This window comes from Phaseolus vulgaris, chromosome 7 (genome assembly GCF_000499845.2).
Source record: "Phaseolus vulgaris cultivar G19833 chromosome 7, P. vulgaris v2.0, whole genome shotgun sequence".
NCBI lineage: Eukaryota > Viridiplantae > Streptophyta > Magnoliopsida > Fabales > Fabaceae > Phaseolus > Phaseolus vulgaris.
The window spans coordinates 1,040,427-1,179,596 of record NC_023753.2 but is presented as its reverse complement, the minus strand read 5'-3'; the positions used below and the strand labels follow the sequence as shown (position 1 = coordinate 1,179,596).

Sequence of the window (139,170 nt, the reverse complement as noted above, 5' to 3'; positions counted from 1 at the left end):
TAACTGATCAGTCTCTGATGTAGGGAATGGTTCAAGGATGTCTTTCAGGAATTAGTTCCTTCGCCAACATCATTGCTCCGTTAGTTTTCAGTCCACTCACAGGTATAATTATAATTAGAAGTAAAATCTTAAGGCCACATGTGAGAAAAAAAATACTGATAAGCTTCTTCATCCTTTGTATGCAGCCTTATTTCTGTCAGAAGATGCTCCGTTTTATTATCCTGGCTTCAGTCTAATGTGCCTTGGGCTAGCTATGGTAAGATGATCTTTCAACCTCAAAGATCCGTAATTGAATGAGTTTAGGATTTAGGGTTTAACGTGATAGAATAACATGCAAATTGAATCCTATTGATATTAGATATAGAATAGTATGATCATGGATATTATATGCTTCCAAAGCTCTCATCTCTACTAATGAAATCTGGTAGAAGCTTGAACACTAATTGATAACTTCCAACACCCTGAAAATAGGAGTTGTAGAAGTCACCATGGCCTAACATACCAAAATGGATCTATTTAAGGGGAGGGCTGATTTGGAGTTTCATTCTGCCATGATTAAACCTATCCAAATGAACCATGTTCAGAATGTGCTGAACTGACATTGTTGGTGCAGACAACTATATTAGCATTGTGTACATTCATTAACACTTTATGGTTTTATGATCATTGGCTTTTGCTTCATCTGCTGAGTGCTTCAACTTTTCATCATCATTTGTTAACTGGTTTCTGCCAACGTTCCTTGGTCATGTACTGAACACATCACACATTGTATTTCAGATGACAGCATTTTTTCAGAGTCTAATGATCCGAGCTGCTCCTCCTATTGCGGGTGGCAAAATCAGCAATAACCGCTGCACGGATACTTTGGTCTGAGGTGGAGACTACTATGCTCTCGATCGAGCAATAAGCATTATTATCCCTTACTGCTTCATTTTGCCTCGAGAAAATTGTTGTCCATAGCTACTCATCAGACCATAGATTAGAAAGATGGCAGAAGGAATTGGACATATAAAACAGTAAATAGCAAAATGCAAAAAAGATGTTGGTTCTGAAAAATATTAATCCGATGAACCAAGAGAAGAACCACAGATTTCTTGGAATTATTAAGAGGAAATGTGGCATATATTTATGAACAGTAGGGTCTCATCATTTACTGCTTAGTCATTCTATCTTTGCAATGTTGACCATTGTATGCAAACATCCTTAAGCCTTAGCACTATTTAGCTTACATTTCTTTCTAGCTAGTATATATTTTTTCCAAAGTTTCCACCGGGTAGTAGTAGTCAGGAACTTTGTAATTTTTATCCTGTGAATGAAGCATTTGAGTTTATGCAGCTTTTTTCTCTCTTGTTCTGTATTTTTTCTTTTCAGCATTTTTGTTTAAGGGTATTTAAATGCAACAATGATTATGTTGTAGTCTGTCATAGTAACAATGCTAATTATGCAAGTTGGTTTGTGTTGTTTTTTGTATTTAAAAGTGAGGAAGATATTTGTATATGGGTTGGGACAGTGTCATCCTTTTTAATTCATTTACTTCTTTGCTGATAAAAAAAAACTAAGCATTTGAATTAGAGCCAAGTAATGCAACGATTGACTTTAATTATTAAGTTTGAGTGCATGAATCTGAAACGATAATGGTTGTACAGAAAAGAGATTAACCAATGAAAAACTCAGTCTAATAAAGCAAGAGTGCCATAGGTTGGCCCTGCAGGTATGGATATATGCCTCTACAGCAGCAAACATTCACAAATGTGTAATCATATTGTTACTACTACCATCATCACCTCTATAAAATCTCATAAAGGAAATAAAAACTATGGTGGAGGATAAACAATAATGGCATGGCTGAACTGTCAGAGACACCCTAGCAAGCAATGGCCGAAAATCAAAGGGAAAAAAAACATCCTAACGATTTCACAGAAGGTAGAGAAACAAAGGAAAAACTTATGTAATGTCTTGTACATTATCAAATTGATAATCATACAAATGAGTTCACAGCTATACATAAACATGTTACAGTACGAGTCTCGTACAAATTTTACTATAAAGCGTGAAAGCCTAGAGAATATACAAGACATCCAAACTGAACTTGGATAGGATCAAGCAGAAAGTATATGCTACATATGACAATTCAATTATGAAATGGGAAATGTGTCTTCGTCATCGTTATCATCCATGTACCTAAACTTAAGATCATCCCATCCTTCTCCTTTATACTTAAAACTTGAATTCAGGTAGCAATTTGTCTCCTGAAACAAGTTCAAGTGATCCACCAGCTTATGATACGCATTGCATCCACAGCACTGGCAACAATGACAAATGGTCAAGATCAATCTTGCTTTCAGGTTTTAGAGTTAGATAATTATGCAACAGTATGTTATAAAAATCATATACACATATGTTAATTGATGAAATAAATCTATGTATCAAAATATATATAAAGTTATAACATTATCAACCTTTTAGTATTAAACTAACAAGTCTCTTTCCCCCAGAATAAATAAAAACCAGTTTTTCAAAAAGCAGACTGCACCAATTAGTCTGACTGGTTCTACCATGAAGAAGACATCAACCAGTTTGACCTCAATAGGGAATTACAAAGGAAACAACCAAAAAGATTTAGCCTTCCATGCGGAGAGGCAGAACAAAAGAATTACAAAGAAGAAAAGAAACTAAGAAAACCAGTTTGATCAAGCCACGTAAAGCATTAATTTAAAACCAGCTTTAGAACCATTGAACCAGACAAATGAGCCAGTTCAATGTTCTAAAATTGAAAAATGATTGAAGTGTTGTGCAAGTACCTACTTATCTTTAGGTGATGTATGGCATGCCCCAGCTAACGGCATGACAAACATGTCAATAAATGGTTTTATTTTTATACATATGATGAGAAGCATTCATTTCATTTACAGACACATAACAGTTCAACCAAAAGTTTTTTTTATAGACCTTTGAATCAATTCGGTTTTGCAAAATGCTATTAGTTTATGATTTGGCTCCAACTTCAGTTCAAGAAAATCACTGAGACATGTGATGATGATAAGTGAGCAAATGGAAAAGAACAAATGGAAATGGAAACATCAAGGTGGTCACCGCACCAGAGTTTCAACCCCTATCATCCGTGTTTCTACTCCCCAACACCGCCCGCAAGGATGGTGTTGAGGGAGAAGCCACGCGAATGAGCCGATGCCTTTCCTCCAATGCTCACGTGTGTCGAAGCGAGACACACACACACGATGAATCAAGCGTTAAGGTTAACAAAAGCAGAATGTTACCTGCACAAAGACAGTGCCATCAGTGTAAGCATGGGGATTAATAGCCCGTGTAGTTCTCTGGCCACAGATGGTACAAGTAAAAGCCACCAGCATCCTTCTCCTAGGGGATTTTGTGAAGAGAGACCATGGGAAAGTGGAAATGTTCCCCGATTCATTATCCCTACCAACTGCAGGAACAGAGGGACCTTCCATCCCAGAACCTGTGGTCCATCCTCTACCCACCGCAGCACTCAGCACCAGTCCCATCGCAGCATCCTGACCCCACAAATTATTATCAGAATTTAACAACTTTCGTCACCAAAAAAACACAAATTTTTATCCTTTATTGCATCTGATGCAAGCACAACACCTGACCCTTTCAGGTACCGATGCAAATTCAGATTTTGGGAAAGGAACAACAAGGTTAAAAATTTCCATGACAACAATTTTATTTTTATTCATTGCAACTATTTCACACCGACCCTTTGAAATTTCACCTATGTTAGGCACAGAAATGCATTGAGGAAATGAATAACCCAGTTAAATTTTTTTTCTTTTTGCCCAAAAGGGATAGCAGTTTTTTTTCTCATCCATTAAAATTAATGCAATTGACCCATTAAAATTCAGGAAAAGTTTTGCACAGAAATTGATTAAAGTTGAAATTTTGGGAAAGGAAAAAACGTACTTTGGACAGAGGGGAAAGGGAGAGGCAGCGATCACTGATAATCGGAAAGGTGTTGTTCTCTGTGTCTGAATCGCGAGCATCATCACCTGAAACAAAACACAAAATTGAAGAAAAATCACGCAGAAAAAACAAAAGGGTAAGCGAAATAATAGAATAGAATACGCACGCTTGGAGGGTAAACGAAATTGGAGAGTCTTGGGAGGAGAAAGCAAGGTTCTTGTTGAAGGGAAAATCGAAAAGGGAGAAGAAGAAGATGAAAGAGCTGCAGAAGAAGATGTGGCCAACGTTTCCATCATCATCATGGATCAAATTGTGTTGTCTTCTCAGACAGAACAATCTAAAACTAAACAAAACCAAGAATCCAATTCCTTCTCTCAGCTTTTTATTTTATTTCTAAATACCACAAAATATGTTCACACCACAAAATAATATTACTATATATAAAATATCACAGGGTGGAGTCACACTTCATTTTAGTCAATTAAATTTTACTTTTATTACTTTTCATACCAGCTTAAAATTCTTAATATAGTTTAATTAATAGAATTTTTTTTTTAAATTATATAATTAATTAAACATAAAATACTAATTTAGTTTATTGAAAGAATCTCCAGAATAGGAATAAAAATGTAATCTAGTTATATGGAAAAATATTGAATTTTGTATACTATAAATGAACAGATTTTTATATTTTTAATTAATAATCACTATAAATATAATTTTTAAATAATTTGTGTAAAAAAATATCTTATCTAACAATATGAAAAATATTAACATGGTCTATGACCTCCAAGTAAATCACAACGAGTGATAAATAGGAAATTTGTTTTTTTAATCAAATTTATAAATAATATTAGATAGATATATAAGAGTACATTAATTATCCTCCAATCACATTCAATATTTTTATTATTACCTGATAAGTAATATACTGGTTTGAATTATATATAAATATAAAAATTATTATTTATTAGTGTATAATTATTTTATTATCTTTTCACATTATATATTTGAGACTTGAATATGTAATCTTACAAGAATTATGAATTTGATGTGTGTTTTAAGAGATACATTTAATATTTTCATTAAAGTCCTTATAAACTTTCATCAAAACCATAAATTACCACATGTTAATTTATTCTTCCGATTATAAAACACTTCAAATAGTAAAATGAATAATCTTAGTCTTTAATAAAAACATTCGACAGCAAATATGATAAATATACAAACATGAGAGATTGTAAATATATTAAAATAAATAGTGATTAATTTTTTGTTTTATATAATAATCTTCTTAACGAATGTCTCTATTTGGGGTTTCCTCAAGAATCAATTTGCAATTACATAAAAGCTTTAAAAGGTAATTTATTGGTACCCTGGTAGGTATATGAATTTATTGGATTACATGGAATATTTTTCATAAAATTTTAGACGAGTTAAAAAACAATAATTATTTCTAAAATGTTCCAATGAACCTTTATAAAATTTTCATAAAACTTTCCCATGTAATGTAATTTTAAGAGAATAAAAATTGTAAGATTTTAAATTGAGTCTAGATGTTTACAAATTATGCTAACTAGAGTCTATGTTTGATTTATTTAGGATTGGAAATATGTAAACGTTGAATTATTATATTTATCCTATAAAAGTATTGATATTTAACAAAAGATTAAATTATTCAATCAAATTTTTTTTATTCGTGAAGTCGAACATTCCTCTTAAATGATGTGGCCGTGTCAGACACACGTATCATATACGGACACTCGTAAGACACATTATGCACATAAATATTTATTGTCAATATATATAATTTATAATATATAGATTTGTATTTCCGTGTCCTACATTTTATAAATTATACGTATATCTATGTTTATGTCATATCAATGTCCGTGTGTCATTATGAGTTAGATAGCTTCTTACAAAATTATTTTGTAATCTTATTAAGTCGTGTTATACAATTCAGCATGCTATGCAACTCATCATTCCCATCATCTGCAAATAACTAGATAAACGGAATAAAAATACAAGTCACAAATCACAAATAAATAAAATCTATGAGCAGAACAAGCAGAAAGAACTCATTAAAAAAATGGCAAAAAAATAAATTTTGAGGGCAATTGTACGTAGAATATTGTTTAGACAGTCGCAATATTCCAGTGAAGAGTTACTGTTAATCCTATGTTATTTACAATTTGCTAAAATGGCCAAGTTTTGACCTATATGTAGCTCTAAACTAACAGAACAAGTCATGGTGACTGGTTGTATCACCATCATCATCATCATCATCATCATTATCATCATCATCATCATTAGAACTGTCACTATTAGCATTGAATGTGAGTAACAACTGTAGAAGGTCTTGATCTGTAGTTGAGTTTTCTCCATTGTTTTCTGTCCTAAGCCTTCGTCTTGGAAGTGACAACAGTTGCAACATCAGGTCTTCAGGAGATGCAATCCGGTACATCCAGCCCCTAGCCCTTGGTTTCTGTAGTACACAAAATTCAATTTGCATTACAACCACCACCAAAATTATCATCGTTGTCATTGTCATCTTTATTATCATCATCATCATCTTTATTATCATCATCAACATTATTGTTCTCATCATCATCATAATCATCTATATAATCACTATAATCGTCTTCATCACAATCATCACCATTATCATCCTCCTTTTCGTCGTCGTCATCTTCATCATCGTCACTCTCAAACATCTCAACATCATACTCATCATCAAACAAAATATCCTCATCTTCGTCATAGCCACCACCACCAATTGTAAACCAATTAACACGATCAAACACGTGAACCTTCTTCAAAGAAGTACCAGCAGAGAAATTAGTTCCTCTGCTGCTTAAACAGTAGATGCAACAAAAATATTATGCTTTCTCTGATTTTCAAATAATAACAGACCAGTACCAGTGTTAATCACATAATCCTAGGACTTTCCTAGACAAGCATATGAAATTTTAGCTTTTATTAGAAGTTACTTTAGGATAGATAGTTTATTTCTCAACCGATGACTAATTTCCACCAAAAAACCTAATTGACCACCACATTTATTGACGAGGCTCGAACCTAGAATCTTCCTCAAGGAGATGAGTCTAATTCAACTTGGACCAATGACTTTTCTAAACAAGCATACAAAAAATTATATTTTATTACAAGCTCTTTAATCCATGTAAATATTTTAAGAACATGAATCTTTAAATGTATACCATGTTCTTTCATAAAATCACTAACGAATAAATTATTTAACATGTTTTGAATACACAACACGCACCCAGTTGAGCAATGGGCATCCACCCAAAACTCCCTTATGGCAGCGTGTTCAAGCCTCTAACTTACACCAGTTTTACCCATTTTCCTGACAAATCATACAGCCTTAAAACGATGTAGCAGCATATAAGCTTGCCAAATCATCCAAATATGAAATGACCCAACCATGTAATCCAGTACCGATTCATGGGTTTCCTGCATTACTGTTCACGCTGGTTCTCAACAAAATTTACTAGTTCATATTGGAAAGTTATGTGTCATGTTGTCGCAGTTATGTTTATTGAGTAACCCTAGAATGCTTATAAATTATATCACTTATGTGATAAACTGCAAGGCAGATATGTGTGTATTTCCTAAATAGGATGTTTGACAGATTTCTGATTCATGGTCTGTTATTTTAATTTTTTTCAAGTTTTTTTACCGAAGGAGACTCTTTGACAGGGATTAAGCCTGTGATATTGTTCTGGACTACAAATTCAGGAATAATTCCACAATTCTTTCAATAAAATCTGCCACTTTGTGTGTTCAAACTCTAGAGTCTAACATGGTCTACTTTCCATGTAGTGTACTTCTGTGTTGTTATTTATGGGCTTTTACTGGTCTTTGCATGAAAGCTAGACTCTGTCTTTTGGGTATTTGGGGCATGCTGTTTTTGACCCAAAAAGGAAAATCAAGGAAACTTGAAATGTTGCCACAACTTAAACGAAACCAGGTTTGTTAGTTGTCAGCACGTTAGTTAGTAGAAGGGTTAGTCAGACAAAGGGGATTTGAGAGGAAAATAAATAGGAGTAGGATGCAAGCAAAGAGGCATTCTATCCTGTACCACTTCATAATTGAGCTTTACTCTTTGAGAAAGGATGTGAAGGGGAAACCCTTGAAGGGGAATTATCTCTCATTTTATGTTCTTTTGGAAGCAAGAAATATCGTCTTACTTTGGTTTCTTCTACTTTTTAATTTGGATTCCCAAAAACTTAGTCCAACGTGCCAGATGGATTCAATTGGATTAACTAAACCCCAAATCAACATTTTAGGGAGAAGCATTGGACAATTCCACAAAATTCTTGACAGAAAGGCCCGATGAGCTATCAAGGCTAAAGAGAAAGTTTAATCTATTGATGAAAATACAAGAAACAAAACCAGAAGCAAGCAGAGATCATGATGGACTTTAGCATTAATCCCAAAAAAAAGTGTAACTAATAATCACATTAAAGGGAATCAAACAGATTGAAAAGATGCTGCAGCTGTTCATGAAGAAAGAAGGCATGAGTTTTGAGTTCGAAAAGAGACCCATGCAAGCAGGGACTTTTCGATATTCAAGGAGTAACCCGAGAATAATCCTAGCTCAGAACAGGGACCCCAATGTTCATAATGGATTCCGTTGAAAAGAGCAGAATAATTTTGTGCAGAGAATAATCATATAAGATAGAATTTTACTGAAATGATGATATGCTGATTTCATTGGCCAATTGACTGCAATAAATGCTCAAGATGGTTACAATTTCCAAACAACATAAAGCAATTTCTAACAAACTTTAGACACCTCAGCTTGGGCATGCCCAATGCACGTGAACTCAATTTTCTAATCACCATCTATTACATAAAACTAGGAATAAAATAAAAAAGCATAAACCAAGTATTATTAAGGGTCACAGTTATGCGGTAACACAAGCAGTATTGACTTTGCAGCCATGCTACAAAGTCACGGCAACACAGTGATCCTGTGGAAGCCTAAGGTTTCTACCAATGGGAGAATTGAATACACCATTGTTGAGGACAAGAAAGTTGAGGAGAGGGTGTCAAAAATAGACTAAAAAATCATTGAAACTAGGAAGGTGGAAGAGAATGAGGATTTGCTGAAGGAAATGGAGGAACAGAAGGTGATTTCGTATGTCATCAGAGAATCTCATTCTCCAGTAGTAAATGTCGTAGATAGGGACTTGTAAGACATCATCTCTCAAGGGCAGTGTTAGGGACTTCAATGTTTTGATAGAGACTTCAAGATATTATTCTTAAGTTTCACTTGGAGCAATTTGGAATGCTCTGTAAAGTATGCAAGTGTTTGGTTCTTTTTCAACAAGGTAAGTTTCTCAAGTACTTGGGAGTTTACAAGAAATGTCAACTTAAATTAATGCATATTCCGATTGGTTCAAACCAGTCAAAGTATGCAATTTTTCTGTGATTCAAGCAATTTAAAAATCCGCATCGCTGTATTTTAGAATCACAACTACTCTAAAAATCGAATTGTTATTCATACAATTGTGACAACCATGATCAAAACAATAAAGTCTGATATAACTCACAAAGGATCCTTCATTAATAGTGATGGGTGGATGAGAATCTAGAATTTTCAAAGTTATGCCTAGGGTAACAGTACAACATCAGTTTGGCTCTTGAACCAACTGAGATTGAGGGACAGCCAGGGGGCAGAAAAGCTTTGGATAATATCTTCACATTATGTACTTGGTTTCTTCTTAAGATAATATATTATAGTACATTATAAAATATTTTATATATATGATGTTTTAATAGAAACTTCCAGTCAGAGATTTATACACAAAACTAACGTCTCCTGCACATCAAGGGCATCATCCACATATAATAATATCATCCTGTCCTAAGTTCTGAGTTGCAATAATTTACTTCTTAAGACAAAATTCATACCTGCTCAATAATTTTGGGCAGAGTAGCTTTCTCAAGGGCCTTTGGAGTCCATATTTTGATGTCATGCTCAATACCACTGCTTGCAAGAACCATTGAATGAGGATGAGACTCAATGCAATTCACAACATGCTTATCTGCTTCCATGACACGAATAAGCTGACCACCTTTCTTTTTCCATACGAAAATCCGACCACAGTCTGACCCACTCACCACATACTCACACTTGGGTCCAAAAAAGTTGACACCCTTAACTGTCTCACAATTCCTGTGTCCCTTAAAAACTTGCGGGATGATTTTTTCATCACCATCCACGTTGGATGGAGACAGCGCAGATCCAAGTTCACCTGCATCAGAGTTCATAGATTTAGGGGACCCAAAATCAGGGTTGGGTCCCAAACCCATATCTTGGGTGAAAAGGTAAATAAACTCATCATTGTATGACACAAGCAGCTCTCTTTGTTCAGAAAAGGCCAAGCCTGTTATTCCAACCCGGTCGTCACCAATCAAGTGAGGAGGACAAAAGAAGTCGGTTGGTTGACCAAAATCAGTAGATCCATCCCATTTATACTTGCGAATATCATAAAGTCTAGTATATTCATCAGACCCAGCAACGGCAAAGAGATTTGGGTTCCTTGGATCAATTGCAATAGCATTAAGATGGATGACCGGCATATAGTTCCGTCTATCCTTGATTGGCTGGCATGTAAAAAGTTCTGTTGCGACCCCAATTCTGAGATCAAACTGTCAAAACACATAGTGAGATTACTAAAGAATAAACAATAAAGAGTTAAAAGTGGGAAAGAATCAATCACTCACATGCTGTACTAATCCATCTTCACCACAGGTATAAAATATATGAGGGCTGCCAGGTTCGATAGCCAATTTATGAGCCCTTCCTTGATGCTTGGCCAGAAACTTAGTGTCCACTCCTCCATTTTCAAGAATTTGAGCATGTCTAACCTATAATTGAGAGTTCGCAAGGAAAACACCCTTATCTTAGTAAAACAATCTAAGAAGATTCCTGCACATTCATAACGTACTACAACAGTAAAATCAGTACTGTAGAAGCAGTTACCAGTACCACCAGAAACCATATTACATTTTTTTCATCCCCAAGATAAAATATGTGCACAAGATAGAACCAGTAACCGATACCATATTTTCTCAATTATGACATTGTTAGTAATACACAAAAAATTGGAATAGACATGATCACCCCACGGATATGAAAGGAAAATCTGCAAGGTATGCTCACACACAAAAACTAATCCTTATCACAAAGGGGAGGAACAGACAGAAAGGAGAGATACCTGTCCATCAGCAGCACAGGTGACAATGCTTCGATCCTCAGAGTGAGGCATGATCTTGGCCTGGAAAACATTGTTACTGTGACCAGAATGGAAGGAGTGTTTGATAGAGCCAGTTTGCCAGTCCCACAGAATAACCCTCCAATCGTCAGAACCGGACACCAGAACGTCCCCATCAGTGTTGAAGCTAACAGTGTTGACACAACCCCTGTGCTTTTGCAGTTTCCTGAGCACATCAAGTCGAAGGACAAGATCCTATAAAACACAGAACAGCATATTAATTAACAATCAGGGTAGAGCTTTGAGCTTCTGGATAGAGGCACATTCAGATTCACATGCCAACAGAGAAGCCAAAAATTATTGTCGTCTATAAACGCAAAAACACATTACAAAACGGGAACAACAAAAGGACCACATTCTCATCTTCAATATAAAATATTCCATGGAAGCAAACAGATATTTGAAGAAGTAACTAGAACAGATGAATAATTGAAAAAGAATGGAAATTGAGGGTTAGGAGAAGAGAGGGTGTTGGAACCTCAGAGGCGCCAAAGCGAAGAGCGAAATTTCTGGGTGGTAGATGGCCGAGTTCTCGATGGCAGAGATCAGGAAGGGCCTTGTAAACGGCGGTTATAGGCCTCTTGTTCATCCTATCCTGTGGAATAAGAAAAGGAATTGGGTTCAGAAAACAGAGAATGATGAATGATGAATGATGAATGAAGATTATGGAACATACCTTGAAGAGGAAGAAGAATGCAAGATATAGAGAAATAGATAGATAGGTTTGGATGCAAAACAAAGGAGTTATGGGAAGAGACACACTGCTATATGTGTGTGAGAGACTGGGATGGGCTTCCTTTGGTTTGCTCTCTATGATATGATCATCTTTCAAGTTCCGTGTACATCAAAATTGAATCGATGTATATTAACAAAGTGTTTAATTTAAAAAATATAATAAAAAACATTAATTTTCAAAAAATTTAAATTTATTATATAAAGTTTTATTATCATTTAAAAATAAGTATTTTTAAATTAATTACTAAATATATTTTTCTATTAAAAAAACTAAAATATATTTATACATGATATATATTATATATCATTTATAATTATATAATATATTGATGGTTATATTTATTAGTGTCTGTCTATGCTAAAAAAAAATAATTACCATCATCATAACCATGATGGATAGATGTTGACATAGATAATCATCAACTATATTTATATCTAAAAATTTATTATCAATTTATATAATTTATAATTATATAATATATATATATTTATGTTTATTTATTTTAAATTTTAAAAATTTTACATATTTTTAGTATGGTGATCACCATCATGATCATGATGGATGGGGATGGATGTTGATATAGATAATCGTGGAATGCTCACGTAAAATTACTTTACACTGTTAACCTGACACATCACTGTCATAACATTGTTTTCTTTATAAATAAATAAAATCAATTTGAAATTTAGTTTTAATTTATAACTGAAATTGTTTTTGAAATTTTCAAAAACACAAGACTCATATCATAATCATAATTAGTTAAATGATTCGACATTTCAACTGACACGTGTTAGTTATTTGCATTCACGCCCGCTATTGGGCCACGCGAAATTCGGGCTGAGAAATTTAGATTTTACTTTTGCTTTTGAGCTGCTACTTTATATTGGTATATATTAAAGTTTTCTTTTAAATATATTTTTATATTAGAAAATAGTTTTCCCAAACCAAAAGTTAGAGCATTTTTTCTAGAATTAAATATATATATATATATACTAAATTTGTTTACCTTTTATGGAATGCAAAGAATTTGTCTAAATGAGGTCATCATAAAAACAATTGTCATCTCCTCATGCTAAAGATATATAGATTTTTAATCATTTTTAAATAGTTAACAGTATAAAAAACGTATTAGTTAGGTCTTTTATACTTAAATATTACTTATTATGAGATCCTAGTGATAAGATAAAAAAAAACTTTTACTATTTTTTTATTTTATTATTATAAATATTTTTTAATCTATATTATTATATAAAAATAAGTAAATTATATGGTATTTTTTTAATAAATAAAAAATAGTTTATTTATTTATTAAAGAAAAAATAATTGAATAACTTTTTTATTTTAAGATTATTTTCAAATGGGATTGAAATCAAGAAAACGATTAATTATATTTCTTCTCGGTCGATCTACCTTCCCTCCCTTCTACTTGAACTCCTCTCGTTTCTTTATTTCTCATCTCCGTGAATTTCGGTGTTATTTACAAAATGCATTCCGATACTCAAGTAAGACTTTGGTATTCAACACTCAACAGTTAATAATGTACCTGATTTTTAAAATTTGTGCCTATTTATATGATTATTTATCGTAGACCATTTATTATTTGGTCGAATTAAGAATTTGGATCTTCATTAAAAATGTATTACATGACATTTTATCATTGATTAATATCATTAATCCTTTATTTGTGTGTAATAGTTTTGAACGGTCGGGTATCAGACCTCCGTACGGACCCACCGGTTAAAAAATAATTAAATTACTTTTTTAATATTACTTAGAAATGGTTATGGAGTGAATTGTAAATAAACTAATAATTTTTTTTGTATTGTTTGAATCCAAGAGACTGAAGTGAAGTTGGTACCGGGGAAGACGATGAATGGCTTACAGTGTCCTCAGCAAGGGCTGCTATGGAGATGGAAACAACACGGTGCCGCAGTTACCCCAGTTACAAGGATTACAATGGAAACTTCCACGCTAACCAAACAAGGCCAACGCTTTCTGACAAAGCTAACAACCTCCGCCGCCGCCGCCGACAACCTTATCCGAAGATTCGTCCAAGGTTCTCCCAAATCCGTGGTTCTCACCACTCTCTCACACCTCCTCTCACCCTCCACCTCCCATCCACATCTCTCTTCCATCGCTCTCCCTGTAAGTACAATTCTCTCTCCCAATCCTTTTCCTCTTTCTTTCTCTTTCGGCATTGCTAAAAACATGGCAGCTTTACGGAAGAGCCACCCAAGCGCCGTGGTTCACCTGGAACTCCACCACCGTGGCCGAGCTCGCCGCGCTCCTCCACGAACTGGGCCACCGGGCCCAGTCCGAAGCCCTAATTTCCGAGGCCATTTCCAAGCTACAGTCTCGCCACCGAGACCTCGTCGTTTTCTACGGGAGACTCGCGCAGGCACACTCCAAACGAAAATCCGAAACCGGCTTCGACGCGGCCCACGGTTACCTCGACGACGTCCTCCGCACGTCGGAATCGGCGCACGTGAAACGCAGGGCGTACGAGTTCATGGTGAGCGGGCTGTGTTGCATGGACAGGCCCGGCGAGGCGGAGGAATTGGTTATTGGGGCTGAGGACGGGCTTGGGCTTAAACCCTCGGGCTTTGAATTGAAGTCGATTGTGCACGGGTACGGAAGGTTGGGGTTGTTTGGGGATATGCGGAGAGTGGTGGAAGAGATGGAGAAGAGAGGGTTTGTGCTTGACACGGTTTGCTGCAACATGGTTGTTTCGGCTTACGGCGTTCACGGGGAGCATGCGGAGATGGTGCGGTGGCTCCGGAGGATGAGGGATTTGGGGGTGCCGTTTTCTGTGAGGACTTACAACTCCGTTTCGAATTGTTGCCCTAGGGTTTTGAGAATGGTGGGAGGGATGAGCGAATTGGCGTTGTCGATTGAGGAATTGGAGGAGGGTTTGGAGGGAGGGGAGGGAATGGTGGTGAGGGAGCTGCTGGGGTGTGGTGGGATTTTGGAGGAGGTGATGGTGTGGGAGACGGCGGAGGTGAAGGTGGATTTGCATGGGTTTCACCTGGGTGGGGCTTATTTGGTTGTTCTGGTTTGGTTGGAGGAGATGTGGAGGAGGTTGAATGGGTTGAGTTGTGGGGTTCCGGCGGAGGTTACGGTGGTTTGTGGGTTGGGAAATCACAGCAGGGTTTTCGGGGAATCGAAGGTGAGAGTGTTGGTGCAGAAGATGATGGTGAAGATGGGAAGTCCTTTGAAGGTTGATAGGAAGAACAATGGGTGCTTTGTTGCTAAAGGAAAAGCTGTTCAAAATTGGTTGTGTCAGATGAAGAAGGCACAATCTGCTTCAATGTGAAGTGTATGTAGGAGATTATTTTAAGTAACAACTTTCTACACTTAATATTTGGACTGTACTTTTTTTTATTACAAACAACTATGAAGTTTAAAATTTGGATTAGAAAAAAAAAACTAATTTCTGTGGGAAAAAACATATTTAACCAAATTATTAAATATTATTTATTTGTTATGTATCCATGAATCCAAATAATTATGAATCACATACAAGCTAACCCTAAAACACAACTATAAGTAACAAGAGTAGTTACAAAATGAATATGATTATGTGAATTAAGTAAAGAACTTGGTTAACAATTCATGCTTCACATTTGTTTAATCCTCAACAAATTTACATAAGAATAGATAGACATAACAAAACAAAGGATTTTGATGGATAGAACTTGTTGTATATTTGGTACATCATTCCCATTTAATTTTCTTACATTATATATTAAAATTAAATTATTAAAAAACCTATAAGTTAGAAGATTACAATCCAACGTGGAAGCTAACAGTTCCCTTGAAAAATGTTCAAATAATTAGGTATTTTTCTATACAAGATAAATATGTTTTCCTTTGCTAATTTTTTTGGTCTAAAATACTAAATATTATGCAGGATAAAGTATAACATTCTAATATAATTCTAATATAAATAATGTTGACACAGAAACTAATATAACATGTAGACGGAAATTGATATGATATGGACATGAAAATCATCATCATGATGGATGAGTTTTGATATAAATAATCAATTTGTTTATAAATTAGAAATTATACGAAATTATCAGTATCCGTGTCTCACCATCACGATGGATGTTGATATAGATGATCGTAGAATGCTCACAAAAAATTACTTTACACTGTTAACCTGCCACATCACTGTCAGTTATAAATTATTAAGTCTTAATTTATATTTGACGATAACTGAAATTGTTTTTAAAATTTTAAAAAACAAAAGACTCATCATAATCATAATTAAATGAACCGACATTTCAAGTATTGTTTGAATCCACTTACAAGGATTACCATGGAAAGAAGACGGTGCCCCACTTACCCGAGTTATAAGGATTACAATGGAAACTTCCACGCTAACCACCTCCTCCCCTGCCACCGACAACCTTATCCGAAGATTCGTCCAAGGTTCTCCAAAATCCGTGGTCCTCCCCTGCCACCGACAACCTTATCCGAAGATTCATCCAAGGTTTAAAATCCGTGGTTTTTACTGTAAGAATATTATATGGTACCTCACGATTATTTATCTTATTAATTGATCAATTATCATAATTATCCTATTATATTATTAGTAATTACTTGATGGACGTAATTACTCTTACCATATTTAATTAGGGTTTCCCTTTGGGTGTATTATAAATAGAGATTATCAGACAATTAAAGAGACACCCTTATATTTTAACATCACAGGGCCGAAACTCATCCTCTAAAGGATTTTCGAGTCTCTTATCTCTTTGTCTCTTTACTCACATAATTTCATTCTAAGCAATACATCCTAAAGGGAAACCCGATCAAGATCATGTCTTCGTCCCTCAGCCATACTATTACAGGTCTACCAGATATTATTTAATCATTATTCACGTTTCACACTCACTACTCACTCACACCTCCTCTCACCCTCCACATAAAAGAATGCTGCAGATTATGCAGAAAAAACAGCAAAAAACACATGACAGCAGCCCCTACCCCATAATTATTACAGCACACAAACCATGAATAAAGATAGCTGCATGCATGGTTGCTGCAGATTATGCAGAAAAACAGTAAAAGAAACACATATCAGCAGCCCCTACCCCTACTCCATTGACACCACACAAACCATGAGTGGCAGCTATTTCATTAGTTTTCCAGCAGCCTAGAGACCACAATTTTCCTGATATACTTCCCCACCCAACCACAACCACAACCGCTCCTCCTTCACCCTTCTTCCACTGCTTCCCTCCTCACCTTGAACATCCACTAAATATTTCCTTTCAGATACATTTTTCAAAGCATGAATGATTTTTGTTGTTATTTTAACCAATATGGAGATGTTTTGTTAATCATTTTTATATATTTAATTAAGAGATCTACTGAAAAGGAGATTTAAATGCATAACAGACAAAAATAATACCAATAACTAATTTACACACAAAAAAAAGTTATGTCTTATGTAATGTAAGTATCCCATTTCAATATTTTTCTACAATAAAAATCAATACCCACTTAAATAAACTGTTATGCCTTTAAAATATATTATAATTTTAATTTATAAAATTATTCTCACACTTATAAAATAACTCACTAAAATACTCATTATTACAATCATTGCCCTTATCTTCCTTCTCCGTCTATATAAACATATCCATGCGAAGAGATGTTAGTGAGCCACTCAATTATATAGTAACAATGGAGAGAGGATTAGTTCAGGATATTGTGATTGTGGGAGCAGGAATTGCTGGCCTCACTACATCCTTGGGACTTCACAGGTATCTTTTCCACTTCCTTCACTACCAACTATGTTTCTACCTCTACATTTTTCTTTCATGTTTCACTTATGCTCACAGGTTGGGTGTCCCAAGTTTGGTCTTGGAATCTTCGGATACTTTAAGGGTCACTGGCTTTGCTTTGTCCATATGGGAAAATGCTTGGAAGGCTTTGGATGCTGTCGGTGTTGGAGACATACTCCGCGACCAACATCTCCAACTCAAAGGGTATGTGCACCCGCATCTTTTAAACTTTCTCTTCTTACTATTTTTCATTTTTCTGTAAACTAAACTACTGCAAAATTGGACTACAGGATTGCCACCACTTCATTGGTTACAGGGCAACAAACAGCAGCCATGCCTCTCAGAGCAACACCAAACCTCAAGTAACTATACTCTTTGAATTACTGTGCCTAAATCTTTCAATTCACTTTATATACGTTCTAGAGACTGATGGAAAAATGCCATGCTTCTTAAATTTTATCCAAATTCTTTCTGTGATTGGTGTTTTTGTGATGCTGTAGAGATCTTGAACTTCGATGTGTTAAAAGGAAGTCAATGTTGGAAGTCCTTGTCAATGAGCTTCCAAAAGGCACCGTCAGATATTTGTCAAAAGTTGTTGCTATTGAGGAGTCTGGCTTCTATAAGATACTCCATCTTGCTGACGGGACAACCATCAAAACTAAGGTAAATAGTATGCGTGACATGTCATGAGAAATAAGCAAGGATATTTCATGTATAAGAGGCAAACAACAATTATGAATCCAAATGAATGAACTTCAATTAATGCATGGATGTTTGCAATTGAAAAAGGTATTGATTGGGTGTGATGGAGTGAACTCCTTGGTGGCAAAGTGGCTAGGCTTCAAGGAGGCCTCTTTTACTGGGAGACATTCAATCAGGGGTTGTGCAGACTTCAAGACTAACCATGGGTTTGAGCACAAGTCCATCCGGTTTTTTGGCAAAGGTATTCGAGCTGGTGCTATTCCTTGTGATGAAAAGACGGTCTACTGGTTTTTCACTTGGATACCCACCGGCCAAGGTTATTTTTCACAAACACAAGTTCTTTACTGTGGAAACTTATATTGAGAAAATATCATATCATTCATTCACTAGATATGGTAAAGACATTTAAAATATGCTTACGGTTGTCACCTTTGATTGCCTTGCAGAGAAAGATCTAGAAGAGAACCCTGCCAAACTGAAACAACATATGTTAAAAAAGCTTGAGAACACGCCATGTCATGTTAGAGACTGCATAGAAAAAACGGAAGAAGATGGTTTTCTATCATCTCCATTGCGATATAGACATCCCTGGGATCTGATGATGGGGAATATTAGTAAGGGCAATGTTTGCATTGCTGGAGATGCTCTCCACCCCATGACTCCTGACCTTGGGCAGGGAGGGTGTTGTGCTTTAGAGGATGGGGTTGTTTTAGCCAGATGCTTGGCTAAGGCCTTTCCCAAAGAAGCAGGAAGAGATATGAAAGAGAAAGACGAAGAAGAGGTGCATTACAAAAGGATTGAGGAAAGCTTGAAGAAATATGCAAGGGAGAGAAGATGGAGAAGCATTGATGTCACTACTACAGCTTATGTGGTGGGTTCTATTCAGCAGGCTGAGTCCAAATTTGTTATTTTTTTGAGGGAAAACATCTTGGCTACATTCTTAGCTAGTCAATATTTGAAGAAGTCAGGTTATGATTGTGGAAAATTAAATAGCTCCTACCCACGCAGTTATCTTGTAAAATGATTGGTAATTGATGAGATGTATCCTATCCCTTCTTTCATTTGTTGAATTTGTAGATTGACTATCCACATAAATACTCAAAAATTAAACCAAGGAAATGAAACTAATGACATCATGGCGTACCTGTCTGAAATAATATGGAAAGAACTTCTCTCTACCCATCCAAATCTTCAAAACCAAGGCATCCACCATATATACATCCTTCCAAGATTCTTGTGAGAGACTGCTTCAGCAATTAGTCTACGAGCTTGACCTTCTACAGCAAGTGGCAATGATGGCGCAGCTCCAACCCCAACAACCACTCCTTGTAACCTTGCCTCAATATTACTAATTGCTCTCTGATAAAATCCATAAAAGAAACAATTATATTTAATTGCTCTAGTGTCTTGCAACAATTATCTGCTTTAAAGGAATCTGATATCAGAAATAGGAATCCACTATCTACTTAATTGGATACAAAATAACAGGCATATAAATTGGATTTTTTTCAACATTATTTTCATCTAAACTATCCTCCATGAAAATGATAAATTTCAGATGGTGCTAAAACCTATTACATTAACAATATGAAAACAAAAACTGAATACCAAACCTGTGCATGTGGATTCTGCACTTCTACACCACTGGACTTGTGAGATTTTGTCCATTCCACAAGAGGATCGTGGATGAAAGTTTCAAGCACACTCATGAGAGTCTCCCTGTGCGACCTCAGCACTGAAAGTGTAATTTCACAAACCCTCAAGAAGATACCCTCATATCCAGTTATACCTAAGCCATCGATCACGTTCTGTAGGTTATTTTGCAATCCGTTAGGACATTTATGCAAGCATTCATAAATATGAGAAACAAAAATATTTAGCAAAGCTAGGTGTTGATAGGTGTCATGAATCTTTATTTCAAAGTAGTGATGAATTTTTCCCCAAAGATTTAAGTGTAGGATCTGCAATAGCCTGGAAAAGTAAGACTTACACTAATAGCGGCCCATGATTCTATGGCCATCAGAGGGAAAAATACAATATTATGATTGATTACAAAATATTTTCCAATTATGTGCTTCTATTACCTGAGTTAGCCTAAAAGGAACAAGCTCAGGCTTCTCCAATTGCAATCCTTTGTCAAATAAGCAACTGAAATCAACGTGAACACAATCGCCAGTGGTAGAATCAAAAAGAATATTTTCACCATGCCGGTCACCCAGTCCCACAATATGCCCAACCATAGACCAAACTGCAGTCGTGTGAGCATAAGCAACACGGGCCCTGAACCATGCAGCAGGCTCTGAAAACGTTTTCAGGAACCATTTGTGGAAAACGGGAGGAAACATTGGAAGGATTTTGTTCTTTAGCATCTCATCCTCTGGCATTTTACCTTGACATTGATCATAAATTTGTTTAATATGAGGATTAGTTTTCTGCCTATCAAACTTTCCACAGGTAATATAGATGTTTTGAAGAATTTGCCGAAGTCCACTAGTATGAGGCACCCACTCTACCATGCCACAGTCTTCTGTCAGAGGAATCACAGCAAATGTTCGAATATAGAGCTTCCTTCTACGACTCTCAGGATATTTGGATAGCAATCGGTTGATCATTGCAGTGAACTCCATCATGCGAGCATCTTTGCGAAGGTCATCCTTTGGTTTGCAAAGAAATGGGCGCTCAAGACCATCACTGCCTAATAGAACAATCTGAAATCGAAGGTATTGAGTAAAAAGATGGTGAACACAAGATACAAGACAACAATATAGTGGCATTTTTTATTGGTGGGTTCATTGGGAAAACAAGTTCTTTAGACCTATCCAGTATCTTAAGCAAATAACATTTAATGAAAATCGATAACTCTACTAAGTAAAAAATGGTCCAGTGGAAGGAATACAGTAATGAGATCTTTGCAAATAAATACAAGGCCAAATTCTTGTTAGGAATCTCGATCAAATATCAATAATTGGAATGCAACCCCAAAAGAATTTCCATGCAGTTCTTATCCCCAGTCACTTTCTCCTAATTAGAGAACAACTAATGCTTGTAGTATGCCACATGCTCACAATACTCTGCCCAATTGGCCCCTCCAACAATCAAGTTACACTGATGCTACCGAAAAAAAGGTATACAACAAGAAGTACCAATATTATAATTTGGTCCACTGAGTTATGATGCTTGCTCAATTGATATTATGTGGAAACCCCAAAAACAGTGTTATACCGCACCATGCATTTAAAATAAGTGAACTGCATATCAAGAACCAGACAAAAATATTAAGGTAGAAAATCATTAGCTTACTTTCTTAGGCCGCTGAAGAGAAGAAAGAATTTCTGCCTCATCAGCAATGCCTAATATAGTAGGAAGATCTGTAGCCGAAAAGATATTAGACATACGTGAATCGCCCAGATTCCCATCATATGTTGGAAGATTAACAGTAAGAGATTGTTGAATTGGCATTATAATTCCAAGGGGCATCATCCTCTTCAGAGAACTGAATTCAGTTGAGAGATTGATTGTCTTTGATCTTGACTGACCAGCATGGAAGCATAACTTGATCAGATGATCAATCAGTGTAGCAAATTGAACAAATAAACTGTTCTCCTTACTTCCTGGGCTGAAACCTTTACGAGCAGCTTGTATGATTTCAGCTGCTGCTTCCCGCCTTGAAGGAACAGTGGATTTTGAAACTGCAGCCATTATCCACAGGCCCTGTTGTGGATACTGGCGGAGAACAGAGGTAATGATAAGTTTGACCAGTCGAACAATCTCTTCATTCTGGTGACAAATCCTTGAAACCAATTGAGGTAGCACTGTCAACCAATGGTATGTTGGTAAATCCTTCAAACAGCCTCTTATAATACTCATTACCTGCCAGAGTAAAAGAAAAGAAAGCACAGTATAAAAACTACAATTGCAAAATAAGAATTTCCATGTATTGAACACAAAGAAAGCAGTAGAGAGAAGAAATTTCCCTAACTCACCTTCGCATGTACAGTCTTTAAATCCTTGTGTGATGAACCACTTCTTTGATACATGCTTCCAAAGTCAAACCACAGGGTTAATAACCTTGGAAGTGCCTGAAATAAATTCCTGTGTCCCCTGTGAAGTCCTTTTGCATAGAATAACAGTACATCAGGAACATAGGACCACCACCGCCTCTCACCATTCAGGTTTGATGAGCCAGCAGCAACAGTTGCTGAAGGAATCGGTCTAGGACAAAGTTCAAAATTCTCCACCTGTCGTTTCCTGGCATCAACAAGTACCTCATCACAATACTTAGCAATATAAAAGTACCCTTTCTCCCATTTGGGCTGCAATTCCCTCACCCTGGTATAAAGATTTATTACATCTTCCTTCTGTTTCTGTCCAGTGTAATGAGTCCACCTAGAGTACAGAAGAAGGGTCTTCGCAATGTCTCTATTTTCATTCATGGCCTGACTTTCACAAACAATTGGCTGTGGATTAAGTGGTAAGAGGGACAAGCTAGTAATAGATGATATTGTTGCAGAACCTAAAACCTCAACAGGCATGTTCAAGAGAGATTGTTGCAACACTGCAATGGCACCATCAGACCGCCGTGTGCTCCAGAGAAGTTTTGCCTTTTCCATGTGGACATTAGGTGCACCAGAGGCCTGAGCTTCCAAAATTGCTCTATTGGCGGTTTCATAATGACCAGCCAGGCGACACAGTTTCGAATATTGAAGCCAGCAATTGCCAACTTGAGCACCAAGGCCGCTTGCACCAAATACCAGTCTTCTGAAAGCCAGGAGAGGCTCTCTAGCCCAGAGTGATGACTGTGTAAACCTGAGTCGATTGTCCCAGTTGTCCAGTAATTTAGAGAAAGCTTGATCATCTAAGTGAAAAGATTTCTCTAAGAAAGAATTATTACCCAGTACAGAATGGAAATCCTCCAATTCCCGTAGAAAGTGCAGTTTTACAACAAATGGGTAGGCTCGCATGTAAGAATCCATTCCTGCAGCAGCAAGGGGAGCAATTAGTGACTGCTTGGATAAAGCGATTTTTTCTGCGACAGAGAAACGGTCCCTCTTCATCATTGCCTGGAGAATCATGGCAACATTCAAGTCAAATGAAGTATTACTTTCAGAGCTACTACAAACCGAACCATCTTCTTCAGCTCCACCAAGGTACTCATCCATCAAATCCCACCGGCCAAGCCTCCAGGCTGCCTGCACACCTTGCATGCACCATGCTTTCTTGTACTGAGGAATCCTAGAAATTAAACCATCAACATGAGTGACCATGGCCTGAAGGTGGCACATATTTACTAAACATTTAAGGACATCGGAATGCCTCTGAAATGAGGTAGGCTCCATCTGCAAAGCTTGTTCACAAGAAGTTAAAACATCAGCCCAATTCCCAGCCTTTTTGTTCATTAACAGCTGATCTTGTAACCTCAATGATTTACTTAAACAAGATAAGCCGGATAGTCCATCTGGCTCATCCAAACAGCTATATATTTCCATTAGATGTGAAACATCTTGGTCCTCAAAGATGCCACTCCTCTCAGAAGCAGGGTTGAAAGAACCTGACTTTTCCCTGACATAAGACTCAAAGTACATCAAGGACCTTGCATGAGCCTGACACCTAAAGGAGGCCCTAGCAAGAGTCACCTTTGGAATCACAGACAGAAGCTCTGAAACATATTTACACTGTAAAAGGGGTTGGACCTGATCTGTAAATGGATTTGAATTTTGGACTTTTGACTTTTGTTGCTTCGAAACTGATGGTTGAGAACTGGAAAGGGCAAGCTCCTGTTCAACATCATCCACCCATTGTCCTAGGTTATCAAGAAGAGTAAACACTGCTTGAATACAAACTTCACTTTGACCACCACTGAATCCATGAACTGAAGCGCCACTGTTCTCTGATGCAGCTGCATCGAGAACAGACAGGATTTCTTCTGCTATGCCTTGACGTGCCTCCTCAGTACCGTGACAAACAGCATTGAGAACCAAGTACGGAAGTAAATATATGGCTGTTTGCATATCATGACGCACAATACCACGACAAGCATTAAAGATGCTTGCACGAGACCCAGTAGCGTGTGCAGTTAGTTTTCTTATCCAACAGAATATCCACCTTCTAAAGGACATAGATGTGCGGTAAATAGGGTCAGCAGATGTTGAATCAGCAGCTACTTTAGGAAGCTGAAACCTAGATGTTAAGCATGGGGCTATTATCTCTTTCACATAATTAGAGAACCGATCCCATAATTTATGGCCCCTGTTATTCATCCCTTTACTACCATTAGTACTCTTAATCTTAGATACAACAGCTTTGCGATTATCTTCATCCTTTTGTGTCTGTGACGTAGTGGTTGGAGCACTTTCATCCAACGATGCCTCACAACCAGCAAATTTTAGCAACTCCTGTATAGCCAATGCAGCAGAGTCTTGAATAACAGTATCGGGTGCAGATCTAAATGCTCGAGCTAGATGTTTGTGTATCAGTTCAAATATGAGGTCATCATCAGAGCATTGAATTTTGAAACGCTGACATGAAAAACCTTTTACTTTTGCAGGATCAACAGCACCAAGGGATCCAAGACAGTCAGCACAGACTAACTTCAGCCGCTTCCCAACAGTGGTCCTTGATTCTTCTGCACATCCTCTTAATAATGATGTTATCAAAGAACTCAAGACATCCAAGTCTGAACCAGCTTCAGCAGTTATCAGATCAGTAACATCCTTCCATCTTGAGTCCAGAAGCTTGCGAAGCTCACACATTACCATATACCTCACATTTAAGTTCTCATGATTTAAACCATCAACAACATCTCGCAATTGGTCCTTCAAAGTCATAGTTCCACGAGCATCCTCAATTGCTTTGTTCACTTCTGTCAAAGCAGGAATGCTGGGCAATGGGGGAAACTCACATATATGCTGCTTTAGGATAACCCTATTCTCAAGAACAAGTTCTTCTAAAATTGTTACCACTTTGTCCAAATGTATTGAGGGATTTTCTTTGTCTCTCTCCAGGAAGGGTAGGAGGGAAGCAAAAACTTGAGAAATAATATGCTTAATGCTAGCTGGAGATACTTTAGACAATTGCTTTATAAAAAAATGCAAGACGGACAGACCCTCCTTTTGCAGTGGCTCTTTAACTATAGCATGCATGAGAAGAACCATCAATTTTGGCACATAAGTACTAAGATGAGAACCCATCATCCTAATCAGCAACTCAATACGGTTCAGTGATTGCCTCTGAAGCATAAAATCATCAGCATGAAGCAATTTTCTGTCTATACTGTTAAGAAGGCCTACAAAATGATTCCTCAAAAATAGAGGGAGATCTTCTGCACCAGTGAGAACTTTAGCAATGTCTTTAATCATATGAGGCACTCTTGCTAACCTGTCAACAAACAGAAGAATGATGAATCAAGGACAAGCAAAACTTCTACGTACTTCCATTGCAATTTTTTTCATTATAACTCTGCACTAAGGTATGAATCCTTGTTTGGTTTATGATGGAAGGTTATACCCCAAAGAAATGTGAGATTTAATAAAGTTGCTAATCAAGAAAGAAATTTCCACAGTGAAACAAACCAATTTGGCCAATCAAGAATTTATAAAAACAAATTAGGGGGCTTTTGTTATGATTTTGTAATCCCAGGAATCATATTCTCTGGAAATTATACCAAGAATGATATTCCCACAAACATGTTTGGTTGGTATTCAATAAATTTAAGAAAAAAAAGTTAAATTTTATTTAATTAAAAAATTGAAAAACAAAAATAATATAAAAAAGAAAGTAAGAGAATGCAGTGGGAATAGGTAGTTGTTGTAGACAATAACACCATTCCTGTGGGAATAAAAAAAAATGTGAAGGCCTAATTTTCCTGAGAATAAATATACCTGAGAATATATTTTTATAACCTTATAACAAAGGTGGGAATATTTAGTCCCATCTTCACATTCCCAGAAATGAAAAAAGATAACGTGAAACAAACAACCCTTACATAATAATCCTTGATATAGCTAAATCAGAGATGACAGTGTCATAGTTTCCAACAAAAACACAAATTTCAAAGATTAATATCCAGGTATGAAAGTTTTCCACTTACGAACCAAATTAAAACCAAGTTTCAGAAATATACACAAATTACCTTCTAGTTATCTCATCTGAATTGCCACCATCTGTAAAGCATACAAGTTCATCTAGAAGAGCAGGCAAAGCAGCCGCAAATATTTCCTTCTTGTCAGAACCCGTCTGTGCATGGTAAAACTGCACGGCAGTAATTAATTGTTGGTCATCGGATTGATGAAGAGAAAAAGCAAGAACTTTTGGTAGCCAATTAACTACCAGAGGCACCATGTCAGTGTTCAAACACTTGGCTAACTCATATAAGGTGTCAACTGCTTGACTATTATGCTGAGACACAACAAGCTTTGGGAGAACAAAAGGAATCATTTTTTTGACAAGTTCTTTGGTTTCAACACCAAAAACAGCTTCCGCAAACTCTCTCACTAAGATTGGGCGGCTGGCAAGTCTTCCAGAGAGATAATCATACAGTTCACTACAAATACGAACATCTTTTGAAAGAATTAACTCGAGACCTCCTTTAAGATGGAAATAGCAAGATCTGTGTATTAACCGTGATGCATTCATTCTTACAGTCATGTGTGTGCTATCAAGTTGATCAACAAGCAGTATAAGAGAACATAAAAAAAGTTTGCTATCTATATTGACAGCAACCATTATTTCTGCTGTACATTCCATTAAAGTCTCCAATATATGTGGACTACCAGCAATGGTCATGGCATGTTTAATTTTATCTAGAAATTTTTCTTCCTTGCTTTTATCGGCATCTCCAGCAAAAATTGAACTCAAAATAAGATCATCCACAAAGAATCTAATCTGACTGCAAAATGCTTCTCTCAATTCCTTGCTCCTGCAAGTAAGAAGAAACTCCAAACATTTTATCCACTTCAATCTTGTTTTTAGCAGAATATCAGAAGCTCCGTGTGCAAGGATCTGATGAATAACTCTCACACAGGAAATTTGGACATCTTCGGATGACTCATCAAATAGAAGTTCAAAAAATAAAGATTGTAGTTGAATGAAAGTATGGTCAAAACTAAAATCTGGATCTACTCCATGTGTACCAGAACGGAGAATGATTGGAGCTTGCTTCTCATCTAGATTGCAAATAAAATTGCCATTGCATTTTGAACAGAAGAAACCTTGCAGTAAACAATCTACTGTCGAACACGTTCTTCCACTTTTCACATTTACAAATAATTTGCATTCGTTTATATTTGAATCAGATACAGATCTTTTGCATCCATAAATACATGACAGTAGACCAAGAGATGTGGGAAGAAGTTTCTTAACCTTCTCATTATCTCTCTTTAAGTACCTGCGTGTTGGATAGGAAAAAGCAAAAAAACCAGGTTACCAGAGGATTTGTTTCTTCAAAATTTAATTCAGACACACAACCAAACACTTCCAACTGATGCAAAAAAAATAACAAATACATACACGATGGGGAAAATAAAAAACTTGCTTAAGAACAAGGATCAACTATAATAAATTAGGAATGGAAAAAACTGTTGAAAACTCTTGAATTGGAGCTGGGTCTAAGTCAACACCAAAAAACTAGCTCATTAGGTATAGATTATCCAAACCTAATTTACGCTTTACTTCCACCATATATCCATACTTAATAATGTTAAAATAAAATAAATTCTTTCAATCAGCTCCTGCAATTCAGATTTTAAATCTAACGAGTAACTTCAAGTTAATCAAGGGCCTGTATTCAAACTAACTGAATGACAAATCTGACCAACATGTTTCTTGAAATTATGTACCAGAAAATATCCACAGTTCACTTACTCCATCCTTTCAAAAACATGAGATGGTATATCAAGAACAGACCATAAAACCATCACTGGCATAGAAATGACGGCTTCAGTTCTGACTTCTTCAACTTCATCACGAAGACCCAGATCTAAAACTTCAAGAACAACTTTTCTGTTCAAGCTTGGGCCTAGCTTTGATACTACTTGAAGAGCAAGGCATTTTGTTTTCCATGGGCAATGGTTATCAATAGCAACAGACATATGAGTCCAGGGAAGTTTAAGCACAAGTGTGAGGTCTACATGGTACTTCTCATCATCTAAAGGGTTGTGTTCTTCGAGAGATGCATCTGATTGAGAAAAATTACAAAGTGATACAAATCATAAGCATGAACTACCAAACACCACAAATTTATGATATAAGTAGAGTAAATAAAAATAAAGGATATGTAAAAGAATTCTCATATTCAATTCTGACTCTTGGTAAAGTGTGTTTATGCTTAACAGGTCTTATTCTTAGTCGATGTGAGATCGGTAACACACCCCTAACGTCGAGGAATGAACATCTCGAGGTTTGATTATATATTTATGGATGGTCGGAATCAAATAACGGTGGCATAATAGCTCCAAAGAACTTGACTATGATAGGTTCTAAATGACTCTGATACCATTTTAGTAAGTGGATTTATACCTAACTAAACTTCACAAAATCGGCTTGTAAGGTAAGGTTTGCACCTCACTTATTATAATCTGGTTACGATATGGGATCCAACTCTAACCACTAAGAGAATGCAGAGAGTCCTTATAACTTTCCATCAAACAAATAAGCACAGTAATTTAAACAGCTGGGAAGAAGTATAACATTTTATTGCTAAGGAAAGGAAAAGTTAAATGACGGTATCAATATATGCAAGGTAAAGCTTACTTTGCTCAAGCAATACACTGTGAATTCCTTCCAAGTATGTGGAAATATCTACAGTAATTGAATTTCCTTGTTTTGCCTATAACACCAGCAAGTTAATTTATTGGAAACAAAATATATATAAATATATATATATAACAGAAATTTGAAACAGTACCAACCTGATCAGCTATCCATGGAAGCCATGCAAGCATCTGCTGAAAGATTCTGAGAGACAGATCAATCTCTGGATAAATAGAGAAGGTAATGCACAAAATGCTAAGTGCAGATAAAGCAATTTCTGGCCTCAAAGAACCAGGTCTGACAGCAGGAGCATTTAATGAATCAACAAATGAAATAAGAGATTTATTCATATGGCTAGCATAACCTTCTACAGTTTGGCAAGTAACTATATAACCACTTCTACATTCCATGTCAAGACTGGCATCAGCAACAACAATTTCTTCATTCAATTTTTGTCTCTTCATACTTAAAATATCCATATCCCGAATAGGCCTCTTTTGGCCAAGCCTCGTGCTTTCGGTTGACGTATCTTCAGATGCTAACACAGTTAAATCCTCGTTGTTTCCTAGGATTCCCCTAACAAAATGTGGGCCAAGAGTAGATAGAGCTACCTCGAAGCACTCTATCAAAGGCAAACATGGTTCCGAATGATAAAGTGCAGATATGAGATATTCTGGCTTCCAGATATGAGGAGGACAAACTTGAGCAATCCTAGCATAGGCACTGCATAATGCAACCTGAAAGGACTTCTATCAGATCCTCTTCAAACTCAACCATTCAGTAGCTCAAATTCATCATATTCCGGAATGAGAAGTGAATCAATGAATAGCTTCCCAGTTAACTAAATTGGTCTAAGAAAATTTAAGTATCGATATTAACCTTAAGTTGATGGCTTTTGGTTCTCCCCAACGATTGAAGGAATACATTGACTAAATCAGCAGCGTTTAATTTTACAATATCTTCTGGACAGCTAGAGTAGAGTGTATTAAGGCAAATACCCATCGAGGAATCATAAGCCATGTTTCTGCAGGTGTAGAATCCTAATGTTTGTTAATAAGCAATCTCGTATACTGAAAAAAGTTATAATTAAGGTCATCTACATTTATACAAATGCAGCAAACGTAAGAATCTAATGGAATATAGTTTGTTATTAAAGCCAAGTACATGATTTTTCTTTTTAAATAAAAACCAAACCTGAAAACAGGAAGCCCCTCCTTGTCCATACCCAAGATAGTAGTTATTGACAGGATTAAATTCTGATAAGGAATGACATCATAGTTTGTCACCGTTCCAATGATGTGTACAAAGTCAAAGCATGCCTTCCATAACGTCACAAATAGTCAAATAATTTGTATCGCCCAGAAAATAACGTAAGTAAAATCAAGTGAAAAACTCAAACTCAAATTCTAAATTTCGTCAACCATTACACACCATATGCAGGTCACCGTCCCCATAGCATAAAAGAGAGCACGCAGCAGAAATAAAGGACGCATGGATCAATCCTTCAACATAAAGCGTTCCTTCAGTGAGACATTTACTGAGAAGCTTCAAAATCCACGTTGCAAACGGTTGCCATCGGCTGCGGCCAGTGAGGTCAACCAGTAAACCGCAGCCATCAGCCGGCTTGTTGTCGGACGGAAGGTCTTCAACTCCAGAAAAGAACTCGCAAAAGCACTTGAGCGTCACCCTGGAGGATCCATTAACATCGAGCGAAGCCACGTACAAAGTATCTGCGATTGCAAAAACCAAACACATCACCGTGAATTCATCACACACACAAAACTAGCATACATACATATCACATCAATTCATCATACACAATAAAACAGAAACATAGTTTCGAACTACCGCAACAAACACGTGGAGTTCATAACTGTAATTTACGCGTAGCTTCATACCTTGAATGAGCGACATGGAATCGACGAAAAACTGGCGGTAAGCATCTCTGGCTCCGGAGCGAAGCAGCGCGAGAAGAGAACCGATAGCTTCGAAGAAGACGCCGTGGCGAGATCTGAAATTAGGGAGAGGAGTGAGAAGAGAATAGAGCAAGGAAAATAAAAGTAGAGCGAGTAGTTGAGAGAGAGCGAGAGACCGGAAGAGAGGTTGAGCAAAGAATGGAAGAATTCGCGCGACGATTGGCGAAACGGCGGAGGGCTTGCCGTGGTAGAATACTCCGGGGAAGTTTCTGGCGGTGTGAGAGATAAGCTTCACGACAGCAATCACTTCTCTCTGGTTGCCTGCATTGATAATGAGAGTGAGATAAGAAGGAATGGCAAGTAATAGTAATAGTGAGTAACATTGCATTCATAGTTAATACGAAGAAGAAGAAGAAGAATGAGAAGAAGAAGAAGAAGAAGAAAAAGAAGAAGAAGAAGAAGAAGAAGGAGAAGGAGAAGGAGAAGGAGAAGATCGGAGTGAGAGGTACCGGAGGAGGAGGAGGAAGAAGGAAGAACGTAGGCGTGGAGGAGGTTGGGGAGAACGGTACGGAACCGGACCTCCAAAGCGACGTCGTCTGAGGGGTTGTTGGGAGTGGGAGTGGAAGAGGAAGCAGCTATGCGTTCACGGAGTTCGTGAACGAGACTCGAAAGGTTTGCTTTCGCCATTTACTTTTCAGTACAACCTTTCTTCATTCATTTCTTTGCTTCTTCCCTCCTAAAACCTATTACAATGCTTCAAATTAACAAATAATGTTTCAAATAAATAAATAAATAAAAATAGAAAACGGACGCTAGAACCTCGCTTAGGACCAACCTTCGCCAATTACTTTCTACATCAATATATAATTTCACTGAATTTCTATATGAAAAGACGAAAATGCTATCAAATAAAGGTAATGTAAAATTACATTTGGAATTTTTTTTTTATAACATATTTCTGGATTTTTTTTCAAAAGTAGGCTGATAATTTAAACTCGTGTCCAATATACTAACGCGAAATATTTTTTTGTTTTTAATAATTTTTTTAAAAAAATTTGGATATTCATATTTGTAAATCAAATTACAAAATTCTGAACATATAAATTTTGAACTAATATGTCACTTTTAGATTTCGTCATTCAGAAGCTTACATGGACAACATAAATGACTTCTGGATATCAAGATATGTAAGTAAACATAAATGAGTTCTAGAACTCGATTCTCGACATCATTTACAGCACACCATTTTGGATATGGAAATTCGGAACTCATAACTCAATTCTGAATATGGTCATCCGGAAACTTAAATGAAGTACGAAAATAACCTTTTGGATATTGAAATCCGGAATATATAACAATCACTTCCGGATTTCTGCATCCATAAGCAAAAATGAAGCCAAGGACAATGTTGAGTTTTAAATTTTATGTTGGTGCGTGTTTTAAATGATACGGTGCAGAGAGAAATTGTCTGTTGTATTGCGGAATTTTTTATCTGGAATCAAATTTTCATTTTTTTTTCAGATTTTTATTTCCGGAACACAATAATTTCTTCTGGATCTCTTTTTCCAGAATGTGAATTTTTTTTTTCAAAATGTATTATTTCCAATTTCAGATTTTTATTTTCGAAATGAATGACATTTTTTTAAAATTAAAATTATATTTGGGTGCGTTCAAAAAATTAGGTGTAGGAAGAATTTGCCCCAACCTTCTACCCATTTGACCCTATTCGGCCCAATCTTATTGTGCCTCCTAAGTTCTAAGCGGATTGCCAAAGGAACCACCAAATTAACAAGGACAAAGAAAAATATTATATCAGAAATGTAAAATTAATTATAATATATGTATTACTATAAATTTCAACCATGAACAAAATATTATTTTTTGGCAATGGTATTCGAGCTGGTGCTGTTCCTTGTGATGAAAAGACGGTGTGCGGGTTTTTCAATTGGAAACCCACCAGCCAAGGTTATTTTTCACAAACACAAGTTCTTTACTGTGGAAACTTGTACTGAGAAAATATCATATCATTCATTCACTAGATATGGTAAAGACATTTAAAATATGCTTACGGTTGTCACCTTTGATTTCCTTGCAGAGAAAGAGCTAGCAGAGAACCCTGCCAAACTGAAACAATATGTGTTAAAAAAGCTTGAGAACATGCCAAGTGATGCTAGAGCCTTCATAGAAAAAACGGAAGAAGAGAGTTTAATATCAGCTCCACTGCGATATAGACATCCCTGGGATCTGATGATGGGGAATATTAGTAAGGGCAATGTTTGCATTGCTGGAGATGCTCTCCACCCCATGACTCCTGACCTTGGGCAGGGAGGGTGTTGTGCTTTAGAGGATGGGGTTGTTTTAGCCAGATGCTTGGCTGAGGCCTTTTCCAAAGAAGCAGGAAGAGATATGAAAGAGAAAGATGAAGAAGAGGTGCATTACAAAAGGATTGAGGAAAGCTTGAAGAAATATGCAAGGGAGAGAAGATGGAGAAGCATTGATGTCACTGCTACAGATTATATGTTGGGTCGTATTCAGCAGACTGAGTCCAAAATTGTTACTTTTTTGAGGGAAAACATCTTGGCTACATTCTTAGCTAGTCAAATTTTGAACAAGACAGGTTATGATTGTGGAACATTAAATAGCTCTTAGCCACGCAGTTATCTTGTAACATGATTGGTAATGGATGAGTTACTTATCCTACTCTGACTTAAATATTGCAATATATGTCTGTATTTGACTGCTATTCTTAAATGGGATATGGGGGCTTTCTTTGCTAATATTTTTCTGAAATACTAAATACAGTGTCATCCTCATGTTACATTCCCATATAAGTAATGTTGTTAAATAATATTTTTCTGAAATATTATTTTTAGCAAAAATATATATCTTATGACTGGTTGAAAAATATTTGTTTCTTTATTTTTATAGTTAAAATAAAAATTTGTATAATAAATTTGAGTTTTTAAAAAAGTAATGTACATGTTAAAATTGTCAAATTCAACAAATGCACTCGTACGATTGTCAATATTCGATATGTGTGCCCGACTCAAACACATCATTTAAGAGACATTTAAGAGACATAGTCTCATTGTTGCTAAATCATTACTTTTTTCACTAATATCCTCTGATATCGAATAATAAACAATTTTATATCGATAACAACATCTTGTTTATCTCCCCTGATTCTGAATAAACATAGAACTATTCAGTATCTTCAAAATAAGTGCATTAATATGAAGAGATAAGAGGAAAATATGCATTGCAAACTTTGATTTGGTTGAGTTCCAGAATTTTGAAACGCGTGGATTTATAAGATATCTCTCTTTATGTTGGGGGAAAGGCAAGGTAGAAACAGGGAACTTGGAGTGAATGTGATAGTGAAAGTATAAAGAAGGTAGCCATTAATACTACTGATTTCAACACAACTAGTACATGAGAAAGACATACATGGAAAAACTACAGACTAAACTTGGTACATATGAGACTAATCTAACTAAAAAAGACCAAAGACATTCTCTTTACACATGCTATCCTGCTAAAATATAGGATTTCCTAGCAGTTAGTGCCGCGGTATTCCACACAAAATGGAGCTATGAATTACATGAATTTGCTTCTACTCAACCTTGAATTGTTGACCAACTAGGTGGAAGCCTTTCAGAAGAGGTAGGCACTGATCTCACGTTAATGTCCATGGGAAGGAGACGGTAGTTAAGGTCCAGCTCCCTGAAAGTCTTGAGCAACTCTTCAAGCAAAAGGGATCTCCTTATATACCTTTCTCCCTGATCTTGGAAGTTCATTTTATGATTTGGCCAGATAGCCATTTTCACCATGTTTAATTGATCATAATCCCTGATTACTATGATAGGTGAAGGATACCAGTGCTCCTTCTTGTTTTCACAGAAACTGCATTTTGTGACCATAAGTAGTTTCAACTTTCAAGCACTCAGATAACAAAAGGGAAACAACAAGACAAAAGAGACAGACATTTTTCAGCACATACCTGTTTATTCTGTGTTTAATGAGTGAAATCTTTTCAACTGGGGTGCATATGTGTACATAGAATTCGATAATATCTGACATGTCAGGACTCCTGTAGTAGTTAAATATAGCCTTGGTGGCAAGGACACTGTTGGGGATGATCACCTTATGATTATCAAATTTCAGAAATATGGTTGTCAATATGTTCATTTCTTCTACCACCATCTGAAATTGGTGAGCAAACATGAGGGAGAAATTAGGCTCTGTCTGCATGAAAACAGAATCTGTAAACTGGTGAATGGATGAACATTACCTGAACCCCATCAATTTCACATCTATCTCCCACGTCAAATGGGTGCATGACAAATAGGAAAATTATTGCTTCAAATATGGTCTTGCAGGTGTTTCCAAATATAAATGTAACCAAGACAACCTGGGAACTCAAAAAGACAAGAAATTTGGTGGTGGCAAGTTCCAATATCAAGAGCCAAATAATCAGTACAACAATTGCAACTATAAAATTGAGCATTCTGTGAAGTTTGTTCACTGCCGTTTTTGTGTCATTCAGTGTCAAAGCAAGTGCTCTCCTTTCCCTGAAGGCATTGACCTGAGTAGTTAAATGCAGAATACTGTTGTAAATACTATAAAAGCCAGCATAAACAGTTGCATGTAACCATAAATTAAACATAAACACAATCTGTAAATGCTATAAAAGCAAAGCACAAAATGTTGCATGTAACATCAATCAAAACCAGTCGAGGATCAAAATATTGACTCTGACCTCTGCAAAAATTATTCATAAGAACAAAACTATCTTTTGAAGCATGTGAGAGAACATGCGTCCATTAAAAATGAATTGGAGTAGAAAAATGACATGGGCAAGTTAAATTATATGATGTCAATCTTGTGTGCATTACTGTGTCATCTGTGCAACTGACAGAGACAGATTCTAAGAAATGAATTGGATTCTACTACAACCCCTTCCAACTGAGATTTGGTAAACACACTATTAATTATATAAGCCAAGGTTTGTGACAAATAAATAATGTCATGGAACCAATACTGAAAATGTAGAAGAAAACATCAAGTAAAGTAATCGAAAAATGAATAGAAAAAGGAGATATAACAGAAACTACATGTTTTCGACACTACAGTAAATATATCTATCCAGTTCTTTTCTTCAAATTGCGCTGCATATTTTATATGTTATATGTTATGTTAGTTAATTCTCACCACCCAGTTCTTCAAGGCTCCTTTGCCTATTCTCCCAGAATCAGATGCTCCTTCAAAGAGATTCATGGTTTTTGCAGCTTCGTCTTCTTGCATAAATCGCATCAAGTCATCCGGGTATATATACCTGCAAAACAGAAAGCAATGAGAAAACGGAAAAAAGGATTCTACAAACTAGAAAAAGTTGAAATTATGGAAAATTGTATGCAGCAAACAACAGATGAAGGTACAAGTAACCTGCACCCACGCCTAGCAACATTGTGAAATATTTTCTTAGCAGCAGCTTTTGCCTCGTTTTCACTTCTAATTTGTGTGGCATTCTCATCATCATTGGCGCTATCAATTATCTGTTCATCCAAGGTACTCAAAGCCCCATGCCGGACCATGTTCATCAACCTTTTCATATTCCAGGCAGAGATATTCTTGGGGTTGAGCTTATGCAGGTTATCAATGGTGATGACATTACCATCATCGGATCTCTTAGAAAGAGGCCGAGAAAACTTGCCACTCTTTCCTCTGGGGCTCTTGAGCACTCCACTCCTGATCCTCCCACTCTTGATATTAGAAAAAGCAGTTTCTCTGAGGTCAGGGGGTATGGTAACCCCAGCATTTTGCAGCTTCTGAACCTCATCAGCAAGCCTCTCATCCTCCTCCTCAGCCCTCTGAATCTCCACCAATGGAGGCCCCGAAAGCGTCTCGATCACAAACTGATTGAACAGTGACTCCTGAATCCTATCAAAGTAGGTACTGACATGGAAAGAAGAGGCCAAGACCTTAACCATGAGAGTCTTGAGCAACCACACCAGAGTCCCCACAAGGAAACACACCAACACCTTGTTAACATACTCAAGGATATCACTGTTGGTCTCCCTCTGCACCCTCTGATCAAACAACAAATGCCATGCAATCAACACCAGCCCCAACCAAACACAATTCTGAACCGCTTTCCTCACACCGTACACAAAATACAGCACCCTTTTTCTCAAGAGGAAGTTCCTCTCAATGAAGAACACAGCAATTCTAACAACCCAATCAGACACCAATCTCCCACAGATCAAAACCAGAACCATAACCTCCCATTTCCACAACTTGAGCTGCCACAGATGCTTCCTCCTCAGAAGGGGAATGCAGAGGGTGGTTATCAACAACCCAATGATCAGAATCAAACTCACCCACTCCAGAAGAATCCAGAAGCTGAAATGGGTCTGGGTAAACTCATCAGGAATATCCTCTTCCAGAAACGGGTCGTCTTCCTCCTCATCACCCTTTTTTCCCAAAAACCCGGAAACGAGCTGACCCGATTTCATGACCCGCCCCGATCTTCTGTCGTGTTCCTCTGGCGGGTCCATCAACCTGGATCTCGTTTTGGCCTTCAACAACGCGGATTTTCTCTGCATGGAGAGGTTTCTCTCGAAGGAGGCGTTTGAGGTGCAGCGAAGGACCTCGCTGTCGCTGACGGGAGACGGCGAGGGCGAGCGGCGACGGTCGTACTGCGGCACCTGCGGAGGGCGTTGGAAGTCCGTCATCGTCGGAGATTCCTTGCTGTGCCTTCTCCTGAAGGCCTCGGTCTGCGGTTCCAGGAGAGTCGAATTGGAAAGGGGTTCGTCGAAGGAGACCTTCAGCTCCCTGGACACGCGAAGGTTCACCGGAGACTCCTCCACCGGCGTCAACCTCCGCTCGTCGGCGTCGCGCTGGAGCTCCTCCATTTCCAAATCCATGTCCAGCTGCATCTCGCCGGAGGCCCGCTGCTTGTGGAGGAACCGCCCTATCAGCTGCGACGGCGGGTCCTCCGTCTGCCGAAAATCAAAACTCTGGTCGCTCGCGGCGGCGGCGGAGGAGGAGCTTTCGCCCTTCCAAAACTCGTAGCTGGACTCGCGCCAAATCCTGTTGCCCTGCGGGGGGTTGGCGCCGTCGTCTATCTTGACGACGTAGTCGCCGGCGGGCATTGCGGTGTGGCGGTGCGATTCTTGGTCGAGGAGAATAGGCAGCTGCTCGTGGTCGGAATCGTGGTTTCCGGCGCCGGAAAACCTTTTTGACTGTTTGAACGAACCATAAGATTTGAAGGACTTCCTGATAGATTGCATCAGGGTTAAAGGCACAGATTAATGCTTCTCTTTCTCTTCAAATAATATTAATAATAATAATAATAATAATCATCATAATAATAATAAAAATTCATACTATCATAACAATATCAACATCCAATAAAATAAAATTTTATTTTCATAAAATGGATCCGCGAAAGAGAAAGAAAGTGAGAGTTTTAGTGACCAAGAAAAATCAAAAAATAAAAATACGAATGGTTTTTTGGGTTTTGAGAATAGAAAATTGAAGGGTTGAAATTTGAAAGTGTCTTTGGTGTTGACGCGTGTTCTTGATCTTCTTCAGACCATTTATGTTGTTCTTAAATAGATTGCATGCGATGTTAGGTTAAGTAGTGTTCGTGTTCGTGTGAGACGGTGGGAATAGAAAACGTTTTCGTTCTTGTTGATGATGTGACGATGTTTCTCGAACATCCGCGTATGTCTTCTGCGATGTGGGCTCCAGCTGTGACAAATTTTGTTATTTTTGTTATTTTGACAACTTGCACTGATTTATAATATTATTTTTTATTTAAACTATCAGTTTTTCTTTATATAAAAATGATAAAATGTATTTTTTTATACTATGAATTACATGTTAATATAATATTGTTGTAAAAAAATGGTTTGAGAAATAATTTAAAACAAAAAGTGGGTCAATTTGAAATCAATGTAACCCAGATGAGAGTTTTTTTTCCTTTTTGGCTAAGAAAGGTCCAAGATTTTTTATAGCTTTCTACCCTGATTTACACTGTTAAATTAATCACTAACTTATAAGCACTCATAAACACCTCACATGTTGTTCTTTCTCGTTGCCTGTGAGTCAAGATCAAGTGTAAACAAAATGAGTTTGGCTTGGCTTAGATAGCAAAGCAAAATTATTAAAGTTAAATATGTGTAATTTAAGTCTAATATAATTTCATAATATTGTACAAAGTGTATATTAATGAGTGTTTGTTGAACTTATCAAACTATCTGCTATTAAATCATCCATAATATATAATCTCATACACGAGTTGTTAGTCTCTGCGTGAAGATGGTGAATTGAAGATCCTTCATCAAGATTAGGACGTTTCATATTTTATAAATAAATACAAATCTCACCTTATAAACTTGGTTTTATAAAGTTGAGTTTAATTTTCTTAATAATAAAAAAATGTGAAAATTATTAAAGTTAAAAAGTTTACTTTAAGTACAACTCAATCTCATAATACTGACGAAAAACAATGATTAAGTCCACTCAATAAAACATGATGTTTAGTCAGCCCAACTCAATTGGTTTTGGTTTCATATTCAACAAATACAGTATCAGAGTGATTTAGAATCTATTTGTTAAGGTTATCAAACCATTCATTCTCAAATTGTTAACAGACAATTCATAATAGCAATTCATAATACATAATCGCATGTAGGAGTAGTCTGTACGTAAATAAAATAAAATGTTCTACAGATTCCACATTAACTAAAACATTTTATACTTTATAAATATAAACAAATTTTATCTTATAAAACAATTTTATACCTTATAAACCAAATTAATGAAATTGAATTAGGTTTTTTTGTTATTCAGATAGGTTTTCATAATAATAAAAGAAAGAAAACGGTAAAGCTAAGGATGAAAAGGTGAACATAAAGACAAAGAATGTCAGAAACATAACTAACTTACGTGTTCATTTGGCATGTGATGTCTACAGAAAAAGTATATTATAATAATAACGTAAGATTGATGGTGTAATATTGTATTGTTGAAGAAGAATAGGTGTACCTAAAAGACATGCATGCACGAACATTCATGTGCTGTGAATGCTGCAAAACACCAGGTGTTCACTGTTGCCGCCATTAACGCTTCTTCTTCTCTCTTTTCCACCACCCTTCTTCATTTTATACTCATACAATGCTTTTCTTTTATCACTACAACCAAACAAATATTCATTTTAGGAAAATGTTATTTTTATAATTGTATAGTAAAAATGATTTGTTACAGTGTAATTTTATAACTGTTTTATCTTTTTTAATTTCATATTTTAGTAAAACCAAATTCTCTTTCCAATTACAATGTGATGTGGTGTTGTAACATTCTTTATTTTAATATGTTTTGTAATCATGATTTTGTTATATCAAGTATAATAAGTTTAATTCATAATTTTGCGTTTGTGAAAAATAAATAGCTATTTTAAGTTAAATGTTTCTTAATAGCTCTTTTAAACTGCATATTTTAAAACTTATCTTATTATTTTGTGATTTTATTCAAGTTTTTGCTTGCATTTTTCATATCGTATTTTTTAAAATTCACATGTTTTACTAGTTTCTAAGATTTAAAATAAAGTGTTTGCGTAGTTTGATTATAATTTTTTGCAATAAATGTTGTTTTATTGTGAATAAACCGTAAAAAAATGTGTGAAAAAAAAAGTCAATGACAAAATATTAGAAAATTGAAAATTAGATAATTAAATGCATGGAGAAAAATTGGAAGATAATAAACTCTGATAGTTGAAGGAGAGATCTACAAGACTACAACAAAAATCTATGTTTTATTCGTTTTTATATAAAATAATTTCTAAACTTGTGTTTTGACCATTAACTACCAATATTTTGATTACTTACTACTTCATATTCTAAATTAGTAGACTAATTTAAAATTTAAAATATTAATATTTAAAATCTTGATAACTAATTTAAATATTAATTTAAAAATTATTTTATAATTTTTTGTTAATAATATAAATTATTATACATATTAATCATTTTTTTAGTTTATAAAATAATTTTTATTTTAGTTAAAAAATAATTAATTATTTTAAGTTCTAAAATTATTATCTATTTAATAGTTTTTTTAATGAAAATATTATATTATAATAGTTTAATAATAATATATTAATTAATTTATTAATCTTAATTGGAATGTTTTAAAATTCAATACATTCCCATTAATAATACATAATAATTAAATTCTTTAAAAAAATCATATTCTCTCACATATGAATGAGCTGTAGTGTACCAGAAAATGAGCTGTAATTTAGGAAGTGAAAGAACAAAAATTATTATACATTTGACAAAAATATGTATAAAGAAATTACATAATCATTCTTTTATTTCATTAAGTCAATAACTAATCTTTTGACTAATATTCAACTCTAGTTTTCCTAAAAAGTCATTTAATAATTCATTTTAATTTCATTAGGATGGTTCAATTTTAAAATGATACAGAAATATAACTTTTCATGAGTATTGATATATGGATAACTAATATTACTTTTTAATTATTTCATAACCACTTACTTAATTATTTATTAAAATATAATTTTGTTAAAATATTATTTACTACTATTATTATAATAAAAGTGAGTGTTGTATACGTTTCTCATTTCACAAACACAGTGTCCCACACAGGGCCAACATCAATGCAGGGAATGTAGGCAAAACAAAAAACAAAAAATTATAAAAAAATGCCAAAATATTTTATTTATTATTTATTTTTCATGTTTTTTTAAATATGTATATTTGACAGACTTTTGTACATTAATTATATCATTTTTCTATAAAGATTCAAATTACTATAATTCATTATATTGTGTGAGATTATCCCTTTTGTTAGACACAATTGATATCAAATTTATTTATTTGTTTTAGTTTAAAAAAATAATGGGTTGATGAATATAATTCTTACATTTATTTAAAGATTCGTCTGAGGAATTTCATCTACAGAATCATGACTAATTTCAAATTTAATTCACCTAATAGTTTTGATAAATTTTAACAATGATTCAGAGTTTACTCATTAAATATAAACCTGAAACAAATTGGGAAAAATTATTGATTAAATTATTCAACAGTTTTTATTCTACTTAGAACGTGATATATTCGTATTAATATGCTACAATTTAACTGTATATTTAAATTATTATAAATGTTTATACATATGTTTTGGACATTAATATTGACTTTGTAGAATAAATTCAATTGAAATTAATGCATTGGATTGTATTGAAAGCACATGCTTGTGACTTTATAGAATAATTTCAATTGAAATGAATGTGAATTGGATTATATTGAAACCACATGCTCGTTACTTTATAGAATGAATTCAATTGAAATAAATGCATACTATGTTACATAAGCACAACATTTTTGCAAATTTAAAAGACCGTTTTAGACATATTTAAGACATGTTGAAAATTTCTTCTTATTTTAATAGAATTTATGACCGGTGAATATTGATAATTGATCCATTGAATATATTCTCATTCTAAAAGTCTTGAAATTATCTTTTTTGAAAATGTAATAAGCTTTAATTATCCACTGGTTGTTTATGTGATAGGTCCTCATTTCATTCTCTATATACAGGAAACTTGTGAGAAAGAAAAAAACAAGAAGAGCAATATAGAGTAGATGAGAGAATAGATATCCCCTATACTGTGAGATTATAAATCATAATGAGATATTAGAGAAACATTGTATTCGATCATTTGATGAGATTGAGTGTTATCCTCACGGAGTAAGATAAACAAATATTGTAATCCTACTTTCATAGCGAAAATATTCTCTAGACTATGTTCCGTGAGTTTTTATTTATCTAAGTTGAGAAGATTTTCACACCTTACAAATTTTCAATGTCATTATTATAATTTGCTCTATTTTTATTTTATCGACTTATTATTTCCATTTTGTATCTATAAAAAAAATGGAGAATTAATTTTGATTTTTCCAACAACATACCATGTGATATTTAATATGATTGTTTGAGTATTATATGATATATGCATTATCTTATATTTTTCGTGACAAAGAATTAAAAAATGTTTTCATAAAAAAAAACGTTGGTTATTGCATATGTAAAAAAACAGGTGGTAGAAAGAAGAAGCGTAGGGAAATGAACTAGCCCAAACCTTTTTAAATAAAATAAAAACTGGTGGGTCTATAAGTAAAACAAAGAAGTGGCAAGTAGTAGAAATGTTGGCACAGCCGAAAGGGCCTAGGCTTTTAAAAGAAAGATGGTGTATATATAAAACGTAGTTGGTAAATAGTGGAAATGCTGGGTTAACTGAATGGACCCACATTCCTTTTAAAAGACTGGGGTAAGGATATAAAATGTGGAAGTGTCGAATAGTGTAAATATTGGTCCAAGAGAATGGGCCTAGACTTTTCAGAAAACGATGGTGCATATAGTAAAGTGAGAGTGATGAATAGAAAAATTGATAGGAATGGAAATATTTAAGTAGATGCCCAAGGGTATTTCTTCATGCATCCCTATATTTTTTTTCCTGCACCCCTACATTCTATATAATACCAGAACTATTTTGATAAATTTGGATAATTTCGAAATAAAGGTTCTGTAAGCAAAATGTATTTCTCGAATAGAATTTTCATAAGCAAAATGTTTTTTCAGAATAGAAAATCTAGAAGGCAAAAAATCATTTTGAAATATTGCATTTTTTAATTTCTGAAATGGTAAATAATTAGGACTTTTGCTTACTGCATCCTCATTGTTACTAAATAAACCCCCAAGTACTACTACTAATTATTATTATTATGATAATAATAATGATAATGATAATTTACAAAAGAAGTTATTTTCAAATATGATTTGTAAATTTAAACTATATTCACTTTTTTTAATTAATATACAAGTTGGCTAATTTTTTATTTAAGTTAGCCCATATTTGGTTGTACTAATTTACTGAAAAATGAAAAAGATAAATTTAAAGAGAAAAACAAGGAAACAAAGTTAATAAAAAAAGTACACGTTAAACTTATATAATCCAGTTTCTATAATGGATTATGTCTTCATTACATAATTAAATAAAGTATGCCGCTAATATTTTTATTAAAAAATTAAAATATGATATTAAATAAAAAAATTATATATTTCACCTTCTACTCCCTTTATACCAGTTTTTATTTTTTTTTAATCTAAAAAAATTATTTTTCTTTTTTTCACTCATTTTCTATTTTGCAGTTCCACACAAAACATTACAAGTTATTGGAGGAGCAAACATTGTGTGTTTTAGTTTTTTACATACATTAAGACATTTTTTCTCTATTGTTTCTTATTTCTTTAAATATAGATAATTTTCGGTGCTACTTTATATCATGATTATCCAAATAATTTAGACAACTTGGCAACAAAAAATTATGTCTGTAGTTTAGTCGGTAATCATTTTTAAAATGTCCTAGTTAATTGTGGAACTAATGATGTTTAACCGTTATTATTTTCATATTTAATGAACTATTATTATTTATTTATTAAAAAGTAAAAAAGTTAGTATTTTTTATATATAATGGTTCCTTCCGAGCGTGTAAACCTATAAATAATTTCCAATTGCTACCAATTTGAATTATGAATGCTTAGTGTTAACTAGACCTACAAACTCTTGTTTCATTTCATTTGACTTATGTAGCAATTGTGTTCTAACATATATAGAACATAGAAACACACAGTTATATATTATATAATTATGAATTATATAATTTGACAATAAAGATTTATGTGTATAAGTATATTTTAATTTTTTAATAGTAAAAAGATGTTTTCATGGTTGATTCAAAATAATTTGTTCCTTATTACAATCATAACATTTGATACAATAATTTTGAGTTTTTAAAAAATTGATGTATTTCTCATTTTTAAAATTGTGTTAAAATCATACTAAAGTTGTAAGAAATCCAACAAATATTTTTTTAATTAGACACTTCACTGACACGTATCCTACAAGTATCGGCATCCAATATGTATGTCCGACACGACACACTATTTTAGAGACGTGTCCAAACAACATAATAACTAATTCAATATCTCATGCATCATCCTCTTCTTCAACTACGTCTTCAAAATAACTACATTATCTTACACCTCTCAAGAGATTTACTAGCATGATCCATGCAATATTGATAAACATGTCATCATGTGCAATAACTGAAGAATGAACTGATAATGAATTTAAAAAGGTAAAAAAATATACGTTTGATGTTAGGATTCTAATTTAATACATACCTTGAACAACTTTTATTTACAGATATAAATAAAAATGTCATAAAAGTCGAAGAAATGTGCAATTGATGATATTGTGAAAAAGCTTAAATTGTGAGAAATCTATGATAAAAGCAATGGGATAATGTGAAGATGAGTGACTGTACATGAGAATATAGAAATAAATGGGAAATGGGGCTTGTGATGGATTGATCCTACCTATGACCATGTTATGGATATCATCCATATTCAAACAACTTGTTAGTGATGTCCTCGTCTCAGAACTGACAGAAGTCGTCCAGATTTTTCCTTGTGCCGCTCCTCTCCATCTCCAATCTGCTCCACATACAAACAAAATCTCTGCTATAAACCACAAACACTATCAAATTTAATATGCTCTTTTCTTTAAACTTAATCTCATAAAACCTATTTTCATGAACTCAATTTCAAACCATCAGTCTTCACAATTCGTTTAAAGTAAATCCAAAGAGATCATAAGTAAACGAATCAGGAATGACCACAATTGTTACATAACAGTATCTCTCGCCATTAACAACTCTCCACTAATCATGCCATCTCAGCTTTAGGATCTTCTTCCTTTTATGCACAAATACCCTCCATTTCTTAGTGTCTCTCGCCCCTCATGGATCAATGCCTCTTTCGGCCCATAAACTTCTTGGCCTCCAACAACAATTGAAATGGATTTCCAACAACTTTACTATGATTCTGTTTACTCAAAACAAAGTGAGACGTGTTAATTTTAATATTCTATTTTAAACTGACTTTTCTAAAAGTTTATTTTAAAAAAATATATTAGTATGTCTTTAAAGGCATTATTTACCACAAACTCTCTTAAAAACTCCCTTCAATGTCTTTATTACCCTCTCTCTTCTCCCTCTGACAGGACTAAAATCCACACTATCTACTTTTCTAAAAATTGCTTCCCATTAACTTCTGTAATGTCCAAATCTCTAAGGTCCAAACTAACAAGAATTAATTTTTTATTAGACATTTAATAGTGTTTGAAATGTGTTAGAGTGGTGTCAACGTCAGAAACTGTTTGACACTGCTACAGTTCAAACAAGAGAAGTGTTTGCGCTTCATAAGCAATCAGTTCTGCTAGCACAACTCCCCGCCGTAATCCTCCGTTTCTTCATCTGACTCTCTCCTTCATAAGCTCCTCACAAAAACTTTTCCTCCACTACAATTTGCCTCCAACCTCTTCCTCTGTTTCTTCCAGCATCTACTTTTTGCACTTGCACAACTCCAGTCAGTGTTTCTAGCAGATATATGAGAGGAACAAGAATCAACCCACTCGCTCTTGGGTCTCTCTATTATCTCACTCGAGGTCCGACCACTAAGTCCTTTGTCCTCCTCAATTCCAATCCTTCACTCTCCTGTTAGCACCACCATTCCCTCCACGAATCGCCACCATTACCACCCTTCTGATCATGGTGATCTTATCAAATCACCAATCAGACAATGAAGAGGGAAACAATTTTCGGACCCAAAACATGGAGAAACGATGTTTCCATGTTACTAGCATTAGTGTTTACTATAATTAATGTTGTATAGTTAACATAGGAAATAAAATGACTGTTGGGTTGAAGAATGAGGGACAACCTCAGCACCAATTTCTTTTTAGGAACCAAAATCAAAATGATCGAACCCCAACCTTCCGCCCTTATCATATGAAATATGAAATACAATGCACCTTAAGACTAAAACAAAATGACACATTAACATAAAGAAATCTTGATATACCTCCTTTGCTAGCTGCTGCAAGATCTCGATAATTTCAGAGAAATCAGGTCTCAATGTTGGATCCTGCTGCCAGGATCTCTCAAGAAGTTCAACAAACTTTGGATGAGTGTTCTTGGGGATGGTGGGTCGCAAACCCTGAAACCCATTTACAGAAGTAACAAAGAATCACTACCTATTGAACACACATTTCCTTTTAATCATGTAAACCGCTATATCTTAAATTTCCAGAAGCGACAAGACAATACATTATAATTGGTGGCGTATCCTAACACACAAGTTTAAGAGAAAAAATATTACCTTTTGAACCACTCCTATAGCTGCCTGTAGGGGGGTTAAATATTCGTATGGAAGCTGGAAAAAAAACCAATAACTTACTAGAGGAAAACAAATACAGTAAGAATCTTAAGGTGTTGCAAATAAGAAATACCTTTCCAGTGAGCAACTCCCATAAAACAATTCCAAAACTAAATACATCAGCCTTGTGATCGTACGGCTTGTGTTCTATAACCTTCAATACAAAGAAATCATGATAAGAAAATATAACAATAGTTATATCCCCCATCTATTTTAGCCACCAGAAAATATTTAAAGAAGGAAAACTACTAAACAGCAAATTTTAGTGGACCTAGTACTAACATTCAGGGCTTGAGATTCATGAAACCTTCAAATTTGTTATAAATTTCCATAACAACAGGCTAACAAAAAATTCATCAAGATAAACACTAACATTAATTAGGTAGGAAAAACCAGTTAAAAAAGTGCAAACACATGACAATATAACTGATAAACAAACCATGGGTGTTAAAAGGCTCAAACAATATCAATGAAACTATTTGAACAACTTGATGACAGTAACATGAGAAGATCAAATACCTCCGGAGCCATCCATCTATATGTTCCGGTTTCTGCTGTCATAACCCCAGATTGAGATTTAACTCTAGCAACCCCAAAATCAGCAACCTTTACAATCTGTAATGGAACAAATGCACTACTTGCAGTTCTGTATGCCCAGTTTATAATATTCACGGTATTCATCCATACGTGTGGTATATTGTGTGTGTGGGGGAGGGGGGATGCAGAGTAGAAGAAGCACTGTATATATACTTCTAAAAAAATGCAAGAAAGGAAACATCATATCATACATAATTTTCGTCCATCAAAAGGTTGGCAGCCTTCAAGTCTCTATGGATTATGTTATGTTGGTGCAAGTAATTCATCCCTTTAGAAATATCAATTGCGACTTTAAGTAGGGTAGGAAATTTAAAAAAGCCCTTCTGCTTATGTAGGTAGTCATACACACTTCCACCAGACATAAATTCTGAAAATTGAAAAGGAAACAACCATTACGAGATTGACAATTGCTACATTTTTAAGGCCATGTCTACTCTGTTACAATACAACAAAAGTAATTCATTCAATTTCACCTGTTACTATGCACAAACGTGGGGGCTTGGTACATGCTCCAATGAATTGTACAACATTCTTGTGTCGAACCTTTCTGCAAGTTCCATTAGCGAGTTAAATATGGTATATGCATAATATTTTTTTAAACGATAATACTATAACTAATTTTCTTTTTTCTATTCTTATCCTGTACCAAAAGACCAAAAAAAAATAAAAATCGTCAATAAGCCAACTAAATTAAAACTTTGGCATATGACAACTAGTATCAAGTTTGATAGGAATGTAAGTGTTAAAGTACATCTGTAAACTGTTTGTGGGTAACATGTGCATTACCATAACATAGTGAGGAGATACTTAAAGTCAATCTAATATTCATTTAAGTCAATTCCCCCTTGCTTACATTAACTATGGCTATTTTTTTACAGAATGTTATGAGCAGAAAATTTAAAACTCCTAAAAAATTTAGGTTCAGATTGACATATAGAAATCAAGATCAGAGGCAGAAATTACACAAGGAAGTTGACACTAAATTTGAAGTAATTAGGTCTTCTGAGTTGATAAATCGGTGACAACTGCTATGAAGGTCAACTTCACATCTAAAGATGAGGGATGTTGAATTACAATCAACAATGGGAAGAAGCACAGAACATTGCTCCAAATATCATTATGTGGAGGAAAATAGAATTGTTATAATTACAGATCTTTATAAAATAAGGAGTGAATTTTTATAATTAGAAATATCAAGATTATATATGTATTATTAGAAACATTATTATTTATTCTAATATCATAACTTTATTATTATTAAATGATATCAAATCTACTCTATTTATTGTATTGATTTAATTTTCTCAGTATAAATAAAATCCCTATATTGTCAGAAGAATACACGATTTTACCTCAATGCGCTTTATTTCTTATAGTTTAACAAGAATTACAGCATGTACAAATTTTTAATTGTCACTCCCTCATAGTACTAGTCAATATAACACAGTAGTGTAGTGGACCAGCACTGGACCGCTACGGGAGTCAAATAGCAGAGCAGTTTTTAATATCATCCATTGGGTCCCAATAACTGCTTTAGGAAGAACAACCATGATATAGCTTACAAAAAGCCACTTTTACCCTTTGAACACCATTGTTTGGGTAGAATATCCTACACAAAAATACCTCTGTTTTGACCTCTATTCCTTCTCACTACACAAGTATTTTTTTTTCATGTGTTCTATTGTTTCTTCTACCGTCAGACTTCCCAATTTCCATTCTGTAAATTTATATCTAACTTGTTATGTTCCTTTTCTATTAATTCACCATCAAATTTCATTTTTTAATATCATTACCCATTGATCCTAGACTGAAGACGAATGTGTTGCTTGTGTACTTATTATTTATCATGAATTTCTTTAATTTTGGGTATTATTTCGTTTTGAGTATTTTATGTGTAGTGTATATACTATTTAGTTTTATTGTGTAACATTTAAAATAGAGGTCATCCCAATTCCCACTATGGTGTTTCAGAGCAAGCCGGTACACAACCTCTACCTGAGATTGATAACTAAACACTCCCCACAAAAATTGAAAGTTTTAGTAGCAAATTCCCCTTGGTCCTACTTTAAAGTTGTACCATCTTAATGAGCAGACTTTTGACATGGTCAACAATTAAATAATTTTCGAAATCAAGCTCTGAAATCCAGTCTCAGGTAGATATACTTCAGATGCTTACAACACAAATTTAATAAAACAAACCTCATGATATAGACTTCTTGTGCAAACTCTTTCTGCAATTCTGAATTTACATGCTCAGGCTTGAGAACTTTTATGGCTACTTCCTGGCTACAGTACACACCTTTAAACCTGATTTAATTAAAAATAACCAGTTAATTAAAAAGTGATTTGAAATATGCAATCAGTGCGAACATCTGACAGGAAGTAATAAAAGAAATGTATATTTCTCAGCAGATATGGACTCACAGTTCACCATATGACCCAGATGCAATTTGAGTTCCATATTTCAAATGTTTAGGATCTATTTCCCAAACATCTGTCCCATCATTCGGTATTGTCAAATGATCCAGTTCGCTTTTCATCTTTGCTTGATCAGGCTCATCAACAGAAGATACAGATTGCGGACTGGAACTCACCTGTCTCTGAAAGCATTGTTCAAATTAGACTGCACTTAATGAACATCAGTCAAACTGACTCTAACCAACATTTAGAAACATAGTATAGGGTCCAATTTACCTCAATCTTCTTCAAGACTTCTCTTTCCAAAGCTGCTTTAAGATTTTCTGTTTCCTGTTTAAATACCAAATAGTCAAGCAGTGCTGGATAAGCTGAACCTCTAACAATAATAAACATTAAAAAAGAGAATGGAAGTGATGGAAAAAGGTAACATAACAAGGTATTTCAGAATGCATGAGAAGTGAAAAATAAAGCCTTCCAGAGGAAAGAATCAGTTGGCCTATGTGGTTGATGAACTGGTGCTTGTGAAATCAAATACAGTTGCTATAACATGGTTCATATGAATTAGAACTATGCTTTTAAAAATAGATATGGTGTGGTGTTCAATGACATCAAACTTTGAAATAAACTTCTCTTTTTTCTTAACATTATGTATCCGTCAAAAACAAACTTATAGCAAATGATTATCAGCATACCTCATAGGGCCATCCTTCAACAACAAACACGTCTAATGAGTAACCATCAGTTGTGGAAAAGGCGTGTGCTTCTTGGATGTTCAGTCCAATCTCAGCAAGCAAAGCAGTTAACTGCACAAGGAGTTAGACATTTCAGTTACCATGTAGGATTTAAAGTTAGTCCAATTTGAGATTATCTAAGTGGGGTGGTTAATTGTTTCTAAGCTATCTTAAATGCCTGCTTGATCCAAGTTACATGCTAAACAATGCTAATTTATTCTTCTACCTGTTTAAGAATAAGGTAGTACTAATATATGACATTTTGATTATAAATATAACAAATCTATTACTATAAATTGGGTATATAGTTACTACAAATTAGGGATTCAATTTGTTCTTACATATTTATGATTCTGTTGTATGTACACTAACAAGTGACCCTTTTTCATGTCAGACCCATAGTCTCGCAATCCTCTCCAACCCTTTTCTGCCTCTATTCCTTAGGGTCCCTAATGGATCCTCTTTGGACTCTGGTGCTATAGTAACATTTACCATTATCCTGCTGATTCAATGTGAAAAACTAATTGGGACAACCAACTATAGTTCCTAGATTGTGCTGTATAGTTGTGGTTTCAAGTGCAAATACCTAACCAAACAAGCCAAGGTTATTCCCAACAAGTTGGAAGCAAATTGTTGCCTCTTTGTGAAGCATTTTTTGGTTTTTTATTGCACCCAAACTCCATTTGCAAAACCAAGACTCTATAACCCACTATGATCTTTGGATAAAAGCCAATAATGTTAATTAAGACAATGTTCATCATCACTGTAAACTTCAAATTTTCCTATTCATGAAAACAACTAATATCCATTAATAGCAAACTTTCCCCACTTATCATTGCCACTGGTCAGTTGTATTGTAATCATGTACCCTTTGTTTCTCTATCCTACTTTCGAAGTCCTTGGTAACTTGATTTTCATACCTTTTATCATATGATTGGAGTCTTTGCCTTTGGTTACATTGGATTCTCAACTAAAAGTTCAAGGCATTGGACAAGCACATTCTCTTCCTAACCTTCCATTAGACTCTGAACTTCATATTTCAGGAGCCCTTTAAATTTAAAACCCATTTGCAAAGTTCACTTGCACCCTTGAGTACTTTGTTCTATTAGTTAGTTAACAACTTTATCTAGAATCGATGTGCTAGATACACGATTAGAGTAAGACACGATTCTCAAGGTATATATACTATCACTATCAATTATTTTTGTCGTTATTGCTTCAAAGACTCTTGTACATAAGAACTACCTAGTCCTAATAATTTTCCTCCTATGTTCCTAGTCTCTTTAAAACTTAATCTTTTCAATGAGTCCTGTAAGTTAGAAAAAACATACCTGCCATACTACTAGTCATTGAGTCAATAAAAGGAACTATTCACCTTTTGTGTTGGTTTACTCTATTATGGGGTCCTAGTGTCAATTCAACTTTAGGCTATTGCTATTTTGTCACTTTGGTGATTTTTCTAGTAATTCTTTGTGGAAAATATTTTTTTTCTAAATTTCATGATTTCTCAACTAAAATTAAGAAACAATTTAGTTCTTGCGTTAAAATTGTGTGCATTCATGATGCTTGTGAACACTTGTCTTCCCATATTTAGTTTTTTACCTCATAAGGTATCATTTAACAAATATATTTTGCTCCCACACCATACTAGAATGATCCTTGCCATAGAAAGAACTAACACTCAGTTGAAACTACTTGTACACTACTTCACTATCATGTTCCTTTTCACTTCTAAGGTGAAGCACTTCTCACAATATGTTATCTAATCAATTGTATGCCCTCTTTTGTCCTCAACCATTAAGTTCCCTATTGCATATCTTGTACCCATAATATGCTTTCAACCTAGTTCCTCAAGGTCTTTTGTTGCATATGTTTTTTTAATGATCTCATTTTAGGTAAAGATAAGTTCCCCTTCATGTCTCGAATGTATTTTTCTGGATACATGTGCTACCCCAAAAGGGTTATGGTTATTCTTGGAGTCAACTTCAATGAAATCAACATTTTGAGACTTCACCCTTTTTGTCCTTCATTATTCTTCATGCAACCTTGGTTGTACACACTCTACACAATTTCATTTAAGATGTGAACTAAACAAGTTGACTAATGTCACTAAGGACCTAAGCGGATGCACACTTAACCGGATGGGCCAACTCGCGTACCCAACATTACCTCCACCTAAATTTCCCATTTCCACGTTGTTATAGATAAAAGGCTTGAGTTGAGACAACTCAAAAACTGCCAAGGAATAGACTTTGCCCAATCCTCTTCTACTATTGCCATTTACCCAATGAAACTATATACTACATACTTTGACTAAATACTTGATTGTCATCCTAACAATACTCCTATGAATTCGATCGCATGCTTCTTTTAGGTTATGGGGAACCATTGAAAAATCCAAGATATCGGTGTCTTGTGAGCAAACTCAACTCTTACTATCACCAGACCTAACATCACATTTGTAGTTACAGTGGTAAGACCAATTTTAGTTTCCCTGTGATAGTCATTAGGATTTGTTATAAGTATGTTTTAATACATTGAAATTCACCAGGATGGGACTGTGTTAAGTGAGGAAAAGGACAGTACCAAAAAATTTTGTTACTTTGACACTAACTAGGTCGGATTATCAACAAATAAGAGATCCACTTCTAATATTATGTTCTTATTGGAGGAAATATGATATCACGGAAAAGTAAGCTGCAAAACATAGTGGCTAGATCCAATGTCAAGCTAAATATTATGTTATGGCAACAAATACATGCAAGATTACATGGTTGAAGCAACTTCTCCGACAACTAATATTTGAGGATATCGAATATACGACACGCATCTATGGCAACAATGTTGCCCTTCACATTGCACCAAATTTCGTCTTTCATGAAGAGACTAAACACAACAAATAGATTGTCACTTTGTAAGAGAGAATATGCTTTTAGGGGAAATAAAAAAATAACTTTGTCGACTCTAATGACCATTGGTTAACATGTTAAATCCCTCAAAAGTTGTTGTTTCGATGACATTGGTAATAAGCTAGATTCATATGACATATATGCTCCAACTTGAGAGGGATTGTTAGATAAGAAAATGTAATATTGGTTAAAGTATTAGAATATTTATTAGTAGAAATCAAAGTTGTAGTTACTACAATTAGGGATTTAATTTATTCTTATGCATTTATGAATGATTGATTCTTACACTCTAATTCGTGATTCTATTGTTCCGTAATACAACATCAAATATATTCTCTATACATATTTTGACTAGAAAGATATCAAATACCTGGCTAAGAAGCTTTGGCTTGTCATCTGTTGAGATGGTGATTTCATGCATGGGACTGCATCATTTTTAGAGACAAAAATGTTTAACATTTCAAAGTAAACATCAAAATTAAATAATTTGACTAGAAACTGCATAAACCATTTGATTGTTATAAAAGCTCCACACATCATACAAGTTGAGATAGGCATATAGCAAAGTTCTTAAATTTGTCCTTTACATGATTGACTAAAAAAATACAAATAATATTATCATCACACCTCAACCTCAAGAAAGCCAAAGAATCATGACAAGATTAAAAAGCATATATATGAAAGCTACAAGTATCACAGACCATCTTCATATCCACCGCTGTATACATAGAAAAGCATATGCAATTTACACTCTACGTCATCATTAAAAAAAAAATCCATGTCTAGTTCTAAATTATTCAGCGTAGCTTGCAACAGAAGTTTCACCGTGAATATTGAACATTGGCATGTACAGATTGTTCCTCCTCTATGTCTTCAGATCTATTTACTTCAAGAGCCAATGCTTCAAGATTAGGAGAAGAACCAAAAGCAGGAGGTGGATGTATACTAAAACGTTGAAAAGAAGAAAAATTAGAATTGAAGAACTCCTGGCATCAACCCTGGTTAACTAGAATAATTAGTATTGCTTATGGAGACCCATTTCCTGAGCTTTGTTGTGATAATGGCATCCAATAATTTACTAGAAATTTATGAAATCAATGTAACAAATGAGAAAATAGTACCTCTGTCTGCTTGAGTACTTTGAAGAACTTTGGCCAGATTCTGTCCCTGGATCATCCAATTCAAGAGCGTCAGCTGAGTTTCCATCAGATATGGGATGAACCTGCACGAAGATTCCAATACCAAAATGATATTACCAACATGGACTGAGGTAAAGGATATGAATCACAACACACAAAAAATGAAAATTAAAACTAAAAACAACTTGAATCCAACAGGAAAGCACATAATCTTTACAAAATCATAGGCATGAAAATATATTTTGATTACAAGGGACTAATCAACCAAACAAATTAAGGTTGATTTGCTGACAAAATATTCCTCAACATTCTAATGATACAGTAACCTAATAGACTTTTACAATACTGATCGTGCTAGTATGCAGAGAGTGGCTCAAATGAAACATCCACAATGCTATATGAAGACAAACAAGTTGAAATTCACAAAGTATTTTATTTCTTCGATGAATAACCTAATAAGAAAAATCAAGCAATGCAGAGTTTAGAGTCCTCGACCATCATAGATCATACAACTGTAAACTGTGCCATGATCCATACGCATAAAATGGAAACAGATGCTATTTCAGGTTCGAAACAGCATTTCACAATTAAATTTGCTACCGTTTGAAACCGTCATTTTTTTTTCTTCAACTTTCCCCTTCTCAAGAGTACGCACAATCAAGCTAGCTTCAGACCGCATATTAAGCAGAAACGCAAATTAACATTTCTTAATCTTAGATACATTTAAATTATTCCCGGATGATGCGGTGGGGATCCTGAAAGAACTATGGAGAGAGTAAACCATAATCCTAAAAAATCATAAAAAGTTGGTTTGATGCTAGTTCGGCAAGAGACTGAATTGTGTTAGGTATGTTGCATTGGTGACAGTGCATGTATTTGTTTGCAGTTGCATGTGACCAAAATGGCACCCTCCTGACTCCAGACAGATAGAAGACTATTTTAATGGGTCGGAAGGATTTCACAAAATAAAAATATTGTTCACATGCAGGGAGTCCAACAAAACCTATAGACTCCATCCAGAGGCATTTAGTAATGTATTAGTATATAAATATAACATGCAAGCCTAATTGCAACATGTACATTTCATATAGTTATCCTCTGCCACGAACGAAAAGATCCACTCGGAAATGACAATTAATAAGTCAACAAAGCACAGCCAACAACAATGCTGCACCACGTGAAAGCACTAAAAAGCAAAAACTGAGAAGAAAACGAGCTAACAGCATGAAGAATACACCAGTGTCGCCCATAATGAGTAAAGATCAGGTCACCTGAACTAATCGAACTTCAATTGAAGGCCTGTTAGCAGGATCATGCGCCAACTGCAATAATCTCTTGTGCATAAGAACATCAGCCGCCCTTTCCACATTCACATCCAGCGCGTACCTGCATTACAGAACAACCTCAAAATCACTCTCCGACACCCAAAATCGCAGACCTAATCCAATACACGACACCAAACAAAACACAATCACAACAAGCATTCACTAAAATCGAGTATCTCCCGCACGCACGGATTCAGGATAAGTAGGAAAGGCTAATTCCACTACGCAAGTTCACGCTTCAGACAAAACGAATCCACCGCCAAAACCTCACGTAAACAGACTCAAATAAGATAAAATTCGAACAAAACGACGAAGAAAACGAGATTCGTACACAAAGCTGAAACGAAACACGTATGGAAATGGCAGGAGAATAATTAACGTAGTTTGAAGCGAGTATTTGAAGAGAGAAAGGAGAATGCAAGGAGAGGACCGTGTAGGAAGGCGATTGAAGTGAGCCCAAAGCTGATCGTTGAAGCCAGGCTGCATAGTTTCTTGGTGGCCGGAATCTTTCAAGCGGCGAATAATCTCATTGTAGACTTCGACCTTGTGGCGCTGCTGGCGAGTTTGCGCCGGCGAGGAGGAGGAGGAGGTGGTGTGGTGCTGCACTCCGCTGCCGCAGCTGTCGTTGCCCTCCGTCACAATCATGGCCATGGAACGACGTCGATGCGATTGGGCGTTTCACATGAAACAACGCACCTACAGTGGTGCTTTTATTGTGAGGGATAGACCTCACCTGGGTTTGTTATAATCCACTACACACGTATGCGGAATATGGATTATGGATTATGCAAATTAGAACGGATACCAAGAATTTCAAAATAATTAAAACCATTAATAAACCTTTTATTATTTTCTTACCGATAAATATTATCCGAATTTATATATTATATAATTAATAAAGATTTATATGTATAAGGTAAGTTTTTAATTTTTTTTTAAGTATAAAGACTTTTTCATTGCTGATTTAAAATTATTTATTCTTTATTTTTGTAATTATAATTAAAATTTATATAATAAATTTACTAAATTGTGTTAGAATCGTGTTAAAATTATTAGAAATCCAATAAATATTTTTTGAATTATATGTCCTACAAATATTGTACGGGGGTCGTGTCGGTGTCCGATACATGTACGACACGAATTTCACGTTCTTCCTTTCGAGAAGGATTAGAAAAATCCTATTGATTGCAATTTTCTCCAGACCCCTAGAAAAGCATGAAAAAAAGGCTCGAATGGTACGATCCCGCCGTCACCCCAGAATGAAAGGGGCGATCTCGTAGTTCTTGGTCTGTGAAGATACGTTGTTAGGTGCTCCGTTTTTTTCCATTGAGGCCAAACCTAAACCTGTGCTCGAGAGATAACTGTCCATATACTGATAAGGGACACATCATTTAAGAGGTGTGTCTGAGTCTTATAGTTAATAACAAAACAAAATAATAATAATAATTGAGGACACTTTTTTTTTTCTTTTTTTCCTTCTTCTTCCACCTACCAATATATCTTTATGTATTTTTTATTTTTTGTTTGGGCAAACATGTTACATGTGTGTTGTTAGCATGTACTTATAAATAATGGGTCTTCTAAGTTGAAATTTTCTATTCCCTTCAAATCTTCTTTCTTATTGTGTGATTGTGACGTGCAAGTGTAGGATGCATGTGTGCTTAAGGTGTATGTGGCCGTGATGGTGGAATGGTGAACATCTTCGAGGATAGGGAATCACACCTTTTTTTAGCACATAAATTACATATAAATGAGTTTTTTTAACTTTTTTTTTATAAAAATTACCACTATAAAATTTGACGAGTTTTTTTTGAATTAGATGAGCGGCACCTGTGTTGTGAACGAATGTTCTCTAACACCACGCTTTGTTATGTAAGTTAAAACAATTATATAACGGAAAGATAAGGTAATAAAATATTTGTTGGAAGACTACAAAGTGAGAATGAATGAAGTGGCGCATTGTGGGTGCCTACTCACTTGGATAAGCATAAGCCCCTTCAGAAAACTCAATTCTACCCTTCTCCACACAAAAAAATATTATATTTCATCATAAGCTAGATTAGATCTAAATATGTTTGTAAATATCATGAAAAATGTTAACATGTTTTGTATGCTATTAGAGATATGTTAGAGATCTCACAGATTAGAGTATTTCATTGTATATAAGTGGGTGTAATCCTCAACTTTATGAGTTGGTTTTATGGGGTTGAATTAGGCTTAAAGTCCACTTCGTAATCTGGTATCAGAGTCATTTTTTAACCTGTCATAGCAAGTGGCGTGAGGGGGTGTGTTGGAGATCCCACATTGACTAGAGATCAGAGTCTTTCATTGTATATGAGTGGGTGCAATCCTCAACCTTATGAGTCGGTTTTATGGGTCGATTTGCTATGAACCATTCTTAATATATAGTGTCACACACAAGTTTGTAGGTCTCAGCATGAAAGGATGACAACCAATAATTTAACGCACGAGATAATAGGTTCTGACGAAAAAAAACCCACATCAAAATAAAGATTTTTCATAATATACAAATGGGTACAAATCTCGCTCTATAAACCGATTTTGTAAAGTAGAATCGAACTTAATTAGTAGTTAAACTTGTTTATAATATATGGGGTGTCAAATTTGGCAAATGCCTATAATGTGAACACTTGTGTTTCTTTTATGAATACACCATCTTCTTCCACTGAATGACAAATGTTCCTTTTCCCATGTAGTGATGACCATCATTTGATATCCTTATATGAAGATTTGAAATGCATTATAATTTTATTTTGATGAGATATGTTCCCTCTTCACTGTAATTCGTAAGCATAATACATCATACACGTGATAAAACAACAGCACCACTTCGTTTTTTTACAATCTATGATAGTGAAATTTGAATATGAAACTTTATGGGTCATATAAAATGAAGAAAAAACCACCTTAAACATTCTTTTCACTATTAAACTCGAGTAATAAAAGGACCATGAATTTGGTCATTTTCGGAAACTGTTTAACGGTCGTTGTTCCTAAAATAGAAGGTGGAATAAGTTGACTCTTGATTAGCGTGGATTACGCTAATCAACTTAAACAAAATTATCTTATTCATTGTGAAGTTTTTTAAAAAATTGCTTATCACACGTTTTTAGGTTTTTTAGATTGTGTTAATCTGGAAAATTAATTAGCGTAATTAACGAGGATTAGGGTAATGTGGGATGAGGAAACCCGAACTCAGAAATGCACCTGCGAAACACGAGGTTCTGACACCGCACACGTGATATTCACATTCACGGAAGCATCATTTGCCAGCGTGGAAAATAATTATTCTTGGATTAAATAAATGTGTTACAATTTTAAATATGCAAGAAAATATGGGTTTCTTTTTTAATAAAAATGGATTTTTTTTTTTTAATAAAACATTTTTTTAAAATTATAGATATAAATAATTTTATTATTTTACACTTCAAATTCAAAATAAATTGGTGACAAAAAATTAGGTTAATCTGAAATCGAGACATATTAACATAATTTTTCAAATAAAGTTTTATCATATAGATATAATATTTTCATGATTGTAATTGTTTCAAAAACCACTTCATTTTAATAAAAAAAAATTGTTAAACTTTCATAAAATTCCAAAAATATGATTCAGAAACTAAATTTTTTTATTTGTATTACAATTATTATAATGATGGTTTGTTTTAACATATTTACTATTTGTTTTGATAGTTTCAAATTCTGTTCATTATCATCTTTATTTTCGTTAAAAAAATAATCTTTATTCCATTCTCTTCCATTAAATCTTGTATTTGTAAATGAAATATTTTTTAATAAGTTTTATATGTATAAAATAATTTGATTTTTACATTTTAGAATTATTTACGAAAATAATATTTAGACAGACTATAAAATATCAATATCAAGGACAGCATATCTCATATAATGTACATTTTATTTTATTTGATCTCAATATGATTTAATCATGTGCATAACATGTTCATTTGAATTATCATTAAAAAATCATTTAACTATTATTATTATAATATAAAAAGAATTAGACCAAAATTATGATTTAAAAATATTAAAGACTAAAACTATAAAAAAAATAATAGTTAATTAAAAAAAGAAAAAGGAAAAGTGACCCTTGAGAAAAGGAAGGGACGTTTTGAATGACGTTGACAGTGCAACTATCATTACTTTCTTCTTTCGCCGCTTTATCCGAATCTATGTATTCAAAAAGTCAAATTAACAGTGTTTTTTTTAAGTTTTTTTTTCTTTGACTTTTTAAAAAGCATTAACAAGTTAATATTATTGTTTTAAAAATAAAATAATATGTTTAATTTTTTATTTTTAAAACAAATGAATAAGCATTTTATTTACAAGTTAGATTTAAAAACTTTTTCTTCTCATAAGTTATCACTTAATATCAATATCTACTAATTCAAATTCGTTAAAATAATATATAGGAATAATATATTATTATTAATTTGAAGTATTATACGTTTTGAATTTATAATTTTTTTCATGATTTTATTATTAAAATATATTTATTGAGATGGAAACATCTATTAATATAATTAGATAAATTATATTGGTCATGATTTTATCATTAAAATATATTTATGGTGACCGAAACATTTACTATATGAAAATTATTAAATAAAAACTAATTTAAGATATTAAAATAATTAATTATTATTTAATTAAATTAAATATAATTGTAAACTAGAAAAATTATTGGTATTTATATTAATTTCTATTATTAATAAAAATTTATAAAATAATTTATAAATTGATATCTAATCATTAACTACCTGTTTTAATTACTTAATATTTTATATTTTAAATTAATTTTCATTAATCTTTTAAAGACTAATTTATAATATAAAATATTAATCATTATAACTTTGATAGTTAATTTATATAATTATTTTATAAATTTTTATTAACAATAGAAATCACTTTAAATATAAATATTTATTTAATATATAAAATAATATTTAATTTAAATAATATAGTAATAATTATTTTTATTTTTAAATTTAGTTATTATTTAATGATTTTTTTTTATAGTGATCTACCAATATAAATAGATAAATTATACTGAAAAAAAAACTTAGACTTGAAAGAAGTTGATATATAAAAAGATAATAGCTTGCTTAAAATTGATGTCAAGTTAATTTTAAATTTAACGAGATTAGTCATTTTATTAAAGTTAATAACTAAATGGTTTCAAGTGAGAAAGAGTAGCAATTTTTAAATTTCAAACACAGTTTTATTTACATCAAAGTTTGTGACTATATATATTTAACAAAAACAATTAATAAACTAAATTCAGTAATAAAACTAAGAAGATATTGCATTTAAATCACTATTTTTTTACTCTAATATTAGATGACATTAATTAATTATTCATAGTTCGAATAAAATGTCAAATGAATAGTTTGAGTGGTGTATAATAGTATTGTGATATAATGTCCACATATTACCCCAAACAAAAATCTAATACTCATAAAATAAATGTTGTTTATCCATTTTAAAATAGATACTATAGACTAAGCAAGTGATATAAAGTTTTTAAGAAATGAAAACCAAAGAAAAATATGTTACCCTAACTAAAACTACATTTTTATAAAAAAAAATAAGAATATTTTATATGAATACAAAAATTCTAAATTAAAGTTTTCTAATTGTAGTGGAATTATAAACATATTTAAGTTCATTTATAAATATGGGTTGTTTTTTTTTTCAATCTTCATATTCATCATCTTAAAAAAAATAAAAAATAAAATAAAAAGAGAAGGTTTAATTTATGTAGTACAGACACTGACAAGGACACGACACGGACACAGACATATGTATAATCTGTAAGATAGAGAGACACAGATCTATATATTATATAATTATGAATTATATAAATTGACAATAAAAATTTATGTGCATTGAATATGTTTCAGTTTTTTTTAGTATAAATATGTTATTTTATGGTTGGTTCAAAAAAAATTTGTTCCTTATTTTTATAATCATAATAAAATATATATATATATATATAATAAGTTTGAGTTTTTAGAAAATTAATGCATTTTTGTTTTAAATTGTGTTAGACCTGTGTTGGAATTGTCGGAAATCCAACAAATATTTTTTGACTTTGACATTTAACCAATAAGTGTCATACGAATGTCGTGTCTGATATGTGTGTCCGACACGAACACGCCATTTAAGAGGAGTGTTCGAGCTTCATAGGATCCAATTAATAGATTGTAATTAAAAAATATTTGGATATTATAATTTATCACGTTACAAATATAATAAATTGTGGCCCAAAGGTAATAAATGATGGAAGATAATGAATCCCCAGATACAACCTCATCCATGGGTTTTTCTTCATTGTATAATTTCGGATTTGTATAAGATAAGATAAAAGAGGGAAGAAAATATAAGAAAAACAAATTAGAGAGATTAAAGAAAAGGTATTGTTTTAACTTGTTTATTTAAATTGGTTTGTCCCATTTTTGCTAAGTTTTGTTTATGGTGTGCAACTTCCAAATCAATCCAATTAATTAAATTTTAAAAACTCTGAAATTTACAAGGCGTAATTACTCTAATGTTCATTGGGTTTAATAATACAGTGTGACTCAATTTGATGAAATATAACCTAAATTAATTGTTATAATCCCTCAAATTTAACCAAATCTTAAATAATCAGATTTTTTTTATATATTAATTAAATCTAACTCTACTTAACTCAACCAATTTAGTTTTATTATTGTTCCGATTGTAAATTTAGTTTTATTATTGTTCCGATTATAAGTTCGTTAAGATAACATTGATCATCATATCTAAAAAGTATTGTCCATTTTAAAACCTGGTTTCAAAGAAAACAAAAGGATTTATTTAATTAATAGAGTATAGTTAAAAAAAATTGATTAAGTTTGTATTTGATCTATATAAAAAAATAAATTATTTCATTTTAAATGAATTCTTGAAGTCATTATAATCATAACACTAAATTCATTTTATTGATACATAAATTTACTCACAAATTCAAATATTTCATCAAATAATTGATAAAACAGATTTAATATGTTCGGTCTCTAAAGCAAACTTTTATTTTTTTTATTAAAAATTTATTTTTAAAAAATTTGCGAATCTCTATCCTTCTTATCTTACCTAATTTCCAAAGTTTTTTTTTCGACTTTTTTTTAGATATCACTTATGGAATCTTAGTACTCTACATATGGAATTTTAGTATTAGTAATAGATGACATAAATGAAGTTTAAACCACTCGTCTTTTATAACAAACTAATAATTCCAACGGTTTTGTGTTTAAATTTTTTTTCTATGGATTAATGGATGAAAATGTATATAAACTCTCATTAATGTCGATTTTTTGACGAGATCAAACCTAAAGAGTCAATAGTGTACCAGAACAATTATAAAAAAAAAATATATGTTGTTAGACAATTTAGTTATTTATCATTTTAAGAAAAACATATTTAGAAATCCCAAATTAAAAAAAAATATTTTTTTTCTTCTAAATTTTGTATCTTTTTGACTGAAGAACATGAAATATGAATTGGGTATTAGGCCTAATAAAAAAACTTAAGAAATCTAGTTCAAAATAAGAACAATAATTATGAAAACTCCACTATAGATACACTTGTGACTTTCTCTTCTCTCCATGGTACAAATCTCTATTTAATAATTCATCACATTTAAATGTCAAAAGTTTATCTTGCAACGAGCTTTTTTAAATTAATTGTAATTTTTGACTTTGTTAAGAGTTTTTTTTTTATTCTCCATAATCTCATTCTACATTAATTAACACCCAACTTGAGGTCAAGCCTCTCTACAGTGACAGTTATACTTTTTGTACGATTTATGAGATGCAATGTATATTCTAATTGACAACGTTGATCATGTGGTTCATTCCTATTTGTTCGTATTATTTTTATAAAAAAAAAACAAACTTACCTTAGTAATATCATGTTTTCGGATAATATAACTAATATTTTTCTTTAAAAAAACTTTAAATTTAATTGTATAAAACTAAAATTTACACCTAGTTATGTTATAGAATGTGTATTGTGATTTAAAATGAAGAGATATTTTGTGTTTTTCATAGCTGAGATTAATTGGTATAAGAATAATAATATAATGAAAAAAAATGAATGGTTGGTTTTGAAGGTTCAAAAACAAGAAAATGATATGTTGTATGAAAGAATTTGACCTTAGAATTCACAACTGTATTCATAAGCTTTTCTTTCACGTGCCGGAAATGGGGTATTTCTTGCCAAATTCAGTTAAGTTTGGTTGAAGTATTAATTGTTATTAAATATATATTTTTATTTAATTTTTAAACGTGTATTTATAAAGATAATGAGGTTTTTGAATATTTCGGTATGTTAATATAATCTCATATCGTTTAAGAGTTGAGACTAAAGACAGATTATATACTCATTTTTTCTTCAACTCATTCTCCATAGCGGTGAACTCATTGACGAACGAGATTCTTGAGTGTTCCGGTATGCCAACATAGTCCTACATCGTACAGGAGTTGAGGTCAAAGACAGTTTATATATTTTTTTCTTACCCTCCACAAAGGTGGACTACAAGGTATTGTGGACTCCACGACGAACGAAGTTTTTGAGTGTTCCATTAATTGTGATCCATTGGGGATAGATCAAATTTTTCATTTTTTTTATCCTTTTGAATTTTTTTTTATCGTTGTCAAATACAATTTATATACTCCTTAGAATGAGCTTGTTTGGGCGAGATCCACATGTGGTGTTTAGGCTTTTTTGCGAGTTTGGAACAACTCTAGTGATGCTGTTTCTGAAACATTGTCCAGAAAGATTTTTTTGTTGAAATTTTATGAAAGAATCCCAACAAAATTTCAAAAGAAACACGACAAATTTCAGCTCAACGGACGAACGAGTATTCAGTTAAAAAATGATTAAACAGTTTTACACAAAAACAAACTTTTCTATATACTCCTTCAACTCACCCTCCCTAAACCCTAAACCCTAAACCCTAAACCGTAAACCGTTTCACAGAGTATATTCTACAACAACTTTTAAGAACAAAATCATGAAGTAACACTGACCAGGATTAAAATGAATAAGTATTTTTTGTTTAATTGAAGGTTGTGCTTGCCAATTGATGCTCTCCACACAAATCCACAACATATTTGTCCACAATGAGTCACACACACATACATTATTGAAGAACCTTTTTGTGGGTTGTTGGAAAGAAAGAAACCATAACAGAGACACTCTGATAGCATTTTTTTTGGTGAAATGGTGGTGGAACACTGCTTTAAACCCGTGACTCTCACAACTCAAATAAATGGTGAAAGGAAAGTATCCCAAAACCATTACATTTTCAACTAATATACATATTCAATGCATATGTCAATACACTAAAAAGAAAAAGAAAACTAGGTTTATCATCTAACTTTAAAATATATCATAAATTTAATTATTTTTTATAAAAAAATCCATTCTATTAAATATTTAAATTTGTACTTATTTACATATTTTGTCGTTTAATTTTTTTCAAGATACCATTATTATTATTTTCTTGTATTTAATTTATTAATCAACTCGTTCCTTCTTTCTTTAATCTTTTAAAAAATGAAAAGACAAAATTAACTATAATCACATCCCAGTCATGTCATTGGTAACAAAATCAAACTATACGACACTTAAATAATTTTTGTTATCATTTAATAGAATAATTTTTTAATATAAAATAAATTGAAAATATCTAAGTTTAAAAGATATATCAAATTTAATTGAGTCTATTTTTAATAATCATTAACAATAGAGATTTATTTTTGTATTGTATATTATATTCTTTTCTTTTATCTTTATATTCATTAACTATTTTTGTAGTTTTGATTATCTATAATAAACTACTCGGTAGTTGTGATACAAAATAGAAAATAATTTAATGATATAATTACAATAACTAATAAAAATTAAACTATCTTATAACTGTTTATTACAAATTTTTTTATGTTTTGTTATTTTTTTATTGAAATAATAGTTATGTAAAAAAATAATTTATTATTATTTTCTATATCATAAAAAATTGTAAACATATTTTACTAGTACATAGACTTTTTTTTTTATTGGATGATAATGTTAAATAAGTACACTATTAACCCATTGAATCTTTTCTCTTTTGAAAAGTTGACTGAAAGTATAAATATATAATTTCATTCAAAAAGTTTTCCATGTGCAATTTCTGGGATGAACTAAAATTAGTTTATATATATAAATATTATTGTATATATTTTTAGAAAATTTATTTATAAATTAAACATAAACTAATTTTAGTTTATGAAGAAAACTAATTATTTTTCAAAAATACTTTAGTTTATGTCTCGGGGTGTGGGGGAAGGAAAAACAGTCTGGAATAAAAGGAGTGATGAATTTGGGCTGGATTTCTTTTAAAAATCTAATGGGCCTTTAACAACTTGTAGGGAGTTGATTCTCCCTGCACCAGACAATTCAAATTTGCACCCAACATACTGATGTGAAATATCCATTTTGCCCTTAATGATTTATAAAGATTTTGCATTTTGAATATTCATATTCGTAAGTCAAATCACAAAGTTTTGGATATGCAAGTTCAGAATTAATATGTCATTTCTGAATTTAGCCATCTGAAAGTTTACTTGGACAACATAAATAACATCCTAAATGTCAAAATAAGCAAACATAAATGAATTATGGATTTCGATTTCCATCACCATTTACAACTCATGATTCCGAACATGAAAATCCAAAACTCATAACTCATTTTCAGATATGGTAATCCAAAAACTTAAAATAAAGCTTGAAAATGACCTTTTAATATCGAAATCCAAAATATATAACAACCATTTTTAAATTTTTGTATCTATACAAAAAAAAAAACAATGTTAAATTTTAAATTTTATGTTAAATACCACTCTTAAAGAATACGATTGTATATAATCCTTCAGTGATTCTTAACAATTATAATAAGAAATTAGTTTTTGATAATAAAACCGTAACTAATCATGTTCCTCGTAATAATAATAATAATCTATAAAATTAATAAAATAAAATTTCCTTTTAACTACGCTTTTGGTAGACACAAGTTTTTACAATTTTAGCATTGAAGTAACTATTTTTTAAATTTAAATAACTATTCATAACAAAAATTATCTTACAATAAAATCATAAAAATTATTTATTTTTGTAATTACTTTTTAAAAATTTATAAATATATAATTATCATTATCATTATTGTAAAAAAAGTGAATATTGTATGTGTTAATAATTAATCAATCATATACTTAGTCCACATGAAACATCAAACACAAATACAATTTATTCATGACTTTCCTTTATGTTTTAAAATTTTGTACTTTTTAAGTTTCCTGAATAAAATTATTGCAGAAAGAAATTAGAGTTTTATACAATTATCCTTTGTGAATTCAACTAATTAATTATTATAGAAAGTATACTAATAATGATTAAATAAAAAGATTTAACTATCCAACCACATCACAATATTAATATATGATCTAGTAAATTTTGAAGAAAAAAACTCAACAAAAATATAGGCAAACTAGAAGGATTTGAAAGATTAAAGAAGATCAAAATATTAAGGTGAGAGAATTGGTCAAAGTAAAATTTAGGGCAATTTTACACAACATTATCCATAGAAAGTTACATGGAAGGATCATACAAAAGTTTTTGTTTGGTACTAAAACCTGTGACAAATAACATCTAGCTAAAGAACAAGTTACAACAAACATGAATCTAGGGTAATTTTACACAACATTAGAAAGTTACATGGAAGGATCATACAAAAGTCTTTGATTGGTACTAAAACCTGTGACAAATAACATCTAGCTAAAGAACAAGTTACAACAAACATAGATATATACATACAGAGTCATCACATAAAGACACAACAACAACAGTATAAAAGCAAGTCACACAACCATTTCATCATTGTTTTCAGCATCGCCCATCTCTTCATAGTCACTGTCAATATCTGCTTCAAGAAGCCACTGTTCAAATTCATCTACATCATCATAATCATGTGTGTATAACCCATCTGAAGTGTCGTAGGGATCAGCCCCAAGCTCCTCACCATGGCATGCCACATGTAAGAAAGGTCTGCTTCTGGCTAAAGCATCTACCATGTCTCTGTTAACATTTCCAGTCACTCCCAACCATTTGAGCCTTGGAAAATATGGTTTCTTCAACCAGCGAAATGCAAGTGCTGTAATGCCACCACAGTTGTAAAGATCTAACAATCGCAAACTGCTTCCATGTTTGGCCTCATCAATCAGCATTGAAGCTAATGCCATGACTGCAGTATCACCAACTAGAGGGCACTGTCGCATACGGAGTTCAAAGAAGGGAATCCTACTTTTTGCCAGCAGCAGAACTCCATTATCTGAGAGGTTAGGGAGATTAGATAGATCCAGTTCTCGCAATTCCAGCACACAGCAGCCATTGAATAGAGCTGTGATACATTTATCAGTTAGTCTCTTGCAGCCGCGAAGAGACAATGCATACAGTGAACTAATGACAGATGGTCTTAAGTACAAAAGCCCTGCATCAGTTATATCAGAGCCATCTAATAGTAAAATTTTCAGCATAGAAAGAGTGCCAATGGCTTGGAGAGCTTCGTCCCCAAGGCTTCTGCAATCTCTCAGGTCAAGAATTTTGAGTTCCTTGTTTAATGCCAAACTCAAAACAGCATGGTTAGTTAACAGATTGCACCGTCTTAAGCTAACATGTGTCAGAGTAAGGGATGTTGCAGAAATATCATGAAAAACTAGATCAGTTAAATGAGTCCCATGAGTGACCTTAAGCTTGTATAAGCGAGAGCAAGAATGCAGGATGGTTTTGAAACCAGTGTCTGTGACACGACAAAAGCCACCAAGGCATATGCTTTCCATGTTTGCACACTTGTCTGCCATTAGAAGTAATGCCTGATCATTCACTCTTCGAAAGTAGGTGATAAGAAACTCTTGGCTTCGAACCAAAGAAAGATGTTTCAATCTCCCAAGTTGATTAATTTGTTGAAGACCAGCATTGGTAAGGTCAAATGTAATTCTTGGTTCAATCAATGGTGCGTCTTGAAGATCCAAATGAGTCAAAAAGATTAGGCCTTTGGATATTGTGCCAATCATAGCATCAGTTATATAGTCCACATTAAGACATAGTTTCTGAATGCTTGGAAGTATGGAAGGTTGAACGGGATTTGAGGGCATATGGGATCCCAAATTCGGGCTCAGTAGTTCAGTGACGGTAACTGAAGAAATGTAGCCAATTTCAAGAGAAGCAAGTTTCTCTGAAGCAGAAGCCCACACTCGAGCAAAGTTGTGACGTAGAAAGAGGGAGACATCAAACATCAGAATCAGCTCCTACCAAAATAATCAGACTACATCTTAGACCCAATTAAATCAACAATCAAAGAACACTGCCATATTTACAACTAGAGATGCTACAATAGATTATTATTCAACATGGTAAATACGTTTTCCTAATCCAGAGATTTTGCGGTGTAATCATGTATTAAAAGTTTGTATCAAAACACAACTAAGGAACTGTACGCAAGTTTTGTCATAATATTATGTTCCCAAACGTTGAGATTGAATAAAGGCTTTAACTTTAAATGCACGCTTACTTCCAAATGGGAGCAACCGCTGAGCAACTCCTCCAGATCGGAAATATGAATGGCCCTCCCTCTTTTCTCGGCGACGGAGCCAAGGTAAAGAGACCTAAACGGGAAAAAAATTATAAACGGAAGGAGTAACTCTGATACAATCCTAATTTGCATCTTCATTTATAGATCTCCTTCTTCATTGTTTTGATTTAAATATCTTCTACTGAAGATGAACACTATTGCCGAAACAACATGAAATTGAGACACTTTTACTTGTTCAAAGTTCTCTCTAAATTGTTTCTTGGTAGACAAATTCCTAGATTCCTTTTAGTGTTGGACCTAACCTCACTCTAGAATTGCTAGGAAAATTTATAGATTCCTCCTAATAGTTCACTCTAGAAAGTAAGTGTTGCCTAACCTAATTCACCTTCATAATTTTTATCTCTATCAAAATTCTACAATTCTTCATGCTTCCGCAATAGTGCAATAGTCTTCATCATCCGTAACAGATATTCAAATCAAAACAATGAAAAAAATCTACAAACGAAGATGCGAGCTAGCATTGCATGAAACCGAAAAAGCGAGCGATGCGGGAGATGAGAGAGACGAAACCTTAGATCCTTGCAGCGGGTGCCGATCTCGGACAAGAGTCTGCCACTGAAATCGGCGCAATTGTGGAGGGAGAGGTCGTGGAGGGAGGGTTTGAGGAGGAAGGCGATGGCGGAGTCATCGAGGCGGGAACAGTCGAGCTTGAGAGTGGTGAGGTAGGGATTGGGCGGCAGCAAGGGGCGGAGAAGGTCGCCGGAGGGAGCAGTGTCCTGGAACAAAACGGAGAATGAGTTTGGGAAATTTCGGAAAAAATAAGAAAGAAGAAGGTTAGGAGAGAGAGAGAGAGAGGGGTACGAGGAGGTTGAAAGAGGGGAGGAAGGAGAGGATGTGACGGGCGCAGGAGCGGAGGGCGGAGGAGGTGGAGGCCAGGGAGCAGATGGAGGCGATGTCCAGCTTCGTCATGACGGTCGCCACCAGCGCCGACGGAAGCCCGTCGAGGCTCGCCTCGCCGGCGCCACCCGTTTCTTCCTTCGATCCCATCGCACACGCACACGCACTTTCCTCGGATCCTCTCTTAAACATACATTCATAAATGAAAAAATTAAAATAATTCTTAGACCATAAAAATAAAAAGTTATATTTTTTTCAATATAAATAAAAACTAATTAAAATATTGATTTTATAAATTTTATATTAGAGTCAATATTTTAAAATAACCTTAACATTAATGTAACATGGAAACATAAAAAAAAACGTGTTCTTAATTATTTTAAAATCAATTATTCACAATTTTTTTTTTTGTGTTTTATCGTTTAATCATAGCAGATAAAACTCGAGAATTAGTTGGTGCATAATCAAATTCCAACTCAATTATTTTTCTTGGAATGAATAAAAATAAGGTGAGTATTCTCAATTATATCTGTTAATTGTTTTTATTGAGTTATGTTAAATAATATTTAGTTGAATCAATGTCTTTTATTTTTGTTTTTTTTTTTTTTTTTACCTTATATTTATCTTTCTCGTGTATTTGTTGATTTGTTTTTTAAAATACTGTTCATTTATCTTAAAATGTGCTTTTTCAATGTACTTTTTCATTATTCTTTAAATTTTATTTTCATTTTTATATTTTTAATATAATTTTTTCCAAGTATACTCTTATTTTATTTGATATGGACAGGGAGAAAATAGTGTGATGATATACAGAGCAAAAATATAATCACATCTACACTGAAATTATAAGAATCAAGTGGAAATAATTGATAAATGAGGATATAAAATTAAATAATATTTTTCTTTATTTGAGTGAAAATGTATACTTTGAATTTGCTTCTCCAAAATTGTTTGACAACTCATGTGATTCTACATTCAATAACTTAAAAAAGTATGGAACAAGATTAAATTTATTGTCCACTTAAAAAATTTATTGTGCAGCGTGTTTGAATTAAGGAAAAATTTTGTTAGGAGAAAGTGAATTTATAATGATTTGAGAGAAAAACATAAAAAAAAATAAAGTTGTTTAGATTAATGATTCGTAAAAAAAATTTATTGAAAGTTGTGACTGATGTAATGATTGTAAGAACAATTTTAATTTTTAAAATGTAAGTTTACAGATTTACCATTATTTATATAATTATTTAAATAATAAAATATAAGATATTTTTATTTAAAATTGAGTTAATTAAATTTTTATAAATTATTTTTAGTACCCTTATATTAAAAATAATTAGTTAATAAATCATTTAGTTATTTAGACATTCTAGTAGTTAATAATTAAAATACTATCTCTAATAGTGTCCAATAAATGACTTAAAAAAATACAAAATACGAAAGATTGTTCAAACATGAAAAATAATAATGAAAATTATTTTTTTTAATAAAATATGGATTATCTCACATTGTTAATATATACAAATTGTTAGATAAAATAAATAATATTTAAATATTCATAATTATAAAAAATTTAAATACAAAATATCTTAAATTCAAAGAATAATATTATTTTTATATTTATTTTTTATAATAATTATATAAATATATATATTTTTTATTATAAACAACTGTATTTTTTTTATTTTTAATTTTTTTTATGCAATAGGATTAACTATTTAATTACGTATATCCTTTTTTTTCAGATTAATATAATATATGTATTAAAGAGTAAAATTATTCAATTAAAGATGATATATATAGACAATTATTACTGTTATTTATAAAATTATATAAAGAGAATACATTCATATACAATTTTTTACGGTTTCACTCTTCAAATAACAATTTTTAAAAATTGAAATAACTACTCATAATATAAAAAAATCATATACTATATTTAATGGTGTAATTGTGTATGATGTTACCATGTAATAGTAATTGTGATGTATTACAAATGATTACTTAAATATTAATTTTCTTTTTTAATATGTGACGTCATCTAGTAAAAAAGTTACAACGTTTCTAAGGTCACCTATAACATGATCTTTCACAAAAATCTTCACAAACTTAAATGATAAAATGGTTAAATTTTACATTAAAAAATATAATATTATTTATTTATTAAAGAGTAAAATTGTCCTATTAAAAATAACATACATAATCATTTATAAGAAATTACACCTCTACACAATCTTTTACAATTTTACTCTTCAAATAGCTATGTTTTAAAATTCAAATAACTATAAAATGATAATTGATTATTTATTTATATATTTTTTTTTGTAATTTACTAATATATTTCTATTTGAATAAAACTTGATTTTTCTACTTTTATTGTTATATTAAAAACACTAAGTAGAAGTTAGATTAATGAAAATTATTAAAATATTTGTATCTTTGGTATAGAAATTAAACACTCAGGAATATTAAAATACATGTACTTATTAAATAGAAAGTGAATAAATAAACAAATCATAAACATTAAATTATTTCTATTTATTCAAGAACAACCAAATATTTAAATTAATATAAAATATTAAAAGCAAATTTTTTAAATAGTGCAATATTTAAAAAATGAAAAACATTTAAAATAAAGTAAAAATTTAACTAATCAATTGTTATCCATTTTTCATGTGTAATTTAAGAAAAAAGCAAGATTATAAAAGATAGCTTCATCAATGAATTGATTGATAGATTATTTAAAGAAATAAAAATAAAAAAGAGGGTATTTTCTTTAAAAAAAAAATTCCCAATTTGTGACTGTAAAAAACAAGATCCTTGAGATTGACCTACCCATAGGTTAAAGCCCACAGTTTTGAATTACTCTGTCAGAAAGACACTGTTCTTCTCACACACCCCACTTTTCTTCTGACTGAACACACATGAAGCATCGATTTTCGAACTTTACTTCTTTTCCTACTTTTTCTTCGATTTCTATGCTTACCCTTTTGCCCACTTCCAACTAATTATCCATTGAAATCATTTTTTCGGTTAACTAGGTGATTAAATTTGGAGGTATTTCATCAAAATTTAACCTTGGCGCCGGATTTGAAAACTCTCCCTCCCCTTTGCATTTTTATTTAGCATTTCCCCATAAAAACATGCCGTAACATAGTAATCTAGGTAAATGTTCTTTGTTGTGTGTAGCACAAGTGTCAGAATGAAGACAGTCACCGCCAGATAGTTAGGGTTCACAATTCGCTTTTGCTCAACCTTTATCACTGTCATTAGTGGTTCTTGATCTTGTTTATTTGGTTTTTGGCAATATACTAACGATATTTCGATACCCTTTACTTCATGGCGCGCGAAAGTGACATGGGACAAGGGAACGCAGTCACCGTTCCCGTGGATTCAAACCCCACAGAGAAAAATAGTCAATCTTTGGATTTTAATGCTGTGTGTGAGGCTGATGAGACTAAAGCAATCGACTTCGCTGGAAAAGATGATGATGGGGCAGGAGGGTATTATTCTGTTGCAGAAGGTGTGAAAAGGAAGCGTGACAGAAAGAGTGAAGAGGAGGAGGGTATGGGAACGGTGTTGGAGGGCCATTTGTTGGAGGAGAACAATGGTCAAGACGGAGACCATGGTGAAAATGGTGGGGTTGGAGTTTCTTCTTCTGTTCAAGGCGTGAAAAAGAAGCGTGGCAGAAAGAGTAAAAAAGAGAAGGAAGAAATGGAGATGAAGTTGTCAGGGGGCAATTTGTTGGAGAAGAATGGTGTTGAATACGTTAGCCATGGTAAAAATGGTGGGGTAGGAGATTCTTCTGTTCAACGTGTGAAAAAGAAGCGTGGCAGAAAGAGTAAGAAAGAGAAGGAAGACATGGAATTGAAGATGTCAGGGGGCAATTTGTTGGAGAAGAAGGGTGGTTCTTCTTCTGTTCAAGAAGGTGTGAGAGAGAAGCCTGGGAGTAATGGCGGGGTTGCTTATAAGAGACGTGGGAGAAAAAGAAAGGTTGTTAAGGAAGATGACGACGAGTTTGAAACGCCTGCGTTTTTTTCAGGAAGTGGCAGTCAGAAACAATATAGTCTTAGAAGCCCTAAAGTCAAAATAGAAGTGGTGATGCCAAAAATCAACAAGAAGGATAGTAAGGTGACATGATTTATTGTTCAATATAAAGTATGGATGTTTGTTTGAGTTTGGCTTTGCATATGAACATAACTTAGCTCATATTTGAGGTCGTGTTTCTGTTTATAAAGCGACAGTTGACTGAAGAACAGTCCTCAATGTGCCATCAATGTCAGAGAAATGATAAAGGCAGGGTTGTGAGGTGCACAAACTGTAATAGGAAAAGATTTTGCGTACCTTGTATACTAAATTGGTATAACTTTGTCTCCCTTTCAAATTTATTTGTTCTTTCTGTGTAAATTGTAATGTCATGATATTATAACATGCCTTGTTTGGTTGGATAAGACCTATACGAGGTTTATTTCTGTGTCATCACTGCATTGCCTGCTACCAAGTGGGTTGTTACTGACATATTCTTTGTGCTGTAAGATTTTAAATAGATTACTGGAAAGACTTGAAATGGCAAGCCCATGTATGAATGGCATCTCCAGTTGTTTATCCATATGTTCAATAATTTCTATGGGGAATTTCTAGAAATGACATACTCTATGTTTAATATGTACTATTTCTTAAGTTAGGGGGAAGAGTCTTAATTGATAGAAACAATTCCTAGATCAATTCCTGGAAAAGTTATTGCAATATTTGGTAGTTTTGGTTTTGAATGATGATAACTTCACCAACTGTTAATCCTTAAAGTATTTTCTGTGTCTTTAGGTATCCTCATCTGGAAGAGGATTACTTTGCTGAGGCATGTCCTGTGTGTCGTGGTAATTGCAACTGCAAAGCATGCTTGAGATCTGATGTACTGATTAAAGTTAGGTCTTTCCCTCTTCAAGATAGGTTTTCTTGTGATTTTCTGAGTTCAGCATTTAAAATGTTATCATTTAATTTGATGTAGGAAATGAAGGAAAAAACAAAAACCAATAAAGATGAGAAGGTTGAACTCTCTACGTATTTGATGCAAGTACTTCTTCCGTATTTAAGATTGTTGGATGAAGAACAAATGGTTGAGAAAGAGACAGAAGCTAAGATACAGGGTATTTTTTCCATTAAAAGTGTTGATTTAGGTTACTAATATGTGAATCAATGTTTCTTGGTAAACAAATGAATTTGATGCTGAAGAAGACAATATTTGATTGATGCATGTTTGTTTGAACACGCATTAAACCATCATAAAGCAACATATCTCTATGCAACAAATTCTGGCTTGCAAAAGAGAAAGAGTTATCTGTTTTATAATAATTGTTTTGTTTGTTTTGCAATCCATTTATTTAGAATTAATTTTCTCTCTCGATCTTTGGATCCTTTAACAGCTTTGAGCTATTTTTCTTGTATGCACTGTAGCAGCATAGCTTAAGTTTGCATCTCATCTTATGCTCCAGTCAGAGTTCAGAGTACAAGTTCCATATATTTTCATTGTATAATAAGCTATTTGAATGTGCACTACAGGGATCGCAGTCTCAGAGCTAAATGTAGTACATGCAGATTATTCTATGACAGAGCGTGTATATTGGTTGGGATCCTTCTCACATCTTATTGTCTTTTTCCCAGTCATCCTTGTATTTTTATTTGTTAACTTAACACTCTCTTGCAGTGACAACTGCAAAACGTCAATATTTGATTACCACAGAAGCTGTACAAAATGCTCTTTCGATCTTTGTCTCATCTGTTGCCGTGAGCTTCGCAGTGGGCAGCTTGTAGGTGGTGCAGATCCAATTATGTTGGAGTTTTCCTGGCAAGGTCGTGGTTACTTACATGGTGAAAAAGTAAATAAAAGGGTAAACCAAACTGAATCAAATGATGTTGCTAAGCCTGTAGTTCGTGAATGGTCAAGATCTGGATGGCATGCAGAAAGTAATGGTAGCATTCCTTGTCCAAAAGTCAGTGATGAATGTAACCATGGTTTTCTTGAACTGAGAAGTGTATTAGGTCAAAATTTTATCAGTGATTTATTGTGTAAAGCAAATGAACTAGCACAAACATATGAGCTTGGGACCCCCCCTGACAACTTCTGTTTGTGTTCAAGGCTTGATAGAAACACAGATGTTAGATATAATGGTATGAGGAAGGCTGCTTCCCGTGCAGATTCCAGTGACAACTATTTGTACTGTCCTAGGGCTGTACAACTACAAGAAGAGGATTTAGGGCATTTTCAGTGGCATTGGGAAAAGGGGGAGCCTGTCATTGTTAGCCATGTGATTGATTCTATGTCTGGCTTAAGCTGGGAACCCCTTGTCATGTGGCGTGCATTCCGTCAGATGACTAAGACCAAGCATGAACACCATTTGGATGTGAAGGCAATTGATTGCTTAGATTGGTGTGAGGTTTGTTTACTTTCTCAATCTTAAACTTTGTTCAACTGAGTGATTTTTGCTTAAAGTTCATTATTGACACCCATGAAACTTATGTTTAAATTATTTAATATTGGTACTTGTTTTACCTGGAACCACTATGCTTCAAATGGCTAATAAAGAATAATTTAGTTTTAGCAAATTTATGTTAAATTTCCTGAATCTTGTAACTTATCCGTTTTCTGGATTTTGTGTTGTTTCAGTGCATTTAATATTGTCAATTGCTGACTTCCATGAACTTGTCTGAACTGAATGTCCTACAAATATTTTGCAATGTACCTAAATATTACCATATTTTGGTGGGTAGTTCAACTAAAAGAAACAAATCGTTGATGTTCTGCTTTCTGGGTCATAAAGAGATACCAGTCCAAGGTTGAATGTGGGTCATTAAAACACACATTAGGGTGGTAAGTAGAAGTCATTTTTATGAATGTAGTTCATATATTAGTCACATGCTTCTAATACTTGTTGTTTGCTTTATGTTGTCTCTCCCAACATTTTCTAGAAATATGGGTATTATATGAGCTTCAATCATCATCAACATTATATCCACCTTCTTTGTCCTAGCTTCTGCTCCCTATTATATCACTTAGAAATTTAAATCAATTTCTTGTTGTCTGTTGGTTCATGCCCCCATTCTTATTTCCTTTCTTTGTCTAACAAACCCTTTCCTGTTGCCTTTGCACCATGTTTTTCTATTATGATTGTCTGCTTCTTAACCCTTGCCACTACATCAATGCTGTGTAAAATGTATTTTAATTTTGTTGCTCTTTTCAACTTGTATTAATTTTGTTTTGTAATCAGACTAGAGCAAGTCATGTCTGCTTTATTTCACTGCTTCTGTAATTCTTTACTGCTTTCACCTGACATGTCTGCTATTCTATTGTTGCTGATTTCTGCATTTTTGAGTTGTTGGTTAAATCCAGGGTGAAATTAATATTCATCAATTCTTTACTGGGTATACAAGAGCTCGTGAAGATTGGCTTAATTGGCCTCAGATATTGAAATTGAAAGACTGGCCACCTTCTAATTTATTTGAGGAACGCCTGCCTCGACATTGTGCTGAGTTCATATCTTCCTTGCCATTCAAGGAATATACTGATCCTCTTGGTGGTTCTCTTAACCTAGCTGTGAAATTGCCTAGAAAGTGTATAAAGCCAGACATGGGGCCAAAGACATATATTGCTTATGGATTTCCTCAGGAGCTTGGACGTGGTGACTCGGTTACTAAGCTCCACTGTGATATGTCTGATGCAGTATGCTCGATTTCCCTTTCTCCTTCCTGATTTGTTATCTTCAAGGATTTCTTCTAAATTATTTGAACATTTAGGGTGTTATTTCCAATAGAGTTTCATGTTTGAAGGTGCATAATTTGTAGGATGTATTCATTGTTGTATTTGCTAAGCCATTTCATTTCTCTGTTTGGTTTCTTATGAGCAGAATCAGCAGATTGTTGTTTCAATTCACATCATGATTTTTCTGTTTTGTGCATTGTCTTCATTCATAGTTAATCACTACATTTTTGTTTTTGGAAGAACTTGAGCTAAACAGTGCCTTTGGATCAGACAGATAAAGCTGTAATTTATGTACACTTTTTCTTTTTGCATTGCTTTTCCTTATCAAATATTTGTCAGTGTTTTGTATTTATTGCTGTATATTCTGGATTTCACACACATCAATGATGAAATTAAAGTACTTTTTTTCTCCTTTTAATAATTTGGCTGTTCTAGGTAAATGTGTTGACTCATATTGCTGAAGTTAAATTGGAACCAAAGCATCTTACTGCCATTGAGAAGTTGAAACAAAAGCACTTTGAGCAAGACAAAAGGGAGCTACTTAGTGATGATCAGGATGGAGAAACTAATGTTGACATGCATGATAATATATCTTCTGCCATAAATTCCTTGGAGAAGCAAAATAGTGTCCAAGTTTTGGAAAACAAAAGTGGATGTTGTGATGAGAAAGAAGATCAGTTTCATCAACCCTCTGTTGGTAGTGAGGTTGCCATTGCTAGTGAGGATGGTATTTCATGTGGATCAGAGCTCAAAGAGGTTGACAAAGTAAATATGAAGCAAGAAAGTGATCTGTCGTTTGCAGGGGATGGTTCAGAAGGTGCTCTGTGGGATATTTTTCGGAGGCAGGATGTACCTAAATTGCAGGAGTATATGAGGAAGCATTTCAGAGAGTTTAGGCATATCCACTGCTCTCCTTTAAAGCAGGTAAATTAGTATTGGATATTATTAGTAAAGCTTGGTTCCTACCAAATAGATTTAGTGGTTATATTTGTAATATTTGGAGGTTTTCACCCTTATAAAATTCTCCTATTTCCTCATTTTCCTGTAATAAAATTTTCATTAAATACATGTCATTATGGATTGTGTGAATAGTTATTTTGAAGTATTTGGCAGATAATACCTGTTGTATATGGATAATCCATCAGCTGAGGGTACCTCACTCATTAGACTTTATTTTTTCTTATGGGTCTGTCCTTCGGTGATGAATGAAGGTTATTCACCCCATCCATGACCAGACCTTCTATTTGACCGTGGAGCATAAGAGGAAGCTTAAGGAGGAGTTCGGTTAGTAACACAATTTTCGTATTTTGATTGGGGGTAGGGGTCTGAATTCTGCCTCTCCACATTGACAGTTATGTATTTTCTTGTAGGAATTGAGCCCTGGACATTCATTCAGAAGCTAGGAGATGCTGTTTTCATTCCAGCTGGTTGTCCTCACCAAGTCAGAAATCTGAAGGTAAAATGAACATATAGGGTAAAATTGTTTAATCTTCATTGTAGGTGTCAAGGTTATTAGATTCAAGAGTTTATGCAAAGTCTTTGGAGTTTTGTATACTTGAATCTTAAACTTGTAAGAGTTTATTTCATATAAAAAATTATTAAATATAACAGAAAAATTCAATATTTTAATTCCATAATAGTTCAAAATTGTGAATCCCAATAATAATTAATAAGTCCTGTAGTAAATTACTACTAATTAAGTTCAAACAACACCAAATAAATGGAGCATTTTTACTTCTAGTTTTAGTATTTGTGGAGACATCTGCATTGCCATCTGTTGAGTTTGATCCTGTCCCACTCCCATATATATTTCAAATTAAATGGTACTGAATATTAAATGTAAAACAATATAAGAATTAGTGTGAATAAAAGTTTCAATTTCAGCTAATAAAAATGTTATTAGTATCAGCTAATTGGGGCAGTGAAAAACAGACATTGTATGCAAATTTGGGGTAGTGAAAAAACAGGTCAGTATGAATCACATGATAGAATAGGAAGTATGTAATTTTAGTAGAAAGCTGGAAATTTTGAAGTTGTACTAAAAAAGAAAACAGGACAGTAAACAACAATCAAATGAAAGGGAGCTGACCCTTAACTCAACCGAATGGAGTTGTCAATGATGATGAAATTGTGTGAACAGTGAGGGTAAATTTTTTCATGTAAACCTGAAATTAAATTTTCAACAGATGAGGGAAACTTGATACTGCGAACATAAGTCAAAGAAAAACTGAGAAGAACATCTGCATTCACGAAGTACATTAGCTGTTGTGAAGAGAAATTGTGATGAGAAATACAATGTTGTGACGAGGAAGAACAAAGTGAAGAATTGTGATGCCCAATAGTTGCAGTTTAAGGGGAAGAATCGTGATGCCAAAGTATGTTTGATCCCCAATTTTTCTTCTATTTCTACAACCAAAAACTAGGTTGGTGCATTTGTAATTTAAAAAAATGCAACTAAACTTGCCCACACTAGTTGTGAGATTGTTTGGGTCAACACGATCCTATACTAGTTCCAAAGAGTGAGTTGACTCGAACCAAGGTTTTGCCATTGTAAAATTGTCAGTTTGTGAGTTAACTCATGATTGTGATAACCATGATAGGTATAACGTATCCTTGTTTGTGTAGAGTGTATAGATATGTCTAAGTATTTTATGATGCTTCTTTGTTTATGTTGTAAATAATGATCTATTGGGATAAAATTATCTTCCTAGATCTTAATATTTATTAAGATAAACTATCTGTGAATCTTCTTATTTATTTTAGTGTATTTTGTTTCCTTATTTTACATAGATTGATTGTTACAAATAGAAGGGTTGAGAATGTAATTGGTGTGATAGTTACCAATAGATTTTTTTGTTTCTTTGTTTTTCTACATAGTTCAAGTTGGTATTAGAGCTCTTGATCTTGAGAGCTTCGTTTTACTTGCCATGCAAACGAAGAATAACCATGTGCCATCGTTGTTTGCCTAAGTAGTGTTGTTGAGGTCGGTGGTGGACTATAGAGATGCTCTCACTCATCGTGGTCATCACATACAAAGTTGCCATAAACTTTAGAGTTTGTTCTAAGGGGTGGTGACATGGTTATCAAACTCTAGGGTTAACCTATAATCCCTTTTGAGTTTACGAGTTTAGTGATGGGTCAAAAGTAATCTTGTGTGTAGACTTGTTTTTTAGCAAACTTAAATCACACTTGGACGAATTGATACACACTTACGAGTTTGAGGTCGAGTGAATGAGTGTAGAAGAAAAGTCCAAAACAATCCCCACACATGGGTCATTTTGTTTAGTGTTGCGATTTAGGTTGTGTTCATTGTTACCTTCACCATGCCTCTCATTTCACCTCAGCTTGCCGTTGCGTTTTGTTGTGGTTGTTTGTGTCTTGTGTCATGTTCTGCCCTAGGCATCGCATCATGTTGCCTAGCCTTGTCTTGTCGTCACATTGTGGTTGTGTGTTGTCACCTCCTCCTGGAGTTTTGCTTTCGTTTTGGGTAGGGTTTTTGAATTTTGGGATGTCACACTTTGTGGCTCAATTTGATTAGGATTTTTTTTTTTATTTGGGGTGTGGCTTGAATTTCATTCTGGGGTCTATTTTGATTTGGCTTCATTGCTTTCTTTTGTTTCATTGCTTGGTTATGTTCAAATACAAGTTTTAGTGTGTTTGGAAGGGGTTCAAATTCTACTGATGTCAATGTTGCTACATCCTCACTTCCACTAGAAGTATAAAGGCTATAGGAGATGAGACTAATATTGGGTGGAGACAAGGAGTAGATATTTTAGGTAATGGAAAAAAAGTGAGATGTAATTACTGTTTGAAGACATTCAAAGGCCAAGTTTTCATATTCAAACATCATCTTGTTGGTACTGGATATGATTCTGAACATTGTGTTTTAGTGCCAAAAGATTTTGTGGTTACAACTCATTTTCATCAAAGGGTATTTTTGGGACAGATTCCAAGATCTTGTAGGCAAGTTGAGTATTTTTTTTTAATCAGCAAATAATAAATAAATTAAAATGAGGCACTTCAGGGGTGACCTAACCCTTATACAAATAATCCCAACACAAGCTTCTTATTCCCCAATTAGTTGGGGATCCCATAGACATTACGTTAGCCACATTAACATACCATAACAAGATACAAAAGCACATCAATATACAATTACATCAACCCTCCAAATGAACAAATTCTCAAGACAAGACACAAAAGTCCAACAACTAAACTCATTCTTTGCCAGCAAACAAAAGTAAATCTAACACCCAAGCGTCAAACCCATCAAACCGACCTTGCGATGAGGATATAGAAGCCAAAAAACCTGCACAAAACACACCACGTCTTCCAAATCTGGACAAATCGTTACACAAGAATCACCAAACATCAGTCACTCAAATATCTCATATAACATAAAGGTTCCAAACATGAGTGGACGTGTTATAAAAGGCAGTTGATTGGTGTAAAAATATATCTTCATATTGATTAACATGAAATAGCTTTAGAATTTTCTTATTTGTTTCAACATATTTTGTTTCTTTATTTTAGAGAAATAAATTGTTACAATAGAGGAGTTGAGAATGGAATTGGTATGATTGATATTGATAGAATTATTTTATTGTTTGTATGTCTTCCTTTTGCAGTCATGTATTAAGGTAGCATTGGATTTTGTTTCTCCTGAAAATGTTGGGGAGTGCTTTCGTTTGACAGAGGAATTTCGTACACTTCCTATAAACCATGGGTCTGCTGAGGACAAATTGGAGGTATGCCAAACTATTTGTATTGATTTGTTTCTGCCTTTTCTTTGCTTCATCTTTGATGGGCTGTGCGTAAATTAGGAAGTTATGTTCTCTCTGTATTCGGTTTTTTAGCTGCGGATGTACAAGATTTTGTGATAGACTTAAGGAGAATGTTGGTTGACTGTTTTTTGTGTTTTTAAGGAGGAAACTCTTCTATAGGTAAATGTTTGTCTGTAGATGTTTGTACAGAAATATTGTCTTTTTTTCTTTTTAAATTTCTATAATTTATTCAGAATTTAGTATGTTCATTTCTTGAATTCAACAATTTCGTTTGGCTTGTTAGATGCCATTGAGAAGGATTAATCTAGAGTCAAAGTTATCAAACTCAGTTCTTTTGACTAAATTTGTAAACTCTAATGAGTTTACTTCATCTGAAAAAAAATTAATAGCTATAAATGACAAACCAATAGTTCAACACCATAATTAAGCACAATAGTAAAACAATAATTCAACAATTCTAAAATAAGTTCATGACTACTATGTAGTTCAAACTTCACCAAAAAAAGTTATTACTTTCACAATACTGACAATTGGAAAGCAAGTATTGAAAATAATTAAAAGCATGGATTTTAAGTTCTATTATCAATTTTAAATTCAAAAAATCAATTAAGCAACCTATTACAATTGAAATTAGAAAAATAAATTAAACAACCCATTTTAGTACAAAGTAGAGAACCACTAAAAGGGAGAAATATGCTAATGTGACTAATTGAGGACCAATAATGTGCAACACAATGGATAAACAACTATGATGTAAACGGAGAACAAGATTAGGAATAAAGAGAATGACATCTGTAATAAAGAAAAGAGAGAGGGGTGGTGGGAACAACATTTTTCCCTTTTTAACCATTACCACTTTTAGAACTTATGTTTTGTAATTGTATGAACTTATTTTGTTAGTGTAGTTTGAACTTTTATAGTAGTCTTGCACTAATAACCTTAGTTATTTTAAAATTATGAAATTATTGTTTGCTATTTTAACTAGTTATGGTGTTAAATTGGTATGTTATGTACAAACATTATATCAGTTTTTCACATTAAGTAGACTCTTAATAGTCTAAGTTGAGTCCATGAGTTCAAGTATTTGGAGCTCCCACGAGTCTACATAGACTTCCGAGTCAGATAATCATATGTGTATATATATTTATATTCAAATAGATAAATAAATAGGTTGGTTTAGCAGACTTAATAACTTTTTTTTGAAGTCCTAACCTAGCCTATTTAGTTATATAAATATGATCTATTCTCACCTCTAGACACTCCTATGTAGGTGACTTGCTTGCTGACCCTACTCTATGTAGGATGCTACCGAGAAATCTTATTGGCTTGACTATAAGTTATTTCACACTTGCATGCACTATCTTGGTATTATTTTTGCTTGAAGTTAGACACAGATTTTCTGAATAATATTTTTTAGTTTATGTCGGGGAAGATTTGCCTTTCACAAATGGGAGGGTGCATAAGAGAGAAAAACTCAAAGACATGGTCAAAGCAAATGCATAAACTATCCTCTGCCTACTTTAAACTGTGTTTTACCACTGGACAATTACCTACCTTGCAAAGCTCTAAGAACTGGTTGTAGAACCCCTTCTGATCCTTAAAAATTTAAGTATTTTCTGTTTAGTATAGTCACTTGACAATGAGGCATAAAAAAAATCCAAATTATGAGCTATTTACTTTGGCTTTTGATCGGTGTGGTTCCTAAGTGTTCGGTTTTAACATGTCAGAGCCAACACATAGCTAGCAAATTTGATTAGTTCTAGAATTAGTCTATTCAAATGCAGCAAGAAATAAACTTGACAATCTGCAAACAGAAGTATTTACATTGTCATGTCAACAGCTTTCTGTTGTAAATTTGTGACCTTTTCTCATTGATTCCTGCCTTTGAAACAGGTGAAAAAGATGACAATATATGCTATGCAAGATGTGGTAACAAAATTGGAGAATGCAAGGTTAGTGTAATTGCAAACTTCAGGCCCTTTGAAATGGACTATATGATACTTGCATTTTCTGAGTATATTCTTGTACACTGTGTTCATTCTGATTATATTCTTTAAGCTCTTGATTCAATTATCATTTGTGAAATTGATTATTACTATTCAATTTACAGGTCTCAAGTAAATATTCCTGTAACAGACAAAGGGGAGGTGAAAGTGTGAATTTTGAGTCATTAGCTTATTCAGGTGTTTTTATGTTGAGTTTTACAGATCCTGGTGACTGTAAGAACAGTTCCATGTTTTGTTTTTGCAACTGCACCTGAAAGGTTAACATTATACCACTTCTAAACCTAGTCTACCTTTTGAGCTTCTGAATGCTCAGATAATGGTATTTTTAGCATCAGAAATCCCATATTATCTGAAATGCTATTTAAGTGTATTCTGAAAAATGAAACCAGAAGTAATATAACTATCATGTTAGATCACTAAATCTATTGTGACATTCATGTTTAGAAGGTTACTAAGTGTACTTATTATTGTTTTGGAACATTAACAGTGAAAAATATAAATATGTTCTAGTTTTGTTTTGGAACACTTGTATTGAAATATGAATAACATCACACATAACATGAACAATTCAAAGATGTAGAATGAATCACCTATTTTAAGTTGTCCTTTTTTTGCATTATGTTAGAATAGGGTTTGAAGACAAATATTTTCCAAAACCAGAGCTGTTTAAAGATTATGGTGCATTAATTATTTACATAATACATTGTTTTCAAGTAATAGAACACTTGCACATTTTCTTTGTACAATCAAATTAAAAAAAAGCAAATAATAATGTTGATTATTTATAATAATATAAATTTATGCTAATATTACAATATTAAAACATCTGTAAAACAAATTAAATTACACCAAATAGTGAATGCACAAAATAAGAATAATCCTACTTTAATATTATTACAAAAAGTACTAGAATAGTAATATTCCAAAATTAAATCAAGATGACATAAAGTTTTAAAATAATTTTAAAAATTGAATTGTCTATATGATAGAAAAAGAAATTAGTTAAATAAGTTTTTTAATGAATCATAAAATAGCATATGCTTTTTTAAAATAATAACAAAAATGAATATTTATAAAGTAAATTATCATCTTCAAGCAAATATCAAGTAATTAAAATAATAGGACTAACCAATGTAAACAATAGTGATAAAATATAAAAAAAGAAAAAATAGTAAATTAATACTATATCGGTGAAAAAACCAACTTCGATAGTATAAAACTCTTTAAAATAGTAAAAATATAAAATTATAAAAGAGGACTAAACATACTAAAATGTTATAATTATTTTTTTTTTATAAGAAATTTGAAAACGTTAAGTGTGTGTTTGAATCCTGGTGATTTGAGAAAATTTGAAGGCGCGAAAATGTTGAAAAAGAAAGATTTGCAAAAAGAAATCACATAATATATATTAAAAAGTTAAATTTATCCTCCATTATTTCTTTATACACATATAAAACAATTAATTATATTATAAAATAAAAATGTTAAATATATCTATAATAAAATAAAAATATTATATGTATCTATAATAAAAATAAAGTATTATATGTATCTATAATAAAAACAAAAATATTATATATATTTAAAATAGAAATAAAAGAATTAATTATATTATAAAATTTATAACATAGATTAGATATAATATATAATCTTTAAGAATTTATAACATAATCAATTATCTATAATACATAATTGATTATGTTATAAAATTCATAAATAATTAATTATATATTATACATAAAAACATAATCAATTATATTATATATAGTCGATTATTATAATATAATAATAATAAAATAAATATATTTATGTAGTAATAATAATATTTAAATTTTTTAAAGTAATAATATATGAAAAGTAATAAAATTATAAATAATATTTATTTAAATATAATATAAAATTTATTTTAACTTAAAACAAAAAATACTAAACTTTATTACATTCCAAATGTTTGTAGACATCTTTCACAATTATAAATATTAAAACATTATTTTAAATTGAAACAAAAAAATTCTGTTAAATTTCCTCATTTTGCATGATTCATACTTTTTATGAGATTAGTTCTTACATGTTGTTAGAAATAATATTTTAATTACAAACAATTAAAATTCACAAATATATCAATTGTTTTTTAATTATTTTTAAATATAAAGATAAATTTGTGATGTTATTTTTTTTAATTATTTTTATTAATTAAAAAATTTATAATTTCAAATCATTTTTAATTGATCAAATTAATTATTTTTCCTTTTATTTGTGAAATTGTTGTTATATTTATCTTGTTTTATTATCCTATTTTGCCCACTTTCTCCGATCCTCTTCTGCGGATTCTTCTAGATCCTATTTACAAACCCTATTTCCCAAACAAATAATTCAAATTTCTTCTCTTATCCAATCTTGTGTTCTCCCTGATCTTTTTGTTCGCCAACCAATTCACTGGTAAGCATCGATTCTTCTCCTCCTTTTCGTTATCATCTATTTCGTTATCATCTTGTTCTAGTTGCCCGATATTTTTTTCCTCCCTTTTTCTGCATATTTTTGTTGAAATCTTTTAGATGTTCTCATGGGTCCACGAATAGGGCCGAGTTGATGGTTTTTTCCTCGTTTATTTGAATCTTTGGTTGAACACAAGTTGTTCGAAGAATTGTCTAATCCATGATTTTCTGCCTTTTGTTATTGATTAGTAAGTTTTGCTTTGGTCCGTTGAAGTTTGAAGCCTGCACAAATGATTGAGATTTGGGTGTTTTAAGATGGTTCCATTTATCTGGTCAAATGCTAACAAAGCATGTTTATATGGAATTTGCATGTTTTATATCCGATCAATGGATATGTAGTGTGGTAAATTTAGAGCTGGGTTTTGTTTGTAGAAAATTATAACTGACTAATTCATGATTTTCTCTGAACTAAACCATCATATCCTATCTGGGTGTAGGGTTAGGCTTACATTCATCAACAGTATTTGCAGGAACTGTGTGTTTAGAAAACAGACTGTAGAATATCACACTCCATGGTTCTTCCAATGGCAGTGTTGACTGATTTTTTGACATGTTTCAACTGTTCCCTGTGATATTAGGTTTATGTGATGGAGGTATTTGTCAAGGTTATTGTATTGATCTATGTTTTATAGTCTGGTAATTCTTATAAGTGGCCATGGTCATTGGGGACCAGTAGCTGAGCATCATTACCTCTGTGTGAATAAGAATTCACTCTTTATATTATGCTTATGCATGTTTGGGTGTTGCAGTGTACTTCAATTATGGACCACAATGAGCTGGTCCCTTCGTAATTACTATCATAGAAGAATTGTAGAGCGTATAATATCTTGAATTTGGATAAAAGAACAATTGCTATTTATTAACAGGTTAATATAATATTTGTGGTGGTCCATTGTAACTCTGATCAATGTATTAATAATTTATTAGTGGCAATGTATAAAAAAATCAATGTATTACGTGTTAACTACATAGGAAAATAAGATTAATGTATTAACAATTTAATCTCCTTTTTTTTTTTACCTGTGATAGTATTCATTGCCCTTGAAATGCAATATATGTTGTTTTATGTCAAATAAGGGATATTAACACATTAGAAAAGAAAATAGAGTTACCACCTGGTAGGTCATAGACCTTCCTTGGGAAAGACAGAATCTTTGCCTCCCTTTATCTGTTTCTGATAATGTAGTTGCATTTTCTTTTTTCAGGAGAAGGATTGAAATTGAAACATCAAGATGCCGGCTACAGCAGGAAGGGTTCGCATGCCTGCGAACAATAGGGTTCACAGCAGTGCAGCTCTTCAAACCCATGGCATATGGCAAAGTGCCATTGGCTATGACCCTTATGCACCCAACAAGGAAGACAAGAAGGACTCTTCGCAAAATCTGCCAAATGCAGAACCTGATGCTGAGAATGCATATGCTAGCTTTCAGGGCCTTCTACAGCTTGCCAAAATAACAAATGCTGATGTAGATGTATCCCGTGGGGCCTGCAAGAAATGTGGCCGTGTTGGACACCTCAAGTTTCAGTGCAAGAACTATGTGAAAATCAAGGAAGACAATGAAGAGAAGGATCCTGATGCAATGCAGTCTGCGGGGTTGGTTGGATTGGATAAAAAGTTGAAGGCTGAGAAGGGGGATAGGAGAAGTAATGTTGAGAGCTCAGAAGAGGAGGAGGACAGTGATAGTTCAGATTCTGAGATTGATTCAGAGATTGAGAGAATTATCGCTGAAAGGTCTGGGAAGAAAATTAGTGGAAAGAGAAGTTCTTCCAGTAAGAAGGGGGATTCAGATGATGATGGATCAGACAAAGATTTTGACAAGAGGAGAAAGAGAGGTAGGTCAAAGAAGAGGAGTTCTAAGAGAAAAGTTAGTGATTCAGATGATTCAGACGAAGAGAGGAGGAGGAGGAGGAAGAGAAGAAGGGAACACAGGAGGAAGAGGGAGAAGTCTCTAGATGAAGACGAGGAGTATAGAAGCAGTCGTAGGAAGAGTAGGAAGGAGAAGAGAAGAAGGAGAAGCCATCTGTCAGATTCTGATTCATCTGAAGATTCCATTGTAAGGCACAAGCGAAAGAACAAAAGGGCCTCATCATCTTCCGAAACTGATGCAAGTGGACATAATGATTCAAGGAAGGGTAGGCATGTCAACAAATCAGAAAAGAGAAGGAGCCGTCGCCATGGCGATGATGAATGATCATTGTGGTAGTTAATTTTATGCCCCTTGATGGTTCTAAAATTCATGTGTAATATGTCTGTATGCTTGTTTAAATATTTGGACCTTGCTGTGCTCGAGTTTCAGAGTCTGGATGTTCAGTTATTTTGACTTTGTCTACTCCTGTTTAAGATTAAATACATGCATGACTGTTTTACAGCAACTTAGCATATGGTGTTATTTTATTTATATCCTGTCAAAATGGCCTTATGGTAGCCGAATGAATTTGATGTTGTTTCCATTGAAATACAAAAATTAGTGAAAAATATTTACTTCACTGAAAGAGTAGAAAGGAGAAGGAGAACGGCACGATTAAAGGACCAAAAGGGTCTCTCATCATCATCAGAGTTTGGATGTTCAATTACTTTGGTTTCTACTCCTCTTTAAGATTACTTACATCAATGGCTGTTTTACACAATCTTATAGCATATGGTGTTGTTTTATTTATTATATGTAGCTGAAATCACACTAATTTCCCTTTATTTTTAGGTCCACCTTTTAGATTTTACAATTTTTGTTTGTATAAAACTGTCGAAATAGTTTGAACTGTCATTAAACCATTAAACCATTTTTAATATAAAAATAAGTTTCTAAAGACTGTTAAGTAAAAAGTACAGAGATCAGATTAATAACTAAATAAAGATAAAAATCTTCTTGAACGAATGGCGAAATCTCAAATATAAGTTGATCGAATGATTAAATAAGTTACTTTTCATTCCTAAATTCATTGAGTTTTTCCTAATATTTAGAGAATGGAATTAGTTTGAAAAAAATCATGTGCATTTAAATACTAAACACAAAAATCAATCTTATGCTAATGTTATTAAAATGAATTTTATACTTAATTTTTTGTAAATTCTGAAATTAACCTGAAATATTAATACTTAAAACATTTTTAAAACTTACAAGTGATATACCACCCCTTTAAAATGAATAAAAAATGCATGCAATAACTTGATCCATATAACTTCAAATTCCGTCATGTTCACACAAAAATGTCTTTAAAGTATAATTACGTTTAAGCAAAATTATACTTTTGGTTTTTAAAGAATATTTTAATAGCTTTATACTAGTCATATAGATCTCATTTCTTCCACGGAAAAATATATTTATGCAATAAGATAATCGTAATTATTTAATAGTTACTTAGTTTAAATGTATTTTAACTCTTAATATGTGTATTAAGAAGCTTTTAAAAGGGAAACAAACACGCAGTAAAATATTATTAATAAGAATGTAAAATCAAAATATATTATGTAAGTGACATATGATTATCAATAATATAAACAAAAAATTAACTATATTTAAAAGAGATATTAGAATAAATAATTTTTAAAATAAAGGAAATAAATAATTTTAATTGGAGAATAAGAAACAAATTTATTTTAAAATTTAAGGGGCTAGAAATATACTTAACCGTTGTTATTTTATTATTACTAGAATATATATCATAGAGTGTCATCCCATCAAAGAGATATTTGGGAAGATGAAGAGATTATTTATGAGTATAATAAAACAAAAGCATTGATTCTTTGTTTATTTGATTAAAAGCATTGCATGATGAATTGTTTTGGTGGAAATGTGGCACTGTATTCCTTCATTTTCATGGTGAAATTTCAATTTCTATATCAAGGAAATATCCATTCTTTTGGCTTCAAAGTTTTCTTGTTTGTTCTTTTCAAAAAGCAACTTTCATTATGTTTCTATTGCATTCCAATATTTTCCCTCCCACCATATTCCTCATATTACTAAAAAAAAAATCATTAAATAGAAACCAATTTTAAAATCTAAATAATTAATATATAAAACCTTGATAGTTAATTAAATACCAATTTAAAAACTATTTATCAATAATAAAAACTAATTTAGAAATCAATAATTTTTTAATCTTTAAAATGATCTCTAATTTAGTCAATATAGCAACTAATCACTTTTTGTCTCTATAATTTTTTTTGCAATGGATGTATTTGTCCTAAAGACTATGGAAAAATAGTATTCCCAGAATAATAAGCTCCAAGAACTCCAGCTTTATAATTTGGCTATGATGTGACCAAACTATACTCTACACTAATACAATGCAAATAACTGAACATGGGAATCAATTCACATAAATCAAATTAAATATTCACAGAAAGCTTTATTTTTCATAATGATTCTACATGACTTGTCTCTAATAAATGATATATTGATCCATGAAAGCAAAAAAATACACCACAAACCTCTTTTCACCGTCTGCAATTTGCATTCCATTTAGATAGCATCTTACACCTTTCTGCTATCTTTCTTTTCCCAAGATTTGACATCTTGTTTTTGCATGCAATGTGGCAAATAAATATAATTAGTAACGTAAGTAAATCAGAAAAACAGATTCCCAGTTACCAAAAGAAACTGGAGACAGTGTCATATCTGTCTCAACTTTCTAATGTTGCTTACAAGTTACACCACTAGTGAAATTCTAATGCAAACACTTATTCACTACGATAAGAAGGTAATGGTCCAAAGAACGGTACCACATGTTGGATTATACTTATTCAGAAGATAAGAAGCTTATTCTGATGTCAATTGATGTATATAAATAACACGTGATCTAATATATTAGCTCTTTGTTTGTCTTACTGATCTTAGCTGCAGAAATCTGTAGGAAAGGGGATGTGAACGGAATCAACATGTAAAAAATGTGGCAATTTGACCGGAAAAGACTGATTTGATAAATCTGATATAGGCTAAGGAGAGTCAATGACAGAACGAATATCTCATCGATAACATGTAAATTTCGACCCTTAGAAATTGAAAACAAGCAAATAATAAAGCATGGAACACTGAATGGGGAATGGTGATGTGGAGAGGAATATATCAACATGTTTGTTCCCTTGTTCTGAGAGGCTATTGAATTTCTCTATATATTGGACAAAACAGCCGCCATCACACCATTCTTCCACAGCTTAACAAACAACAAAGTACAAAACAGAAATTTCATGATGTTGACACATTGCCATGAACTGTGCAAGCCAGTCTCCATCATGATTCTAGTTAACTTGGCTCTGGCTTTGGTCAATTTGCTTCTGAAGAAGGTTCTTAATGAAGGAATGGACTACATGTCCATTATAACATATCGACAGGCAATTTCGTTTATCTTCATGGCACCTATTGCCTGCATCTATGAAAGGCAAGAGCCAAATTCATTTCTTGTAACATTGTTTGATCCATTTTGCCAACCTGCTCAGAGTAAAGAAAAATTCTCGTTGAAACTTCTTTCTCTGTCACCTTAATCAACACATCTTTGGTTAATATTCATGACCTTGTTTGTTTTAGTGACAACTTTTTTTCTAGAACTACCTAAATTTTACAAATGACAGGACAAAGCCAGTGTTTTACTTTTTACAGGAAACACAAAGTGGAGGTTCGCACAATATGTCTCCTTTTCCTCAGTGCCCTACTCGGGTAAGTATTATTGTAACTAAATATAAGCTTCTGGTTCAGTTTTGATGTTGGCAAGATCTAAACCTAATCCCTCTATCCAAAACCTCACATTTAAACAAATTGTAACAAGTATAGCAATGTTTTTCAGAGTGACAGTTCCCCAATACCTTTTCCTTCTTGGACTTAAATATACGTCAGCCACGTTCTCATGTGCGTTCCTCAACATGGTGCCTGTATTTACGTTCATTATGGCAGTGCCATTTGGGTAAGTTAAAACAAAAGGAAATTATTTGATTGTGGAATACAACAACAACAGTAATTTTGATCCTTGGGCTTGAAATTTTTCAAGGATAGAGAAGGTGAATGTGCAAAGCAAGGGAGGCAAAGCTAAAGTCATGGGAACTTTTGTCTGCATTGGTGGAGCTTTGTTATTAGTCCTTTATAAAGGAATGCCCCTTATCAAGCCACAATCCCAATACATAGCTAACAAAGTTACAAGTTTACCTTCAACTGCCAAGTTAGAGACGTGGATTATAGGTTCCATAATTCTAACCGTGAGCTGCCTCCTGTGGTCTTCATGGTTCATTATACAAGCAAAGATTAGCAAAAAATACCCATGTCAGTACTCTAGCACAGCTATTTTGTCACTTTTCGCTGCCATTCAGTCAGCAATATTAACTTTGATCATCAAGAGGAATAATGCTTCGTGGATTCTCAAAGGAAAGCTAGAAATATTAAGTGTTATATATTCTGTAAGTACATTCTTTACAGTAACATGATCATTTTAAATTATTTTAAAATAGTCTGTTTATTTGCAAATTCTAAGTTCAAGTCTAAAATATTGGTTTGCATTTCAAGTAGAAGATTCAGCAATCCTAACTACTTGTCAAAGCCTTTAACATTCAAAATTGTGGTTTTTGTGAGTCTAGGGATTGGTAGGGTCGGGCTTGTGCTATGTGGCAATGTCATGGTGTGTCAAACAAAGGGGACCGGTTTTTACTGCAGCCTTTACCCCCCTTATACAGATATTTGTGGCCATGCTTGATTTCTCTGTACTAAAGGAGGAAATTTATTTGGGAAGGTTGATTTCTTTAATCTTTCTTTTATGAATTCCGGTCTTTCTACTTTCCATTGCACCTAATGCATCTCTATCTGCAATAAACAGTGTTGCAGGATCTGCCTTGGTTATTGCTGGCATGTATATTCTTCTGTGGGGAAAAAGTAAAGAGCAAGGACAACATGTTCTGAAGGATACGCAAACAAATCAAGATGTAGAACATCAATAGCAATGGCATCAATGATAATGAATAACATGCTGCTAAAGTGTCCTCTAATATTCGCGGGACACTAGTTCTCTAAATAACAAAAAGAGTATTGTGTTATTATAGGAACCAAAAGCAGTTGCGTTTGAGACTCTATAGAAAACAATAAAAAAGTTTAGCTTGAGGATAAATATTTTCTCTATTGTTAAAGTAAGTAGTAGACTCTAACCTGTGCGTCCACCACTGAATGCTTAATCTTGAAGTTTTATCCAAATATATATTCTATATGGATTTGTACATGCGAAGCACAAGAGTTCCAACTTCATATGGAGAGATAACACAGCATCCACTCATCAATATCTGGAATATTATATCAAAGAAGTTCACTTTCAACCCATCACCATCGCACAATCAAAAAGTAAAACTTCTAAACTAAAAACACCTTGATTGTGTTTCCTTGTAGAGACAAAATATCAGCAAGCAGACAAGAATACTTAACATAAATTGTCGCAATCAAGATGGAAATCCAAGCTAGATTGCTTGGATACGAGGATGTTTCACTCAAATTTCACAAAAGAACTTTTGGTGAATGGCTGTAGGATACTTCTTGGTTGAATCTTGGATAGATTTTGAAAAGATAATATTGATTTTGCAAAAACTTTGAAAAAAATTATTCAAGATTATAATTCAAGAAAATGTTAGAAATTATAAAGAAAAGTGTGTTATTTATTCTCTACGAGATAAGCAAGTACACTGATTTGCAACTTGAGACTCAAATTTTATGATAAAAACCTTAAGAGAAAATTTCTCTAGTTTCTTCAACAATGAACATTGAATCACACACGAGTCACCCACCATGAGATAAACAATGGAAGAAGGATTGTCACTCGAGTCTCTAATCAAAATAAGAATTCTTCAAATTTTGTTATGATTAAGGTTTTTTAACACGGCACTTAACTCCTTATATACATACAAAGGCCAAATATTTTTTTACCCAAACAAGGGTGGTTATGAGAAACAAGTTATTCCTAAGATAACTAGCTTATTCCTATCTCTAAACAAAGATGCTCAAATTCAAGCTATGCTAAAACAATATGAGAAGACATTTTATGAGAAGAATTTATTGATATTCATTTTTAGGATCACATTAAATCATATAGCCAACTCCAATAAGATCAATTTCATTTTAATTTTAGCTGAGAATATATCTGCAATAGTACAGAAAGATAGAAATACATAACACACACACACACAAAAAAACATCTAATGATACAATTTTTCCCACTCATTAACTGGTAGTTAAAGTTCAAAATTTACATTAAGCAAGTTGTACCTACATATTGGATGGATTTTCTTTTGGATAAAAAAGTAATGGCTTGAGACTGATGCCTCAATTTTAAGGCCGGGAAAATCTCCCAACTCCAAGAACACTTGCAAGATGACTTCATGAGGGTGACCGCATTTTGCTAAACCCATAAACTACAGGACTTCTCATTTTGATAAATAACATTGAGCTCTATATTATTTGAGATAATTCTTCCAAAAAAAAATTAAATAGCAAACAAACTTTTAGTACCATCTACTACTCAAAAGAGAAGCAACTCATCTCCTGTTGATGTATCCTCCAGCGACTTTTCCTCATTGTCTTTGTACCAACTAAATTTCATTTGGCGGAAAACAAAATTTAGCATACAATTAGTTTCCTCTGAATCAGGATGCGTTTTATCGTGAGCAATAAATCTGTGAAGGACTCCAGATATTTCAACAAAACTAAACCCGGGTGATTTTTTCACCCCTCTCCTATCCATAGCTTCTCTCATGCTTCTTGCATCATCCCAGCGTTTGTCGAAAGCATAAACATTAGATAAGCCAATATATCTACCATCATGATTTGGTTCTAGCTCAATAAGCTTCTTGCCAACTGTTTCTGCAAGAGCTAAATTTCTGTGGTTAATACACCCACTAAGCAGGGCCCCTAACATGGCAGCTGTTGGCTCTATGGGCATTCGACGAATAAATTGGTATGCCGTGGTTAATTGATCTGCACGAGCCAACACATCGACCATGCAAGCATAGTGCTCGATTGTAGGTGTCATGCCACATTTATTAAGACTCTCAAAGAAGTACCATGCTTCCTTAACTAACCCTCCATGTGCACAAGCAGCCAACAAGCACAAGTACGTGACCTCATCAGGCTGGATACCAACCGTTTGCATTTCCTTAAACAATTTAAGGGATTCTTCTACTAATCCATGTGTTGCAAGACCTCCAATTATTGCATTCCAAATCAACACATCAGTTTGACTCTTAGAGACCCCACGGAATACAAGCAAAGCCTCTTCTATTGCCCCACATTTGGCGTACATGTCCACAAGAGAAGTCTGCAAGACTAATGTCAGTGGCAATCCACTGTCAACTATGTACTTGTGTATCATTTTACCCTTCTCTAAAGCACCCAGGTGTGCACAAGCACATGATACACTCACCATGGTAACTTCATTGGCTTTGGGCCCAACAGCCCTCATCTTTTCAAAGACAGACATAGCTTCGCTATAATCCCCAGCCTTAACATAAGCGTTAATCAAAGAGCTCCACGATCGAACATCCTTCTCTAACATAGACTCAAAAACTTTCTGAGCCGTAACCATTTCTCCACACTTAGCATAGCCATCCAACATGGAATTCCATGAAACCAAATTTTTTCCCTGTATACTGTCAAACACCTTTTGAGCCCACATAATATTCCCGCAAGAAGCATACATGTGAATCAAAGAATTCTGAATAAATCTGTCAGACTCGTGTCCAGTTTGTATAATATGAGCATGCACAGATACACCAAGTTCCTGGTTTAAAAGGCGTGCTGATGCCTTCACAAGAAATGGGTATGTAAAGTAATCCGGTGCAACCCCAAGTCGCAGCATCTTTAGAAAAACAGACAGGGAATTAACTGGAGTTTTGCTATTTGAGTAGCCTCTTATGATTGTATTCCAGTTAAAAATTGTTGGAATGGAAAGCTGAGAGAAAACCCTGTAGGAATAGTTAATGTCGCCTGAGTTGGATAGAGCAGAAAAACAAAGAATTTTGGATATAAATGGATCATCTTGAGATAAGCCGAAGGAGATCACAACAGCATGAAGTTGCTTCAGTTCAAGCATTGATTTGCATTTTTCAAGGAGGCTAAGTAGATTTTGGTTTAAATTTGTAATTTTACATGACCATGAGACACCAAGCATTTACAGATATATCTCGTAAAACCTGAAGATCGAATACTTCAAGAGTTATGTATCGTCCAAGCAAGGGTGAGCACAGGCAACACTGTTAAGAGACATAGAATACAATGGTTAGGGGTCAATAGGTCCTGCTCTTGCTCGGAATTTAATTTACAATGTGAGCCATTAACGAATAAGAGGAAATCAAACTAAGACAAAACGAAAGCACTCAGGCTTAAGCCTAACCAAACAAAAAGGTAACAGATTATTTGAAAAAAATGAGGAAATAGAGGAACCTGACTTCTTCTATTGTTTGTTTTAATAAAGATATTCAAATCATAAAACCTTCCAATACATCACCACAAAATTTGAAGAATAATCCAGTCTCATATTTCTTGACTTCAAAGTCCCTCCACCAATAATTTAGTCACCATTTTTTCAAGAGTGAAAAGATAGAGCTTTCACAGCATGATGACCGAGAATGAACCATCAGAATCAAGATTAAGAACAAAGCATTAAACATGAAAACAAGGATCATACACTGTCTATACCTATAAGCAAAGATACATAACATGCTTCATCCTCAAATCACAATGCAAGATAATGCAAAGTGACGTTCTACAATTGACACCCAATCAGCTAAACCTGTCAACTAAGCAGATGAATCATAATAAATCCAACTTAAAGTATACCCCAAAACTAAATATAGCACACAACAATAGTATTCCCCTATGTGACTTGTTATCTTTATACGCTGCACTCTATTAAGCAACAAAATTTAGAAACTGCAGTTCAAGTGAGTGAGAGCTAAAAATGTTCAGCATAGCCAAGCATAATTTGAATTCACTTTTAAAACACTCCAATTTGTACAAACGATTTATTCCTCATCAAGTTACTGTTTATGCAGCCAAGTTCCTTTCAGGCATTTTATCAAGCAGTTAGAAGTCGGAAACAGTAAATGTGATCCCAGAACATTGCACAAACGGCTCATAAAAGCAACGTGAGATAATCATAGTGTAAAATGAAACATAAAATAGAACATCATAGTAGCAGACAAAGACGAAAACCCAATGTGATTCATACCCACAAAAAGACACGTGTTGATGTTTATGAAGATTTTCTTCCATGCAGCATGCCACGGTAATTTCTGGTCTGGTCGCGTAAGGGGTGTTTTTCACGTCAAAACTATCACATAGAATTTTTTTATAAAAGCTTTAATACTATGCAACTTGATATATATTATTAAAAAAATAAAAAAATATGAAATGATTAAATCAAAATTCATATTAAACCAAAACTTATATATTTAAAAAAATAATGCAACCTGACACGTTTTTATAATGATACTTCAAATAATAATAATTATTTTTCACATGAAAAAATATAATAAGAAAATAAAATAAAATATGAAATAATTATACCAAAACTCATATATTTAAAAAAATATATATAAACTATATCTATTTATAGAGAATTTTAAAATCAACCAATAAAAACTTATTATACCAATAAAAAAATTTATTATGAATAAATTCTAAATTAGTCTGTTTATCCGTGAGTTTCTATTGAATTTGTAATGTAATAGTTTTTAAATAAAAAAATAAACCCTTTTATGCTTAAAATTTTATAATTTAGATTTTAGAGGATTTATAATGTACCTATAGTATTCTTTACATAAATTTAGCTAGTTAATTTTATCGACACTAAAAAGCATTTAAAAAACAGTTTTTAATCAATTGATTTGTTAATTACACTTGTTTTGTTTGTTTGGTTTTTTTTTTTTCTTTTTTCTTCTTCTCAATTATACCAAAAAGTACTAAGACCTAATATAATTATTAAGTACGCAACTAAATAAAATCAAACAATAATAATGAATATATACTTAAAGAATGTAATTCTATTATTTATAATGATAAAATTAACCCGTAAAAAATAGTTTTAGATATGATTTTTGTTCATATACTATATAAAATTGATTTTCGTTTCTGGTTCAAATTTTAGACAATTTAAATGTATAATATGAAAATGATTAAAATGAGCAGTTAGAATTGGTTAAATTTGAGACTCTACTCCATCAAATCAATGAAAATAGTTAATTTAAACATCAATTTGAAAGAAAAACAAACAACTAATTTTGAAACAAATACTAACAATCATTTCACATATACAGATATTCCAATTTCAATCAGTTTAATATTACAAATACTTGAATTATCTAAAATTAAAAAAAAAAACAAAAATAAATTTTGTATTATAATAAAAAAGCAAAAAATATATTTAACACAGATATTTATAGTGATTAGACTTTACATTCTGTTATCTAACAAGTTAAAACTAACTAAACGTATTATTTGAGTATATTTCAGACAAAAATTATACTAATTACACTATTGGCTAGTTTTTTCAAAATCATTTTAAGATATTATTAATTATTTCAAATTTTATTATGTCAATATTTAGAAAAAATAAAGTAAAACTTAACTAGCAGATACACAACTCCATATTTTTTAAATACTTTATTGTATTACTTTTGTTATAGATATTGTATTATAATCTTATAATAATTATATATTTTTTGAATTAATATATTTGTTAAATTCATAAATTTCATTACAAATTTTAATATATTTTCTATACACGTGTTTTGAAAATAAAAACATTCTCATATAAAAGAAATGCTTCAAAAGAATGTTATTTAAAAATAGGAATCATAGTAATACATTTGATTAGGTATTCTTTCTGTTTTATGTTTTTGTCGTCTCATATTAATATAACAAAAACAAAAAAAAAATAAAAAATTAAAACAAGCACGTTGTGTTCTCCCCAAGTTTAAGTTATTGGAATTGACACGGGGAGCCGTTGATCTCATGTGGGACCCATATTGATGGACGGTGAGATGGAATCGGAGCGTCGAAGCTTGTGGAGCCCACACCGTCTCCGTATTCCTTCATGTGGACCTTTTCATCTTTATTTTGATCCTTCTCTCTAACGTCATCATCCTCATTTAAAATTAATATATTTATTTTTTTAAAATTATGTGAGAATGTTAGGAATGAAAAATATTTTTTAAATTAAACATTTTATCGATACGTTTTTTAAAAGTATTGTACGGTGTTAGTGTCCGATAGGTGTGTCCAATATTTAAGAAGTGTGTCCGAATTTCTTAAAATATTTTTTAAATTAAACAATTTACTAATACGTGTTTTAAAAATGTTATATGAGTATCGATGTCCGATACGTTTGACTAAGATTTAAGAGGTGTGTTCGAGTATACTAGGCTATGAGGCTATGAAGTTCGGACACTCCTCTTAAATGACGTGTCGGTGTTCGATACTCGTGTCGGACACCGACACTCGTATGACACCTGTAAGACACGTATCCGTGAAATGTCAAATTCAAAAAGTATTTGTTTGATTTCTGACAATTCTAGTACGGTTTTAACACAATTTAAAAAAAAATATTAATTTTCTCAAAATTAAAACTTTATTGTATAAATTGTTATTATGATTATAAAACAAAGAAACAAATCATTGTGAACCAGTATTGAAAAAACATCTTTCCGCTCCAAAAAATAATTTGAAACATACTTGTACACATAAATCTTTATTGTCAATTTATATAATTTATAATTATATAATATATAGATCCGTATTCTCGTGTCCTACATTTTAGAAATTTTACGTATCTCCAAATCCGTGTCGTATCAGTGTCCGTGTCAGTGCTACATAGATACTAGGTTATTACCCTTCATTACCTATTTATTTATTTATTTTCCAATACTCATATATATAATATAATAATAATAAGTTAATAAGAATTAATTGATATTTACATATATTCCTTGGATTGATTCGATCGTCTAATCTATCTCCGTCTCCTTGATCCTCAATTCCTCTCTCGTTCACCGTTTTCTTCTTCTTCTTCTTCTTCTTATTTTATCGCATTCTTATGGAGAACGACACCACCGCCGCCGCCACCGCTAACAATAACACCGCCGCCGCTGCTAACAATAACACCGCCACCGCGAAAGTAGGTTCTGGAGGAGTGAAATCGAACAATCATAACCTAGAGGAGGAGCATTCCAATTTGAATGGCGAAGAGCACATGGCAGAGCAAGTGGAGGCGGAAGAGGAAGAAGATCGAGAAGCCGATGTAGGCGAAGGAGAACCAACTGGATCTGCACCCAATCCTCGCCAACCGTCGCGAACCCCTTTCACTAATCTCAGCCAGGTCGATGCTGACCTCGCTCTCGCTCGAACCCTCCAGGAGCAGGTTTCGCTCTTCTTCTCATTCTATCATATTGCTCTTTTAGTTTCATTCCTGTGGTTAGAAACCAAAATTGAGTGAACTGAAAGCTTAGTAATCCAATTTTAACAGTGATTTGAGAGTACTGAGTAATCAAATTGATTTTCTGTATCAGAATGCTTGAAGCTACTTAAACCCTATAGTAGTATTACTGAAATTTTGTTTTGCTTGAATTGTGTTATGGTTGATGTTTCGTTTTATTTAGTAGCACTTGCGTGTCCCTGTTATACTCCTTCACCCATCTTTCACAAACAGCTATGTCTTCTTGTCGTGAAGCCGTGTCTGATTTGATCAGCTTTGCTGTTGAAGTCTAACACTCATGATTCTCCCCGGAGGTCTTTCCTCTCTAATGATAGATAATCAAAGCCAAACTTCTCATCAGAAATTTTGGGGCTAACACTCACGAAACCAACTAATTTTAATGTTGATCAAACCAACTAATAGAGATATGGAATGGATGTTGTTGTATAAAGAATGTGATTTAGTAAGTTGTTTTAACTGGGTTCCCTGCCTTCCTATATGTAATAATATACTTATATACTAATACACTACTAAGTACAAGGTATGATTTTTGTTTTTTATTTTCACATTCTTCGTTTTGATGTTGTGCTTTTGATTACTATATAGGAAAGGGCATATATGATGCTGAGAATGAATAATGAAGGAAGTGATTATGGTAGTTGGGAAGGTGCAAGCTATTTGCACGATGGAGATGATTTTGATGATCTGCATGATGGTACTGATGTGGATGAGGATGATGACGAGGATGATGATGATGATGAAGATGATGATAATGATGAGTACGAGGATGAAGATGCATTTGATGTCCATGCTCATGCTAGTGCTGGAGAACATGATAATCCCAGCATTGAATTTGACCCAGATGTTTTTTCAAGCGACGAAGCATATGCAAGAGCATTACAGGAAGCTGAAGAGAGGGAGATGGCAGCTAGATTGTTGGCTCTTGCTGGGATAAATGATCGTAAGTTTTCTTGGCTGACTGTAATTAGTAGGTTTTTATTTTATTCTTTATTAAATAATCACTAGTTTCTTTTTCAAATACAGGGGAGGCGGAGGACATAGAGGAACATGGTGCTAATTCTCAGGTAAATGTTACATGTACTCTCACACAGACCCATGGAGACAATACCAATTACTTAAAAGGTGTGAAACCTCAGTACTGTATAATTTGGGGCGTATTTTTATGGTTCCTTGGGAGATAATACCTGTGGATGGATATTTGCTTTAGTTATGGACATAGTTTTATCCTTTTGAAAATTATCTTAACCTTCGGTAGACATTTTCTTTTTGGGGATATTTTTGGAGATATTTTTGGTCTATCCACTACTGTGTCATTTCTAGGATACACCTACCCTAAACAAAGATCTACCTCTATACTTGTACCGCTCTCTGAATTTTTTAATGGATTTACTTCTCTTTGTTACACTGTAGGCAACCGGCTATTCTGTTCAACTGTTTGTACATTCAGTATCGGGATAGGTTTACAATATTTTACTTAAACAGCTTAATGCTTCTTCTATTTCATATCTTTCATTTATTTTGTTAACAAAAATGAGCAAGCCTTATCCCACTCAATAGAATTGGCTACATATATATCAAATGATGTCATTTGGCATTATCAACTCCAAGATTTCAATAAATCCATTTAGGTCATGGTTCTTTCATCTACTTTCTACCACTACATTCTAGAGAGCTTACTAAATTAAGAGTGTATGATTTGTTGTGGACACTCAATAAAGCGTTGTCTCTGGATGTGGGATCATAATTTCCGCCCGGGGTATTTTTATTTTATTTTATTATTTCACACTTTTAGAGTAGATATTTTTTTTGATATTTTGGAGATTTTATCATTTCAGGGACATTTTCCCCTTATTCTTCAGTAAGATATCCATGAACTGTTTTAGAGCAGTTTATGCATTTTTAGAGGTTGGCGAGTATTAGAACACTCAGCCTCCTCTCCTGGTATCTTATCTTTAGCAATTCATCTATACCCATAGTTATATCAATTCCAGATATCAATGTGGAGGGAATGTTTACCCCCAAAAGGTGCTGTCGTGGAATTGCATATAGCTGGATGGCTGCTATTCTGATTATTATATTATAGATTTACACTAAACACCCATATATTCAAAAGTAAAAATTATCCAAAATTAATCATATGCATAATTAAAATTAATAAGTTATAGTCTAAAAGGAGGAATAGTCAGGGATTGAGTTGCAGCGTAGGTGGAAAAAAAGGAATGAGGCTTGCAATCAGCGTCATGAGCGTGTGAACAGAGAGTGAGTATTGGATTGGGCAGAGTGTGCAGTTGAGTAGTGAGGATGTTGGAAAACATTGGAAATGATCTACAATATCACTGGCAATCAATGAGCTAGAGAGCTCATGAGGGTGGATGAGGTCATTAGAGGCTTTCTTCAAAGTGAATAATGAATTATTGGAAACGAAGGAGGTAAAAGTGCTCCATGAAATGAGGTTTGTGGTGGCCTCAAGCTGTAACATGCTTGATGGCACCACTGCTGCACTCTATTGATGATTATGCCTGCCTACACTCCTTAACTTCATTTTCTGAAAAAGAATGATGATGAATAAGTTGCTGTGGTGGCGAAGACTCTGTCTAAAATGCTCCGTTACTTTTAGATAGTGGCTGCTATATTGACAACCTGCTAAAGCTCTATGCCAATAGCTTTAGCATGCTTTTAATGGTAAATTGGTGATAACTTTGTTAACAAAAAATCCCATGTTTTTATGGGTCAAAATCTTTGAGATTTTGCATGTCTGAGAAAAAGGAGAAATGATCGGAAAATAAATTAAAAAAATTAAAATAAAGTTTTGAGGCGTAGTAGTACTGTTAGACCAATATTGGCTCAATATCATGCATTGTATGACAAAATATCTTATTCTAATTTACCTTCATCTTTTTTATTATCATGTGTTTTTGTAATCACAGAATCATTTAGGCTGGATTGATTTGTTACTATTTTTTGGAATATAGTATTTAATCACACAACTCGGATATTGTTCTTAATTCTGTGTATTGTTGTTAATTCTATAAATGCTTCTTGTTGATCATCTGTTTTTGCAGGATGCTTGGGAGGACGTTGATCCAGATGAACTTTCATACGAGGTAACTTTGATCTACATACCAAAGTTTGTGTGATGCTGTCCATCCTCTTTGTTTCCTTGTGTTCCATGGTTGATGGTAAATTTCAATTATTTCAGGAGTTACTGGCATTGGGTGAAGTAGTTGGAACTGAGAGCAGAGGTCTTTCAACTGACACTATTGCCTGTTTGCCTTCACTCAACTACAAGATTGGGAGCGATCAGCATGGAAGCAATGATTCGTATGTGCAAATTCTGTTACTTGTAACCTTAACTTTGTTGATGATATATCAGGGTGCCTGATTGTTGTGGCCCTGTTCCAGGTGTGTCATTTGCCGGGTGGACTTTGAGGATGGTGAATCTTTAACACATCTTTCCTGCAAACATCTGTACCATCCTGAGTGTATCAACAATTGGTTGAAAATAAACAAGGTATGCTTTTGCCTTATCGATTTCATCTATTTGCATACATGAGGTCAATGTGCATATTTTCATGTAGCTATTAGTTCCAAATTTCAACAAGCAAGTTCTAATTTATGGTTCCATTAGGTTTTTGGCACACGCCTCTTTGCCTCTGGTTGGATAATGCTTTTGTGCTCTACTCCTAATAGAGTTATAGGGTGCATAGATACTCTTATGTGGTTTTTAGTCTTTTTCTGCTTTTGTTCTGCACATTATATCTCTGTTTTTGTCTTGTTTTTTTACCAATCCCTGACAACCTAGATTCTCCTTATTACACCACACATTTGCATGTTTTAATAGCTTTCATAGACCCAATTTTATATCTGATCATTTTATAATCTTGATTTTTCTATTCGCAATTTTTAGCTGTAAACTAACAGCCTTCTATGATCCTATTCCCATGTTCCACAGCTCTTTATCTTCTAAAGTTTTATAGCCTGTATTAGATATGTTTTTTCTTGAATTTTTTAAAACAGTGTGGAGTTTTAAATATTTCACTGGCATTAGCAGATATTGATATCATCCATTCTATAGGTTTTATGTACTCATCGATTAAAGCCATTTGTCACTATCCAAACTTGAATTGGTCACAAGCTAAATTAAACTTAGAACAAATCAGTTTAAGACCACTTAAGGTGGTAGAGTTGAAGCATGAATAATAATTGTTGGACCTCATTGTTCAGGTCATATATATTATTACTTATTTCCCAATAACTGTTTTAGTTCTCTAGTAGTTTTAAGTTTCATTTGCAAAACCTAATTGTAGCGTATCAACAATTCACAAATTACCCCATTGTGTTTTATCAAATTCCTTGGTTCTTTGTCGGCAGGTTTGCCCAGTCTGTAGTACCGAGGTATCTGCTTCTGGGAGCAACTTGTAGGAGGGATTTAATAGATGTTCTCCACTTCAAATTGAAGAAAAGTTGTGCAAGTTGGGGCCTAATATCCCCTTATTTTAATAGCATTGCCATGTTGGGGGAGATAGTCTTGTTTCCAGCTCCTTCGTTTTAAATGTAACATTAACTTTTGGAACCAGCTCTCTAGAGTCTAGATTGTCTTTTTTAATGGAATGAATGGCATTAAATTGCCCAGTTCTTTTACAGGATAACTCTGATGATTATTGTGGCTGTTTTTCTCAACCATCATCTCAATTTCGGAGAAGGCAAATATGAGGGGATTCTGAACAGTGGAATTATAGATTACACAAAGCAATAAGTCACCATGCTTTTGGCAATGGAAATGATTGATGGGAAATGGGATCAAATCTAAAATCAACTAAATGAAAGTAGTATGAAGGAAAACTTGTATTGATTTTTAAAATTACACTACGTGGTGATGGAAGATTAAAGTAATTCACTGGTTTAATTTAGAATTATGCAGAAACATTACGTCTCTTCACGTTATTTTTTTAATAAAAGATATATCAACTATCTTTTTCTTCTGAGTTACAATATTCTATAGGAAAATATAGTTTGTCATGTAGAACAAGGTAGTTCACGTCATGACTTCAATGAAAAGAAAATGACTCATACTCTATATTGGTTAATTTAATTTTTTTTTGCCTATCTATTTTCAAACTCAAACATGTAATAGTGCCTCAAAATTTCAAAATCTAATTTTTTTATCTTACCATCATCTGTTGAATATCCATGGTCAAAGATGTGACTTATTGGCGTTTAGATGACTTGTGAAAAATGAAAAATGTACCCACAATCTTTTATTTACAGGTTCACTCATGTCATAAATAAAAATATAATATATATAGTCTTATTTTAAGCTTAAGTATTTAAATTTTTTATGTTATATAAATACTTTTATTTTGGAACAAAAAATAATTTATAGTTAGAATAAAAAATAATTTATACGTTAAATAAATTTGTATAACTAAAATAAAAATATTAGAATGTAGAAAGAAACAAAAGAAATGGTAATATGAGAACACGAAGTGGGGACGTTGAAAGAGAAGAGGGAAATTTTGAGTGAAAATAAAAAGTAAAACTTAAATAAATTAAAGTAACACACACTATTGCTAGATATAAGAAAAACATTTTTTTTTTACTTTCAAATTAAATAATAATAAACGTCAACTAGAGGAAGAAAATGAAAGGGGGAAAATCACATTTACATTATTAATAAAAAATGTAACAGAAAAATCGCCACTGCGTGTATCTTAAAAAAATGTTGAGCTATTGTTGTGTTTGTAACAACAGAAAAACCAAATATCAATACATAGTCAAGGGTTTGAAATGACTAGGGAAAGAACAGAAACATAGCGCTCCTTTGATCAACTGTTATGTCTCTTCTTCTCTTAATTTGCTTTCCTCTTGTATTCTCTAAGGATCCTTTGAAAATTCCTGAGCTCAAGTTCTTTTTGTAGGCAAAAATTATCTGGAGCATCACATGTTTTTTCTGTACATTTGTTTCTTCTCAAATGCATCAATTTTTACCTCTCCCATGTAACATCTACTTCCTTTAGCAGTCAAACACCATTTCATTGAAGACAGCGTGTAGGAAGTTTACCCTCTTCCATTAAAACTTGTATGCCTGAGGATGTTCTGTGATCCTTGGAAAATTTGTCTATTGCATCCATTACAATGGGGTAACTTTTATCATGGGATTTTGGGAAAAATCCTGAATAAACCATCTCCTTAAAAATCTCAAATGCAGAGGCCAAGTTCATATCAGATAGAAAAGCACTTAGCAATGCAATATAAATGAATGAGTCAGGCTTCATTTCTCTGTGTTCCATCTCACGTAAATATTGGAGTGCTGCAGTTGGTCTATTGCACTTGCAAAGACCATAAATAAGTGCCATAAAAGCAACTCTATTAGGAGAACAGCCTTTTCTTTCCATCTCATTCCAAACCAAGAGTGCATCATCAGGCCTTTCTTCTCTGCAAAATCCATCCACCAAAGTTGAGTAAGTGAAGACATTGGGCTCCCTGTCTTCTCCAGACATTCTCGACAGAAGAGCCATGGCCCTATCAACAGAACCACTCTTGCACCAACTATCTATAAGCAGATTGTAACTCACAACTGAAGGACAGAGACCCTTCACAACAATCTCATCCAACAATTTTTCAGCTTCTGCAACTCGGTTGACCTTGCAGAGCCCTCTCATCATTATGTTAAAAGCAACCACATCCGGACAATGGCCTCGAGAGCTCAAATCCCTGAGCAAGTTCAGTGCTCGATCCACTTCTTGAATCTTGATCAAACCCCCCATTGCTGCAGAGTAGGAAACTATATCAGGAAGGAATCCTAGCTTAACCATGCTGTCAAGAAAACCGCATGCTTCTACAGCCCTGCCATGATCACACAGTTCTTTCACAAGAAGGGTGGAATTTTTTATCCACGGTTCATGCCCACAAGCACGCATCACTTTCAACATATCGATTGCTCCTAAAACATCCTTTCTTTTACACAGGCATCCAAATATTGAGTTGTAGGTGAAATGAGTTGGTTCAATTTCTAACACTTTCATCTCTCTCAAGAGCTCACGGCTTTCCTCCAATCTATTAGAATCGCAGAGACCATTGATCAAATTGTTGTACATCAAAACGCTTGGCCTACCAACAAATTGTTTAATGTCATTGAAGAGACTCAGAGCAAGGTCCAATTGACCATTTGTGAGTAAGCCATCAATCACGATGCTAAAGGAAGCAGCATTTGGAAAAACCAATTTCTTGTCCTTGAAGAAATCATCCATCTGGACATCACTGGATTTGCTCTGAACCATCATCTGAAGAAGGCGACAGGCTTCATCCATCAATCCATCATTAACATAACAAGTCAAAACAGCATTGTAAATCAAAACCAGAGTTTTCTCCTCTTTTTCTTCCGGAACCTCTTCCAGCAACTTGGCAATCACACTTCTGTCTGGAAAAGCCGATATTAACTTAGTAAATATCCCAACATCCGGCGCAACCCCAAACTTCTTCATCTCCGAAAGCAAGCTCAGAGCTCTCTGAGCATCATTACTCTTACAAAGTCCTCCAATGAGAACATCAAATAACGAAACAGGAGGAGTGAAGCCAACCCGACACATTTTCTCAAACAACTGAAGGGCCCTATCAACCCGACCCTCCTTGACAAACCCATGAATCAAAACACAGAAAGTCTTCTCATTTAGCCTCATCCCATGTCCCTCCATACTCTCCACCAACTCAAACGCTTTATCCACATCCCCCCACTTGGAAAACGACAATGCCAGCATAGCGCAAACACGCGCATCAACCCAACCTTTTTCCCTCATCTCATTATAAATCCTCAGAGCCTGATCAAATCTGCGAGCTTTGCAATAGGCTTGCACCACAGGTGTCAGCGTGAACTTATCAAACTCCCACCCAAACCCCTTCATCTCCTCCAACCTCGCCTCCACCAAATCAACCTCCCCGGACTTGGACAGAGCCTCCAACAAGCAGTTGTAGCAGTAATCATTGGGAACGCAAAGACCCTTCACCCGCATTTCATCGAACACGTGATGGGCCTCCCGCGCGAGGCCCACCTGGCCCAAACAGCGAATGAGGAAGCCCAGCGCGCCGGGGGTGAAGGAACAAGGAGCGGACTCCGCCAGGTGTTTGACGAGGGTTCTGAGAGGGGCGGTTTGGCGGGAGCGGGAGAAGATAGAGGCAATGGTATTGTAGGTGTAGCAATTGTGGCGGTAGCCATGGTGGTGCTGCTCGGAGGCCCATTGGAAGAAGGAGAGGGCGAGTTTCCAAGTGGGGAGGCGCGTGAGGACGGACTCCACAAGGGGAGGCGTGAGGATGGGAGCAAAGCGGTTGAGTTCAATGGCGGCGGCAGCGCTGGGTTGTCGGGTGAAAACAGAGACGAGGTTGTCGGCGACAGAAGAATCATAAAGAGGGTTGTTATTGGATGTTGTTGAAAATGAGAGTTTGGCGAAAAGAGAGGAAAAAGAAGAGAGTTTGAGTTTGTGGGTTGCGAGAGCCATCACCAACACACTCCTCTGCTTTCCAACATTCATAAGCTCATCACTGATTTCAAGGTTTTTACATTTCAATTTCATTACAGAAAAGTTCCTTTGAGACGATGAATAAAAAAATACATACATTTTATTACATTGTTTATAATAATATAATAATAAATTAAATTAAAAAATAAAATATTAATATATTAAAGTATGAAGTGTGTGTATATATTGTTTATATGAAGGCCTTTTCATTATTATGATTAATATTATTACTATTAGATTTCCTCATTATTGTTCTACTTAATATTATCTCCCTCATATAAATACACCTTTACACTAACTTCATCAAATTTTGAAATTAAAAATTAGACCAAAATACTATTTTTTTAAACTAAACATCATTCTCAATTAAAAATTCTAAACTTCACTTCATTCAATTAAACTCGCCTTTTATATCTAACCCAATTCAAAATTTACATTAAATCTCTATTTATAAATTGGAAAGTATGATACATCAAGCATATTTTTAATTTTGTTTTTTTTAGTGTTTAGTATTGATAAAATTATAATGCGATATTCTATGTTTACTCTTTGAGTGATATTGATTTAAATAATTTAATAATATAAATAGATATAAATATAAAATTGAGCTAAATTCAAGTAATTTAATATTCAAGTAAGTTAAAATTTTGTTGAACTTTGTATACATTCTATTACAAAATGTAAGAATTACTTCATTACAATTTACATGTAAGAAATGATAGAAATTTTGTTGGTATGATTAAACAAAATTCTTGGACAATTCAAGCTCTGGCCATACGAGGATGTGCTTCGGTGACTGCATCATTCAGAATGAACTTACTCCAAAACCAATGTGACTTCCAAACTTTATTCATCTCTTCAATTCGAACATTTCTTGTCTCGGGCAGAAACAAGGCAACGAAAATGGTCATGATGAGCACAAATCCAGCAAAGAAGAAGAAAAGACCAAACTTCAAGTGACAAAGCATGGGTAGAAAAACTTGAGCAATTATAAAGGTAAATAACATGTTTACTGCAACATTAGTGCCTTGACCTGCAGATCGAACCTCAAGAGAACATATTTCACTAGGAACCAACCACCCTAGTGGACCCCATGACCATGCATATGCTGCAACGTATGCACATATAAAAAATAAGAGAGTAGCAGCTTCTCCACTGCTGAAATGGCCTTCACCACTCACTCCAAACTTCAAAGCAATCATGATTCCAACAGCAAGCTACAAAAAATTATTATGTCCTTCAAATTAGTTGTTCATGCTAGAAAATGACTCAAGTCATAAAAGTGTTATCTTTTAAATATTAAAATAACATACATTGTTTATCGATTAAGTTAAGATTTTTACCTGACAAATAAGCATTTGAATGCCACCTTCGAGGAACAATATCCTTCTCCCAAACTTGTCCACAGAGAAAATGGAAACAAAAGTGGCAACCACGTTAACACCTCCAGTGATGACAGAAGACATAAGGGAAGTATCGTTACCAAAACCCAAAGTTTTAAATAGGACAGGTGCATAAAACATGATGACATTGATGCCCGTGAATTGTTGGAAAAATGGAATAAGAGAGCAAAAAGTGAGTTGAGGTCTATATTTTGGTTGTGTAATGTTTTTCCATGGATGTTCCACATCTTTGGCTGCTTCAGTCGCATCAACAAGGGCTTGGAACTCCTCATCAACATTATCCATGCCACGAATCTTCTGCGACATTTTCTTAGCTTCTTCTGTCTTACCTCTTTCAATTAAGGAGTTAGGGGTGTCACCTAAGAAAAGAGATCCTACACATAACATAAATGCAGGAACTGCACCAGCACCTAAAGAAATTCTCCAACCAGATTCTAGTTTGGCAGTGCCATAATTAATGAGATTTGCAACCAAGATGCCAATTGTGATCATCATTTGAAATCCAATGTTAAGTGCACCTCTTATGGATGTTGGAGCCATTTCAGATAAATACACAGGTACAGACTATTGAAAATAGTAATAAAATAATAAAACAAAGGGAATGTTAAAATAGTTAAATCATGAAAAATTCTCCATATTCATATAACCAAAGTTGAAAGCATTGACTAGGATACAAAGTCTCACCTGATTACAATATCCAATGCCAAACCCAAGCAACAAACGACCTATGATGAGCATTTTAATATTGATGGCAAAACCATTGATCAATGCACCAAGAAGGAAAAACAAACCACCTGCAAACATTGAGATCTTGCGTCCCATCATTCTTGTGGTGGTGGAAGCAAAGAAAGAAGCTACTAATGCAGCAAGATATAAAGAAGAGGTGAATAAAGTAAGGAGCTGGTTGTTGAATTTGCAATATTGACTCTCATGGTTGGATTCATCTTCTCATGGTTGGATTCATCTTTCATTTGTCTGTAAACACTAGGAAAGAATTTTGTCAAGAATGTTTCCATGGAAGTGACTCCTCCCGTAATTCCAAGATCATAACCAAAGAGTAGACCACCCATGGCTGCTACAAAACATGTCACCAACACATACATTGTGATCTTACTTTCATATTGTCTTCCATTTTCTGAACTAACAAAACTTCCACCAGCCATCTTTTCAAACTTTATATTTTTAAGTGGATCTCTCTCTGTCTTAACCTTCCTTTCTTTTTCTACATATGAGATGTTAAGAAATGTCTTGTTTTATAATCTAAAATATGCTAAAAAAAAACATCTAACAAATGACAATGCGTTATATCAATGAAATAACTTCTCTAACAATATTCTATTTTCTTAAAATATTTAATTATCTATTGTGTTATTAATATCCTAATTTATGTGTATGGTTTCTTTTCGTTACAACTAATATTATAATTTAAGAATTTGAGATAAGAACTAACTAATAGATTGTTACTCAAAATTTACATAATCATTGTTTTATAAAGGACAGTTTATTTTTTTTTTAAACAGTTAATAATATAATCTACCTGTAATCCAAAGAACATTAAGTAATAAAATAATATACGTTAGTGTTGTGTTGATAAATTTTTTTACAAAACAATATTTTAATTTGTGTATTGTAAAGTGTTTTAATTTCAAATTGTTAATACAAGCGTAGGTTATACAAATATATTTTGCTTAATTATAAAGTTAAAATATTTTATAAAAGGTCAATTTCAATCAAATCTAAACATAAATGTAGTGGTCAATTGGGTTTTTGAATTTGTAAAAGAGAAAAAAAAACATGCATAATACATTTATGTTTTGTCTGTATGTGGGTGAGTACATGAGTACAATTTATCCAGACGAATTTGAGGGAGTCATTGATAAGTTTCTAATTTCAGTAATATTTTATATTAAAATATAGGCAGTTATGAGGATTTATTGCTAATTTACATATAAAATAATTTCTAATTTATGATTTTATATATTTTTATATTTTTGAAAGCTTTATTTAAATATGAGCATTTTATTCCCAAATTTGGTGTTAATTGTAGATTTATAGGGAAGATTGAAGATTTGAAATAAAGGAAAATAATTTGAGCTAAAAAGATAAAGTCGTAAGGTCCCAGAATGGAAAAGGATGCAAAGAAAGATTGAGCCTTTTTTTTATGTTTTATCATTTAGTCCATTAGCACGACACGTGAAGCAACCTAACCCTATAAAACTAGGATAAATAGAGGGCTAGAGGCTCAACCCTAGGGTGACAGATTGAGAGGAAATCATCATAGAGTGAAATGTAACCAATTGGGAGAAGGGAAGGTGCTAGAAGTATGCATGGCTAATTCTACCCTTTGGGATTGGGAATAATCTACTCAAACTCTTATGTATTGAGGTGATATCTTTTATATTAATATTCAGTTCTTGATTGATTATTGGTATGGTTGTTTTACTTTTAACTTTTCGTGACAAATTGAAAATCTTAAATCTGACCGAGAGGTATTTTTAGGGTTAAACCTAAACATCAATACTTAGCATATTTGAGTGCTAAAGATAGACTTGAAATGTTAATTGCCATTAACGTCTGATTGTGATTTCTAAGTTGTTTTTATAAGTATGCGAGATATCGATATTTAGGAAACATTCTTAAGAATTTTATATGCGAGAGATCGACCTAATCCCTATTTTTCCAATTGAAGCAACTAATTCTTTGTTTGTTTTCTTATTGATCAGTGCCAACATAATCACTTCAAACTTTTTTTATTATTTGTTATATTTAGCGAATATTGTACTCCATAATTCATTGTTCCTTGTGCGATCGATATCCGTCCTTAGGGACAATTATTACTCCTAACAAACGTGGTGCACTTGCCGTAAAAAGTCATCAGTCATTCCTATTTAGATCTATTCATTTGTGAAGAACTACGAGCGTGTATTTTATGGGATGGATCATTTTCGTATCCTTGCTCACATGAGTCTTTTCTCTACTATGTGGTATAATAGAATCTATATAATCAACTTTAGGAAGATTTTGATTTACCACTCTTTTCTTCTCAACTGGCAGTTATTCTTTCCCAGTCAACCATTTTAGTTTTAGTGATATTATTCTTTTTTTTTTCAGAAAATACATTTGGAAATTTAGAACCATCCACGTGCTTATCATCTTCTCTTAAATCCTCCTTCTGAATATGAAGATGGTCTAGATAGCTTACTTGTGCATTAAAAGTGACATGCCTCGAGACAAAAATTAGTTAGAAGGAGGATGAAAACATTTATACTTTTTTTTGGTGACAGTGTATCCTAAGAAAATACATTTAAGTGTCGTTGGATCAAGTTTTTGTCTTTGTTGTTTATGAGCATGGACAAAAGAAACAACCAAATATTCTAGGGGAAAAGTTCATAAAATGATTTATATGCATATAAAATGAGCGAAGTATCTCCATTTGACTTTTTAATTGTAAAACAATGGAGGCTAACCTATTAATTAAATAAGTGGTATTGAGAATGACTTTCCCTAAATTCTTTTTGGAACATTATTTTGAAATAGGAGTGCTCTAGTTTGTTATGAAAGATATTATTTTTTTTTCAACAACTTCATTTTTTTAGGGTGTATAAACTAATGAGGATTCATGGATTATCCCTTCCTTTTGAAAAAAGAGTTTAATGTATTATTGAAATAATCTTTAACATTATCAAACCTAAATTTCTTAATAACCATCCAAACTGGATTTTAATTAGATACACAAGTTGTAAGAACAATTGATTCCAAAAGAGGGATTGAATGGAGTTTGAACTCAAATAGCAAAGGATACATAAAACACAAACACAGTGTCTAACAACAAAGAGAAGAGCACAACAAAGCAGTTGTTATACTAGTTCACCCGAAATCCTTGGCTACATCCAGTTCTCCTTAAGCCAACTACTTAAGAGGTTCCATTAACTAACAAATTATTACAAATGAGTATACAAACCTCTTGAAGTTATAGCGAGTACACAAAGCTCTTCAGGTTACATCAGTCTTAATGAAAACACTCTTTAAACTCATAGCTATACTTTGTTGGAGATCCCACATCGATTAGAGATTAGAGCCTTTCATTGTATATAAGTGGGTGCAAACCTCAACCCTATGAGCCGGTTTTATGGGGTTGAGTTAGGCTTAAAGTCCACTTCGTAATATACTTCATTATTGTGAAAAATTGACAAAGTTTAGCACACAACTCGATTAATTAAGCGCTACATTGAATTTTTGAACAACTTTGAAAACTCTCTAAAATTTGTCCTATGGTCCTTGTTTTATTTTTCTACCGGGAAGCCTTTATATAACTTTCACAAAAATGAACATTGAAACTCAAACTACAAGATGTGATAACTGTATAAATCTCCCTCTGTAACTTCATCGATTTTCATGTTACTAAGAAGAACATTACTCTTTAACTTCACATGGTTGAACTGTGGAATAGAATTGTCTCCATTTTGGATTTCAGTCATCACAAAAAACTATGGGTACCCTTAGATTAGGACAAAATCTCTTCGTTTATAAATTTGATAGTCACACCACACCACACATCCAAGGATAAACCTTTAGATAAAATTATTCCAATTTGGAAGTTTTCTGTTCAATTGTCCACAGTTGCCAAGGACAAAGCTCCCATGTTCATTCTTACTACAATTTTTATTTTATTTTTTTGTGTTTTTCAATTAATTTTCTGATGTTTTGACAAAAAACTAACATGAAATTGGATGGTGAATGGCCCTGAATCGATGTAACGAAATTCTTGAGTAATATTGCGTGGTGTATGTATCTATATAAGAAAAAGTTTTGTTAACACTTCAAACAATAAATAACCTATGTAGCAAAGACATTGATACGATACAGACACGAATATGGAGATACGTAAAATCTCTAAAATGTAAGACACGGGTACACGAATCTATATATATATTATATAATTATGAATTATATAAATTGACAATAAAGATTTATGTGTATAAGTATATTTCAGATTATTTTTGGAGCAAAAAAATGTTTTTCATGACTGGTTCACAATTATTTGTTTCTTAGTTTTATAATCATAATAACAATTTATACAATAAAATTTGAATTTTAAGAAAATTAATGTATTTTTTTTTAAATTGTGTTAGAACCGTACTAGAATTGTCAGAAATCTAACAAATAGTTTTTGAATTGGACAATTGGACACTTCACCGATACGTGTCTTACTGGTATCATCGGACACCGGCACGTCATTTAAGAGGAGTTTCCGAGCTTCATAGTAAATAATACTATACAACCCTTTAATAATATTATAATATTTTAAATTAAAAATTAAAATGAAAATAGTTAAAATATTAATTTATTTGTTTGTTAAAAATGTGTTTTTAAGTGTATGCAGTGTAGTCCATCTATATATGTGGCCACAAATTAACGAATATTTTATTTATATATATATATAAATATATAATAATATAATAAGTAATTGGGGAAGAGAAAAGAGACTAAATAAACGTTGATTCTTGGTCGTAACTTTTCCTTTCCTTTATCGTTTCATTCTCAACACATGGACGCCGTGAGACTGTCACTCCCTCCGGTTCCGGTGCGTACAGTGTCTGCTTCTGCATCAACCTCGTACTCTGTTCCTATCAACTCATGGACGGTCACGGCGAGGCAGAAGCTCTGGTCTTGCAGAACAAGACCCAGATTCCGGAATCATTCCTCTGCGGTTCCTCAACTGACGGTGACGTGCGCTGCGGGCGTGGCGGAGATTAACGAGAGCCAATTCGAAGAGACGGTGTTGCAGGCGAACCGTCCTGTTCTGGTTGAGTTCGTCGCCACCTGGTGCGGTCCTTGCCGTCTCATCTCTCCCGCTATGGAATCCCTCGCCAAGGTTTCTTTTTTCTCTCTCTTTCGAATTCCCATTTTCTTTTGCTTCCAATGCCACCACGCTACTATTGTTCTGCTAGTGACCCACCTTTGTGCATTCTTTGGGGGTTTTCTTGATTGCACGTGTTTTTCTTGTTGCTGGAGTGCATAAGATATGATTTTCTTGCTATTCTGAATTCTTGATGCAGGTTAATGTGTGTGTGTGTGTTGAACATGTTTTTCTGCCTTTTCTAAAAATGGTAACAGATGTTTTGAGTTTATGAACAAACTCGTTCAATGTTTTATGGAAACACTTCGATTGGTAACTTTTCACGCAAAGCTCTCTTAAGAGTTAGTAGTTACATAGGATCTATTGAACGAGCTTTCTCATAAATACTCTTAGAAAAAATGTTGGAGATCTTTATGCACTAAAAATTTAGAATATTTCCTAAGTCGGTTTTATGATATTGAGTTAGATTTAGAATTCAATAATGAAAAGAGAAAGAAGAGATGAGAAATAGTTCTTGAGAAGAAGAAATTATATGAAAGAAACTTGTTTCCTACATGTGCTTATAGAGAAACTTGTTTCGCTTGTCCAAACAGCTCCTGTACATACTGAAAAAGATGTTCCCTGGTTTGAAAGGATGAGAAGAAATCAAACTTTCCATCATTGAAAAGAGTTTACAACGCCCTTGAATCAGCGTTTGGTAGTTAGAAATCTCAAAAAATTGTGTGAATCTTATTATATTTAATGAATCTCACTTGTGATTTAATAGGAGAAAGATTGTGTTAGAATTTGGTAGTTAGAAATCTCAAAAAATTGTGTGAAACTTATTATATTTAATGAATCTCACTTGTGATTTAATAGGAGAAAGATTGTGTTAGAATGTTGGAAATTCCGTGTTAATTAGAGATAATAACATTTCTTAATATATAAGTATGTGTAAACTTTATCATTTGAATCTGTTTTATAACTTTACTTAAAAGTCTAATTCTTGAAATGGAAGGTGTTTTCTCAACACTCCTCATAGTGAAATAATCTAAAAGTTGCTTTTGAGACTATTAGTTATGGTTGTGTATCATTCTTATTTATGATTCAAGGAGCAGAATTTTCTCTGAATGTGAAACAAGTAGCATGATTTTCCCAGAAACCAGTGTGAAGTGTTCTTTAGGGTCATAATTTTTTTCTCACCTGAATTTCTTTTATCAAATAAATTGCAGGAATATGAAGACCGATTAACAGTTGTAAAGATTGATCATGATGCCAACCCAAGGCTAATTGAAGAGTATAAAGTTTATGGATTACCAACATTAATACTCTTCAAGAACGGGCTAGAAGTTCCTCAAAGCAGAAGGGAAGGTGCAATTACAAAAACTAAACTGAAAGTCTACGTGGATGATTTGTTGAAATCGATATCAGTTTCATAGTCATCACCACATTCATTCATGTTTGAAAATTCTGACTTGTTCTGTTGAGACTTTTTGTTTCCATGCCTTGTATGAAACAGTTTAACAGGCTTAAGGGTTAAACAGTTGTATAATCTGAAGCTGCAAATACAGCATAATGTAGTGAAGGAAGTTTGTGCTAAAAGGATTTCTGCTCCCCCAATCTTATGTTGTTTCTGCTGTAAAAATTTCTGTTCTATTCAGGTCGAAACTCATTCATTCTAAACCCATAAATAAAATTTGATAGTGGGTTCTATGGTCGGTCCGCGACCTCCGGATGCCGAAGGCGTCCTTGGGGTGATCTCGTAGTTCTTACGGGGTGGAGACAATGGTGTTGGTCCATGGATTATTTTTCCTTTTGCCACATTTCGCTCAAAGGGTTGAAGGGAGATAGTGCATCAAGTTGTTCACAAGGGTCAGCTTGATCCTCTTCCTCAGGATGATCCCAAATGAGGAAACCCTAGGAGAGTCATCGACTCTAACTACCGTCTATGTACAATCCATACTAGATCTGACCAACTATTCATCCTACCTTTACGTTCTTGACAGATAGTGTTAATACAAAGAAAAAAATAAAAATAAAAATTTGTGCACTAATATTAACAATAACATGTAATCTCAAATTCTAATTCATTTTTGTATATGGATTTTATTAGTGTGTTTGGATTTATGTTTGTAAATCTAACTGCTCATTAATCTCAATCCATCAACAAATGATATTTAAATACTAAGTTATAAAATAATTGTTTTCTTCTTATTAAACTTAAAGCCATTATCCATTAAATAACTACCACACTGGTTAAATTCACTTCTTTTATTCCCTAATTCTTTTACCCTTATCATAGTAATTGTGTGTTTTTTTCATAGGTAAAAAATAATTCTGAACACTTTACATCATATCTCTATTTATATATTGAAGAGCTTTGCATATCATTTCAACATATATCCAAACATATCCTTAGTGTTTTATGTATATTCTCAAATAATAATTTTTAGATATTCACTGAATCTTTTTACATGTTACTGAATCAAACAATTTAACATTAAAATTAAATTTAAATACAAAAATCGAGCAAGATTCAAGCAATGTTTTAAGAGAATTCAAATTTACATCAAATCTCTATTTATAAATTGGAAAGTAAGATTTTTCCTTTCATGTATCATTCCAGAAATATCAAAACATATCTTTAATTATTATTTTTTTGTGTTTAGTATTGATCAAATAATAATGTGATATTCTATGTTTAGGGTTTAGTATTGATTTAAATAATTTAATAATACAAATTAATATAAATACAAAATTGAGCCAAATTTAAGTAATTTAATATTCAAAATTAATATAAATACATAGTACAGTAAAATTTTGTTGAACATAGTATATATTTTATTAGAAAAAGTAAGAATTACTTCATTACAATTTACATGTAAGAAATGATAGAAATTTTGTTGGTATAATTAAACAAAATTCTTGGACAATTCAAGCTGTGGTCATATGAGGATGTGCTTCGGTGACTGCATCATTCGAAATGAACTTACTCCAAAACCAATGTGACTTCCAAACTTTATTCATCTCTTCAATTCGAACATTTCTTGTCTCGGGCAGAAACAAGGCAACGAAAATGGTCATGATGAGCACAAATCCAGCAAAGAAGAAGAAAAGACCAAACTTCAAGTGACAAAGCATGGGTAGAAAAACTTGAGCAATTATAAAGGTAAATAACATGTTTACAGCAACATTAGTGCCTTGACCTGCAGATCGAACCTCAAGAGAACATATTTCACTAGGAACCAACCACCCTAGTGGACCCCATGACCATGCATATGCTGCAACGTATGCACATATAAAAAATAAAAGAATAGCAGCTTCTCCACTACTAAAATGGCCTTCACCACTCACTCCAAACTTCAAAGCAATCATGATTCCAACAACAAGCTACAAAAAAATTATTATGTCCTTCAAATTAGTTGTTCATGTAGAAAATGACTCAAGTCATAAAAGTGTTATCTTTTAAATATTAAAGTAACATACATTGTTTATCGATTAAGTTAAGATTTTTACCTGACAAATAAGCATTTGAATGCCACCTTCGAGGAACAATATCCTTCTCCCAAACTTGTCCACAGAGAAAATGGAAACAAAAGTGGCAACCACGTTAACACCTCCAGTGATGACAGAAGACATAAGGGAAGTATCGTTACCAAAACCCAAAGTTTTAAATAGGACAGGTGCATAAAACATGATGACATTGATGCCCGTGAATTGTTGGAAAAATGGAATAAGAGAGCAAAAAGTGAGTTGAGGTCTATATTTTGGTTGTGTAATGTTTTTCCATGGATGTTCCACATCTTTGGCTGCTTCAGTCGCATCAACAAGGGCTTGGAACTCCTCATCAACATTATCCATGCCACGAATCTTCTGCAACATTTTCTTAGCTGCTTCTGTCTTACCTCTTTCAATTAAGGAGTTAGGGGTGTCACCTAAGAAAAGAGATCCTACACATAACATAAATGCAGGAACTGCACCGACACCTAAAGAAATTCTCCAACCAGATTCTAGTTTGGCAGTGCCATAATTAATGAGGTTTGCAATCAAGATGCCAATTGTGATCATCATTTGAAATCCAATGTTAAGTGCACCTCTTATGGATGTTGGAGCCATTTCAGATAAATACACAGGTACAGACTATTGAAAATAGTAATAAAATAATAAAACAAAGGAAATGTTAAACTAGTTAAATCATGAAAAATTCTTCATATTCATATAACCAAAGTTGAAAACATTGACTAGGATGCAAAGTCTCACCTGATTACAAAATCCAACGCCAAAACCAAGCAATAAACGACCTATGATGAGCATTTGAATATTGATGGCAAAACCATTGATCAATGCACCAAGAAGGAAAAACAAACCACCTGCAAACATTAAGGTCTTGCATCCCATCATTCTTGTGGTGGTGGAAGCAAAGAAAGAAGCTACTAATGCAGCAAGATATAAAGAAGAAGTGAATAAAGTAAGGAGTTGGTTGTTGAATTTGCAATATTGACTATCATGGTTGGATTCATCTTTCATTTGTCTGTAAACACTAGGAAAGAATTTGATCAAGAATGTTTCCATGGAAGTGATTCCTCCCGTAATTCCAAGATCATAACCAAACAGTAGACCACCCATGGCTGCTACAAAACATGTCACCAACACATACATTGTGATCTTACTTTCATATTGTCTTCCATTTTTTGAACTAACAAAACTTCCACCAGCCATCTTTCCAAACTTTATATTTTAAGTTGATTTCTCTCTTAACTTTCCTTTCCTACAAGATATTAAATAATTTCTTGTTTTATAATCTAAAATATGCTAAAAATAACATCTAACAAATGACAATGTGTTATATCAATGAAATAACTTGTCTAACAATATTATATCTTTTTAAGTAATTTAATTATCTATCATGTTATTAATATCCTAATTTATGTATATTGTTTTTTCAGTTAAAACTAATATGTTATTTTAAGGATTTAAGATAAGAACTAGTTACTCAAAATTTATAGAATCAATGTTTTATAGACAATAGTTTATTTTGACCATTAATTAATGATGTCTAACATTAAATTTTTTTATAATTAATGATGTAATCTCTTTATAATTTAAGGAAATTTAATTGACAATCAATTTATATGTTCATAAATTAACATTGGTTATAATTCCTCAACTTCCACTATATTAAATTCTTTTAACTATTCAAGCTTCATTACAAAGTTGATGTTAACAATAAGTAATGTTATTGAGACTATGGCAAACATAATCACTGTTATATATGATCTCATTTTGACTAAATTTAGTTCTTTAAAAACAAGGCCTAATTTTTAACCAACATTAATTTTTATTTCGTAAGTACAATAAACTTAAAATATAATAATAATAATAATAATAATAATATTTATTTTAATCTATAAATTTCATCTTCCCTCAACTTTGGCTTCAAACAGAGAAAAATGTTTCCTATGTTAAAATTCCATAAACAACTATTGTTTAGATGAACGTGTTAATATCTCCATTGATATTTTATGTATTTAAATATATTTTTCCTTTCATTGACTCCCAATAAGTTCAAGGATATATATCTTCAAGTCATTCTCATTCTTAGAAAATATAATGTAGTAATCCAAAATTTATGCATTCATCTTTCTCTTACTTGTGTATAACCCATAACAAAACATTATCCGTACATATTCCTATTTTAATTCATATTTTAATTATTTAATGTTTGTTGTAAAACTACATCAAAACCTTTAGACATTAACAAATATTTAGCTATTAGTAGATGTTCATAATTTGATGGTGGCTGCCACCATGTACATTAACAAATTCATTGATATATATTTTAAACCATACATAATTTTATTCCATAGTACCCTTAGTTTTAGATACCAAAATGTATTTATGATTCCAAACCAATTCCAATTCTGACTAAATTGAAATTTAAACTTCAATTCCAGTTTCAAGAACAAAACAAAAAAACATTCAGCATAAGTTTCATTAATTATTTCAAAAGCATAGGCATATTTGAGTAACTGATGAACTCACTGCATTAACTGATAATGCATTTGGAATAAATGTTATCTGAGTTCTATGAACAAAGGCAAAACAAAACAGAACATGCTAAGTAGTCAAGATATGGTGAACAAAAAATGGATGATGAGACATAAGGCCATCATGTGTTTACTTCCCAATGACTACCATATTTGATATATGGAGTATGGTATGTGTTAATACTTTCAACTGCTTGATAATACCACAAAATACAAGGACCCCACAATTACATAGTGTACAAAAATTGTAGTATCTGAGACCCATCAACTTACCTCTGCGACATGTTCATCATAAGCCTTGGCCAGCTCATCATCAAAATGTTCATAATTATCTTCTTCATCTTCCTCATCAAATCTAACAACGCCATTAATATTTGGTAAACTTTTATTTTCACTGAAATGCACTATCAGCTCATTAACCTCTTCCCTTTCAAGATCAGTTTTTGCTAAAGATAAAAGAACATTTTTAGCTTTCTTATCGGGAGAGATTCCATTAGACTCCATTTCCTTAAACCAATGAACAGCACTGTCGAAGTCTCCACTTTTTCCATATGCATCCATGATAGTAGTCAAAATTGTCTGATTGGCCTTTATTCCCCGCTCAAGCATTTCTTCGTACTTTTTCATTACCATCCCAAGATCGTTTGTCTTAGCATACCCTTTAATTAAGGTTCCGTAAGTAACAACATTAGGCTCAAAACCATCTTGTATCAATCTTTTGAAAAACATCTCAGCACCCTCCATATCAGATGCATTGACATAAGCTGATAACATGGTAGTGTATGAGCAAAGATCTGGAAAGTATCTGCGTGGGAAAGTATACGAGAAGAAGACTCAGTGTTGTGCACTAAATAATAATATAGACAGGAACATTTTCTCAAATTCTATTTCATTTGGTACATGAATTTTAATAGTGTTTTTGGATTTATGTTAGCAAACACCAACTGCCCCATTCATCTCAATCCATCAAGAGACAAGCTTTTCCATTTGGACTCATTGGAATGTATGACATCTGATATTCAAAAAATGATCATAAGAAATGTTTGTTGTTTATTTCTGATCACACCTGAAACCATTATCTACTAATTAACTCCTGGATAAGTCTCCAACATTATGCCATCGGCTACTTTCGTGCATGATCTCATTATGTCCCTGGCCTTACAAAAAGTTGTTCCCTTTAGTCCTTAAATTTCATTGTTAGTGAAAATTGAAGTATAAAAAGACTAGTGAATGACTTTCTGCAAAGTCTGACTAAAAGAAGATTTTAAAAATCAGAATTTAAAGCAATTGACACTTTCATTTCAGAAACCAGTATGGTAATTCGCTCACAATCCATCATTGGTATTTGGCCTTTCAGACGATCTGCGCTTTCATGGAGAAAAGGTATTTTACATAAATTTCATTTTTTTTCTTATTTACTACATTAGATCCTCCTTAATCGTTAGTGAACAATAGTATTCGTTGACTTGGGAGGGCTATGGGTCTAAGTCTACGTTTGATTTGACTTGGCTGTTGATTGGGCTTTTCATTTTGTAATTTGCCTCACATCTTTTATTCCCCCATTGTTTTTCCCTTACTGTTGTACTTGTGAATGTGTTTTTCTTCCCAGGAAAAAAACTAGAACCAGTAACCCCCAATACACTGAAGAAGAAAGGAAATGCTACTCACCTATCCCTTCTCATACTCTTAAACACGGTCCGAGCCTGCTCCACCATTCCCGATATAGAAAATGCATCAAGTAAAATATTGTAAGCTTTCCGAGTTGGCCTGTGAAAAAGAGGAGAATATGGTAACTTCTATAATAATAAAAATAATGATCATTTAGTAGATAAAGTAAAACCCTATAATGCACGCATGTGATACCAGTTATTTGAATACGTGACTAGTAGGCTACTAAAAATCCCATCAAGTAATTACTAATAACGAAGCTGATAACAACTTAAATTATCTAGCTTGCTATTCATTCTTCGCATTAATAGTTTTATTCCCTGACATACCTGACTCCAGCGTCAAGCATTTCCTCAAATACAGCTAACGCTTCGTCCTCCCTCCGGGCCTTCCCATATGCACTTACGAGTAAGGCATAGCTCACAACATCTGGTCTGAGATCAGCTCTTTGCATCTAAAATTAGGCATTCACTTCAAAATCTGATGAATTAATTATAAGCAAGAAATTAAAGGGAGGACAGAGAAACAAGATGAAAACTAACGGAAAGTCTTGAAAATACCTAAGATTAAATACATTATGTCCATGAAAATGTTGACAATATTAGTGCTTATTGTGTGCAAGGATTTAATTTCACCATTCTCATAATTTAATCAAAAACTGACTGAACTAGCATGGAGAAAGGTTTGCAAACCGAAACAGATTTCAAATAATCTACTTGCAGAAATTAAATCTACAACAAATCCTCCATGTGGAGAAAGGTGAGACTGTTTGTACCTATACAAGAAAAGTACAAAGCCAAAACAGTTGAAAATTGAGTCTATATTTAAGAAGTATGGGTTATCTTGTATGAAGAAGGAGATTTAAAATTTAATTGAAGTACCTAAACATGTTATTGTTCGTGTAGAATATGACAAGACCATTTTTGTTACACAATTTAGTCACAACCAGTTTCTTCCTCATTTGGAAATGATAAATATAATATGATGTTAAAGTATTATGTTTGTTCAGCCTTCAGAAAGGAATGTTGTCTATGATAAACATGCACAAAATACCTGATCATATATGTTCGAAACTTCCTTGTAATTTGTTTCAAATGACATCAAGCTATTATAAGTTACTGTAGATTGTTCAATTCCTCGTTCAGCCATCAGCGCAAATGCCTTACGGGCCTTTTCATAACTTCCAGCCTTTTTAAACATATAAATCATCATGTTAAACATCTTCTGGTCTGGTTTCAAAGGTGAGTTTTCATCATTCAGTAAACGGTCAAATACTTCTTCAGCTTCTTTAAACTTGTTCCCCTGTAAGTGAATCAATATAAATGTGAAACTGAAAGTCAAGAGACTCAATAGCAGTCTGTAAAATATTTAAGAAATGTACACCGAGTTCAACATAGTTATCCCAACATGAGAGATCTGTTGTTGTTGAACAATCATGGTCATTGGAACAATTATCATAACCTGTAAGCCCCACCCACCAACCTCCATGTTTAAACTCATAAGTAAAAGTGTATAGGATTAAATACAAAGATGAATGCATACATTAACAAATGTTTTAAGTATTATCTGGTATGTTACAGCAGAAGGTTCAGGACCCCATTTCTGCATCCTTCGGAATATCGCTTCAGCATTGTTATATCTGCCTCCTTTTCCATATGCTTCCATAACTGCAGTCTGAGATACAACATTTGGTGCATACCCATTCTTATTCATCAAAGCTAAGATCTTCTCAGCACCATTGAAGTCTCCCAGCTTCCCATATGCCGTGATAAGCATGAAATAATCCATCTTACCAAAATCCCACCAGCTTTGAGTCCGAAGCCACTCAAGAATCTAGAGAACCGCGTAATAAACAAGTTAGAATCGCTTACAAGTAAAACCAAACAATCACACAACAAGGAACAGATGAACTGTACACCTCAGCGACAAGGTTCCACTTTTTGAGTTGCTTAAACCTAATCAAGGTACCAACGACAAGGTTTTTAGGAATACTCTGGTTGCTAATCTTCTCAGAAGAGAGAACAGAAACAGCAGAACCGGACTCCTCGATTTCAGTCATGATTCTCCTCCAATTCTTCTGGTCAGCTTCATCCGCAAGGTCCTTGAAAACCTCCATTTTCCTCCTCCTCTGCATGAACTTCCTCGGTTTCAACATTCCCCTGCACACCACCTCCATTCTCCCACTCATCCTCACCCTCGCAATTCCATTGCTACACAAACAAAACACAACGGAATGAATCAGCGAACCATACATACATACACACACATACACCTAAAACACAACACTGAAAAACCCTAAACCCTACCTCGTGCGAGTGGGTGGCAGAGGGAGATGTGGCAAGTGACAGTGTGACTTCGAAATGAGACTACACATAATCTACTGAAGAGGATCGTTTCCAGAAGAAGATGATTCTCTTAAGGAGCACAAAGTAACTATAAATATAAATATCTATTCTAATATCCATTTCCATTTCATGGGCCGAACTATTTTTTTGGCAATTTCTCCCAACACCATGTATTTTTTATATCCACCCAACATAACTTTTTAAACCCAACTTTGTCTTTGTCACATATTGCGTATAGATGCTAATATCTGAAAGTCACATATTTGTCTACAAAAAATTGGCATCTGAAAGTGTCTGTTTTGCATACGGATATTGGTATCCAAAAGTGTCATGTTTGTCTACGGATATTAATATCCAAAAGTATCATGTTTGCCTATGAATATTTTCATCCAGAACTGTACTCTTTGATTACGGATGTCCATATCTAGAGGTAAAAAATTAACTATAACCTTCCGAACATAAGCATATGATACAACTCCGGATATGTACGTCTGGAATAAAAAAACACTTTCGGATATAGATATCCAGAAATCACACCGTTTGTAAAAACTTACTACACTACAATACATATCAATTATCACAACCACAACTCTTCTCCTCCTCTCCGTCGTGCCTTAGGAACTCAGTGGTGTGTTGGTGTCGTTGTGACTTAGGTACATAAAGTTGGGTGCATAAGGCTTACGATAGGGGAATGCATTGTTGTAGTGAAACCTAGATTTTATTTCATTAAGAATACAATACACATTTTACATTGTTCATTAAGGACACACAGAACATTTCACACAAGTGATAGGTGTAAGTAAAAAATGGTATTGTGCAAGGAGAATCTGCCGTATTTTTGGGTCAGGCCCAATAAAATGGGCCCGCCCAGTTATATAGAAAGAGATCTTCCTCAATCAGTTAGAGAGAGAAAAAGACGAAACCAGAGAAAAGGAGAGGTTGCGTTGCGATTAACGACGACGAAGAAGACGACCAATGATGTCTTCCGGCGGGGACGGTGGGAAGCCATTTTTCTGCCACGTGTGCAATCAGAGGATCACGTGCACCGATGAGTCGGAACCGTTCTGCCCGATCTGTCTGGAAGGTTTCGTGGAAGAATGGAACCCTAACAACCATAGCCATAACCCTAATTTTGTCCATGAGAGTGGTGGAGAATCTTTGGATCCCGAATTTCCGTTCGATTTGATCGATTCCATGCTCCCTCTCTTGCTCAACTCCGGTTCCAGGACCCGCCGCGAAGCCGACATGTTCGACCCGAGGACCTACCTCCAGAACTACCTTCAGAGCCTTCGCGCTGACGGCGCCAACATTCAATTCTCCTTCGGCCACCCTTCCGACAACTGGTTTCGCTCCCCGGCCAACCTTGGCGACTACTACCTCGGCCCCGGCTTTGAGCAGTTGATTCAGCTCCTCGCCGACAACGATCCCAACCGTTACGGCACGCCGCCAGCCGCCAAGGACGCCATCGAGAATCTCCCCACAGTCACCGTCGACGACGAGTTGCTGAACTCGGAGATGAACCAATGCGCGGTCTGCCAGGACGAGTTCGAGAAGGACACGCAGGTGAAGCAGATGCCGTGCAGGCACGCTTACCACGCTGACTGCTTGATTCCTTGGCTCCGGCTGCATAACTCGTGCCCTGTGTGTCGGTATGAACTGCCCACCGATGACTCCGAATATGAGAATCGGCCACGGGCCAGTGGCGATGGTGGTGGTGGTGGTGGTGGTGGTGGTGGGTCGAGGTCTGATGTGAGCGATAGTGGCAGTGGCAGTGGCGCGGGAGGGGGAAATAATAGAGCTGTTCACAGGACTGTTAGAATATTTTTGCGGCCTCCTTCTGATGGAGGTGACTCGGTGCAGGACAATGCCGAAAGGGGATGGGAAAGTTGGGATTGAAATTTGTGTAAGTAGTTCTTGTTTTATTATTGGTTGTGTGCTTTATTTGTTTTACTTTGATTTGAAACACGTTGGTTTTGATTGCATTTAGGACTCAATGTTCTGGTTTTGTAGTATAATTGACAATTTGTGGCATTTAAGCATGTGGGTTTAGCTTGTTAGGTGTTTTGACTTCTGTTGATTGTTCATAAGGTCATTGGAAATTAATTTCCGTGCCTTCTTTCTTACCGAGAGTGACAAGGCTTTTAATGCTCATGAAAATAAACATGTCTTATTGTACTTCAGCCAATCTGCGAGCCATTGAGTTGGTTATCGTTATTCTTGGTGTTTTTAAAAACTTATTCTGTATATTCTCATTTTATGGTCATTTCTATATTTGGGGTGTTAATGATCTGAACTTCATCTGAATAGTTTGTTAAACTGTTTATATTCTGTGTAGTTTCCAGGTTTATAGCTCCTTTTTCTTAATATTTCTATCTGACATCGATTTACAATGTACCGTTTGTAATGGTAACTCTTGTTGAGAGCTTTTGACCATGGAGCTGCTTGTCCCGCACTCTTGCACAAAGAAGTGGTGTATGCGGGAATAAAGAGGAAGAGGTTTAAAGTTCTGAACTAACTATTTTGTTTACTTATGGGATCTTGCACTTCTATATAAAAGGGTTTTCCTTCTCTATTTTTTAATTAAAACTGTGTTTCATAGAATGAAGTGGGGATGAAGGGAAAGGTAAACAGAATTTAGGATATTGAAAGCAATTAAATGTTCAATTGATTCAAGCATGAAGATTCACTAGTGCTTTGCAACGTCATGGTGAAATGGAATGGATTATTTTCCACTAAAGCCTCACTCAATTTTGATGTTGGTAGGAAATTTTTAAAAAGACTGAATGAATTGTACTTGTTCCCTTCGTAGAACCAAACTAGATTGGAATATTGAATATTTTGCACTCTATGGAACAATCTAATGTATTGCTTGATGATTGTTTCTGTCTATACTGGGCCATAAAATTGTTACATAATTGTGTCGATGTTTGGTTCTTAATTTTTATGTTTGTTCTTTGGATGATTATGAAGGTGTATGCTGATATGAAGTGCTGAAAGTTAGTTTGTATGTGCAGGTATTGTCTCTTGTTGGAAACTATCTTGTGCAGCTAAGGGTTCCGTGAATAGATTACTATCGTTGGCATGTTTGCAGGAGTCCTTGTGAGGAGGATTGTAAGAGATGTTATTTTCCGTGGCCATGAACATGAACTCTGTTCGATCAAAGGGGATTGCATGAAAGCTCGCAATTAATGAGACTTTAGGTACTGCGTTATTTTGTACAGATCATCTTCCAAACTTCAAATATTGATCATCTTTTATGCAATATTTAGTCATGGTTATGTTTCTCCTATGTCTGTATAAAACGTTTTAATTTCGAAATTTTTATTTTAACCGTTTTAGAGTCTGTTACCCACTTCTTTACCAGCCCAATTAGGAAATAAGCCTTCATTAATAGACACGCCAATGGCATCTCCATGCAAGGGTCCTAATCAAAAGTTTAAGTTCAAATATAAGATTTTAGTTTTATAAGAAACCTAATCTTTTTTATTTTACAAGACTTGTACTTACTATGAAATGTAAATATGAAATTATAAAAGTTTGGATACTCTTGTTTTTAATATAAGATACATTTTATAAGAAATTTATGATATTTTTAATGCAACATTTCATAGTTTCTATGAAATATCAGATTTCCTTTTTGTGTTTGTGTCTACAAAATATTATACATGTTTTTTATTAGTAAAAATGAGAAGAAAATTTAAAAAAGAATAGTAATAGTAAGGGTATATTTGAGAGCATTGTTGGAGAAGTAATTCTTTGTGTATAGCATGGAAGAAGGCGTGGGAAAACGATAACCCTTTATATTATATCCGTTTCATAAAGTTGTACAGTAATATATGGTTGACAGTATTTGGTAGTATTTATAATTGATAGCAACGCCCACTTCACACCTTAAACAACAGTGTCTCATCACAACCATCAAATTAATTTGCTTAAAGTGTAACTGTAGATCATGTCATATCTTTTTCGGATTATGTAGTTAATCACGAATCTGAAAATAAGTTTTCGGATTATGAATTGAAAAAAAACCTTTCAGATTACATAATTCGTAATATAAGCTATGTTTTAATTTTTTTCTACAGAAGAATATTTTTGGAACACATAAATTTATGTAGGTGAGTTAAGAACACGTATGTGTGAGAAGAAGCAGTTCATAACTGAATAAGAACACTTATGGAAGTTAGTGTAAGAAGCAGCAGTCCATAACTGCATAATAATAATAAAAAAAGCTTAATAAGGAAATTATACATTTTAATCTTTTTAATTCACTTTCTATAAAAAGTTTAATGTATTGAACACTTAAAATGAGGAGATTATATTTATTTCAAAACTTATTATTTTATAAAGCTTTGCTTTTTTGTTAATTGTATAAAATGTTACATGTTTGGATATGCATATATTTATTATTTCAGCCTATGTTTTATTTTTGTTATTATTTTTTCCAGATCATATAACTCATGTTACTTTAGAAGTAGACATGATTAAGTAGGATTTACTTATCAGATGCCAAATTTGGTGGTTGATCAGTTTTAGTTATAGTTAAAGATCACTAACCACAAATTTAATATCAATTTTATACGAACCATCAGAGTTATCTCCACAAATTATCATAATATTCTACCTAATTATTTTCTTTTAATCAAATGATACATGGCAAGACGATGATTGCTTAGTTGGTTAGTTTCTTTATAAATTTAAATGTAAAACAACTATTTATATAACTTTTTGATAAAAAAAAAGTTAACTTTTATTTTTAAATTTTCTAATTTTATTTGGTTTTTCTTTAATATGGTTTCGATACCATACTATATTTATCAGGTAGAACTAATAATATAAAGTCTCACAAAGGGTCGTGATCCTAAACCTTAAATTCAATTTATATATTTCTTACTTTTTCAACCTAAATCTTTTAAAAATAAATAAAAATCAAATTTTGAAAATAAAATAAAAATAAAATGGTGATAGAAAAAAAATGTAATTATGAAGTAAATAAAAATAATCAATTTTCTCTAAATATATGTTACACATTTAAATTTATAAAAAATAAACTCTTATAAGTCCCCATCATGTTGCCAATCTATAATTTGATAAAAAAAATTGAAAGCAAATAATCGTAACATTATAATCATTTACTGAGATAATTCCTATTGTTTGCGTAAAATTGATCTTGAATATGTAATAAATTGTCTTCAACTTTTATTAATTAAATAATTGTCTATCCATTTGTGTTCAATCAATAAATATCATATATTTTTTTATCTGCACATATTTTCTTTAATATATTTTACTTTATTATAAGTAATTTTTTATTCTTATTTGATACTTATTATTATTATATTATTAGCTTATAGATGTATTTTTATTTTTATCTAAATTTAATACTTGTTATTATTTCTCTTATATTCTCCTTTGATGTATCACACGGATATCCGACTAATATGTATTTAAATATTATAAATTTAATTATATAAAGTTACATTTTGAATGTTGTTTTCAAATAATTGATTCAATCAAATAATGTAATTATTACAAAGGATAATTTTTTAAAAAAAATTATTCATATTGTAATATTTCTTCAGTTAAAACTTGTGGTGTGTCCCTCGAATAAATGTAATGAATACCTTAAGAAACTTATAGAGTATATATTGGTAAAATATTTTGTTAAATTTCTGACAATTCTAATTTTAATACAGTTTTAACATAATTTTAAAAAAATAAAAATATATTAATTTTTTAAAAATTTAAATTTATCTTATAATAATTTTTTATCATAATTACAAAAATAAATAATAAACTTTTTAAATTTCGTGAAAAATATTCCAAAAGAAAGATGGAAACATATGCTACATAACTTAATTTTGGGCAAAATGAATAATGGGGTGAGAGAGGCTCGAACTCTCGACCTCAGGATCACTCAGAAGCTATGAGACCTACGCGCTAGCCAACTGCGCCACCACCCCTTATATGTTCATAGCATCTTCTTTATGTTTTAATACTTCTTTTTATTGGCATTATGTTTTAATGTATTGCACATTTTGTAATATATTTTTTGTTATACTTTAGATAAACTAGTTTCCAAATTATAAATTTTACAGGCCATCCAAAAATAATTTTGACATTTTATTTAAAAAATATTAGGGAAAAGAAAACATCAATCCAAAGAGCTAAACTTAGAACATCAATCTAAAGAGCTAAACTCAGAGTACAAACAGAATGGGTTTCGTAGAAAACAATTCGAAATATAAATCTGTATTATGGATTGTTTAATTTTAAATATAAATTTTATATTCTAAATTTTACAATCTCAAATATAAAAATTTGTATTCTTGAATGTGGAATTAAAAAAAATTATATTTCGAATTATAAATTTTGAAATAGACAAATTTAATATTTTTAAAAATATGGGGTGGTACAAGAAACTATGGACGTGTAGTAAGAATTTGCTGTGATTGATTTATCTCTTAGTTGCGCAATATAATTTGGGCCGAGGTCCAATCATATCGGGCTTTAATAGCTCCACATAGGGCGTTTTTCCCTGCACCTCAAAAATGACTTCTTGCACCTCAATTTTTAGAAAAAGACCATTTTATCCTTTTTAAAAAGAACTTTCAGATTATTCTTTTCAGAATATTTCCAGAACGTACTTTCTGAACACCATTTTATGAATTATGGATTTATCATTAATGAAATAAAAAAATGTGTTCGAAAAATGATATTCTTGAATGACTTTTTGTCTTTCAGTAACATTTTTTACTTACGAAACACTTAACTTTTATTCCAGAATTAACCAAAATTATTAACAATAATTTTAATATTTTAAAGAATACAGAGGTGTTGGAAGAAAAATGTAGGGGTGCAGGAAGAAGCACCCCTCCATATATAGCCGTTTTAGAAGAAAAAAAAATATAGACTGGGGTTGGTTCAATTTGTTTGTGTGTGTTGAATATTTGGATAGAGTTTGAGCGAGAGAAAGATGGAAGAAGATGATGGAGTAAGAGACAACACTGTCACACATTCACCCACCAATTCGCAAAAAACTGGTAACGAATTTCGCCATCTTAACGTTTTGCTGCTTTTCCTTTTTCACTTACGTTCTTCTTCTCACTACTTCAACTGAAAATGGAAAACGTTGGAGTTCATAATTATCAATTGAGGACTTTCGATTTTTTTTATAATTTTAATGATTTTGTGTGTTCATTTCATCAGAATAGGTTTAGTTCACTGGTTCAATGTCAAATGAACAGATTATTTTTTAACACTTATCGCTTGTTTCACCCAATCTTGATGCTCGTATTGAAATTTGATGCGAGGTGTTATGAATTTTCTGCGATTGAAGACCAGATACTTGCATGCAATGACTTTTTACACATGATAACTATTTACTTTGTAGTTTAGCTAGATGCTTTCTTGTTTGAAGAGGACTCATCACTGCTAACCCTATTGTGTTGGTGAGACTCGGGATTAGAAGATGTTTTGCCCTAAAATACGGTTTTCTTCAAATAATAGTGAACGCAGTTATGCTAACTGAATCTGCAATCTGAATCTGCAATCTGAATCTCTCATTTGGCACTTTAATTCACTAACTGTTTTTGAATAGTAGAATGATTGTAGTTGAAGACGGATAATAGAGTTTGGATCATACCTTGGTCGGATATTGTAGCCAAATGGGCATGATTAGATTAATAAGCTGATGCAAGAACTTTTTTTAAGAGGCTTTATGTTGGAAACGAAGCTGAGAAAGGAGCAGGTTCAAATAGTCACTTCAAGTATCTTGAACATAATTTAACTTTTCTCTTGGCTGTTGTCAATTACCTTTGAGTATTTGACTCACTTTTATATTTTCTTAAGAAATAAAGATAGCATTTATTAGTCATTGTAATTACTTAGAGTACAAACTAGCATATGTTTTTAGATTCAAGATATCACTGCACCAAAACAAGATTCAAGATATTAAATATCTGTACTTGTCAGACTTTATTTTTATTTCTTAGTGTCTTTCCAGGGGGAATACATTAAAGAAATCCTTGTTCACATACCAGTTGTATTATGCATGCTTTTTAAAGACTGGTGAAAGCCTATTAAGTACACCTGAACTGGGAAATACGTTCAAAGATCCTACCGAGGTTGATAATTAAATATATATTTGGTTTTTATAATTTATTGAATGATAAAGGAGTATACTGATAAAGTGATATACATTCATAATCAAATAATACAACAAGGTATTTAGGTTAATAGATTTAACAGTCATAAGTTCAAAATATTAAGAATAACACTAATATGTCCATAACACGACATATTATTTTAATCGATGTCATCTATCTCATTAAGAAAATGAAAAGAACTCAAGACAGCAGTATATTATATGAGCTCATTTTGAAAATAATCACCACTATAAAAACAAAGTTCTCCAGACTAGTTTAACCAATTCCTGACCAATCACTGGTCTATAAATCAAACCAGATGGTTTAGTCCAGTTCTTTCACAAATTGTGTGTTTGGCATGTATTGATGTTTTAAGTTAATCAGTCACAGTTTTCTAATTGTACCCTTGTTTGCTTTTTTTACTATCTGCTTTGAAGTTTTTATCATCACTATTCAAGTCAGCATTTTCAATGTGGCATCTATGAACTCCGTACACATAATTTACAATTGATATGCCTTTAAATTCTTTTTTCCCCAATAAGTTGCATGATGTTTGTACATGTTGCATTTTGTAGTTTATTCTTTGGCTTAAAACTGTGTTCTACGAGCCACTGGGGTTGAGCGGTAGTTTGGAATATGTGTTTGCTGGATGCAATAGGTTTAGGCCTCAATGCTGTCATTATAATCATTCTTCTGGTAGATTATAGCTGGAAACGTGTCCTTTCTTTACTATCATAAAGTCCCAGCAGAATTTGCAACAGGTGATCCAGCATTAAGCTAACAATATAATTTTTCTTTATTTAATTTTAATACCAGTTTCTGATGATGACGAAATAGACTACACAACCAAACCAGAGTTTTATGACCCAAATCTTGATGATAAGAATGAACAGTGGATTCATAAAAAGAGACAAGGACTTGTCTCTGATGCTGTGCTTAGTTGCCCTGCTTGCTTCACAACCCTCTGCCTCGAATGTCAGAGGTACACACTTGAGTTACTGTTTTGGTTGCATGGCCATATATATGTATATGTATATGTATATATATATATATACACACGTAAACTAACATAAGGAATTATTATATTGGTAGATTGAACAAATGATTTATTTTCACCCAGAGCAATTATTTATTATTACTTTTGTAAATCTTAGAAGGTTGGAAGTATCTTGATCAACTCAAGAGGTGTTGGAGAAGAAGAAGCTTGCAGAAGCATGTCCCATGGTGATTCAAATTCGTAACATGCCAAAAGCCCATGAAAAACAAGAACCTTTTGCAAAATAAAATAGAAAATGGATAGAAAGGACACACAAATTAGAGTTTGCTTTAGAACAATATCATCTTATTAATAGGTATCCTATCCAAGTAAACAATATTCTTGTTCACTCGAGACATTTTCCATTGAAATCAAGTAAATAAGTGCTGCTGGTTTTGTTCCTGGGAATATTTGTTCGGAACTGGTTTGACTAACCTGTCGGTTGTGACTTATGATTTGAATGACTGACCTTCTTTAGTTTCTTGCAGGCATGAAAAATATCTGACCCAGTACAGGGCAGTATTTGTTACAAACTGCAAAATTGGGAATGACAAGGTTTTGAAGCAAAATACTTCAAGATCAAGAAAAAGAAATAGAGGGAGTGAAAGATTTGATAGTCATGACCCCAATTCAACTAACATTGAAACATTCAAGCAAGTTTGCTGTTCTGCTTGCTCGACAGAGGTTGGTGTCATTGACCAAGATGAGATTTATCATTTCTACAATGTTCTCCCGAGTGAACCCTGACCGATTTAGATGTATCTGCTCAGAAGTGGCCTTCTCTGAATCTCACTACCTTACAAAATCCCAACTCAGAACTAGTGTATCTCAGTGTCTCCATGCTTTACATCCATGAAGGTATAATTCCTACACTTCCAATATTTCTTCCCCGGAAGCATACTTGAGGTAACCGTCACTGGAGGAAGAAACTATATTTGTGGCTAAAACCTTGGAAATGGGAGATATTGCTTAAAAGAACAAAATTAACATCTTTGCAGATATCCTGTTTGACAGTATCTCTTGAATTTTTTTTCAGTACCATGTCAAATTCTATTTATTTTTGCTATTTTTGTTTTCCATTTTTATTGTCACGGACGATTCCGACGATGCAAAAGCTTGGAATACTGTTTCATCAGCTCATAATAGGCAACTTATAAAATTAGCTAGCAACAGTTATTAAAATCAATGTGTAAATGTTTTCAAAAGTCACAACACTTCCCTACTAAGTCAATGTTTATTTCTGAGGTGGCATCAATGTGCGTGTGCTGGTCTTTTTTTCCCTTGCAGCAGTGAGGTTTGAACTTCTGACATGTCTTCACCACCATCCCAATTCAGGTGACTTTGACATTCTTGAGCCAATTTTCGTGCATTGTAGATTCTTCTAATGGTGATTTTCAATTTCCTTTTTTTTCCCTACTGCTGTATGGATCCTGCCGCCAATCTTGACTTAGTTTCACCAATTTCA

At 33.3% G+C, this 139,170-nt stretch overlaps 22 protein-coding genes and 1 non-coding gene across 41 annotated transcripts in view; 11 read left to right on the top strand and 12 right to left on the bottom strand.

The window, feature by feature from the left end:
- The window catches only part of LOC137829893 (uncharacterized), a 7,309-nt gene extending 5,975 nt beyond the window's left edge, over positions 1–1,334 (top strand). Inside the window, exons 12-14 of the mRNA XM_068636914.1 lie at positions 24–102; positions 186–256; positions 778–1,334. Of these exons, the coding sequence (XP_068493015.1) occupies positions 24–102; positions 186–256; positions 778–873 (246 nt within the window). The 3' untranslated portion in view covers positions 874–1,334. The remainder of the gene's footprint in view (positions 1–23; positions 103–185; positions 257–777) is intronic.
- A 610-nt stretch (positions 1,335–1,944) lies between these two features.
- Positions 1,945–4,354, bottom strand: LOC137829894 (uncharacterized). Its single transcript, XM_068636915.1, has 4 exons — positions 4,106–4,354; positions 3,940–4,025; positions 3,276–3,530; positions 1,945–2,303 (listed from the first exon to the last, which is right to left on the bottom strand). The coding sequence occupies exons 1-4, from the start codon at positions 4,239–4,241 to the stop codon at positions 2,136–2,138; spliced, it is 645 nt and encodes a 214-aa protein (XP_068493016.1). The 5' UTR covers positions 4,242–4,354; the 3' UTR covers positions 1,945–2,135.
- A 1,666-nt stretch (positions 4,355–6,020) lies between these two features.
- On the bottom strand, positions 6,021–12,081 carry LOC137828018 (uncharacterized). 5 transcript variants are annotated; one of them, XM_068634417.1, is made up of 6 exons: positions 11,926–12,081; positions 11,728–11,844; positions 11,193–11,444; positions 10,699–10,842; positions 9,883–10,623; positions 6,021–6,755 (listed from the first exon to the last, which is right to left on the bottom strand). In XM_068634417.1, the coding sequence occupies exons 2-6, from the start codon at positions 11,836–11,838 to the stop codon at positions 6,444–6,446; spliced, it is 1,560 nt and encodes a 519-aa protein (XP_068490518.1). In that variant the 5' UTR covers positions 11,839–11,844; positions 11,926–12,081; the 3' UTR covers positions 6,021–6,443. The 5 variants fall into 5 exon arrangements, with proteins under 5 accessions (XP_068490518.1, XP_068490517.1, XP_068490516.1 ...); XM_068634416.1 differs by having other exon boundaries at positions 6,021–6,427; positions 12,012–12,076; XM_068634415.1 differs by having other exon boundaries at positions 6,021–6,427; positions 11,926–12,062.
- A 1,674-nt stretch (positions 12,082–13,755) lies between these two features.
- On the top strand, positions 13,756–15,343 carry LOC137829890 (pentatricopeptide repeat-containing protein At2g17033). Its single transcript, XM_068636912.1, has 2 exons — positions 13,756–14,130; positions 14,201–15,343. Exons 1-2 carry the CDS (start codon positions 13,855–13,857, stop codon positions 15,296–15,298), a joined length of 1,374 nt encoding a protein of 457 aa, XP_068493013.1. The 5' UTR covers positions 13,756–13,854; the 3' UTR covers positions 15,299–15,343.
- A 1,859-nt stretch (positions 15,344–17,202) lies between these two features.
- On the top strand, positions 17,203–19,546 carry LOC137829891 (monooxygenase 2-like). The gene is made up of 6 exons (XM_068636913.1): positions 17,203–17,762; positions 17,841–17,987; positions 18,074–18,145; positions 18,284–18,446; positions 18,573–18,801; positions 18,932–19,546. Exons 1-6 carry the CDS (start codon positions 17,641–17,643, stop codon positions 19,507–19,509), a joined length of 1,311 nt encoding a protein of 436 aa, XP_068493014.1. The 5' UTR covers positions 17,203–17,640; the 3' UTR covers positions 19,510–19,546.
- Positions 19,547–19,667: 121 nt separating this feature from the next.
- On the bottom strand, positions 19,668–31,983 carry LOC137829889 (serine/threonine-protein kinase ATR). Of its 3 annotated transcripts, XM_068636909.1 has the most exons (15): positions 31,657–31,983; positions 31,324–31,468; positions 31,130–31,242; positions 30,663–30,961; positions 30,426–30,550; positions 30,111–30,255; positions 29,390–29,968; positions 29,232–29,307; positions 28,344–28,656; positions 26,614–27,867; positions 22,469–25,859; positions 21,786–22,355; positions 20,570–21,193; positions 20,099–20,293; positions 19,668–19,844 (listed from the first exon to the last, which is right to left on the bottom strand). In XM_068636909.1, the coding sequence occupies exons 1-15, from the start codon at positions 31,832–31,834 to the stop codon at positions 19,677–19,679; spliced, it is 8,175 nt and encodes a 2,724-aa protein (XP_068493010.1). In that variant the 5' UTR covers positions 31,835–31,983; the 3' UTR covers positions 19,668–19,676. The 3 variants fall into 3 exon arrangements, with proteins under 3 accessions (XP_068493010.1, XP_068493011.1, XP_068493012.1); XM_068636910.1 differs by lacking the exon at positions 19,668–19,844 and having other exon boundaries at positions 20,135–20,274; XM_068636911.1 differs by lacking the exons at positions 19,668–19,844; positions 20,099–20,293 and having other exon boundaries at positions 21,025–21,193; positions 21,881–22,355.
- Positions 31,984–33,009: 1,026 nt separating this feature from the next.
- On the top strand, positions 33,010–33,851 carry LOC137827947 (monooxygenase 2-like). Its single transcript, XM_068634328.1, has 2 exons — positions 33,010–33,112; positions 33,243–33,851. The coding sequence occupies exons 1-2, from the start codon at positions 33,010–33,012 to the stop codon at positions 33,794–33,796; spliced, it is 657 nt and encodes a 218-aa protein (XP_068490429.1). The 3' UTR covers positions 33,797–33,851.
- A 674-nt stretch (positions 33,852–34,525) lies between these two features.
- On the bottom strand, positions 34,526–38,886 carry LOC137828346 (mechanosensitive ion channel protein 6-like). The gene is made up of 5 exons (XM_068634869.1): positions 36,593–38,886; positions 36,359–36,482; positions 35,439–35,732; positions 35,148–35,350; positions 34,526–35,050 (listed from the first exon to the last, which is right to left on the bottom strand). Exons 1-5 carry the CDS (start codon positions 38,437–38,439, stop codon positions 34,765–34,767), a joined length of 2,754 nt encoding a protein of 917 aa, XP_068490970.1. The 5' UTR covers positions 38,440–38,886; the 3' UTR covers positions 34,526–34,764.
- A 6,464-nt stretch (positions 38,887–45,350) lies between these two features.
- LOC137829888 (serine/threonine-protein kinase STY46-like) lies at positions 45,351–57,446 on the bottom strand. Of its 2 annotated transcripts, none has more exons than XM_068636907.1 (16): positions 57,071–57,446; positions 56,587–56,701; positions 55,298–55,398; positions 55,002–55,121; positions 54,547–54,601; positions 51,229–51,339; positions 50,813–50,866; positions 50,543–50,718; positions 50,318–50,425; positions 48,592–48,665; positions 48,310–48,485; positions 48,041–48,136; positions 47,595–47,675; positions 47,465–47,518; positions 47,168–47,302; positions 45,351–45,739 (listed from the first exon to the last, which is right to left on the bottom strand). In XM_068636907.1, exons 1-16 carry the CDS (start codon positions 57,289–57,291, stop codon positions 45,665–45,667), a joined length of 1,752 nt encoding a protein of 583 aa, XP_068493008.1. In that variant the 5' UTR covers positions 57,292–57,446; the 3' UTR covers positions 45,351–45,664. The 2 variants fall into 2 exon arrangements, with proteins under 2 accessions (XP_068493008.1, XP_068493009.1); XM_068636908.1 differs by having other exon boundaries at positions 56,830–57,322.
- Positions 57,447–68,280: 10,834 nt separating this feature from the next.
- LOC137828877 (F-box/LRR-repeat protein 10) lies at positions 68,281–71,446 on the bottom strand. Its single transcript, XM_068635619.1, has 4 exons — positions 71,192–71,446; positions 70,901–71,106; positions 70,310–70,403; positions 68,281–70,046 (listed from the first exon to the last, which is right to left on the bottom strand). Exons 1-4 carry the CDS (start codon positions 71,417–71,419, stop codon positions 68,601–68,603), a joined length of 1,974 nt encoding a protein of 657 aa, XP_068491720.1. The 5' UTR covers positions 71,420–71,446; the 3' UTR covers positions 68,281–68,600.
- Positions 71,447–74,061: 2,615 nt separating this feature from the next.
- On the top strand, positions 74,062–86,188 carry LOC137828876 (lysine-specific demethylase JMJ26-like). Of its 6 annotated transcripts, none has more exons than XR_011083990.1 (14): positions 74,078–75,355; positions 75,469–75,584; positions 76,046–76,145; positions 76,230–76,368; positions 76,781–76,844; positions 76,926–77,655; positions 78,609–78,938; positions 79,413–79,901; positions 80,189–80,261; positions 80,348–80,433; positions 81,164–81,352; positions 83,606–83,725; positions 85,655–85,713; positions 85,872–86,188. XR_011083990.1 is itself a non-coding variant. In XM_068635617.1 (13 exons), exons 1-13 carry the CDS (start codon positions 74,564–74,566, stop codon positions 85,918–85,920), a joined length of 3,147 nt encoding a protein of 1,048 aa, XP_068491718.1. In that variant the 5' UTR covers positions 74,062–74,563; the 3' UTR covers positions 85,921–86,188. The 6 variants fall into 6 exon arrangements, 2 of the variants coding, with proteins under 2 accessions (XP_068491718.1, XP_068491717.1); XR_011083989.1 differs by having other exon boundaries at positions 74,088–75,355; positions 75,463–75,584; XR_011083992.1 differs by having other exon boundaries at positions 74,088–75,355; positions 75,463–75,584; positions 80,091–80,261.
- A 1,853-nt stretch (positions 86,189–88,041) lies between these two features.
- Positions 88,042–90,635, top strand: LOC137829887 (CAX-interacting protein 4). Its single transcript, XM_068636906.1, has 2 exons — positions 88,042–88,206; positions 89,468–90,635. Exon 2 carries the CDS (start codon positions 89,495–89,497, stop codon positions 90,452–90,454), a length of 960 nt encoding a protein of 319 aa, XP_068493007.1. The 5' UTR covers positions 88,042–88,206; positions 89,468–89,494; the 3' UTR covers positions 90,455–90,635.
- Positions 90,636–92,554: 1,919 nt separating this feature from the next.
- On the bottom strand, positions 92,555–99,555 carry LOC137828661 (pentatricopeptide repeat-containing protein At5g08305). Of its 6 annotated transcripts, XR_011083936.1 has the most exons (6): positions 99,447–99,555; positions 96,731–98,469; positions 95,384–95,514; positions 94,397–94,465; positions 94,060–94,123; positions 92,555–92,775 (listed from the first exon to the last, which is right to left on the bottom strand). XR_011083936.1 is itself a non-coding variant. In XM_068635325.1 (2 exons), exon 2 carries the CDS (start codon positions 98,385–98,387, stop codon positions 96,741–96,743), a length of 1,647 nt encoding a protein of 548 aa, XP_068491426.1. In that variant the 5' UTR covers positions 98,388–98,469; positions 99,447–99,555; the 3' UTR covers positions 96,325–96,740. The 6 variants fall into 6 exon arrangements, 1 of the variants encoding a protein (XP_068491426.1); XR_011083938.1 differs by lacking the exon at positions 94,060–94,123; XR_011083940.1 differs by lacking the exons at positions 92,555–92,775; positions 96,731–98,469 and adding an exon at positions 93,555–93,688 and having other exon boundaries at positions 99,447–99,537.
- LOC137828662 (WAT1-related protein At3g30340-like) lies at positions 93,408–95,459 on the top strand. Its single transcript, XM_068635326.1, has 6 exons — positions 93,408–93,638; positions 93,857–93,913; positions 94,041–94,157; positions 94,242–94,644; positions 94,822–94,973; positions 95,058–95,459. The coding sequence occupies exons 1-6, from the start codon at positions 93,448–93,450 to the stop codon at positions 95,176–95,178; spliced, it is 1,041 nt and encodes a 346-aa protein (XP_068491427.1). The 5' UTR covers positions 93,408–93,447; the 3' UTR covers positions 95,179–95,459.
- A 2,625-nt stretch (positions 99,556–102,180) lies between the features above and the next one.
- Positions 102,181–107,359, top strand: LOC137827722 (E3 ubiquitin ligase BIG BROTHER-related). Its single transcript, XM_068634010.1, has 7 exons — positions 102,181–102,635; positions 103,296–103,650; positions 103,734–103,774; positions 105,773–105,814; positions 105,910–106,031; positions 106,113–106,221; positions 107,082–107,359. Exons 1-7 carry the CDS (start codon positions 102,312–102,314, stop codon positions 107,130–107,132), a joined length of 1,044 nt encoding a protein of 347 aa, XP_068490111.1. The 5' UTR covers positions 102,181–102,311; the 3' UTR covers positions 107,133–107,359.
- A 993-nt stretch (positions 107,360–108,352) lies between these two features.
- LOC137828571 (putative pentatricopeptide repeat-containing protein At5g08310, mitochondrial) lies at positions 108,353–111,308 on the bottom strand. Its single transcript, XM_068635198.1, has one exon. The coding sequence runs from the start codon at positions 111,275–111,277 to the stop codon at positions 108,743–108,745; it is 2,535 nt and encodes an 844-aa protein (XP_068491299.1). The 5' UTR covers positions 111,278–111,308; the 3' UTR covers positions 108,353–108,742.
- Positions 111,309–111,984: 676 nt separating this feature from the next.
- On the bottom strand, positions 111,985–113,789 carry LOC137827945 (sugar transport protein 10-like). Its single transcript, XM_068634327.1, has 4 exons — positions 113,598–113,789; positions 113,311–113,559; positions 112,567–113,190; positions 111,985–112,440 (listed from the first exon to the last, which is right to left on the bottom strand). Exons 1-4 carry the CDS (start codon positions 113,787–113,789, stop codon positions 111,985–111,987), a joined length of 1,521 nt encoding a protein of 506 aa, XP_068490428.1.
- Positions 113,790–118,089: 4,300 nt separating this feature from the next.
- Positions 118,090–120,067, top strand: LOC137827865 (thioredoxin X, chloroplastic). Its single transcript, XM_068634220.1, has 2 exons — positions 118,090–118,501; positions 119,698–120,067. The coding sequence occupies exons 1-2, from the start codon at positions 118,175–118,177 to the stop codon at positions 119,902–119,904; spliced, it is 534 nt and encodes a 177-aa protein (XP_068490321.1). The 5' UTR covers positions 118,090–118,174; the 3' UTR covers positions 119,905–120,067.
- Positions 120,068–121,388: 1,321 nt separating this feature from the next.
- Positions 121,389–123,205, bottom strand: LOC137827866 (sugar transport protein 10-like). Its single transcript, XM_068634221.1, has 3 exons — positions 122,726–123,205; positions 121,982–122,605; positions 121,389–121,855 (listed from the first exon to the last, which is right to left on the bottom strand). The coding sequence occupies exons 1-3, from the start codon at positions 123,182–123,184 to the stop codon at positions 121,400–121,402; spliced, it is 1,539 nt and encodes a 512-aa protein (XP_068490322.1). The 5' UTR covers positions 123,185–123,205; the 3' UTR covers positions 121,389–121,399.
- A 1,393-nt stretch (positions 123,206–124,598) lies between these two features.
- On the bottom strand, positions 124,599–128,611 carry LOC137828265 (pentatricopeptide repeat-containing protein At3g59040). The gene is made up of 7 exons (XM_068634756.1): positions 128,487–128,611; positions 128,099–128,390; positions 127,723–128,013; positions 127,234–127,482; positions 126,510–126,634; positions 126,181–126,279; positions 124,599–125,317 (listed from the first exon to the last, which is right to left on the bottom strand). The coding sequence occupies exons 1-7, from the start codon at positions 128,552–128,554 to the stop codon at positions 124,777–124,779; spliced, it is 1,665 nt and encodes a 554-aa protein (XP_068490857.1). The 5' UTR covers positions 128,555–128,611; the 3' UTR covers positions 124,599–124,776.
- Positions 128,612–129,411: 800 nt separating this feature from the next.
- LOC137827726 (E3 ubiquitin-protein ligase RING1) lies at positions 129,412–131,809 on the top strand. 2 transcript variants are annotated; one of them, XM_068634015.1, is made up of 2 exons: positions 129,412–130,428; positions 131,540–131,809. In XM_068634015.1, exon 1 carries the CDS (start codon positions 129,501–129,503, stop codon positions 130,419–130,421), a length of 921 nt encoding a protein of 306 aa, XP_068490116.1. In that variant the 5' UTR covers positions 129,412–129,500; the 3' UTR covers positions 130,422–130,428; positions 131,540–131,809. The 2 variants fall into 2 exon arrangements, 1 of the variants encoding a protein (XP_068490116.1); XR_011083772.1 differs by having other exon boundaries at positions 129,417–131,021.
- A 2,591-nt stretch (positions 131,810–134,400) lies between these two features.
- Positions 134,401–134,485, bottom strand: TRNAM-CAU (transfer RNA methionine (anticodon CAU)). Its single transcript is given in 2 exon segments — positions 134,401–134,436; positions 134,448–134,485. It is a non-coding gene; the product is annotated as a tRNA-Met (tRNA).
- A 925-nt stretch (positions 134,486–135,410) lies between these two features.
- LOC137828641 (uncharacterized) lies at positions 135,411–138,840 on the top strand. The gene is made up of 3 exons (XM_068635296.1): positions 135,411–135,565; positions 137,486–137,651; positions 138,194–138,840. Exons 1-3 carry the CDS (start codon positions 135,499–135,501, stop codon positions 138,450–138,452), a joined length of 492 nt encoding a protein of 163 aa, XP_068491397.1. The 5' UTR covers positions 135,411–135,498; the 3' UTR covers positions 138,453–138,840.
- Positions 138,841–139,170: the final 330 nt, after the last annotated feature.

Coding starts and splice junctions, on each gene's coding strand:
- LOC137829894 (XM_068636915.1), bottom strand. CDS start 4,241: ATGATGATGATGGAAACGTTGGCCACATCTTCTTCTGCAGCTCTTTCA. Junction 3,531..3,939: donor CCCTTTCCCCTCTGTCCAAA/GTACGTTTTTTC, acceptor TTGTGGGGTCAG/GATGCTGCGATGGGACTGGT. Junction 2,304..3,275: donor ATGGCACTGTCTTTGTGCAG/GTAACATTCTGC, acceptor CATTGTTGCCAG/TGCTGTGGATGCAATGCGTA.
- LOC137828018 (XM_068634417.1), bottom strand. CDS start 11,838: ATGAACAAGAGGCCTATAACCGCCGTTTACAAGGCCCTTCCTGATCTC. Junction 11,445..11,727: donor TTCGCTTTGGCGCCTCTGAG/GTTCCAACACCC, acceptor TGTGTTTTATAG/GATCTTGTCCTTCGACTTGA. Junction 10,624..10,698: donor AAGATGGATTAGTACAGCAT/GTGAGTGATTGA, acceptor GTGTTTTGACAG/TTTGATCTCAGAATTGGGGT.
- LOC137829890 (XM_068636912.1), top strand. CDS start 13,855: ATGAATGGCTTACAGTGTCCTCAGCAAGGGCTGCTATGGAGATGGAAA. Junction 14,131..14,200: donor TCTCTTCCATCGCTCTCCCT/GTAAGTACAATT, acceptor AAAACATGGCAG/CTTTACGGAAGAGCCACCCA.
- LOC137829891 (XM_068636913.1), top strand. CDS start 17,641: ATGCGAAGAGATGTTAGTGAGCCACTCAATTATATAGTAACAATGGAG. Junction 18,146..18,283: donor AGAGCAACACCAAACCTCAA/GTAACTATACTC, acceptor GTGATGCTGTAG/AGATCTTGAACTTCGATGTG. Junction 18,447..18,572: donor GGACAACCATCAAAACTAAG/GTAAATAGTATG, acceptor CAATTGAAAAAG/GTATTGATTGGGTGTGATGG.
- LOC137829889 (XM_068636909.1), bottom strand. CDS start 31,834: ATGGCGAAAGCAAACCTTTCGAGTCTCGTTCACGAACTCCGTGAACGC. Junction 30,256..30,425: donor GAGGGGCTTCCTGTTTTCAG/GTTTGGTTTTTA, acceptor CTACACCTGCAG/AAACATGGCTTATGATTCCT. Junction 22,356..22,468: donor TAAAGACTGTACATGCGAAG/GTGAGTTAGGGA, acceptor TTACTCTGGCAG/GTAATGAGTATTATAAGAGG.
- LOC137827947 (XM_068634328.1), top strand. CDS start 33,010: ATGAACAAAATATTATTTTTTGGCAATGGTATTCGAGCTGGTGCTGTT. Junction 33,113..33,242: donor TTGGAAACCCACCAGCCAAG/GTTATTTTTCAC, acceptor ATTTCCTTGCAG/AGAAAGAGCTAGCAGAGAAC.
- LOC137828346 (XM_068634869.1), bottom strand. CDS start 38,439: ATGCAATCTATCAGGAAGTCCTTCAAATCTTATGGTTCGTTCAAACAG. Junction 35,733..36,358: donor GAGCCTTGAAGAACTGGGTG/GTGAGAATTAAC, acceptor TTAACTACTCAG/GTCAATGCCTTCAGGGAAAG. Junction 35,051..35,147: donor ATTAAACACAGAATAAACAG/GTATGTGCTGAA, acceptor CACAAAATGCAG/TTTCTGTGAAAACAAGAAGG.
- LOC137829888 (XM_068636907.1), bottom strand. CDS start 57,291: ATGGCCATGATTGTGACGGAGGGCAACGACAGCTGCGGCAGCGGAGTG. Junction 48,137..48,309: donor TTTTGATGGACGAAAATTAT/GTATGATATGAT, acceptor GTTCCATTACAG/ATTGTAAAGGTTGCTGATTT. Junction 47,676..48,040: donor ATAGATGGATGGCTCCGGAG/GTATTTGATCTT, acceptor TTTGTATTGAAG/GTTATAGAACACAAGCCGTA.
- LOC137828877 (XM_068635619.1), bottom strand. CDS start 71,419: ATGTTTAAGAGAGGATCCGAGGAAAGTGCGTGTGCGTGTGCGATGGGA. Junction 70,404..70,900: donor ACCCGCTGCAAGGATCTAAG/GTTTCGTCTCTC, acceptor TTTCCCGTTTAG/GTCTCTTTACCTTGGCTCCG. Junction 70,047..70,309: donor GCGGTTGCTCCCATTTGGAA/GTAAGCGTGCAT, acceptor TTATTTTGGTAG/GAGCTGATTCTGATGTTTGA.
- LOC137828876 (XM_068635616.1), top strand. CDS start 74,564: ATGGCGCGCGAAAGTGACATGGGACAAGGGAACGCAGTCACCGTTCCC. Junction 77,656..78,608: donor ATTGCTTAGATTGGTGTGAG/GTTTGTTTACTT, acceptor GGTTAAATCCAG/GGTGAAATTAATATTCATCA. Junction 79,902..80,188: donor ACTGCTCTCCTTTAAAGCAG/GTAAATTAGTAT, acceptor TGATGAATGAAG/GTTATTCACCCCATCCATGA.
- LOC137829887 (XM_068636906.1), top strand. CDS start 89,495: ATGCCGGCTACAGCAGGAAGGGTTCGCATGCCTGCGAACAATAGGGTT.
- LOC137828662 (XM_068635326.1), top strand. CDS start 93,448: ATGATGTTGACACATTGCCATGAACTGTGCAAGCCAGTCTCCATCATG. Junction 93,914..94,040: donor TTCCTCAGTGCCCTACTCGG/GTAAGTATTATT, acceptor AATGTTTTTCAG/AGTGACAGTTCCCCAATACC. Junction 94,645..94,821: donor TATTAAGTGTTATATATTCT/GTAAGTACATTC, acceptor TTGTGAGTCTAG/GGATTGGTAGGGTCGGGCTT.
- LOC137828661 (XM_068635325.1), bottom strand. CDS start 98,387: ATGCTTGGTGTCTCATGGTCATGTAAAATTACAAATTTAAACCAAAAT.
- LOC137827722 (XM_068634010.1), top strand. CDS start 102,312: ATGGAGAACGACACCACCGCCGCCGCCACCGCTAACAATAACACCGCC. Junction 103,651..103,733: donor TCTTGCTGGGATAAATGATC/GTAAGTTTTCTT, acceptor TTTCAAATACAG/GGGAGGCGGAGGACATAGAG. Junction 105,815..105,909: donor CAGATGAACTTTCATACGAG/GTAACTTTGATC, acceptor CAATTATTTCAG/GAGTTACTGGCATTGGGTGA.
- LOC137828571 (XM_068635198.1), bottom strand. CDS start 111,277: ATGAAATTGAAATGTAAAAACCTTGAAATCAGTGATGAGCTTATGAAT.
- LOC137827945 (XM_068634327.1), bottom strand. CDS start 113,789: ATGGCTGGTGGAAGTTTTGTTAGTTCAGAAAATGGAAGACAATATGAA. Junction 113,560..113,597: donor TTCCTAGTGTTTACAGACAA/ATGAAAGATGAA, acceptor GATGAATCCAAC/CATGAGAGTCAATATTGCAA. Junction 112,441..112,566: donor TTCAAATGCTTATTTGTCAG/GTAAAAATCTTA, acceptor AATTTTTTGTAG/CTTGCTGTTGGAATCATGAT.
- LOC137827865 (XM_068634220.1), top strand. CDS start 118,175: ATGGACGCCGTGAGACTGTCACTCCCTCCGGTTCCGGTGCGTACAGTG. Junction 118,502..119,697: donor CTATGGAATCCCTCGCCAAG/GTTTCTTTTTTC, acceptor AATAAATTGCAG/GAATATGAAGACCGATTAAC.
- LOC137827866 (XM_068634221.1), bottom strand. CDS start 123,184: ATGGCTGGTGGAAGTTTTGTTAGTTCAAAAAATGGAAGACAATATGAA. Junction 122,606..122,725: donor GCGTTGGATTTTGTAATCAG/GTGAGACTTTGC, acceptor TATTTTCAATAG/TCTGTACCTGTGTATTTATC. Junction 121,856..121,981: donor TTCAAATGCTTATTTGTCAG/GTAAAAATCTTA, acceptor ATTTTTTTGTAG/CTTGTTGTTGGAATCATGAT.
- LOC137828265 (XM_068634756.1), bottom strand. CDS start 128,554: ATGTGTAGTCTCATTTCGAAGTCACACTGTCACTTGCCACATCTCCCT. Junction 128,391..128,486: donor CTGCCACCCACTCGCACGAG/GTAGGGTTTAGG, acceptor TTGTTTGTGTAG/CAATGGAATTGCGAGGGTGA. Junction 126,280..126,509: donor ATGCTTGACGCTGGAGTCAG/GTATGTCAGGGA, acceptor TCTTTTTCACAG/GCCAACTCGGAAAGCTTACA.
- LOC137827726 (XM_068634015.1), top strand. CDS start 129,501: ATGATGTCTTCCGGCGGGGACGGTGGGAAGCCATTTTTCTGCCACGTG.
- LOC137828641 (XM_068635296.1), top strand. CDS start 135,499: ATGGAAGAAGATGATGGAGTAAGAGACAACACTGTCACACATTCACCC. Junction 135,566..137,485: donor CACCAATTCGCAAAAAACTG/GTAACGAATTTC, acceptor TTTTAATACCAG/TTTCTGATGATGACGAAATA. Junction 137,652..138,193: donor CTCTGCCTCGAATGTCAGAG/GTACACACTTGA, acceptor AGTTTCTTGCAG/GCATGAAAAATATCTGACCC.